The 123,013-nt window shown below is 49.1% G+C and overlaps 2 protein-coding genes across 4 annotated transcripts; one reads left to right on the top strand and one right to left on the bottom strand.

Moving 5' to 3' along the window:
• The first annotated feature begins 9,749 nt into the window (after positions 1-9,749).
• LOC139241319 (NF-kappa-B inhibitor beta-like) lies at positions 9,750-25,325 on the top strand. Its single transcript, XM_070869950.1, has 6 exons — positions 9,750-9,758; positions 11,396-11,501; positions 11,710-11,950; positions 13,052-13,140; positions 15,250-15,495; positions 25,222-25,325. The coding sequence occupies exons 2-6, from the start codon at positions 11,436-11,438 to the stop codon at positions 25,255-25,257; spliced, it is 678 nt and encodes a 225-aa protein (XP_070726051.1). The 5' UTR covers positions 9,750-9,758; positions 11,396-11,435; the 3' UTR covers positions 25,258-25,325.
• A 13,735-nt stretch (positions 25,326-39,060) lies between these two features.
• LOC139241318 (proteasome subunit alpha type-6-like) lies at positions 39,061-111,862 on the bottom strand. 3 transcript variants are annotated; one of them, XM_070869948.1, is made up of 7 exons: positions 79,441-79,502; positions 58,431-58,525; positions 55,038-55,119; positions 53,782-53,937; positions 47,410-47,588; positions 40,475-40,569; positions 39,061-39,420 (listed from the first exon to the last, which is right to left on the bottom strand). In XM_070869948.1, exons 3-7 carry the CDS (start codon positions 55,051-55,053, stop codon positions 39,363-39,365), a joined length of 504 nt encoding a protein of 167 aa, XP_070726049.1. In that variant the 5' UTR covers positions 55,054-55,119; positions 58,431-58,525; positions 79,441-79,502; the 3' UTR covers positions 39,061-39,362. The 3 variants fall into 3 exon arrangements, with proteins under 3 accessions (XP_070726049.1, XP_070726048.1, XP_070726050.1); XM_070869947.1 differs by lacking the exon at positions 79,441-79,502 and adding an exon at positions 66,973-67,074; XM_070869949.1 differs by lacking the exons at positions 58,431-58,525; positions 79,441-79,502 and adding an exon at positions 111,841-111,862.
• Between the last annotated feature and the right edge of the window lie 11,151 nt (positions 111,863-123,013).

Genomic DNA, 123,013 nt, shown 5'->3' with positions numbered 1-123,013 from the left:
CCCCCCTTCCCTTCTCCCCCCCCCTTCCCTTCTCCCCCCCCCCCTTCCCTTCTCCCCCCCCCCTTCCCTTCTCCCCCCCCCCCTTCCCTTCTCCCCCCCCCCTTCCCTTCTCCCCCCCCCTTCCCTTCTCCCCCCCCCCTTCCCTTCTCCCCCCCCCCCTTCCCTTTTCTCCCCCCCCCCTTCCCTTCTCCCCCCCCTTTCCCTTCTCTTCCCCCCCCCCCTTCCCTTTACCCACCACACACTTGATCATTTACAAATGGTCTTTTTCTTTCCTTTTTTCAGAGGGTTTCTAAAGCCAACCCCAGGCGGGCAAACGTGTGCCCCCTCCCCCCTGCCCCTGCCAACCGTTTGCTGCCCGAGGTGGCGGAAAAGAAAGATTCCCTTGCAGCGCCGAGGGAGTGCCGCACTGCTGGCGGTGCCGTCTCTCGGATGAGACGCTAAAACCGACGTCTGCTCTCTCGGGCGGATAGCAAAGATTCCCGCCGGCCACTGCTTCGAAGAAGAACGAAAGGGGTTTCTGCCCCTCCCCGTTGTGCCGGCCATTATAAGAGCATAAGAAATAGGAACAGAGAGTCGGGATAAATGGTTCGTTCTCGGGTTGGCAATGAGTGGGGTGCCACAGGGATCAGTGCTGGGACCCCACTATTTATAATCTATACTAACTAATTGGAAGAAGGGACTGAGTGTAACGTAGCCAAGTTTGCTGACGATACAAAGATGGGAGGAAAAGCAATGTGTGAGGAGGACATTTAAAAAGCTGCAAAAGGACATAGACAGACTAAGTGAGTGGGCAAAAATTTGGCAGATGGAGTATAATGTGGAAAGTGTGAGGTCATGCACTTTGGCAGAAAAAAATCAAAGAGCAAGTTATTATATAAATGGAGAAAGATTACAAAGTGCTGTAGTTCAGCAGGACCTGGGGGTACTTGTGCATTAAACACACAAAAGGATAGTATGCAGGTACAGCAAATGATCAGGAAGGCCAATGGAATCTTGGCCTTTATTGCAAAGGGGATGGAGTATAAAAGCAGGGAAGTCTTGCTACAGCTGTACAGGGTATTGGTGAGGTCACACCTGGAGTACTGCGTGCAATTTTGATTTCCATATTTACAAAAGGATATACTTGCTTTGGAGGCAGTTCAGAGAAGGTTCACTCGGTTGATTCCGGGAATGAGGGGGTTGACTTATGAGGAAAGGTTGAGTAGGTTGGGCCTCTACTCACTGGAATTCAGAAGAGTGAGAGGTGATCTTATCGAAACGTATAAGATTATGAGGTGGATGCAGAGAGGATGTATCCACTGGTGGGGGAGACTAGAACTAGAGGACATGATCTTCGAATAAGAGGCTGCCTATTTAGAACTGAGAATTTCTTCTGAGGGTTGTGAATCTGTGGAATTTGCTGCCTCAGGAGAACTGTGGAAGCTGGGACATTAAATAAATTTAAGACAGAAATAGACAGTTTCTTAAATGATAAGGGGTTATGGGGAGCGGACGGGGAAGTGGAGCTGAGCCCATGATCAGATCTGTCATGATCTTATTGAATGGCGGAGCAGGTTCGAGGGGCCGTATGGCCTACTCCTGCTTCTATTTCTTATGTTTTTAATGTAACAAGAGTCGGCCATTAAGCCCCCTGTACCCGCTCCGCCATCCAATAAGATTATGGCCGATCTGATCTTGACGTCAACTCGATTTCCCTGCCCACTCCCCATAACCCTTGACTCTTATTTATTCCCTCGGCCAACATCGCTAAAAAAACATATAATCCGGTCGTTTATCACATTGCTGTTTGTGGGAGCTTGCTGTGCGCAAATTGCCTGCCGCGTTTCCCACATTACAACAGTGACTACACTTCAAAAAGTGTTTGGTTGGCTGTAAATTGCTTTGGGACGTCCAGTAGTCATGACGGGCGCTATAGAAATGCAAGTCTTTTTTTTTTAGATAGCATCTTTCACAACTGCTAGACGTCCCAAAGCGCTTTACAGCCAATGAAGTACTTTTTGAAATGTAGTAATAGTCAATTTGCACACATGAAGCTCCCAAAAACTGCAATGTGGTCATGGTCAGATAATATGTGTTTAGTGATGTTGGTTGAGGGATAAATATTGGCCCAGGACACCAGGATGACTCCCATGCTCTTCTTTGATATAGTGCCGTGGGATCTTTTACGTCCATACGAGAGAGCAGATGGAGCCGCGTTATAACATCTCTTCAGAAAGACGGCAGCTCCGACAGTGCGGCGCTCCCTCAGTACTGCCCCTCCGACAGTGCGGCGCTTCCTCAGTACTGCCCCTCCGACAGTGCAGCGCTCCCTCAGTACTGCACTGGGAGTGTCAGCCTGGATTTTTGTGCCCAAGTTGCTGGAGTGGGACTTGAACCCACAACCTTTGGGCTCAGAGGCAAGAGTGCTGCCCACTGAGCCATGGCTTGACACAACACATTTTGAGTGAATATGCGGATGTTGCAACAAACCATGCCACCTTTCGGAGGGGACGTTCAACCTCTCGAGTGCTTGTTAAAGATCCCACGGCATTATTTCGAAGAAGAGCAGGGGAGCTCTAGTCCTGTTTCCTGGTCAATATTTATCCCTCAAGCAATATCACTTTTTTTTTAAATCATCTGGTCGTTTATCACACTGCTGTTAGTGGGAGCTTGCCGTGCGCAAATTGGCTGGCACATTTCCTACATTTATAATGGTAACTACACTTCAAAAAGTACTTCAGTGGCTGTAAAGCGCTTTGGGAACCTCCGGAAGGTGTGAGAGGCGCTATAGAAATGCAAGTCTTTCTGTTGCCAACCGAGAACTATGAGCCTCAGCGACCCGTGGAGAGAACACGGAGCAGTGTGATGGATGGCTCAGTGAGTCACACACACTGGCCTTTCACCTCTGGGACCTGGGTTCACATCCAACCCAGTGGCTGCAATGCTCCCTCGTGAAATGGAAGTGGGTTCACAGCACAAAGCTCCTGCTTAACTGGCAATCTGGCCTGGAGGCCGAAAGCTGGTGCTTGCAGAAATGTCACACTGGTGCAGTTGGAGTTGAGACGCATTGTCGGGCAGAGTGGAGGGAGCTTTACTCAGCATCTAGCTGTCCTGGGCATACGTAATACTGCCATTGGGTGCCCGAGTTTTCCATTCACTAGCATTAATATCCCTCGGGTCGAGGAGTGCAAAATTCACATTTAACATTGTTTTATTTTTAATCGCTCCACCATTGGCGGCCACCCCTTCAAAAAATGACAGACCTGCGTTGATATGGCGCCTTTCATAAGAACATAAATAGGAACAGGAGTAGGCCATATGGCCCCTCGAGCCTGCTCCGCCATTTAATACGATCATGGCTGATCCGATCATGGACTCCGCTCCACTTCCCTGCCCGCTCCCCATAACCCCTTCTCTCCTCCTCTGGTAAGAAACTGTTGATATTTTTGTCTTAAATTTATTCATTGTCCCAGCTTCCACAGTTCTCCTGAGTCAAAGAATTCCACAAATTTTTTCTCATCTCCGTCTTAAATGGGCTGTCCCTTTTATTCTAAGATCGTTCCCTCTAGTTCTAGTCTCTTTCCCCCCCCCCCCCCCCCCCCCCCAATCAGTGGAAACATCCTCGCTGCATCCACCTTGTACGTCTTGTATATCCATATAACGCCTTTCACGACCACTGGATGTCTCAAAAGTGCTTTACTGCCAATGAAGTTATTTTGGAGTATAGTCACTGTTATGTGGGAAACGCGGCAGCCAATTTGCACGCAGCAAGCTCCCACACAGCATTGTGATAATAATCAGATAATCTGTTGCAGTGGTGTTGATTGAGGGATAAATATTGGCCTCAATCAACTGCCTAGGCTAAGCTCTGGAATTCCTTCCCTAAACCTCTCTACCTCCTTTTAAGACTCTCCCTTAAAACTTACTACTTTATCCAAGCTTTTGGTCACCTGTCCTGATATTACCTTGTGGCTCGGTGCCAAACTTTGTCAGATAACGCTCCCATGAAGCACACAGGGATGATTTACTACGTTAAAGGCGCTATATAAATGCAAGTTGTTGGTAGAGGATCTTTTAGATTGAGGTAAAAATTCAGGGTTGACGCAAGCTGCAAGCGACACAGGAATTTGCAACCAGCCAGATCAGAACCCGTTTAAGGCCAGTATCAAAGCAGTCTTCGTGGAATAGCTGACCATGCTTTGCAATATGGTGAAGCAGTAGAGGCCCTCAATCACCCGCTTATCACACGCAATTGGTTTGGGTGGAGGCTTTTCAGCTCACTGGATCGCAGCTTCCACATCCTCAGCACATCCCAAAGCAATTCGCAGTCAACAGATTACTTTTGAAGTGTAGTCACTGTTGTAATGTGGGAAACACGGCAGCCAATTCACACACAGCAAGCTCCCACAGCAATGTGATAATGACCAGATCATCTGTTTCAGTGCTGTCGATTTTGAAGGATAAATACTGGCCCCAGGACACCGGGGAGAACTCCCCCTGTTATTTTGAAATAATGCCGTGGGATCTTTTACTTCCACCTGAGAGGGCAGATGGGGGCCTCGGTTTAACGTCTCGTGAAAGACGGCACCTGCGACAGTGCGACACGGAGTATCAGCCTAGATTTTTGTGCTCAAGTCTCTGAAGTAGAATGTGAAGTGCTTTGCAATGTTTTGAAGAGACATGATAGGGTTCTGTATAAATGCAATTCTTGGTCTTGTTGGTTGCAGTGTGAGGAATATCAGTGCATGAAATTTGCTATGTAAGGCACACGCTCCTTTGGGCGTCAGCTATCTGTTGTGCTTGTTGACGTATTGATAGTATTTTCCTATTCTAAAGTGACCCATCAACTTGCAGCTACACACTTCTGCACTAGATAAAGCTAAACTCTGCCTTGAGGATGGTGTCAGGGACTCTTAAGTCTGAGTAGTTCCAGGCGCTGCCCCACATTGACCCTCCTGCCATTCGCCGTAACGCCACTGTGCTCCCCGAGGTGGGAAAAAAATCCATGAGCAACATTGCCCTTCCCATTCACCAAGACTTGGGGAAAACCCACCACAAAGCACTTAAAATCCCACCGGCCATTCCGGGAAACAGCAGCTGGTGGATGGAATCATGGGATGTCCCCCCAGCTTCGACCTCCCTCAAAGTCAGTGGACAGCACTCGACCCAATCCGCGCAGGGCACGGACGATGCGGTTACCTGCTCCACAAGTGGACGGTGAGGGACGACCCGAAGTGCGACTGTTGCCGTGAGTTCCAGATCCTGGAACACGGCACATCGACCTGCCCGCTGAGATCTGTTGTGGGCGGCACCTCATTTCGCCACACGGCCTCCCAGGAAGCCATCGAATGGAGAGCCAAACAAGACGTCCCATTACAGGTACGGGTTGAACCTCCCTTATCCGGAACCACCCCTCGTCCAGAACCATTCCCGGCCACCGGGTGGCGCATGCGCAGAACTCTAACATGAACAAATTGAAGTCCTTCCTCGCTGCTGACTCCTGCAATCGCTGGCCTGACCCCGCGATTTCCCCCCCCATGATATCTCTGCCGCACTCCCAGCCCCAAGCCAACCAGCCCCGATATCCCCTTGCTCAGTACCTGTACCATCCAATTTAACGTGACCACCCCTCGTCCGGAAAAATCCCTTATCCAGAACAGGCCAGGTCCCGAGGGTTCGGGATAAGGGGGGTTCAACCTGTATAAGCTTTTCCCATCGTACGAAAGTAATACAGAGCTTCCCAAGCTCCGGAAGCTGCAGATCCCCATCCTCACACTGAGAGCGTCACTGATGCACTGTGAGGTGAATTCAACTCTCTCCTGGCTTTCTGAGGGCAGTGCCGAGGGAGAGCCGCTAGCTTGTCCTGAAAAGGTTCAGCATGACTTCCTTGTGTTTGTATTCAACGCCCCGGTTTACAAAGACAAGTGTGTGACACGTGAGGCAACTAGCCCACCTGTGTAGCTCATAAAGGCAAAATCGTGGATAGGGAAATTGCGTCCTATGTGCTGGTGCCACAGTGCTGCATTGTGTGTATTGTAGAACCCATTTCTGCTTTTCTTCTGCGCCTGGCGCAGGTGAAAGTGAAATAAAGATGAGAGCAACCTCTGCCCTCAAAGACAGAAGTTGTCACATGTCGGATGCTAAAAGTGTTTTTCATCCAGCTGCAGCCATACGAGGAAATATATACCGTTTATTGAGCTTGATATATTTTTAGAAAGGCAAAAATTCCCTTGTTGTTAATACTGTGATGCACTTGCCGACTTTATTGCATCAGTTTGGTGCAATTAGTACAATGGCCATTCAGTGCGGGGGCTGTCCGTACAGCAGTCATTGAGCCATAATCAGTTCCACCGGTCCAGCAGTCTTTATACGTGTATTTTCTGCTCGCTGATTTGCCGTCCTTCGACTTAGTGGCCCTAGAAGTTTGGAAAAAGACCGTTTTCCCAAAAGAACATGTTTAAAAATGATACTGACCCAGACCGATCCTGCTTTTTACAGACAGGATTTGCACATTTGTGGGTTAAATTTGCAGCAGGGTCTGCATGATGTCAGCGCACCTTGACATTTCGAGGCCCCCGCCCGCACCCCCCCCCCCCCCCACCCCAGGCTTGCCTGTAGCAGGAGCCTCTGCCAGCTGGAAATCTGGCAAAGATAAAATGGCGGAGGGTGGGAATAGAGTGGTAGCTACCCGCTTGTACTTAACTGATCCTGCCAGACTGGGTAGAGTTAAAATCGATCCCTCGCTGTCTCATTCTCTTTCCCCACCCCCCCTTTTTCAGTTCCTGCTGTTTTGCTCTGGGATAAAGGTTGGAATTTCCAGCTGGAAAGCAATGTCTGACTTTCCCACGTTGAGAATATCTGGAGGGAAGCTTTCCTATAGCGCATGGCCAAATCATTGTCACTCTTGCGTTTTTGGGCTCTCGCCATATGTGCTTGGAGCAAGCGATTAGTCACCATCCCAGAAATTGCCACATCTACCGTTGTCGGCACTTTCTACGCTAAACTGTGGTGTGTGTGTGTGTAACAAATTGTGCCACATGCCATAGATGTCAAAGTTCATAGGGTCTTGAGCCGTGTCAAATCACATGCCTTGCCCTGAGTAAATCTTCCCCAACCCCCCCCTTAATCTTTATTCTTCCTTCTGTGTTCCAATCCACGGACACCGATACTGATTGGTCTTAGTTAATCATTGACGCCGTTTGGTTTCATGCCGTGATTGTTGCTTTTAATAATGGAATAAATAGACAAATAGAAGCTTATGTTTGTCTTGACGGGACATGTCGGTTGCAGTGGCTGTCCAGAATGCAGCAACAATTTGGGAATTTCCCGACCATGTTCGACAAACAAATCCTCAGTGTTCTGGTTTATAGCCTCTTTATGGGCATTATTCCTTATGGCCGGACTGCAATTAACCATGTACTGCTGATACCACAGTGCATCCAAGGAATTCCCCTTCCCCAGTTTTCTCCTCTCCTTTCCTGAAGGCGTTGGTTCCAGCCACGATACTGTTCCACCAGAGCTCTGATACCTCATTCAAAAGGCCAATCTTCACACGTCGGCCTAAACAGCAAGTGCCGGCGAGCTGGTCCAACCTTGGTGGGTGTACGTCTGAGCCCCATCCTTCTGCTCCTTGGTGCCCCCACGCTTGTATCCTTCAGTGGGAATCACTAGATTCACCAGCAGTGGGAAACCCGTCCGATTTTCCAAATCCCCCTCCCCTTCATTGCCCAGTGCGGAGCTTTGGCTGAGCGTTAACGGTGTAAACCAGCGATTGACCTGGGATGCTCCCGAGCAACGTTCCCGCTAAGCTGTGTGGCTGTGCCGCAGTCCAGCGCGGCGGCCCGGGGGTCCCGCACGGTGGCCTGGGGGGCTCGTGCAGGCCGCTCAACAGCTTTTCAATGGGAGATTTTTGCACGTGCACGAAATTTTGAATGGCCGAGCAGCCCCTCCAAAAATTAGGGGGAAACATTGCACCCAAGGTCTTTTAAGCACACATCCCTGAATTCCATTCCATGTCCTGCCCCAGCCCTGATGTCAGGCAAATCTGAACTGCTGCCTCTTTGGTTTTAGGGACATGGTGTTGGAAGTTCCAGTGCTTCTATTTCATACCGATTGCTAAATCCTTGAAACAATTGGCACAAAGCATCTGCAGTGTGCTCCTTGCTCCTCTTCCACTCTGATCATGAAAAATGTTGGGCTAATGACTGTACCTCCTGCTCTGATAAGTTCTTGATTGGAGCTATGTAAAGTGATTTGTGGTAGGAACAGGTTCAGGAGGATTTCAGGTAATCAGGTATTTATGTGGCCTAAGTCTAATAGCTTTTGTTAACCTCCACACTGGACTTTTCCACTTTGTTCCCAAACCCCTTTCCTCGCACCTCGAACTCTTCCAAAACACCACTGCCCATTTCAAGTGCCACTTACCCATTACCCTTCTCAGTGACGACCATTGGGTTCCTGTACCTCAATACATCCTCGTCATCGGTTACAAGCCACCATAGCTTTGTTTCTCACAACCTCGGCAGCCTCCTCCAGCCCTTTATCCCACCACCCTGGCGCCCTTTCACCTTCCAACTCTTGCATCTTCTGGGCATCCCCCTTCCAGTCTCACTTTAGCTGTGTATTGTCCCTAATCTCTAGAATCCCGAAACACTTCCCCCCTCCCCACCAAATCTTGCTAATTTCCCCTCCTTTACAAGCCTCCTCAAGCTCCTTTTTTTTTTTTACCCTGCTTTCAGCCATATCTCCTGACTCTTCCACTGCCTGCTCAGAGCCCATTTCACTGTGAAGTACCTAAACATGGCCTTGTCAGCGATGCTCACATCCTGTGAATGAATAAAAAAAATTGCCAACTTCATTCTCAGAAGAGCTCTGCCCTACTTCAATTTGGCGCAGTACTTTCCAAATTAGTCATTTTGCCCGCCAGATGTCTGTGGGAGGGGCTAAGAAACTCAATTCAAACATATTATGGGATTGATTTCAACATATATATTTGTGCCTTGGGAGGTTGAGTTAATGTTGATTGGCTGAACTCGTTTCAATCCCCCGCCTCAAAATCATCCACTGCTGAAACTCTCATCCGTGCCTTTGTTACCTCTAGACTTGATTATTCCAATGCATTCCTGGCCAGCCTCCCATTTTCTACTCTGCATAAACTAGAGGTCATCCAAAACTTGGCTGCCCGTGTCCTAACTCGCACCGAGTCCCGCTCATCCATCGCCCCCTCTGCTCGCTGACCTACATTGGCTCCCAACTGGCATGGCCTCTATTTTAAAATTCTCATTCTTGTTTTCAAATTCCTCCATGGCCTCGCCCCTCCCTATCTCTAATTCCCCCCCCAGCTCTACAACCCCCCCCCCCCCTCCCGAGATATCTGCGCTCTCTAATTCTGCTCTCTTGTGCATCACTGATTTTAATCGCTCAACCATTGGTGGCTGTGCCTTCAGCTGCCTAGGCCCTGAGCTCTGGAACTCCCTCCCTTAACCTCTCCGCTTCACTACCTCGTTATCCTCATTTTAAGACTCTCCTTAAAACCTACTTCAATGACCAAGTCATCTGCATTAATATCTCCTTATGTGGTTCGGTGTCAAATTTTGTTTCTTGCAAAGTGCCTTGGGATGTTTTACTATGTTAATGGTGCTATATAAATGCAAGTTGTTGTTGTTGTCTTGGAGTTCAACAGACTTAAATTGGCGGTCCTGGTATTTCTTGACTTGTGCAAATTGGAGAATCCATCTGAAGCTTTGGAGAGAGCGATAAAGGCCTGATGGACTTTCATGGTTGGTGGAAGAATATGTAATAGTTTAGCACACCGGCTCCAACTATTTGCTAATTTCTACCCAAGATAGTTACGGTTAATAACTACTGTAAAATCTATGTTGCCTCACTGCAACTATTTGCTTAACAATTAAATCTTAATTCACAGTCTAGCGTGTGTTAACTTTTGACTTACCAAATCAAGAGTTTGGAGGTGAGAAAACCAGTAAGCCAGATAGATGCTGGGTATCTGGGCAAAGGACAACAATCTCTGAACCACAGGGTGCATGAATCACCCAAGACACTGGTCTGAGATGCTGATCACACGTCCCATTAACTGCATTGTTGGAGGTGCCATCCTTCAGTTAAGCTGTTAAACTGAGGCCTATCTGTCTGTTCTGGTGAGTCAGATGGATGTTAAAAAAAGACTTGTATTTCTATAGCACCTTTCACGACCATACGACCATAGGACATCTCATAGCGCTTTACAGCCAATGGAGTACTTTGGAGTGTAGTCACTGTTGTAATGTGGGAAACGTGGCAGCCAGTTTGCGCACAGCAAGCTCTCACAAACAGCAATGTGATGATGACCAGATAATCTGTTTTTTGTTACGTTGATTGAGGGATAAATATTGGCCCCAGGATACCGGGGAGAACTCCCCTGCTCTCCTTCGAAATAGTGGCCCTGGGATCTTTTACGTTCACCTGAGAGGGCAGACGGGGCCTCGGTTTAACGTCTCATCCGAAAGACAGCACCTCTGACAGTGCGGCGCTCCCTCAGCACTGCACTGGAGTATCAGCCTAGATTTATGTGCTCGAGTTCCTAGAGTGGGACTTGGGGACTTGAACCCACAGCCCTCTGACTCAGAGGCGAGAGTGCTACCCACTGAGCCACAGCTGTTAAAGATCACGTTGTAGGGAGCTTTCCCAGTGACCTGGCCGATGATCTTCCCTCAACCAAAACCATCGAGAGCTAGATTAACTGATTGTTGCTCTTTGTGGAATCTGGTTATGTTAAAAATGGCTGCTGCATTCACCTACATCCCAACAATCACTGAACTTAGAAAAAATTAATGGTTTGTGATTCAGTTGTAAGTTGTGAGAGAAGTGATGTTTTATAGAAATGTGAGTTATCTCGCTTCAGTTAAGTATCATTTAAATATCATTTTTAAACGTTTATGTTTGTGTACCCTTTTCTGAAGCCCTTGTACCACTCCCGACAATATGATATCAAAACGTACATTAGTGTATTGAGGTTTCTGGACACTGTTATGCTTGGTACTGGGAGCAATGCGAGGTTGAATTATTGGAGCCACTTGTTCAGGTGGATTGGGCAATGCGAAATTCCAGCGATTTCAAACCTGACGGGGGTGGAGGGAATGAAACGAAATGATATCGAGGCCAATCACACTTGCCTGCCAGTTAGAAGAGTAGACCACCGCCAAATACTAAAACGCTGTCATTAATCAGCCTGCAGGACATGTGCAACGGTGCTCTAAATTGGCAGCTTTCATTTTTTACAATCTCTTTTCCTCAATCTACACTGTAGTGCACCATGTCATTACCCAAATGAGCTGTGCTGTAAACACAGATTTTATTTTTTACATTGTAAGCAACACCACAGCAGATCAACTAATATGTCCACCGTTTTTTGTAATAGGATACTACACCTTGCTGTCATTCATGAGGAAGAATCCTTTATGGAGCACGTTCTCGATTTTACAAAGGGCACCAATTACCTGGACCTACAGAACGACATGAAGCAGGTGATTAGAGCAACGATAAAGCAACAATCACGATCGTTGCTTGGGGTCATTCAAATATTTGGTTAGATTATTTCCTTGTGCTAACTTCCTCCCATAAAAATCGTTCTGTATTATTTCCCTGTAAGTATCAACTCTCTCCTTCCGCATCCCATTCCTCAGTCTCCTGAAATAATCTGATTTCCTCCCCCCTTCCCCCCGCCTCTTACAGACTGCACTGCACTTGGCCGTGATCGTTGGGCGACCGGAATTAGTGATGAAATTGGTGTCTGCCGGGGCGAACCTCCTGCTTCAAGAGAAGGATGGGAACATTGCCTTACACCTGGCGTGCAAAGAAATGGCGACCGGCTGCGTTCAGGCACTCCTGTTCCACAGTTCCAGTGAGCAGAAGGACTCCCGTCTGTTTGACCCTTCACACTTCATACAGCAGCTGCGTTGCTATAACTACCAAGGTAAAGTCTCCAACAGTTCATCTACATTTTTGATCTGATTGGAATGCATTTGTTAGACATTCGGTTGGGAATTAATAAGACGAAGCAAAACCAGGCTCTCCCGCTGGCTCATTCTGTAAAGAACGTAAGAAATAGGAGCAGGAGTCGGCCATTTGACCCCTCAACCCTGCTCCACCATTCAATAAAATCATGGCTGATCTGATCCTGGCCTCAATTCCACTTCCCCGCCCGCTCCCCATAACTCTAGACTCCCTTATCGTTCAAAAAAGGAAATGGGTTTTTAAAAAAAAAAGAGACTAGCATTTCTATAGTGCCTTTCACTACCGCTGGATGTCCCAAAGCCCTTTACATCCAATGAAGTAATTTTTGGAGCGTAGTCACTGCTGTAATGTAGGAAACGTGACAGCAAACTTGCGCACAGCAAACTCCCACAAACAGCAATGTGATAATGACCAAATAATCTGTTTTGGTGATGTTGATTGAGGGATAAATAAATATTGGTCCCAGGACACTGGGGATAACTCCCCTGCTCTTCTTCGAAATAGTGGCCATGGGATCTTTTACGTCCACCTGAGGGGGCAGACGGAGCCTCGGTTTAACGTCTCATCCGAAAGACGGCACCTCCGACAGTGCGGCGCTCCCTCAGCACTGCACTGGAGTGTCGGACCAGATTTTAGTGCTCAGAGGCGAGGGTGCTACCCACTAAGCCACAGCTGACTCTGTGAAGCAGACAGACCTGAAGCTTCGATTGCTAGCCTGTGCTGAGTTGACTATCTCAGTAGGAGCACTGAAATTGGCCTCAGTACTTCTGGGTTTAAGGGGAAAAGAGTCCTGGGTTCCTACTAGCCAGTGATGCCTTCTGAGAAAGTTTGCATCAGTTGAGGACAGCTCCGTTACCCCTCCTGGTAGCGTGGTTCACTGTCTCAGCTTGCAGGTAGGAATGTCCACTTGGGCAAGCCCCTGGAATGATTCCCCAGTGAGGAATCAGCACCTTCGGAAAACCTGGGGAGAAAATTGAAGGGAAAAAGAAAATTGATACATACAAAAAATTTTTTTTAAATGTCCTAAATCTTGTTCTAATGAGTGTATATCTTTCCACAGGGTTCACACCTCTCCACGTGGCGGTAATGCTCAATGATGTTCACATCGTTGAATATCTTTTGTGGTTTGAAGTTGAAGTAAATGCAAAGGCAAGTATTCAAACCTGTCCAGGGCAGTTTGAGCTGTCGGGGATCCCCAGCCAACTGCAGGGGGGGCAGACGATCTGGTCTTTCTTTTGGTTTGTTTTGAGGGGGAGGGGACAGCCCCATTTAAAAAAAAAAAAAAATGCTATTCTCTCTCCCGCTTCAGGGTCTCCCCTACCACAGGCGACGTTCCTCGACCAAGAGGGTGGGTGGGTGGGCAGCCTCACTCTGCGCACTCACTCCGTGCTGCTAAAGAGCCACTGCAGAGCATGAGCGTGGAATGGACTCGTCGCCTTTTGGTGAGAACGTTAAAACCCAGGTCCATTTCAGGTGGATGTCAACAGTCCCTGTGGCACTATCTGACGAAGAGCAGGGAGTTTGCTTAGTGCCCCGGCCAACGTTCCTCCTCGGTACCATCATCAACATCATAGGCAGTCCCTCGAAACGAGGATGACTTGCCTCCACGCCAAAAAAAGATGAGTTCACAGGTGTTTCAATGAAACATAGAAAATAGGTGCAGGAGTAGGCCATTCGGCCCTTCGAGCCTGCACCACCATTCAATATGATCATGGTTGATCATGCAACTTCAGTACCCCATTCCTGCTTTCTCTCCATACCCCTTGATCCCTTTAGCTGTAAGGGCCACATCTAACTCCCTTCTGAATATATCTAACGAACTTGCCTCAACAACTTTCTGTGGTTGAAAATTCCACAGGTTCACAATTCTGAGTGAAGAAGTTTCTCCTCATCTCGGTCCTAAATGGCTTACCCCTTATCCTAATATTCCCGATCCCGAACTACATCCTGAAGGGTGGAAGATGCCTGTGCATGGATTTTTTTCAACGTGTGGTGACCGTTGCACACCAGTCACCACACGGGCTTGACAGAGCTAGGTCTTGATCCAGTGGCAAGGGTCAATCAAGACGACTGGAGACCAGCTCTGCTGCTTGGGCTGAGTGCGCACACATATCGCAGTGTGGGCTGGCCCGTGCTGCCCCTGGCCCCGAACTCGCATCCCTCCACCGTCTCTCGCCATTCCTGCTGTATCTGCCCACGCTCCAATCACCGACCTGGACCTTGATGACGTCGCTCTTCGCTGCTGTCTCCCTCCTGCACCAGCTCGCACTGCTCCATGAAGTGGCCTCCACACTGCTCCCAGGCTGCCGCACTTCCGCTCCTTTTATGGCCCCGACCTGCCGCTGGTGTTCTCACGCAGGTCGGGGCCTCCACGCTCCCTCAGTACCACCAAGAAACAGATTGACTAACTGGTCATTCAATTTCTTGTTCATGGGATCTGTGTGCAAAATGTCTGGCTCATTTGCCTGCTGAATAACGATCACTGCATTTCAAAGTAATTCATTGTTTTTAGCAGTGTTGAAGAGGCTGCTACGTGCTTGTCCCCATCCTTGGCAGACTTTGCCCTTGTCCACCAACCCTCCCTTGCCCCCATTCTCTCTTTCCCCCCCCCCCCCTCCACCTCCTGGGTATGCCAAAAAAATACCATAGAACAGGAATCAGTTCAGGGGTCCTCTTTCATGAATGCCTCTCCAACTGCTAGAGATCAGTTGAGAGCCCCGAACCCATTAACCATCATGTTTGTAGGATTTCCTGTGCACAAAATCGCAGCCTCCTTTGCCTACAAAGTAACATTCAGAACAACCTGCTCCTGCCTTTGATCACTTCCTTTTCCGTTGTTGTAAAGCACTTTGAGATGTTTGAGGAGCGATACACGAATGGAAATTATTTTCTTCCTAAATTTTCCTGCGTGTGGAATTGGAAATGAATGAGAGGGTGTCTTTTTAAAAAAAAAAAAAAAAAATTCGTTCCTGCCATGCAGGCATCGCTGGCAAAGCCGGCATTTATTGCCCATCCCTAATTGTCCCTTGAGAAGGTGGTGGTGAGCTGCCGCCTTGATCCGCTGCAGTCCGTGTGGTGAAGGTGCTCCCACAGTGCTGCTAGGGAGGGAGTTCCAGGATTTTGCCCCAGCGACGATGAAGGAACGGCTGATCTATTTCCAAGTTGGGACGGTGTGTGAGTCTGGAATTGTGTGGAGGAGGAAGGGGCATCCATGTCTGTCGGGTATCTAAAGCCCTGTGTGTCAATCTCTGCTCTTAGGAGAAATGTGGAGGTCGAACCGCGTTGCACCTGGCAGTGGAACAGCAGAATCAGCAGATCGTCAAGCTCTTGCTGGACAGGCGGGCAGATGTTCACGCCCAGATGTACAATGGCTGCACGCCAATATGTCTGGCTGTGTACCGGCCGGATTCTGGTATAACCCAGATGCTCAGAGACTATGGCTCTTCAGAACCGGTGACAGATGAGGAGTCAGATGAGGATGAAGGAATCGATGAAGATGCCGTGGTACGTAGAGCTGGGAAAGGGAGCCTTGCCTGAATCGCTGTGTGTGTAGCTGCTAAGTGGGTACAGGGTTGGACTCGGCTGTGATAACCAGAAAAGCTATGCACGGTTTCAAACCTAGAGGTTTTCCCAAATTAAACTCTGAATTTATCGAGGTGAAGTAGAGCATGCCAGGAAAGTAGTATTTCTGTTCTCTCCAAATTCAAATTGCAACACGGTTCTGTGGTTCCCGTGTCTGCAGTGTCCATTCTTCGTGTGTGTGCCTAGACAGCGTATGCTGTCGGGCTGCTCGACCATTAGGAGCATCACAGCCGAGCCCAATCTGCCTCCACTTGTGGCATCGGCACATGCTCAGTTTGAAGCAAGGTTCGCTAGATAATGGTCAGGAGCAGCAACCCTGGCTTATTTTTATCCACTACACCGTGTCAATTGTGGCTCAGTGGGCAGCACTCTTGCCTCTGAGTCAGAAGGTTGTGGGTTCAAGTCCCACTCCAAACTTGAGCACAAAAATCTAGGCTGACACTCCCAGTGCAGTACTGAGGGAGCACTGCACTGTCGGAGGTGCCGTCTTTCGGATGAGATGTTAAACCGAGGTCCCGTCTGCTCTCTCAGATGGACGTAAAAGATCCCACGGCACTATTCAAAGAAGAGTTATCCCCGGTGCCCTGGCCAATATTTATCCCTCAATCAAAAAAACATTATCTGGGTCATTATCACATTGCTGTTTGTGGGAGCTTGCTGTGCGCAAATTGGCTGCCGCGTTTCCTACATTGCAACAGTGACTGCACTCCAAAAGTACTTCATTGGTTGTAAAGCGCTTTGGGACGTCCGGTGATAGTTGAAAGGCGCTATATAAATGCAAGTCTTTTTACATAGCCCAGGGTGGCAGTCGATTCCTAGAGCCTGTCTTCAGCTAACTCCACAAATCAGGGATTGAATAGGATTCTATATGCCCGACTACAATTATAGAATAATACCGCACAGAAGGAGGCCATTGGGCCCATCACGCCTGTACCTGCTCTTTTGAAAGAGCTATCCAATTAGTTTTCCTCCTCCGGTTCTTTCCCCAAAGCTTTGCAATTTTTTTTTTTTTCTTTTCAAGTGTATATATCCAGTTATCTTTTGAAAGTTACTATTGAATCTGCTTCCACCACCCTTTCAGGCAGCGCGTTCCAGATCATCATAACTCACTGCTTACAAAAATTCCCCATCTCTCTCCCTCTGGTTCCTTTACCAATTATATTAAGTCTGTGTCCTCTGGTTACTGACCCTCCTGCCACTGGAAACAGCTTCTCCGTAAACTTGAGCCCATCCAAAACTCTCTTGCCCGTGACTGAACTCGCACCAAGTCCTGTTCACGCACTACCCCCTGCGCTCGCTGACTTACATTGACTCCCGGTTCAGGAATGCCTCCATTTTAAAATTGTCATTCTTATTTTTAAATCTCTCTATGGCCTCGCCACCCCCCCCCCCCCGCAATCTCTAACCTCCTCCAGCCCCACAACCCTCCGAGATCTCTCTGTGCTCCTCTAATTCTGGCCTCTTGAGCATCCCTGATTTCCATCGCTCCACCATTGGTGGCCGTGCCTTCAGTAGCCTGGGCTAAAAGCTCTGGAACTCCCTCCCTAAACCTCTCCACCGCTCTTTCCTCCTTTTAAGACGCTTCTTAAAACCTACCTCTTTGACCAAGATCACCTGCCTTAATATCTCTTTATGTGGCTCGGTGTCAAATTTTGTCTGACTATGGGGCACTATGTTAAAGGATCTCTATATAAATGCAAGTTGTTTACTCTATTAAAGCCCCTCAGTGTTCAATTCATAGCCCTGTAGGTTACAGCACTTCAGGTGCACATCCAAGTACTTTTTAAATGTAGTGAGGGTTTCTGCCTCTACCACCCTTTCAGGCAGAGAGTTCCAGACCCCCAGCACCCTCTAGGTGAAAAAATTTCCCCTCAAAACCCCTCCTACCAATTATTTTAAATCTATGTCTGCGGTTGAAGTGCAATGCTTTGTCGACATGTAATGGATGATGGCTGCCTTCTCACAGCCCGCCCTGTTGCGTGAGCTTACCTCTTCGATCCCAACTAATGTCATCTCACGGGACACCAAACCTGTTAAATCGGTTTCCCGGTGACCGTACCAAACCATGTAGTAAAAAAAAAGTCTTAACATCCAAATTGGATTTTGGTTCAAGTGACTCCCCGTGCACAGCGATTGGTTTCCTAAATCCACGGCCCGGATGAAAGCATTATACAAGGTAACACTTGCCTAGAAAAAAAAGTTACAAATACACTGGTGCTGTTTACAGGTCAAGTTTAAGTTAGATTGGAAAAAATGTTTATTTGGGGTTTGCAGAGGGATGAGTGGGGGAGAATGAAAACCTATATACATACACACATTTTAGTCACAGTAAACAGGTTTTCATACTAAAAATATTGAGGTTTGTGACCAGAATTAGACAGACTGAATATATCTCTTAACCTCATTGATTACAGTACGCACTTTAGACCATCATCATCATAGGCAGTCCCTCGGAATCGAGGAAGACTTGCTTCCACTCCTAAAGTGAGTCCTTAAGTGGCTGAACAGTCCAACACGAGAACAGTCCCGGTCACAGGTGGGACAGATATTCGTCGGGGGAAGTGGGGGGGTGGGACTGATTTGCCGCACGCTCCTTCCGCTGCCTGCGCCTGACCTCTTCACGCTGGCAGCGTTGAGATTCGAAAAGCTCAACACCCTCCCGGATGCATTTTCTCCACCTAGGGCGGTCTTCGGCCAGGGACTCCCAGGTGTCGGTGTCGGTGGCGATGTCGCACTTCACCAGGGAGGCTTTAAGGGTGTCCTTGAAATGTTTCCTCTACCCCTTCTTTGGCTCGTTTGCCATGAAGGAGCTCATGTAGAGCAATTGCTTAGGGAGTCTCACGTCTGGCATGCGGACTAAGTGGCCTGCCCAGCGGAGCTGATTGAGTGTGGTTAGTGCTTCAATGCTGGGGATGTTAGTCTGGGCGAGGAAACTGATGTTGATGCATCTGTCCTCCCAGGGGATTTGCAGGATCTTGTGGAGACATCGTTGGTGATACATCTCCAGCGACTTGATGTGTCTTCTGTACATCGTCCATGCCTTTGATCCATACAGGAGGTTGGGTATTACTACAGCCCTGTAGACCATGAGCTTGGTGGTAGGTTTGAACACTCTTTTCCTCAGGCGGCCGAAGGCTGCCCTGGAGGCGATGTTGAATCTCCGCATCACTGTCTGCCTTTGTTGACAAGAAGCTCCCGAGGTATGGGAAGCAGTCCATGTTGTCGAGGGCCGCACCGTGGATCTTGATGACTGGGGGACAGTGCTGTGCGGCGAGGACAGGCTGGTGGAGGACCTTTGTCTTACAGATGTTAAGCGTAAGGCCCATGCTTTCATATGCCTCGGTGAATACATCGACTATATCCTGGAGTGCAGACGCAGGCATCGTCCGCATACTGCAGTTCAACGCCAGAGGTTTGGGTGATCTTGGACCTGGCCTGGAGATGGCGAAGGTTGAACAGGTTCCCACTGGTTCTGTAGATTAGTTCCACTCCAGCGGGGAGCTTGTTGACAGTGAGGTGGAGTATGGCAGCGAGGAAGTTTGAGAAGAGGGTTGGAGCGATGACGCAGCCCTGTTTGACCCCGGCACATTAGATCATGACTCCAAGTATAGCATAAAGAGGGAGAGCGCCATAAAACAGGCAATCTTTTTTAAAAAAAACAATGTCAACAATCTCCAATATGCTCAGCCCTGGGCATGTAGGTACAGCAGGTGGTGAAGAAGGCAAATGGTATATTGACCTTCATAGCAAGGGGATTTGAGTATAGGAGCAGGGAGGTCTTACTGCAGTTGTACAGGGCCTTGGTGAGGCCTCACCTGGAATATTGTGTTCAGTTTTGGTCTCCTATTCTGAGGAAAGACGTTCTTGCTATTGAGGGAGTGCAGTGAAGGTTCACCAGACTGATTCCAGGGATGGCTGGTCTATCCTATGAGAAGAGACTGGATCAATTGGGCCTTTATTCACTGGAGTTTAGAAGGATGAGAGGGGATCTCCTAGAAACGTATAAGATTCTGACAGGACTGGACAGGTTAGATGCGGGAAGAATGTTCCCGATTTTGGGGAAGTCCAGAACCAGGGGACATAGTCTTAGGATAAGGGGTAGGCCATTTAGGACTGAGATGAGGAGAAACTTCTTCACTCAGAGTTGTTAACCTGTGGAATTCCCTGCCGCAGAGAGTTGCTGATGCCACATCATTGGATATATTCAAGAGAGAGTTAGATATGGCCCTTACGGCTAAAGGGATCAAGGGGTATGGAGAGAAAGCAGCAAAGGGGTACTGAGGGAATGATCAGCCGTGATCTTATTGAATGGCGGTGCAGGCTCGAAGGGCCGAATGGCCTACTCCTGCACCTATTTTCTATGTTTCTAAACCATGCACAGGCATTTTCCACCCTTCAATATGTAGTTCGCGACCTGGAATGCCAGCTTCTCATCGAAATACCTGTGAACTCATCCCTTTTTGGTGTGGAAACAAGTCATCCTCGATACGAGGGACCGCCCAAGATGTGGTCAGTGGCAGCATCAACTGGGTCAGGTGTTAAAGCAACAATGAGTGTGGCCAAACTGAAGCATTTCGAAGTAATTACTGAGTCATTTTCCATAATCCCCAAGTCTAACGGGTGACTCAACAGCAGGACACAGGTTGCCGCAACTGTTAATGAGTAAAACCATGCCGTCTGATTTAACCCTGGCGGTCAGGGAAACCACAAAAAAGTAATTGAAGTGGGTTCCAGGTTTCCCCACAGGAAATAAGAACAGAAAATGTCGGATCTGTAAAGAGAAATAAAACCGGCTCATGTTTTAAAGCTGGGAGATGCACAAGCCCCTTCACAGCCAAAACCAAGAGGAGACGGGAAGGAACAACAAAGAAATTTAAGATTCGGGCAATACTGTCACGGTGAAGCAGTTCATGGGTTTAATAGTTTAGATGTGTTTTTTTTTAAACGGTGTGGAAAAAGTCCTGAATGGTGTAGAAAGGTCACTTCATCGAAAGAATCTTAGAAATTTACAGCGCGGAAGGAGGTCATTTCAGCCCATCATGTCCGCGCCAGCCGATAAAGAGCTATCCAGCCTAATTTGTGCTCCCAGGGGATTTGCAGGCTCTTGTGGAGACATCGTTGGTGATTATATCTCCAGCGACTTGATGTGTCTTCTGTACATCGTCCATGCCTCCGATCCATACAGGAGGGCGGGTATTACTACAGCCCTGTAGACCATGAGCTTGATGGTAGGTTTGAGGTCCAGGTCTTCGAACACACTCTTCCTCAGGCGGCCGAAGGCTGCACTGGCGCACTGGAGGCGATGTTGAATCTCCACATCAATGTCTGCCTTTGTTGGCGAGGCTCCCGAGGTATGGGAAGTGGTCCACGTTGTCGAGGGCCGAGCTGTGAATCTTGATGACTGGGGAGCAGTGCTGTGCAGCTTTCCAGCTCTTGGTCTGTAGTCCTGTAGGTTACGGCACTTCAGGTGCACATCTAAGTACTTTTTAAATGTGGTGAGGGTTTCTGCCTCTACCGCCCTTTCAGGCCGTGAGTTCCAGACACCCACCACCCTCTGGGTGAAGAAATTTCCGCTCAAATCCCCTCTAAACCTCCCCCCAATTACTTTAAATCTATGCCCCCTGGTTGTTGACCCCTCTGCTAAGGGAAATAGGTCCTTCCTATCCACTGTATCTGGGCCCCTCATAATTTTATGCATCTCAATAAGGTCTCCCCTCAGCCCTCTCTTTTCCAAAGAAAACAACCCCAGCCTATCCAATCTTTCCTTATAGCTAAAATTCTCCAGTCCAGGCAACATTCTTGTAAATCTCCTCTATAGCCTCTCCAGTGCAATCACATCGTTCCTGTAATGCTTTGACCAGAACTGCACGCAGTACTCCAGCTGTGGCCTAACTAGTGTTTTATACAGTTCAAGCATAACCTCCCTGCTCTTGTATTCTGTGTCTCGGCTAATAAAGGCAAGCATTCCGTATGCCGCCTCAACCATTTCTGTCGAGTGGCATGATAAAGAATTGAGGCTAAAGCAGCTCCGGAAGTTGGGGAATTGAAATGCAAGATGAAGGGGTGAGAGAGGCAGGAAAATGGGGCAGGCAGCTGCGATCTGTCGTTGCTGCAGACTCTGCTTTCTTGGCCTCAACAGCATCGGCAAATGCCGGTTAAACGAGCCTTTTAATTTGTCTGTCCAAGGAGGAGACAGCGGGAGGCGCAGGAGAGATTCCCCTGGGCAGGGGAAGCGGTGTGTGTGTGTGTGCGCGCAGCGTTGCTGCTGTCAGTCTTTGCAGACATTATTTGGATGGCTTTTACATATTTTTTTTAAAAGGTATGATTATTGGATCTCCTCCAATTAGTGTTGCTATGCACCCTGATGTTGCAAGGAGGAGGAGATTGGAGACAGTGAAGGAACTAAGCCCCACCTGGTACATAACTCTACTTTAAACCTTCTCCGTCTTTCTGAGAATGCTGCCGAGTATTTAAGTGATAAATCATCTGATTTAAGAATCCCATCAAGTTATGCCCTAGATGTCTCGGTGATTCACTGCAACGGTTCGGACCTGACAGATCACAGATTTAGTCACCACTACATGCTGAGTCAACTCATCAGTGGCTCCCGGTTAAGCAACGCCTCGATTTTTAAAATTCTCAAAATTGTTTTCAAATCCCTCCATGGCCCTCGTCCCTCCCTATCTCTGTAATCTCCTCCAGCCCCACAACCCCCCGAGATGTCTGCGCTCCTCTAATTCTGCCCTCTTGAGCATCCCTGATTTATAATCGCTCCACCATCGGTGGCCGTGCCTTCTGTTGCCTGGGCCCCAAGCTCTGGAACTCCCTCCCTAAACCTCTCTGTCTCTCTTTCCTCCTTCAAGACGCTCCTTAAAACCTACCTCTTTGACCAAGCTTTTGGTCACCGGCCCTAATTTCTCCTCGTGTGGCTCGGTGTCAAATTTTTATCTCCGTACTCCTGTGAAGCACCTTGGGACGATTCACTGCGTTAAAGGCGCTTTATAAACACAAGTTGTTGAGATCTCTGCGCTCCTCCAATTCTGATCTTTTCAGCATCCTTGATTTTCATTGCTCTGCCATTGGCCGCCGTGCCATTAGCTGCCCGGGCCCTAATCCTCCTAAACCTCTCCGTTGATGAATATTGACCACTTTGCAGAGTGCTGCACCACAGATTGAGCCAGCATCCTCAGCTAAAGAGAGAAACCTGGAGGATGAGGACTGATAATCCCCACACTTGGCAGACTCTGTCACAATGTGGTTTTTAACTCGCTGCATTGAGATAGAGGGGTACAGTAAAGATGTTGACCTTGATATCAAATGCTTAGTTGCCTATAATGTGACACCATTTTATTCACTTCCTCCAAAGTTCCCCCTAATTTGTTGTCGGGCGCATGGCCCCTGCAGGAATTTAACATGGGGGGGGAAAAGCTGGTCCCGCTTAGAGAGAATGTTGCTACCCTCCACAATATTGAAGACTTTGTAATGGGCGCACCCCTTCAATTTTTGCACCTTCCCTTCTGAAGGTGCTAACTCATGAGTTACTTTGATACGGCATCATGGTGGCCGTACTTCATACGTAAGCCTATACAAGCTATTCGATTGTGGGGGGGGATCGGCGGCAGAAGAGATTCTGTCCTCCTTTAACATCTTTTACACACATACTCTCCAGAAGAGATTGCTGGGATGTGATCAAAGTAATTGGTAGAAGAATTAGAAAGCGAGATGAGGAAAATGTTTTTCACCCAGAGGGTGGCAGGGTCTGGAACTCACTGCCTGAAAGGGCGGTAGAGGCAGAAACCCTCAACGCATTTAAAAAGTACTTAGATGTGCACTTGAAGTGCTGTAACCTGCAGGGCTACAGACCGAGAGCTGGAAGATGTGATTAGGCTGGGTAGCTCTTTTTCGACCGGCGCGGACACGATGGGCCGAATGGCCTCCTTCTGTGTTGTAATTTTTCTATGAGGAACAGGAACCTAGCTGGTTCTCCCCTGCCAATTGGTGCCGTCAGTTGCTGTGCCCCCTTGCTTGTCACTCTTGCCAAGATCTGCTAACTTGGCATCAAAGCTGAGGACCTTCTTGCTCTGTACGGCTCGGTACCATCCTGGGCAGCGCATGTACCAGCTGAGGCAATTGGCTCCTTTCCTAAACTTGTCCAAAACTGCTGATCTGCTGGGATAGCAGTTGACGGACCGGGGGTGGGGGGTGGGAGCCACCTCCGGGATGGGGAATGTTTTAAAGAAAATAAATTCGGCATGGCTTTCTGCCAGAGATTGCTGTTCGGTGATCTCCGCTGATGACTGCTTGGAGCCGTAGACTAGTGAGTGGTCAGAGGGAAATGTGAAAATTAAGATTTTAAAAAGCCCCTCCTGCGTAATACAACTTTCGCATTCAACACGCGCAAACCAGAAAACTGACTTCATTGATTTATGGATCTCGTGCAACAGTTGGACACTAACCCTCCTCCAGACATATTTCAGTTCCTCTTTCTCTCCAACACTAACCCTGCCTTAGGCAGGTCACTGAAATCAATCAATCGTCTCAAAGGAGACAATTAAGAGATAAACGTTCTTTATACTCCTCAGCCTCTTGGTGTTGAAATTCTGGTGAGCTGTAAGGGTTAGCTGGTCTGCTGGAGGGTTATAAACAATGTTCCCTTTACAGTGTCCGCTGGGTAGCACACTCGCCTGTGAGTCAGCAGGTTGTAGGTTCGAGTCCCACTCCAGGGACATAAATCTCGACTGACGCTCCCAGTGCAGTGCTGAGGGAGCGCTGCGCTGTCGGAGGGGCCGTCTTTCGGATGAGACATTAAACCGAGGCCCCGTCTGCGCTCTCAGGTGGATGTAAAAGATCCCACGGCCACTATTTCAAACAAGAGCAGGGGAATTACCCCCGGTGTCCTGGGGCTAATATTTATCCCTCAATCAACATCACAAAAACAGATTATCGGGTCATTATCACATTGCTGTGTGTGGGAGCTTGCTGTGCGCAAATTGGCTGCCGCGTTTCCCACATTACAACAGTGACTGCACTTCCAAAAGTGCTTCATTGGCTGTAAAGCACTTTGAGACGTCCGGTCGTTGTGAAAGGCGCTATATAAATGCAAGTCTTTCTTTAGGCTGCGCAGCGCTCTGCAGCTCCTGCACAGCCAGGTGTCCAGCTTTTATAAATCGGAAAAAACGCGCACGCGCGGTATTTTGAATGGGCCGCGCAGACCCTTAAAGGGGCCACACGCCCCCCCCCCCCCCCCCAAAATAATTAAAGGGAACATTGGTTTTAAACAGTGCAATTGTTTGCGTTGGTTGGGGAAGACGGTAACGAGAGAGCACAAATTTAAAGTAACCACAGAGAATTAATTGGGGAGGTTAGAAAATAATTTATTTGCAATAATTAGCACATGGGATTCTCTGTCACAAACTGTTATTATGCAAGGAGCGTCCTTAAATGATTTCCAAAGGGAATTCAATAGTTGGCAGTAAAAGACATTAAAAGTTCCGAGGAGAGTGAGATTGGACCGAGTGCATGTGTAGAAAAACAGCTCGGACTTGATGGGCAAAATGGCCCGTTTTCTGGAACATTGATTGTATGAAATAGCGTTCCACAAATGTTCTGATTTTATTCATTCTTTTTTCCCCTCTCTTTCTCTTATAGGGAGAGTATGACGACTTTGTGGTGCATGGATGTTAATGGAAGATCATAAAATTCTGATGTCCTGCTGTATGACGTATTTAAACATTAAAACTTGTAGTGTTAAAGTGTTTCAGCTCTACTTCTGTAAAGGAGTGCCGTCATATAGTCCTCTTAACTGTCTTGTAGCCTTGTATTGAACCAATATCTAGGAATGGAGTAGTCTTTATAACCTAGTGTCCGAAAATAGGGGTTTGTGGTTGGAAAGTAACCGGTTGCCACCCAGATGTATATCCCAAGGAGGACCCAACCAGTCGCGTGAGACAGACAGCGGGTACTGGCGTTGGGCAGCATGGGGTGGGAACAGTGTGATCTGGGGTGGAGGGGTGCACCAGGCAAACGTGGGAAAAGGTGCTTTAGTTCTGAGTGTTGAACCTGAATGAGGGTGTGGGGCGTTAGAGAAGCGTTAATCCCTGTTATTTTTAACGTTTGTAGCTCTGCCGCTGGTTACGCACTGCAACAATCCTCTGTCGGGATGTATAGCTAACCTGCAGCCAGAACTCCCATCAGTGTTGTTCTGAACTTAAAAGAGGTGAGAGAGAAAGACTCCTGACACGAGCTTTATTTTTTTTTTTAAAGTCCTACATCGCTCCTTTACCACCGCAGCTCTGACAAAGAAAGAAAGTTTGTCGGTGTGTTTTTGGAGAATTTCCAAAGGTGATTCACAGCCAAGCTCCTGAACTTGTGAACTTTGTTATATGTGAATGGTGACTCCTTGCATGAGCTTCCTCGCAATATTTGCCCAGTTACCCCCCCAAAAAATTAATAGGAGGTGAAAGAGAGTTACTATTCAGAGAACCACATAGTACAGCACAGAAGGAGGCCATTCAGCCCATCGAGTCTGCGACGGCTCTCGAAGAGCAATCCGGTTAGTCCCACTTCCGGCTCCTTCCCCATAATCCCTGCAATTTTTTTTTTTTCTTTCACATATTTATCCAATTCCCTTTTGAAGGCTACTATTGAATCTGTTTCCACTGCCCCATCAGGTTGCAGCATATATTCGACGTCACTAAAGCAGTTTAACTAACTTGTTGCAGTTGGAATCATGCTTGTTGGCCAAACGAGGGCAACAGAGGCTTTGTATGTTGCTGCGCACTTGCAGAATAGCGATCGTTCGATTGGAGGCTAATACGGTATCGGCTCACATCATTCATCGTAATTGGAGGAAGATTTTGTGAGTCAGTGGTTGAAATTACTTTTGATTTTCCCTTCAGCCATCTGCGTGCGTGATGCATAAGAATGCGTTCTGCACTGGGCGCGGAGCCAAGGCAAATGCATAAAGGCGCAAGACAAAAAGCATCCTCTGGTTTCGTGAAAGTAAATAGTAATTTGTGCTAAACGTCGATAGTCCATTGCGTCCTACTGTGAGACCCGTCATTATTAAAGTACATTTATATATAAATTTTAAGAAAAAAGGCCAAAACCGGGCCCTCAATAGCTTGGTTTTCCCCATGAGATGGCAAGGCTGGTGAAGCTCCTTTTGAAAGCCAACAAGCACCCTCTACCTACATCATTGGTGAAAGAGGGAAAGGGAGCTGTTACCGCTGGAGAGGAATCTATTCACTGCTTCCTCCCCCTCATTCCCACTGAACTTTTATGCGGTTGTGCGTGGTCAGTGCCACCACATTTTTTAAGTGCGGTTAGGGATGGGCAATAAGTGCTGGACTCGCCAGTGACACCCATGTCCCGTGAACACATTTTTAAAAATGGAGACCTGCAGCTTACGAGTGCCACGCCCTTAAGATTTTGCCTTGCGGTGTGCCACTGGGCCCTTGTTGAAGCCCTGAGTTTTGTCAGAGGTTTGGAACCCACCTCCTTAAACCGTTGGTTAATTGCTGCCGGCAGCAGTCGGGGTAGCCAAGATTGGTCACTGACAGTTCGACACTCCCCAGTGCAACTCATTACAAGAGTATCTAACCACTCCAAGCTTCAGATTGAACAAAAAGCCCATTTACAGAGCCGCTCAATTTGTTGTACTCAAATAGCGCGAGTGTAATAAGATTAAAGTTCCTTGGTAGTTTGTTCAGGTTTCATTCATCAGATTCCTTTGAAACTAAATGGAAAGCTGGTGTAGCATTATTCATTTAGAAAACGTCTATATGCTTTTTTAAAAAAATCTTGTTTTACACACGCCTTCTGTCCAACTTTCTGGCCGTAATGATATTTAATCACTTTTATTTCAACATCTAAAATTGAAACTGCCTGTATAAATATATCGAATGGAAATCATGTATGTAAACAGTTGCCTGTAATGGTGTATTTGCAGTCTCTGTCCTGCAGGCGGTGCTGGTTTCTGAAGTCTCTCTTCAAATTCCGTCAACATCTTGTATATTAAAAAAAAATTGCAGGCAATGTCCTGGACAATTTAACAATATCAATTGTTTCTAATGAAACCTATCGTGAAATTTTGGCCTGTATTATTGTTTTTTATTTTTTGATTTATATTGCAGTTATTTTCTGTTACAACATGCATTGTTTTAATGTTCTATGTGTACAGATTGCTTGGTTCAGTGTAGATGTTCCAGAGATACAGAACAATGATAGTGTCATATGGGCACTATATGGGGTTGAGCATTGCTTATTTTTTTTTTAAGTGTACAGCTATGGCACTTTTGCTACAACTTTGTATTTGAATTGTATCTTTTACTATCTTGCTTTGTTGTAGCTACGCACCAGGATTGCTAATCTGTGTGTTGCTTGCCTTACAGACACATGTAACCACTTAGAATAACCAGCACTTTTTCTTTTTTTTTTAAACTGACAAATAAATGTTTGCAAGTATTGCTGTAAAAAAAAATGCAGACTTGTTTTGATGCTGTCACGTATGAAAATAATGAGCGCAGTCTATTTGCTTTCTTTCTCAGCCTTGGTTTGATGGCAGCGCTCAATGTCACCCAAGTCAGAAGGTAATGGCTTGCAAGTCCCACTACAGAACCTTTAGTTCATTATCCAGGCTGGCATTCCCAGTGCAGTGCTGAGGGAGCGTCGCACTGTCAGAGGTGCTGTCTTTCAGATGAGACGTTAAACCGAGGCCCCGTCTGCTCTCTCAGGTGGACGTAAAAGATCCTATTTCGAAGAAGAGCAGGAGAGTTCTCCTGGTAAAATATTAATCCCGCAGCCAACATCACGAAGAGATTATCTGGTCATTATCTCATTGCTGTTTGAGCAACCATGCCGTGCGCACGTTGGCTGCCGCATTTCCCTGCATTACAGCAGTGACGACTTTGCTCATGGACCTTTGCTCTTACCCCGCACTGTGAGGTATTCTGTAATAAAACTATCATGAGGCTGCTCTGACATTTAGCCTCGCAAATACAGTTTTCTTTTGGGCCTCCCCTCCCCCACCCCCCCCCCCCCCTCCGGACACCCACAAATTTACTTCTGGAAACTTGTTTTGTAATTTGTCCAGTTTATTAATTGGGGTGTAAACCACTGGGACTTCCTGCGCTAGTGCAGATGGGGTAGAATACCATCGTAAAATCGCAGACATTTGGGGGCTGGGGAGCAGCGACTTCTTGGGTGTTTTCAATCTTTTGAATTTTAAAAATCACATTTGGAACTGCATAACTGAAAACGGTGTCCACCAATTTTTAATACTGTGTATGCTGGAGATGTGGATAGAAAATTGAAAGAGCTGGAATTACACACTAGCACCTGAAGAAGTGACGGTTTGGATAGAGCCCTCTGTTATTTCCTGTTAAGCTTCCTCTCCCAAAATGCTATGTTCTTTTTTTAAAAAAAAAAATTCTTCCTCTTTCAGATGCTGATTGACCTGTGTATTTTCCATTTTTTTATTTAAAAAAAAAGTAAATTATGTCGCAGGGCTGGATCATAAGTTTGTGTAATTCATTTGAGTTCCCTATCTTGGTCATGTGTTCCCGGGAAACATAGAAAATAGGTGCAGGAGTGGCCATTCAGCCCTTCGAGCCTTCACCTCCATTCAATATGATCATGGCTGATCATGCAACTTCAGTACCCCATTCCTGCTTTCTCTCCATACCCCTTGATCCCTTTAGCCGTAAGGGCCACATCTAACTCCCTTTTGAATATATCTAACGAACTGGCCTCAACAACTCTCTACGGTAGAGAATTCCGCAGGTTCACCACTCTGAGTGAAGAAGTTTCTCCTCATCTCGGTCCTAAATGGCTTACCCCTTATCCTTAGACTGTGACCCCTGGTTCTGGACTTCCCCAACAACGGGAACATTCTTCCTGCATCCAATCTGTCCAATCCCGTCAGAATTTTATATATTTCTATGAGGTCCCCTCTCATCCTTCTAAATTCCAGTAAATATAAGCCTAGCCGATCCAGTCTCCTCATATGTCAGTCCTGCCATCCTGGGAATCAGTCTGGTGAACCTTCACTGCACTCCCTCAATAGCAAGAATGTCCTTCCTCAGATTGGGAGACCAAAACTGTACATAATACTCCAGGTGTGGCCTCACCAAGGCACGGGAAGGTGTAGAAACGGAGCCAAATCTGTCCCAGTTGGGAGAAGCGAACATTTGGTGAGGCATATGCTGCCACTATGATTGATTGCCCCCCCACCCTCTCTACCCAACCTTAGATACAGTAACAATGTACCCTGCAAGGGAACAATGGCACTGGAGAAGGTGGTAGGAAGATGTGTGTGTCTTAATAGGCTAATAGGCACAGAAGAGCGCTTTTACTTCCCTGATTCTAGCAGTAAAGTGCTAATGGTAGAAGACCTAAATGCCAGCGCCCATTTGCTTCCAGTCATGGCTGAGGGTTGAGCTGTCATTCTGTTGGTAGTGGTCAGTGCAGTGTTAGAATAGTATCAGCCGTGGCTCAGTGGGCAGCACTCTCGCCTCGGAGGCAGAAGGTCGTGGATTCGAGTCCCACTCCAGCGACTTGAGCGCATAAATCTGGACTGACCCTCCCGGTGCAGTGCTGAGGGAGCGCTGCGCTGTCGGGGGTGCCGTCTTTCAGATGAGACGTTAAACCGAGGCCCCGTCTGCTCTCTCAGCTGGATGCAAACGATCCCATGGCACTATTTCAAAGAAGAGCATGGGGAGTTATACCTGGTGTCCTGGCCCACTATTTATCCCTCAATCAACATCACTAAAAAAACTGATTATCTGGTCATTATCATACTGCTGCTTTTGGGAGCTTGCTGTGCGCAAATTGGCTGCCGCATTTCCTACATTACAACAGTGAATACACTTCAAAAGTACTTTGTTGGCAATAAAGGGCTATGAGATGGCCTACGGTTGTGAAAGGTGCTATATAAATGCAAGTCTTTCTTTAAAAATACTCCCAACCAGCAGCCACAGCTGAATGCACCAGCACGTACTCTTCTGATTCACTAAGACTGTTGGAGAATGTTCAATGGAATGAGTTCTTCCTGTTTATTATGGATGAAGAATATGGGGAAACAATGAAAAGCTCCACAAGTGAGAAACTGCAACTAACACTTGAAAGCAAATAAATCTCTCTTTGTTTCTCTTCCTTGTAGAGTGGCTTCTCCTCCAAGCATTCCTCCTCCTCTGAGGAAATGGTGGAGAAACTGGAACGAGAGAGAGAGTGAAGGCAGAAGTTATCGGGGTATATAATACATCGTATAAATAAGATGTAACCAGCACGACTGTCCAAGGGCTTGCAACCAAGACAAATGATACAAGAGTTGATCTGGCTCTATGCAGCCAATCCACTTTGATTCCTGTTGTAACGTCAAGCGCAAAAAATACAGACGGAGTACGTGACCGGGGCTACAGGCTCACTTTCACACACCATAGCATAAACAATCGAGGCCGACTGACACCCAACCTATCTAGATAGCTTCTACGGGGATTGTTGCCGATGTTGTCTCTAGGACTTGAAATAAAGTGTAACGGTGGGTCTAGAACCAGGGGTCACAGTCTAAGGGTAAGGGGTAAGCCATTTAGGACCGAGATGAGGAGAAACTTCTTCGCTCAGAGAGTGGTTAACCTCTGGAATTCTCTACCACAGAGAGTTGTTGATGCCAGCTCGTTAGATATATTCAAGAGGGAGTTCGATGTGGCCCTGACGGTTAAAGGGATCAAGGGGTATGGAGAGAAAGCAGGAATGTGGTACTGAGGTGAATGATCACCCATGATCTTATTGAATGGTGGTGCAGGCTCGAAGGGCCCAATGGCCTACTCCTGCACCTATTTTCTATGTTTCTATTAACAACTCGGATTTATAGAGGGCCCATCGTTTAGAAGAAGATCTGTGTTTTACAAAGTGTGGGGGGCGAAAGCACAAAGCAGGAGATGGGAATGGTTAAGATGGTGGGGTGGGTGTAGGAGGTTGAAGGAGAAGTGATGAGACTTTTTGGCTGTACAGGGCTGTAAGATAGCCTTTTTGGCGTGGAAGCAAGTCATCCTCGATTCGAGGGACCGCCCAAGAAGTAAATAAGATCAGTTAACACAATTACTTCAAAGGCTGTTGGAACCTCCAAATTTAAATTAGTGAAATGGTAAATTTAAAACCGACTGATCAATCTCTCGTGGCGTTGCACGCGGCAAGTCAGGCCAACTGTTACTTCAGCTGTAGCGGGATTAGAGGGCGAGGGATAACTGGTCCAGAGTGAGCAAATGTAATTGTGCACATGCAGTTCAGTTCATATTTTAATGGTGTGCATTCTGTCCTTATTTTTTTTACACATTTCCGTAAAACATTTCTATATGGGTCTTTGCAGTTCCTTGACTCAGTTGGTAGCACCCTGAACTCGTGAGTTAGAAGGTTGTGGGTTCAAGTCCCACTCCAGAGACTTTAGCATAAAAATCTAGGCTGACACTCCAGTGCAGTACTGAGGGAGTGCTGCACTGTCGGAGGTGCCGTTTTTCGGATGAGACATTAAACCGAGGCCCCGTCTGCTCTCTCAGGTGGACGTAAAAGATCCCACCGCACTATTTCGAAGAAGAGCAGGGGAGTTCTCCCCGGTGTCCTGGGGCCAATATTTATCCCTCAATCAACATCACTAAAAACAGATTATCTGGTCATTATCACATTGCTGTGTGTGGGAGCTTATTTGCAAATTGGCTGCCGTGTTTCCCACATTATAGCAATGACTGCACTCCAAAAGTACTTAATTGGCTGTAAAATGCTGTGAGACATGAAAGGTGCTATATAAATGCAAGTCTTTGTCCTTCCAGCACTCCGGATGGCAGGAGGATGTAATTACAGCGTGTCTAGTTTAGGTAGGCAATTGCCGTTATAAATGCGGTCTTAGAAATTTCTAATGGAAAAAGTTGACCTGAAGTATGCACAGCATAAGATTTTTGATGCAGATATACAAGTATTGACTTGAGCACCTAATCAAGGCTTGATACTGTGGTGCACTCCTGAGGGAGCGCTGCATCGTATTCACGTGAGACGTTAACCCGAGGCCCCGTCTGCCTTCTCCGGTGGACAGAAAAGATCCCACGGCCACTATTGTAATAAGAACAGGGCAGTTCTCCCGATGTGCTGGCCTACACTAAATCCCTCAACAAACCGATTATCTGGGTCACTGTCACATTGCTGTTTGTGGGAGCTTGCTGTGCGCAAATCTGCTGCCGCGTTTCCCACGTTATAACAGTGACTACACTCCAAAAGTACTTCATTAGCTGTGCAGCGCTTTGGGATACCCTGAGGTTGACAACGGCACAAGTCTTATGCTTTTTCTCAAAAGTGTGATGTATGTCTGGAATAATCAAGTAGAATATCAATTAAAGGAATTGGTGTGTTTAAAGTGCAGTTGGATGCTAAGGTGGGGGTGAGTCAGGATCAGAGAGGGGTGAGTTTAATGGGCTCCTCCCACTTTCCTTCACTTCTTAAAGCACCTGATTTGGACTTTTACCATTTTCAGTTACAACTTGATTACATTGCAGTCGTTGATAAAAGTTGGAATTTCCAATCTGCAATTTCATAAACAGTAACTCGGCGCAACTTATTACTCAACATCTGAAAAGAAATCGAAAACTCCAAGTCATTTATTTAATAACTCTGGCTGTTAGTCATTTAAGTGAATCCTTTCTCTCCCTGTCCCAGATTATTGGCACACTTACAGTCCAACATGCAACCTGACTCCTACGTTTAAAGGCTTGTGACTGGGAGGATGTTTTCCCCCGGGCTGGGAGAGTCTAGAACCAGGGGTCACACAGTCTCAGGATAAGGGGTCGGCCATTTAGGACTGAGATGAGGAAAAATTTCTTCACTCAGAGGGTGGTGAATCTTTGGAATTCTCTGCCCCAGAGGGCTGTGGAGACTCAGTCGTTGAGTATATTCAAGACAGAGATCGATAGATTTTTGGATATTAAGGGAATCGAGGGATCTTCTATTTCTTTTGTATGGCAGTAGTAAAGCAAATCAAACATCAATATCTTAAGTCAGATAGCCAGGCCAAAGCTTCCGGTGTAACAGCGTGGATATCCTGCAGGCTGCCTGCCAATTCCCTCTGAGGGCAGAGCTCCATGATGTGCTCCGGGGTCTGATTAGGAGCTCCACAGTCGCACGATGGGGAGGCTTTAATCTCCCACCTACCGAGAAAGCGGCAGCATCAACCATGACCGGTTCTGAGGCAGTTGATGGTTGCCCGCTGTTTGCGAGGAAGGTTTGATCCTACAGGCTCCTCGATAAGGAATCCACTCTGTGTGTCGCAGTCCTTCCAAGCATTTCCCCGTCGGTCATCATGGCTGAAGGGCTTTGGCGACGGTCCCAAATGGCCTTCCAGATTTGAGACGGGTTGGTGGTAGGCTGTTCCAGTCGGCCTGGATCGGCTTGTCTTTGCCGGTGTAGCGACTGTATTCTCTGGAGATTGCGTATTGGCGGCGTAGGTGTGGTGGTGCGATCCAGGGATATGAGGCTCTGGCGGGAAAGTGGAGTTGAGGTCGAAGATCAGCCATAATCTTATTGAATGGCGGGAGGAGGCTCGAAAGCCAAATGCTTCTGCTCCTACTCCTAGTTCTTGTAACGTGTACCGCTGCATTTCCTACATTACAACAGTGACTGCACTTCAAAACTACTAAATTGGCTGTAAAGTGCTTTGGGACGCCCTGAGGTTGTCAAAGGCGCTATATAAATGCAAGTCATTTTATTTTTCTCAAAAGTGTGATGTATGTTTTGGAATAATCAAATAGAGTATCAATTAAAGGAATTGGTGTGTTTAAATTGCAGTTGGATGCTAAGGTGGGGGTGAGTCAGGATCAGAGAGGGGTGAGTTTAATGGGCTCCTCCCATTTTTTCTTCACTTCTTAAAGCACCTGATTTGGACTTTTACCATTTTCAGTCACACCTTGATTACATTGCAGTCGTTGATAAAAGTTGGAATTTCCAATCTGCAATTTCATAAACAGTAACTCGGCGCAACTTATTACTCAACATCTGAAAAGAAATCGAAAACTCCAAGTCATTTATTTAATAACTCTGGCTGTTAGTCATTTAAGTGAATCCTTTCTCTCCCTGTCCCAGATTGTTGTCACACTTACAGTCCAACATGCAACCTGACTCCTACGTTTAAAGGCTTGTGACTGGGAGGATGTTTCCCCCCGGGCTGGGAGAGTCTAGAACCAGGGGTCACACAGTCTCAGGATAAGGGGTTGGCCATTTAGGACAGAGATAAGGAGAAATTTCTTCACTTAGAGGGTGGTGAATCTTTGAAATTCTCTGCTCCAGAGGGCTGTGGAGGCTCAGTCGTTGAATATATTCAAGACAGAGATCGATAGATTTTTGAATATTAAATGAATCAAAAGATATGGGGTTGAGGGTGAAGATCAGCCGTGATCTCATGGAATGGCGGAGCAGGTTCAAGGGGCCAATAGCCTCTTCCTGCTCTTAATTCTTATGTGACGTGTACCGATGACAGCAAATTTAAATACTGTAAAGATACTTGCGTTTTTAAAAAAAATCTGGCTCTGCAACTATAAAGAGATTAGACAATGGAAAATAGCTGAAATTCTTGCTGTTGAGTCACTGACTGACGGTTCAAAATGGCATGTTGGACATTCTCACAAAACAGGAATCGGTCTATTTCAGCTAATTACTGCCCGATACATTTGCTTTGTCCGGTTTAGAAGGGTGTACTCGGCCCCTGGAGCAAGGATGGGAAAAACCCCTTTACCATTCATCCCTGTAGTATTTTAATTCTATCGCAACGTCTTAATGTGTTTTAAATCGGCCCCGATTTTGTTTTGGCACAAATGCAGCTGAGAATGTTTCAGGAAAGCCATCCATTAGGATCCAGCTGCACTTGGAGCACCTCCGATGCTTTGCCTGACCAATTATTGCAAACATTTTGCCTGTTGAACAAAGAAATCCTTCTTAATATCTGTTGTAAATATATTGTCACTAATTTATGCCTCTGGCCCTATTTTTCTGGCTTAGCTCTACCATTTATTTCATATGTGTGTTGTAGGGAACGGTAGCATTGTAGTTATGTTGCTGGACAAGTAATCCACGGGACATGATTCCAAATCCTACCACTTTAGTTGGGGAATTTAAATTCAATTAAATAAATCTGGAATTAAGATCATCATCATAGGCAGTCCCTCGAAGCGAGGGTGACTTGCTTCCACGCCGAAAAGGGATGAGTTCACAGGTGTTTCAGTGAAGGACCTAATATTCCGGATCCCGAACTACATCCTGAAGGGTGGAAGATGCCTGTGGGTGGATTTTTTTAACGTGGGGTGACCGTTGCACACCAGCCACCACACGGGGCTTGACAGAGCGAGGTCTTGGTCCAGTGGCAAGGGTTAACCAGGACGACTGGAGACCAGCTCTGCTGCACAGGCCTAGTGCGCTCACATATCGCACAGTGTGGGCTGGCCCGTGTTGTCCCTGGGCCCTCGCCTCTTCTGGCCCCGAACTCTCGCCTCTCCTGGGCCCCGATCACGTCCCTCTACAGTCTCTCGCCGCTCCTGCTGTATCTGCCCACACTGCAATCAGCCATCGCCCTCCTGCAGCAGCACGCGCTGCTCCCTGAAATGGTGTGCTGCCGCACGCTGCTCATTGTAATGGCCCCAGCCTGCTGATGGTCTTGCAGGCTCGGACCACGCCGATTTCTGTGTCAGTAACGGTGACCATGAAACTACCGGATTGTCGTTAAAAACCCAAATGGTTCACTAATGTCCTTCAGGGAAGGAAATCTGCCGCCCTTACCCGGTCTGGCCTATAATGTGACTCCAGATACACAGAAATGTGGTTGACTCTTAACTGCCCACTAAATTGGCCTAGCAAGCCACCTATTCAAGAAGGTGACTCACCACCACCTCCTCGAGGGAAGACAGGGACGGGCAAGCAATGCCAGCCTTTCTGGTGATGCCCACATCCCGTGAATGAATAATGTGTCAGCCGTGGCTCAGTGGGCAGCACTCTCGCCTCTCAGTCAGAAGGTTGTGGGTTCAAGTCACACTCCAGGGACCTCAGCACATAAATCTAGACTGACACTCCCAGTGCAGTGCTGAGGGAGTGTTGCACTGTCGGAGGAGCAGTCTTTTGGATGAGACGTTAAACCGAGTCTGCCCTCTCAGCTGGACGTAAAACATCCCACGGCCACTATTTCAAAGAAGAGCAGGGGAGTTCTCCCCGGTGTCCTGGGGCCAATATTTATCCCTCAATCAAGATAACAAAAACAGATTATCTGGGTCATTATTACGTTGCTATGGGTGGGAGCTTGCTGTGTGCAAATTGGCTGCCGTGTTTCCCACATTACAACAATGACTACACCACAAAAGTACTTCATTGTCTGTAAAGTGCATTGAGACATTCGGTGGTTGTGAAAGGTGCTATATAAATGCAAGTCTTTGGGGAATTTAAATTCAATTAAATAAATCTGGAATTAAGATCATCATCATAGGCAGTCCCTCGAAGCGAGGGTGACTTGCTTCCACGCCGAAAAGAGATGAGTTCACAGGTGTTTCAGTGAAGGACCTAATATTCCGGATCCCGAACTACATCCTGAAGGGTGGAAGATTCCTGTGGGTGGATTTTTTTAACGTGGGGTGGCCGTTGCACACCAGCCACCACACGGGGCTTGACAGAGCGAGGTCTTGGTCCAGTGGCAAGGGTTAACCAGGACGACTGGAGACCAGCTCTGCTGCACGGACCCAGTGCGCGCACATATCGCAGTGTGGGCTGGGCCCGTGCTGCCCCTGGGCCCCTGGCCCCGAACTCACGCCTCTCCTGGGCCCCGGTCACTTCCCTCCACAGTCTCTCGCTGCTCCTGCTGTATCTGCTCGCGCTCCAATCACCGACCTGGACTTTGATGACGTCACTCTTCACAGCCATCGCCCTCCTGCACCAGCTCGCACTGCTCCCTGAAGTAGTCTCCACACTGCTCCCGGGCCTGATAGGGCGGTGGAAGCAGACTCAATCTTATCTTTAAAAAGGGAATTGGATAAGTGCCTGAAGGAAAGTGCCTGCAGGGCTACGGGGGAACGGCGGAGGAGTGGGACTGAGTTGGCATGGGCTCGACGGGCTGTAACCATTCTATGATTCCCTACACAACGTCATTGCAGTAGCACCTTCACCACACGGACTGCAGCGGTTCAAGAAGGTCCATCACCAACGAGAGAAGGCCAGTAAATGCCAGGTTTGCCGGTGATGCCCACATCCCGCGAAGGAATGAAAAAGAAAGTGCCTTGGCCATTATTCATATGTAAACCTAAGCTTTGAAGGGATAGTTTATTTTCGTGTATACCCTAGTGGCAGCATAGACTTAGAAAATGACCCCAAACATTGAGGTATCCCTGATAAAAGTGCAACATTCCCACCGACACCTGGGAGTCCCTGGCCAAAGACCAGTCCGCCCGAAGTGGAGGAAGTGCATCCGGGAGGGCGCTGAGCACCTCGAGTCCCGTCGCCGAGAGCGTGCAGAAACCAAGCGCAGGCAGCGGAAGGAGCGTGCGGCAAACCAGTCCCACCCTCCCCTTCCCTCAACCACTGTCTGTCCCACCTGTGACAGGGACTGTGGCTCTCGTATTGGACTGTTCAGCCACCTAAGGACTCATTTTAAGAGTGGAAGCAAGTTATCCTTGATTCCGAGGGACTATGATGATGATGATGATGTAGAGGGTTAATGCAGCCCAGGCTGATCCCAAACTCACTTGACCTTCACACATGCACTTTCCATCAGGCACCAGGCAGCAATCAGGACCAGTAATCCTGGGAAATCATTTTAGTCCCACTCATCCGAGGTGCGGAGGCTAATTTTGGGGCCCCACCTCCTCCCTGCCTGAGATCAGCTACCTCAGCAAAGGCTGGGTGTTGAACCTGGGACTCCTCTGCTCTGGATGGCTGCTCCCCCAGACCAAGTAATTCATGCACTGAGACATCAGAGGAAGCTTTAAACTGTTAAAATTGCTTCAGTGTTGCTGGAGGAATTTCCTGAAACCTACCTAATCTGTTTTTGTGATGTTGATTGAGGGATTAATATTGGCCAGGACACCGGGGGAATAACTCCCCTGCTCTTCTTCGACATAGTAGCAGTGGGATCTTTTACGTCCACTTGAGAGAGCAGATGGGGACCTCGGTTTAACGTCTCATCCGAAAGACGGCACCTCCGACAGTGCAGCACTCCCTCAGCACTTCACTGGGAGTGTCAGTCTACATTTATGTCCTCCCTGGAGTGGGACTTGAACCCACAACCCTGCCCCCTTACAATCCCCTTAGTTCCCACTGAGCCACGGCTGACACAACTGTCGACTATAGTACGCCTGGTATGAGGAAATACAAATTTGAATACAAATCGGCTGCTCGTGTATTTTTTAAAAAGCCTTAGATTCATCAATGGACCGAGAACAAAGCCATGAAATATGTATTAATTTTTTCGAACGATTAAACTAGAGCCCAAAGCAGTTTATTTGCATATTAATTTCCTTTTTATTACAAGCTGTGCTGAGTATTTTATCCATTGAACAATCAACTGTTCCCTTGTGAATGTTACTTCAAATGGCTTTGAATTGCAAACAGAATACAACATGTTTAAAGTGGGTTAAGAGTGTGGGGGAGGGCAGAACATTTATTTTGAACAATCTGGTCTAGATTTCTTACTTTAAGGGCAGGTCTCCCTGGACTTGTTTTTCTACGTTCTTAAGATTGTAAAGCTTTGTTTAAATGCAGTATTTCTGGGATCCACGCAGGAGTTACTCTCTCTCCGTAATGTCCACCAAATGTTTTTCAATCTCTGTCTCGCGGAGGCATCTGTGAAGAAAAGAAAAAATGACGAATTTCTGAGTCATGATGATTGTAATGTATGCACCAGTGAGCATGCTCACGGGTTTGTACAGCTGTTGAGTTGTAGCCAGTCACGTGATGTTCACAAGACTCAATAAAACCCCGGCCGGTTGGGTTCGGGGGATGGGGCAGGTGGTTGTGAGCCTGGTGGATGATAAAGTGATCCTCTGGTGTCTTTGGTTGTAAGCAGTTCTTACAATTGCATCCCTTGGCTTTAGCAGCGACCGCGTGGCTAAGGCGACTGACTTCGGTTATAAACGCGACGTTATCAGAAGATTGTAGGTGCGAGTCCTGCCGTGGTCAATTAACTCACGGGCGGTCGAGGGGGTCGTTCAGCCCGACTGCCTGCCTCTCTTCCGCGGTTACATCCGTGCCAGGGGTGTCCCTGGAGATGGAGCACGCGGTGTCCACCGGTACGCTCGCGGCCTTCCGCGAGAGGTGGGCGCCGGAGGGACTGGAGTGCATCATCGCCCCCGGCAACTACATTTTAATTTGATTTTATGTGTAATGTTTAATTTGTTTAATTTGTCGGTTTAACCAGGGGGCACTTGTATAATTTCTGTTTTTAGTGCCTTAAACCGCACCCCCCCTCCCAAAAAAAAGGGGCACTGGAAAAAAATGTATTTTGGAGTGTGACCCCCCTTGCAGGGGGCATTTGTTTAAAGTGCACAACTAAAATAGTTGAACCGGTAATCGGGGGGAATCGGGTTGAGGGGGAATCGCCTTAAAATTTGTGCTGGTTCGTTCAGGGGTGATGTCAGGAAGCACTTCTTTACACAAAGGGCAGTGGGAATCTGGAACTCTTCCAAATAGCTGATGCTCAATGGAAAAATGTCAAAACTGAGATTAATAGATTTTTGTTCGGCAAGGGTATTAAGGGATACGGACCCGAGGTGGGTAGATGGAGCTACGATACCGATCGGCCTGACTGAATGGCGGAACAGGCTCGAGGGTTTGAACGGCCTCCTCCTGTTCCTATGTAATCCTGAGTTCCCAAACTCACTCCAAGGGTTCTACAGACCTGAACTTGGGATTGTCCGCAGTGACCACGCCAACTTCGATCTCCGATGCTTTGAAGTCGAGCGCCAAGACAGTGGACAAACAGGAAATCGCAAGCTGCGGAAAAAACAAAGGAAACGCCATGGTTTTACCAGAGACCGTCGCTGTACTGACGCTCCATACGGGGTTTGGGGTTTGGCTAGGACATCCTCGCAACAACAACAACTTGCATTTATATAGCATCTTTAATGCGGGCAAACAAATTTGACACCGAGCCACAGAAGGAGATATTCGGGACAGGTGAGCAAAGGTTTGGTCAAAGATGTAGGTTTTAAAAGAGCGTCTTAAAGGAGGGGAGAGAGGTCGCTCAGCATTGCCCACATCCCAGGGGTGCAGTGAATGAACACCGAGGGACAGCTTGCTGCTTCACAACACGAGGAAGAGGGAAGGCAAGTCAATGGAGGCCAAGCCACCTTTGTGCATCAGCCCTGTCTCAGTGGGCAGCTCTCTCGCCTCGTGAGTCAGAAGGTCGTGGGTTCAAGTCCCACTCCAGAGGCTTGAGCACAAAAATCTAGGCTGACACGCCCAGCGCAGTGCTGAGGGAGTGCCGCACTGTCGGAGGGACAGTGCTGAGGGAGTGCAGCACTGTCGGAGGGGCAGTACTGAGGGAGTGCTGCACTGTCGGAGGGGCAGTACTGAGAGAGTGCTGCACTGTCGGAGGGGCAGTGCTGAGGGAGTGCTGCACTGTCGGAGGAGCAGTACTGAGGGAGCGCCGCACTGTCGGAGGGGCAGTGCTGAGGGAGCGCCGCACTGTCGGAGGGGCAGTGCTGCACTGTCGGAGGGGCAGTGCTGAGGGAGTGCTGCACTATCGGAGGGGCACGGCTGAGGGAGCACCGCACTGTCGGAGGGGAAATACTGAGGGAACGCCACACTGTCGGAGGTGCCGTCTTTTGAATGAGACGATAAACCGAGGCCCCGTCTGCTCTCTCAGGCGGACATAAAAGATACCACAGCAGTATTTCTAAGAAGAGCGGGGTAATTCTCCCCAGTGTCCTGGGACCAATATTTATCACTAAAAAACAGGTAATCTGGGTCATTATCATTTAGTTGTTTGTGGGAGCTTGCTGTTTCCCGGATTGACTGCCAGGTTCTCCACAGTACAACAGTGATTGAATGCACACAATAAGCACTTCAGTGGCTGTAAAGTGCTTTGGGACATCCTGGGATTGTGAAAGGCGCTATAGAAATGCAAGTTCTTTTGTACCCAAAACGCCCAGGGGCGGGTTGACTTCTTTGGGGATAGGTTCTCACGGTCTTGACATAGGTCTTGTCATTTTGCCCGTGTTTGTGATTAATTCAGTTCCCTTGTGCCGGCCGGCTTGAAATTTCCGACTGGTTAACTCCCTAGAGGAAGCAGTCAGCATGCTCTCCAATTAAAACACAAAGTCCTTTGAGTAATGAAGAACTTTGATGACTTTTCACGTTACAGCTACCAAAATGACTTTCGGGAATTTTTTTTGAATGATTAATATCGAAATATCGAGCGGCTGAGGCGTTGGTGAATTTGCAACAACAACAACAACCTGTATTTATATAGCGCCTTTAACGTCTCAAGGCACTTCACAGGACTGTTATATTACAAAACAGATAAATTTGACACCGAGCCACATAAGAAGAAATTAGCGCAGCTGACCAAAAGCTTGGTCAAAGAGGTCGGTTTTAAGGAGCGTCTTAAAGGAGGAAAGAGAGGTAGAGAGGTTTAGGGAGGGAGTTCCAGAGCTTGGGGCCCAGGCAACAGAAAGCACGGCCACCGATGGTTGAGCAATTATAATCAGGGATGCTCAGGAGGGCAGAATTAGAGGAGCACAGACATCTCGGGGGTTTGTGGGACTGGAGGGATTACAGAGATAGGAAGGGGCGAGGGCCATGCAGGGATTTGAAAATAAGTGTGAGAATTTTGAAATCGAGGCATTGCTTAACCGGGAGCCAATGTCGGTCAGCGAGCACAGAGGGTGATGGGTGAGCGGGACTCGGTGCGAGTTTTGGATGACCTCCAGTTTACGTAGGGTAGAACGTGCGAGGACAGAGTGTGTGATTTAACCCCCCTCAGCAGTCCGTGCTGAGGGCTAGCGAAGGATTGAAATTAGCCACGGCTCAGGTCCAGGTCAACCACTTGCTCTAAAATGCACACCAGCGATGAGTAACATCAATGCCCAATGCCCTGCCAACACCGACTATCTCGACTCGCTCTTGAGGAATGAGCACTTGGGTGATGCCAGCAGTGGGTTTGTGGAACCCTTGCCCAGAATTAATCAGTGAGATACTTGGCTGATTTGTTTTACCCTCGACCCACCCTCTCACATATCGGATGAGACTTTAAACCGAGGCCCAGTCTGCCCTCTCGCGGCACCTGTGAGTACGCTCATGGGTTTGTAGAGCTGTTGATGGACATGCCATCTTGCTGTCCGGAGGAGGCGAGGGTCCCCAATGGCATGCACTCTACGTGGGAGTCCTCCCTTTATTTATTGGGGACTTGGCCTGGAGGGTGGTGCACGGAGCAGTCCCGTGCAACAAATTTTTAAGTCGGTTCACGGGCTCCCAGGCCGCCTGCAATTTCTGTGGTCTGGAGGAGTCCGTGTTCCACGTTTTTATGGAGTGTGCGAGGTTGCAGTCCCTGTTCCATTATTTAAAGGGGCTGCTCTTCAATTTCTGGTTGCACTTCAGTCCCACACACCTGATCTTTGGGCACCCTGTGCGGAGGGGAGCGGGTAGGTCTGAGGGCCTCCTCGTAGGACTGCTCCTGGGCACGGCCAAGGGGGCCATCAGCCGGTCCAGGCAGCGGGCGGTCGAGGGGGTCGTTCAGCCTGACTGCCTGCCTCTCTTCCGCGCCTACATCCGGGCCAGGGTGTCCTTAGAGATGGAGCACGCGTTGTCCACCGGTACGCTCGCGGCCTTCCGCGAGAGGCGGGCGCCGGAGGGACTGGAGTGCATCATCACCCCCGGCAACCACATTTTAATTTGAACCATTATTGTTAAAAGTACATTTATTTAATTTGTCGGTTTTAGTGCCCCTTTAATAAGGGAGCACTTGATCTTTTGTTTTACTAAAACAGTTGTAGAGCTGTTGCACTGTGAGTGGCTGAGCCAGGTCACGTGATGTTCACAAGACTCAATAAAACCCCGGCCAGTTGGGTTCGGGGGATCCACGATGGGGCAGGTGGTTGTGAGCCTGGTGGATGAACTGGTAATGTGTCGTGTGATTGTTAAACCTTTGCTAATAAACCAATTCATTCTTAATAGCAATGTGTTGCTAGGAATTCTTAAGCAAAGAACCCATGAAGCAAATATACTACAAATGTAAAAGATGCCACGGCACTATTTCGAAGAAGAGCAGCGAGGGTTCTCTCCAGTGTCCTGGGGCCAATATTTATCCCTCAACCAGATGATCCGGTCATTATCACAGCGCTGTCTGTGGGAGCTTGCTGTGCGCAAATTGGCTGCTGTGTTTCCCACATTACAACACTCCAAAAAGTACTTCATTGGCAGTAAAGCACTTTGGGACGTCCGGTGGTCGTGAAAGGCGCCATAGAAATGCAAGTCTTTTTTTTCTCAAGTAATCTATGATTTAAGTGACCCTAGTAATAAGAACATAAGAAATAGGAGCAGGAGTCGGCCATTCGGCCCCTTGAGCCTGCTCCGCCATTTAATACGATCATGGCTGATCCGATCATGGACTCAGCTCCACTTCCCTGCCGACTCCTCATAACCCCTTATTCTCTTAATGGTTAAGAAATGGTTTAGAGGGAGCAGCATGCGGCAGCCCAGCCTGGAAATCGGCGCGGTCCTTGCCCGCAAGACCATCAGCGGGCCGGGGCCATCAGAGGGAACAGCGTGCAACAGCGTACCCACTGCAAGAGGGCGACGGCTTAGAAGTCCGGTCGCTGATCGCAGTGCGGGCAGGCACAGCAGGAGGGGGCGAAGGAACGGCAAGAGTTTGTAGAGGGAAGTGACCGGGGCCCAGGAGAGGTGAGAGTCTGGGGCCCAGAAGAGGCGAGGGCCCAGGGGCAGCACGGGCCCAGCCCACACTGCGATATGTGTGCGTGTTCGATCTGTGCAGTAGAGCTGGTCTCCAGTCGTCCTGGGTAATCCTTGCCACTGGACCAAGACCTCGCTCTCAACGGCCACCACACGTTAAAAAAATCCACCCACAGGCATCTTCCACCCTTCAGGATGTAGTTCGGGATCCGGAATATTAGGTCCTTCATTGAAACACCTGTGAACTCATCCCTTTTTGGTGAGGAAGCAAGTCATCCTCGTTTTGAGGGACTGCCTATGATGATGATGATGAAGAAACTGTCTCTCTCTGTCTTAAATTTATTCAATGTCCCGGCTTCCACAACTCTCTGAGGCAGCGAATTCTACAGGTTTACAACCCTCAGAGAAGAAATTCCTCATCTCAGTTTTAAATGGGTGGCCTCTTATTCTAAAATTATGCCCTCTAGTTCCAGTTCTAGCAGGAATGGGGTACTAAAGTTGCATGATCAGCCATGATCATATTGAATGGTGATGCAGGCTCGAAGGTCAGAATGGCCCACGACTGCTATGTTTCATGTGGAAACATCCTCTCTGCATCCACCTTGTCAAGCCCCCTCATAATCGTATACGTTTCGATAAGATCACCTCTCATTCTTCTGAATTCCAATGAGTAGAGGCCCAACCTACTCAACCTTTCCTCATAAGTCAACCCCCTCATCCCCGGAATCAACCGAGTGAACCTTCTCTGAACTGCCTCCAAAGCAAGTATATCCTTTCGTAAATATGGAAACCAAAACTGCACGCAGTACTCCAGGTGTAGCCTCACCAATACCCTGTATAACTGTAGCAAGACTTCCCTGCTTTTATACTCCACCCCCTTTGCAATAAAGGCCAAGATTCCATTGACCTTCCTGATCACTTGCTAGTAATATCGGCCAGGGGTACAGAAACCAAATATATCTCTGTCGCCGTCTCGCTACTTGAGGTCAGTGAACGCAGCACAGTCGTGAGACTGTATCTGGGGCTTTTGCCCTAAGTGTGAGTCAGTAACATAACCCACTAACTTCTCCATGGGGACTCCATATCTAAATAGAGTTCATCAAAATGGGTTTAACTTTCAGTTTTAAACTGTGCCTTGACCTTCTCAGGCCACAAGGACCGACTGATTCAGAAAGGTCGCGTAAACGTAGGCTGGGCATGTTGTGTATTTTTCTGGGACCCATGACGGGGGGTTTCCCCAAAGAGGAGAGCGAAAGCTGATTGCCCGCGGGGTCTGTCCCACAGTCAGTACTGCACAGACTTAAAAGTTAGAGCCAGGCCTTTCAAGAGTGAAGTTAAAGAACATAAGAATTAAGAGCAGGAGTCGGCCATTCGGCCCCTCGAGCCCGCTCCGCCATTCAATAAGATCATGGCTGGTCTTCGACCTCAACTCCACTTTCCTGCACTGTCCCCATATCCCTCGCTTCCCTTAATATCCAAAAATCTATCGCTCTCAGCCTTGAAAATACTCCAAGACTGAGCCTCCACAGCCCTCTGAGGCAGAGAATTCCAAAGATTCACCACCCTCTGAGTGAAGAAGTTTCTCCTCATCTCAGTCCTAAATGGCCGACCTCTTATGCTGAGACTGTGTGACCCCTGGTTCTAGACTCCCCAGCCCGGGGGAAACACCCTCCCTGCATCTACCCTGTCAAGCCCTGTAAGAATTTTGTACGTTTCAACGCGATCACCTCTCATTCCTCTAAACTCGAGAGAATATCGGCCTAGTCTGCTCAATCTCTCCTCATAGGACAATCCCCCACCATCCCAGAAATCAGTCTGGTGAACCTTCGCTGCACTCCCTCTATGGCAAGTGTATCCTTCCTTCGGTAAGGAGACCAAAACTGTGCACAATACTCCAGGTGCGGTCTCACCAGGGCCCTATATAATTGCAGTAAGATGTCTTTACTCTTAAACTCAAACCCTCTTGTAATAAAGGCAAACATACCATTTGCTTTCTTAATTGCTTAGTTAGGAATTCCTAATTAGGAATCACTTCGACACACAAAGATTGCTAGAAGTTTGGAACTCTCTTCCGCAAACGCCAATTGATGCCAGATCAATTGTTCATTTTAAATTGGGAGATGGATCGCTTTTTATTAACCAAAGGTATTAAGGGATATGGGCCAAAGGAATATGGAGTTAGGTCGCAGATCAGCCACAGTCTCATTAAATGGCGGAGGAGGCTCGAGAGGCTGAATGGCCTCCTCCTGTTCCTATGTTCTTTTTGGAGTGCAGTCACTGTTGTAATGTGGGAAACGTGGCAGCCAATTTTCGCACAGCAAGCTCCCACAGCAATGTGATAATGACCCAGATAATCTGTTTTTTTATTATGTTGATTGAGGGATAAATACTGGCCAGGACACCGGGGTTAACTTCCCTGCTGTTCTTCGAAATAGTGCTGTGGGATCTTTTATGTCCACCTGGGGCCTTGGTTTAACGTTTCAGCTGAAAGACGACACCTCCGACAGTGCGGGGCTCCTTCAGCACTGCACTGGGAGTGTCAGCCTAGACTTATGTGCTCAAATCCCTGGAGTGGGACTTGAACCCACAACCTTCTGACTCAGAGGCGAGGATGCTACCCACTGAGCCACTGCTGATTTATCCCTCAACCAACATCACTAAAAAAACAGATTATCTGGGTCATTATCACCTTGCTGTGTGTGGGAGCTTGCTGTGCGCAAATTGGCTGCTGCATTTCCTTACATTACAACAGTGACTACACTCCAAAAGTGCTTCATTGGCTGTAAAGCGCTTTGGGACATCCTGAGGTCGTGAAAGGCGCTATAGAAATGCAATACTTTCTTTTCTTTCTAAAACACACTAAAAAGGAACAGGGAGATTATCATATTGTAAATGAGCCTCATGAGGAACACATCTGGCTACCTCTGCAGTGGCCTTGTATGTCAGGTCCGGCTTCTTTTTCAGCTTCTTTTCCAAGTGGCTGTTGGCCTCCACTTGTTTGACCCCTGCGCTGGTGGCCTTGAAGCCGCAGTAGTAACCGGCAGGGTCACACTTGTAAAGCTGGGGCCCGCGTTCATCATCCATCGCAAACAGGAACATGCCTGTAACATAACAGCCTGGAATGAGGCACCGTTAAGAACACAAGAATTCGGAGCAGGACGAAGCCATTCGGCCCACTCGAGCCCGCTCCGCCATTCAATGAGATCACGGCTGACCTTCGACCTCAACTTCGCTTTCCCACCTCCGATCCCCATATCCCTCGATTTCCCCCTCGAGTCCAAAAATCTAGTGATCTCCGCCTCGAATATACGCAGCGATTCAGCATCTGTGCAGGAAGGTTGGCGGCTCTGGTTGGGTGTCTTCCCTGGAGGGTTCCGTCACATGACCTCCCGGCCTCCGACCGCCCCACCCCCACACTCCCGCCATTGGTCCATCCTCCGGGTGTCACAGCCAATTGGAAAGGGAACAGACTTGGTGTGACAGTAAGTCATCCTCGTTCGAGGGACCGCCTATGATGACGATGACCCAAGTACATAGTATAAGTGCATTTAAGGGGAGGCGAGACACACATATGGGGGAGAAGGGAATAGAGGGTTATGCTGATAGATTTAGATGAGGAAAGACGGAGGGAGGCTCGAGTGGAGCATAAACGCCGGCATGGACTGGTTGGGCCGAATGGGCCTGTTTCTGTGCCGTAATAAAGGTGCAGCAGTTATAATGGGTGACTTTAATATGCACATAGATTGGGCCAGCCAAACTGGAAGCAATACGATGGAGGAGGATTTCCTGGAGTGCATAAGGGATGGTTTTCTAGACCAATATGTCGAGGAACCAACTAGGGGGGAGGCCATCTTAGACTGGGTGTTGTGTAATGAGAGAGGATTAATTACCAATCTCATTGTGCGAGGCCCCTTGGGGAAGAGTGACCATAATATGGTGGAATTCTGCATTAGGATGGAGAATGAAACAGTTAATTCAGAGACCATGGTCCAGAACTTAAAGAAGGGTAACTTTGAAGGTATGAGGCATGAATTGGCTAAGATAGATTGGCTAATGATACTTAAGGGGTTGACTGTGGATGGGCAATGGCAGACATTTAGAGACCGCATGGATGAATTACAACAATTGTACATTCCTGTCTGGCGTAAAAATAAAAAAGGGAAGGTGGCTCAACCGTGGCTATCTAGGGAAATCAGGGATAGTATTAAAGCCAAGGAAATGGCATACAAATTGGCCAGAAATAGCAGCGAACCTGGGGACTGGGAGAAATTTAGAACTCAGCAGAGGAGGACAAAGGGTTTGATTAGGGCAGGGAAAATGGAGTACGAGAAGAAGCTTGCAGGGAACATTAAGGCGGATTGCAAAAGTTTCTATAGGTATGTAAAGAGAAAAAGGTTAGTAAAGACAAACGTAGGTCCCCTGCAGTCAGAATCAGGGGAAGTCATAACGGGGAACAAAGAAATGGCAGACGAATTGAACAAGTACTTTGGTTCAGTATTCACTAAGGAGGACACAAACAACCTTCCGGATATAAAAGTGGTCAGAGGGTCTAGTAAGGAGGAGGAACTGAGGGAAATCTTTATTAGTCGGGAAATTGTGTTGGGGAAATTGATGGGATTGAAGGCCGATAAATCCCCAGGGCCTGATGGACTGCATCCCAGAGTACTTAAGGAGTTGGCCTTGGAAATAGCGGATGCATTGACAGTCATTTTCCAACATTCCATTGACTCTGGATCAGTTCCTATCGAGTGGAGGGTAGCCAATGTAACCCCACTTTTTAAAAAAGGAGGGAGAGAGAAAGCAGGGAATTATAGACCGGTCAGCCTGACCTCAGTAGTGGGTAAAATTATGGAATCAATTATTAAGGATGTCATAGCAGCGCATTTGGAAAATGGTGACATGATAGGTCCAAGTCAGCATGGATTTATGAAAGGGAGATCATGCTTGACAAATCTTCTGGAATTTTTTGAGGATGTTTCCAATAAAGTGGACAAAGGAGTACCAGTTGATGTGGTATATTTGGACTTTCAGAAGGCTTTCGACAAGGTCCCACACAGGAGATTAATGTGCAAAGTTAAAGCACATGGGATTGGGGGTAGTGTGCTGACGTGGATTGAGAACTGGTTGTCAGACAGGAAGCAAAGAGTAGGAGTAAATGGGTACTTTTCGGAATGGCAGGCAGTGACTAGTGGGGTACCGCAGGGTTCTGTGCTGGGGCCCCAGTTGTTTACATTGTACATTAATGATTTAGACGAGGGGATTAAATGTAGTATCTCCAAATTTGCGGATGACACTAAGTTGGGTGGCAGTGTGAGCTGCGAGGAGGATGCTATGAGGCTGCAGAGTGACTTGGATAGGTTAGGTGAGTGGGCAAATGCGTGGCAGATGAAGTATAATGTGGATAAATGTGAGGTTATCCACTTTGGTGGTAAAAACAGAGAGACAGACTATTATCTGAATGGTGACAGATTAGGAAAAGGAAAGGTGCAACGAGACCTGGGTGTCATGGTACATCAGTCATTGAAGGTTGGCATGCAGGTACAGCAGGCGGTTAAGAAAGCAAATGGCATGTTGGCCTTCATAGCGAGGGGATTTGAGTACAGGGGCAGGGAGGTGTTGCTACAGTTGTACAGGGCCTTGGTGAGGCCACACCTGGAGTATTGTGTACAGTTTTGGTCTCCTAACTTGAGAAAGGACATTCTTGCTATTGAGGGAGTGCAGCGAAGATTCACCAGACTGATTCCCGGGATGGTGGGACTGACCTATCAAGAAAGACTGGATCAACTGGGCTTGTATTCACTGGAGTTCAGAAGAGTGAGAGGGAACCTCATAGAAACGTTTAAAATTCTGACGGGTTTGGACAGGTTGGATGCAGGAAGAATGTTCCCAATGTTGGGGAAGTCCAGAACCAGAGGTCACAGTCTAAGGATAAGGGGTAAGCCATTTAGGACCGAGATAAGGAGAAACTTCTTCACCCAGAGAGTGGTGAACTTGTGGAATTCTCTACCACAGAAAGTAGTTGAGGCCAATTCACTAAATATATTCAAAAGGGAGTTAGATGAAGTCCTTACTGCTCGGGGGATTAAGGGGTATGGCGTGAAAGCAGGAAGGGGGTACTGAAGTTGCATGTTCAGCCATGAACTCATTGAATGGCGTGCAGGCTAGAAGGGCTGAATGGCCTGCTCCTGCACCTATTTTCTATGTTTCTATGTATATCCCGTGAAATCCTATTTAATTGGGATTCATCTTGACAGTCGTTGAAACTGACTTTTTTTTCCCCCATCTCCAATATATTTCTAACTAATAATTGAAAACGTTCTTTACCCGGAAGGTGGTGAGAATGTGGAATTCGCTACCACAGGAAGTGGTTGAGGTGTTGAGCTTAATCAGTTTCACAAGGAAACGGGATGAGTATGTGAGAGAAAAGGGGATAGAAAGATAGGCTGAGAGGCTGAGATGGGGTAGACGGAGTGGGAGGAGGCTCGTGTGGAGCATTGACACCAGCACAGACTCGTTGGGCCGAATGGCCTGTTTCTGTGTTGTATATTCTATGTAAAATGGAAAAATAAACACCATTTTTTTATTGCCCCTGTGATTTTTCTCCCGGGGATTTGCTCATGGCAGTGTCCTTTAGTTGGCTGGCGCAGATGCGATGGTAAGTACGGCAGGGAATCGCATTCAGGGTGATCTCCTGGACTAGTTTCGATCGCCTGGATGGGTCGGAGAGGAATTTTCCCAGATTTTTTTTTCTCCCTAAATTGGCCTGGGTTTTTACCTGGTTTTTGTCTCTCCCAGGAGATCACGTGGCTCCGGTTGGGATGGAGTGTAGAATGTTTCAGTGTAAGGGGTGTCGCAGTTGTGGTGAGGTGGACTGGTTGGGCTGGGTGCTCTTTGCCTTTCCGTCATTGTTCATAGGTTTATATTTAACCTTTGACCAAGGACCGTGTGGCTCTTTGTCGGCCGGCGTGGACACGATGGGCCGAAATGGCTTCCTTCTGCGCTGTAAATTTCTATGTTTCTATTAATCTTTAATTCCTGGAAACGCCAGGACAAACCAGGAGGGGTTGGCAAACCTAGGTGCCAGGGGTATGAGTTTGACATTGCTATTCTTGGCCGGGTGAGCCCCTTATCTTGGTTCTGCTGCACTGCCTTACGTTCATCATCATCATAGACAGTCCCTCGAATTCGAGGAAGACTTGCTTCCACTCTAAAGGTGAGTTCTCAGGTGACCATTCAATCCGTAAGACAAAGGTCCTCCACCAACCTGACCCCGCCGCACAGCACTGCCCCCCCAAGATCTATGGCGCGGCCCTGGACAACGTGGACCATTTCCCATTCCTCGGGAGCCTCTTATCAGCGAGGGCAGACGAGATTCAACACCGCCTCCAGTGCGCCAGTGCAGCCTTCGGCCGCCTGAGGAAAAGAGTGTTCGAAGATCAGGCCCTCAAATCTACCACCAAGCTCATGGTCTACAGGGCTGTTATGATACCCGCCCTCCTGTATGGCACAGAGACGTGGACCATGTACAGTAGACACCTCAAATCACTGGAAAAATACGGGAATTACAGTCCCTGTCACAGGTGGGACAGACAGTGGTTGAGGGAAAGGGTGGGTGGGACTGGTTTGCCGCACGCTCCTTCCGCTGCCTGCGCTTGGTTTCTGCACGCTCTTGGCGACGAGACTCGAGGTGCTCAGCGCCCTCCCAGATGCACTTCCTCCACTTAGGGCGCTACTCGGAACTCCTACACGGCAAGCGAGCCCCAGGTGGGCAGAGGGAACATTTCAAGAACACCCTCAAAGCTTCTCTGATAAAGTGCAATATCCCCACCGACACCTTGGAGCCCCCGGCCAAAGACCACTCCCTTACATTACAACAGCAACCACACTTCAATTGGCTGTAAAGCGCTTTGGGACGTCCTGAGGTCGTGAGAGGTGCTATAGAAATGCAAGTCCTTTCTTGATCCTGCCTCTTCCACTTTTGTGGGTCCCCACAACATGCACCTTGGCCCTTTGCCTCGGGATTCACAATTTCCGAATAAAAGGCCTGGGAATAAACTGCCTGCTTTCTAAGGCAGGAGAGCCTGTCCAAGATTGCATTAAACCGGAAAATGCGGGAAATCTCGGCAGGTCAGGCAGCATCTGAGGAGAGAAACGGAGTTAACGTTTCAGGTCGATGTGTTCTGACGAAGGGTCATAGACCTGAAACGTTAACTCTGTTTCTCTCTCCACCCGACTCTGCCTGACCCGCTGAGTATTTCCAGCATTTTCTGTTTTTATTTCAGATTCCAGCATCCGCAGTATTTTGCTTTTGTGCCAAGATTGTATTATTTTGCTAGGCAAGGGTTATTAAGGGTTACGGAACCAAGGCGGGTAGATGGAGTTAAGATACAGTTCAGCCATGGTCTAATGGAAATGGCTGAACAGGCTCAAGGGGCTGAAGGGCCTCCTCCTGTTCCTATGAACCCCCTCTTTAGGAAAAATAACAGCTTTACAAAAATGTGATTTCATAGGATCGTAGAATAGCAATAATAACTTTTATTTATATAGTGCATTTAACGTCCCATGGTGCTTCACACAGTGTTATAAGACAAAACAGATAAATGTGACACCGAGCCATAAAGAAGAAATTATGGCAGATGACCAAAAGCTTGGTTAAAGAGGTAGGTTTTAAGGAGTGTCTTAAAGGAGCAAAGAGAGGTAGAGAGGCGGAGGGGTTTAGGGAGGGAGTTCCAGAGCTTGGGGCCCAGGCAACAGAAGGCACGGCCACCGATGATTGAGCGATTATAATCAGGGATGCTCAAGAGGGCAGAATTAGAGGAGCGCAGAGATCTCGGGGGTTGTGGGGCTGGAGGAGATTACAGAGATAGGGAGGGGCGAGGCCATGGAGTGATTTGTAAATAAGGATGAGAGTTTTGAAATCGAGGTGTTTAACCGGAAGCCAATGTACGTCAGAAAGCACAGGGGGTGATGAGTGAGCAGCAAGTTAGGGCACGGGCAGACGAGTTTTGGATGACCTGAAGTTTACGTAGTGTAGAACGTGGGAGGCTAGCCAGGAGTGAGTTGGAGTAATACCGCACAGAAGGAGGCCATTCGGCCCATCGAGTCCATGCCGGCTCTTTCGAAGAACAATCCAGTCAATCCCACTGCCCCCGCTCTTTCCCCATAACCCTGCAATTTCTTCTCCCTTCAAATATTTATTCAATTCCCTTTTGAAGGCGACTATTGAATCTATGTCCACCGCCCTGTGCGTTCCAAATCCCGACCGGTCGTGGCGTCAAGAAGATTTGCACTTACAGCATCCCAACGGCCTCATCTGTGCGTTCTGAGTGTAGACCTGGGAGATGTCGGCCATTCGCTTGCACAACATATCCATCGGGATGTCGTACCCGTACTTATATTTCCACTTGGCAGCCTCGTAGCGAGCTCTCTGGACTTGGGACCGGCTGTCCGCTGGAGGAGGAAATGTCGGAGAGAGTTGGGTCAAGCACAGTTGTTTTGGAGTACAGGATGTAATAATCACCTCCACCTAGTGGACTACTGTGATGATGCAGCCACTGCTGTTTACAATAATAAAAGCATCACCTGACAAGTTCCTGAGTTGAAGCCATCTTGGAAGTCTGTGTTTGTGATGAAGAAGATATCACACAGAAAACATAGAAACATAGAAACTAGGTGCAGGAGTAGGCCATTCGGCTCTTCAGGCCTGCACCACCATTCAATATGATCATGGCTGATCATGCAACTTCAGTACCCCATTCCTGCTTTCTCTCCATACCCCTTGATCCCTTTATCCCTTTTGAATATATCTAACGAACTGGCCTCAACAACTTTCTGTGGTAGAGAATTCCACAGGATCACAATTCTCTGAGTGAAGAAGTTTCTCCTCATCTCGGTCCTAAATGGCTTACCCCTTATCCTTAGACTGTGACCCCTGGTTCTGGACTCCCCCAACATCGGGAACATTCTTCAGGCATCTAACCTGTCCAATCCAGTCAGAATTTTATATGTTTCTATGAAATCCCCTCTCATTCTTCTAAATTCCAGTGAATATAAGCCTAGTCGATCCAGTCTCTCCTCATATGTCAGTCCTGCCATCCCGGGAAGCAGTCTGGTGAACCTTTGCGGCACTCCCTCAATAGCAAGAATGTCCTTCCTCAGATTAGGAGACCAAAACTGTACACAATACTCAAGGTGTGGCCTCACCAAGGCCCTGTACAACTGCAGCAAGACCTCCCTGCTCCTATACTCAAATCCTCTCGTTATGAAGGCCAACATGCCATTTGCCTTCTTCACCGCCTGCTGTACCTGCATGCCAACTTTCAATGACTGATGTACCATGACACCCAGGTCTTGTTGTACCTCCCCTTTTCCTAATCAATCAATTCAGATAATAGTCTGCCTTCCTGTTTTTGCCACCAAAGTAAACAACCTCACATTTATCCACATTATACTGCATCTGCCATGCATTTGCCCACTCACCTAACCTGTCCAAGTCACTCTGCAGCCTCTTAGCATGTGGGAATATAAATAAGGAATTAAATCTGGCTTACCTAACATGCCCGTCATAACGCTGCCGATCTTGTCAGTCAGTCGATAAAGGTTTGTGACTGTGCTGGCATCAATAAGCTTGTCCTAAACAACACAGACCGGGGAAGACAAAACAAAGGCAAAATATTGAAATATAAATAAAAGATATAAAGATATACATTTCTAGAGCGCCTTTCATGACCACCGGACGTCTCAAAGCACTTTACAGCCAATGAACCACATTTTTGGAGTGCAGTCACTGTTGTAATGTGGGAAACGCGGCACCAATTTGCGCACAGCAAGCTCCCACACACAGCAATGTGATAATGACCCAGATCATCTGTTTTTTTTTGTGATGTTGATTGAGGGATAAATATTGGCCCAGGATACCGGGGAGAACTCCCCTGCTCTTCTTCAAAATAATGGCGTTGGGATCTTTTACGTCCACCTGAGAGCACAGACGGGGCCTCGGTTTAACGTCTCAACCGAAAGACAGTACCTCCGACAATGCGGTGCTCCCTCAGTACTGCCCCTCCGACAGTGCGCCGCTCCCTCAGTATTGCCACCCCGACAGTGCGGCACTCTCTCAGTACTGCCCCTCCGACAGTGCGGCACTCCCTCAGTACTGCCCCTCCGACAGTGCGGCGCACCCTCAGCACTGCCCCTCCGACAGTGCAGCGCTCCCTCAGCACTGCCCCTCCGACAGTGCGGCGCTCCCTCAGTACTGCCCCTCCAACAGTGCAGCGCACCCTCAGCACTGCCCCTCTGACAGTGCGGCGCTCCCTCAGTACTGCCCCTCCGACAGTGCGGCGCTCCCTCAGTACTGCCCCTCCGACAGTGCAGCGCTCCCTCAGTACTGCCCCTCCGACAGTGCAGCGTTCCCTCAGCACTGCCCCTCTGACAGTGCGCTGCTCCCTCAGTATTGCCACCCCGACAGTGCGGCACTCCCTCAGTACTGCCCCTCCGACAGTGCGGCGCTCCCTCAGCACTGGGAGTATTAGCCTAGATTTATTATAGTTCCTAAAATAGAAACAGAAAATGCGGGAAATACTCAGCAGGTCAGGTAGCACTAGTGGAGTGAGAAAGTGTGCTAACGTTTCATCGGAACAGGAATGAAAGGTCACCTGCCTGAAACGTTAACTTCCTCTCTCTCCGCAGATGCCGCCTGACCTGATGAGTGTTTCTAGCATTCTCTGTTTCCATTCTAGGAATTTAAATACCGGATTCACACAATCTGCCGATGAGGGAATCTCTGCCACTATTATCCTCAGGGAAAAATGGCAGACTCCCACCCCTTCCCCAATCCTCCACTAGCCCACAACAAGACTGGTGGGGCAGACAATGTTCCAAAATCTTGGTAGGCACCTGAATACTTGACATAAAAAATCAAGCTTCTATTTAAAACTTGCTGGTAGATAATCTGTGCCATTGCTCACAGTGAGTTGATCAATATTATATACTAGATGGTGCCAGAGTTGGCAGAGATGGGCTCCACAGCACCAGCTAGTGACCAAATACCACAACTACACCGTGACGGTTGACATAGCAAAACTGAATGAGAAATGTTGACATGGTAATTTATAAATGATAAATTTTGACAGAAGTTTGACAACAGGAAATAAGGTTTGTGTCCCTGTGCAAAGTTTTTAACAATATATAATAAAGTAGATGGTGTGGGTTCAGTTACATCTGTTAGAATTAAATTAAAAGTAAAGTTAACATAAAAGAACTTGCATTTATATAGTGCCCTTCACATCCACAATACATCTGAAAGTGCTTTTGGAAATATAGAAATTTACAGGGTAGAAGGAGGCCATTCCGGCCCACCGTGTCCGCGCCGGCCGACAAAGAGCCGCACGGCCCTCGGTCAGCAGCCCTAAAGGTTACATATAAACCTGTGAACAATGACGGAAAGGCAAAGAGCACGCAGCCCAACCAGTCCGCCTCACACAACTGCGACACTCCTTATACTTAAACATTCTACACTCCACCCCAACCGGAGCCATTCACACAATGAATTACTTTGAAGTGCAGTCACTGTTGTTGTAAGAAAATGCAGTTGCCAATTTGCACACAGCAAGATCCCACAAACAGTAAACTGGGTATGGTGGCTCAGTGGTTCTGTCACTGGACTAGTAATGCAGAGAGGCCTGGGCTAATGATCCAGAGACCCGAATTCAAATCCCACCATTGCAGCTGGGGAATTTAAACTCAGTTAATGAAATAAATCTGGAATTAAAAGGCCAGTGTCAGTAATGGTGAGCATGAAATTACCGGGTTGTCGTAAAAACCCATCGGGTTCACTAATGTCCCTTTAGGGAAGGAAATCTGCCGCCCTTACCCGGTCTGGCCGATATGTGACTCCAGACCCACAGCAATGTGGTTGACTCTTAACTGCCCAAAATGGCCCAAACCGCTTCAAAGTATACTCGCTGTGGGAGCACCTCATCACACGGACTGCAGCGGTTCAAGAAGGCGGCTCACCACCACCTTCTCAAGGGGCAATTAGGGATGGGCAATAAATGCCGGCCTTGCTGGCGATGCCCACATCCCAGGAACGAATGATAAAAGCAATAAATTAGTTCATTGCTGCAATGTATGCACCTGTGTGCATGCTCCCAGGCCTGTGGAGCTGTGGCACCGTGAATGGCTTAGCCAGTCACGTGATGTTCACAAGACTCAATAAAACCCCAGTTAATTGAGTTCAGGTTCCTCACGATGAGGCGTGCTGTGGTGAGCCTGGTGGATGAACTGGTAGGGTTCACAGTTTGATTGTTGAGCCGTTGCTCAGAAACCAGCCAGTTCTTCACAGCAAATGTGTCACTGTGAATTCTTAAGCAAAGAACCCATGAAGCAAATGCACCACAGTCACCAGCTAGGCTTCACCATCAACAATGACAGGGAGAGCGAGGGTGCTACTCATTCTTGCAATTTAAATCTCTTCCTGGCCTCTCCCCTCCCGATTCTCTGCAACCTCCTCAACCCCACATATTCTGTTCTTCCGACTCTGGCCTTCTGCGCATTGCCCCCAACCCACGGCACCCACCTCGCTTTCCCCTCTCCATTGGCGGCCTCGTCTTCATTCAGCTTGGCCCACGCTCTGGAATTCCCTCCCTAAAACTCTCCCCTCCTCTCTCCTCCTTTTAAAGACCCTCTTTGAACCCCCCCACCCCCCAAGCACTTGGCCAGCCCTCCTCATACATCCCTTCACTGGATCGCCGTTTCATTTTGCCAGATCGCACATCTGGCGAAGCGATTGGAGTGGGGGGGGGGGGGGGGGTGTTCTTCTACGTCAAAGGCGCTATATAAAGGGATGTTGTTGTTGTTGTTGTTGTTGTTGCGCGCATGGAACTGGAACCCTGGCGGGAGTCGGCGCCGTCGGGAGTGAGAGGGCTGAGAAGAGGGACTGTACTCACCGCCACTTTCTTCTGCGTCACCACGACAACCGAGTCCTTCCCCCTCACGGCCACGGTGGTCAGGCCACCCTGGTTTATAGCTTTGAAGGCGTACTCTGCAAAGGATAACGTGGCACATTAGTCGCAGCGCAAGCTGCCCGAGAGTGACAGGCGACGGGGACATGTCCAGGTGTAATGTCTGCACCGGCGAGGATGCTCACCGGTTTGTAGAGCTGTTGACGCCTCCTCGTGGCACTGCTCCTGGGCCTGGCCAAGGGGGCCATCAGCCGGTCCAGGCAGCGGGCGGTCGAGGTGGTCGTTCAGCCCGACTGCCTGCCTCTCTCCCGCGGTTACATCCGAGCCAGGGTGTCCCTGGAGATGGAGCACGCGGTGTCCACCGGTACCCTCGCGGCCTTCCGCGAGAGGTGGGCGGTGGAAGGACTGGAGTGCATCACCCGGCAACCAAATTTTGATTTGATTTAAGTTGTTGGTCAAAAGTTAATTTGTTTATTTGTCGGGTTTTAGTGCTTCCTTTAATAAGGGGACACGTGATTGATGCTTTCAACTAGTATAGTTGTAGAGCTGTTGAGCCAAGCCGCAGAACCTCCCTCGGGAGTCGGCTCCTCACAACTTGAGCCGCCTCCGGGAAATCCCCTCCGTGCCTTTCAGTTCTGCGCGGAGGGAGGGGATTCCTGTACGGGCTGCTCCTGCACACTCTCCATGTTGCCATCCTTGTCTGCCGTCCGGACACGTCATGGCGCACCATCTTGCCATCCGGAGGAGGAGGGGGTCCCCAATGGAGGGCTCTCTATGCAAATTCCTCTCTTTATTTATTGGGGACTTAGTCCGGACGGTGTTGCATGGGACAGTCCGTGCAATCGGTTTTTAAGTTGGTTCACGGACTCCCAGGCCGCCTGCAATTTCTGCGGTCTGGAGAAGTCCGTGTTCCACGTGCATGTGCAGTGTGTGAGGTTGCAGCCCCTGTTCCATTATTTGAAGAGGCTGTGCCTCGATTTTTGGCTGCACTTCAGTCCCACGCTCCTGGTCTTTGGGCACCCTTTTTCATCAACCAAAATCACAATTGTACAGCGCAGAAGGAGGCCATTCGGCCCATCGTACCTGTGCCTGCACTTTCAAAGAGCAATCAAATTAGTCCCACTCCCCCCTGCTCTTTCCTCACAGCCCTGCAAAGTTTTTCTCTTCAAATATATATCGAAATTCCTTTCAATCTTGGTCAAAACAAGAACTGCTGCCCCTCCGACACTGCGGCGCTCCCTCAGTACTGCCCCTCCGACAGTGTGGCACTCCCTCAGCACTGCCCCTCCGACAGTGCGGTGCTCCCTCAGCACTGCCCCTCCAAGAGTGTGGCACTCCCTCAGTACTGCCCCTCCGACAGTGCGGTGCTCCCTCAGCACTGCCCCTCCGAGAGTGTGGCACTCCCTCAGTACTGCCCCTCCGACGGTGCGGCGCTCCCTCAGTACTGCCCCTCCGACAGTGCGGTGCTCCCTCAGTACTGCCCCTCCGACAGTGCGGCACTCCCTCAGTACTGCCCCTCCGACGGTGCGGCGCTCCCTCAGTACTGCCCCTCCGAGAGTGTGGCACTCCCTCAGTACTGCCCCTCCGACGGTGTGGTGCTCCCTCAGTACTGCCCCTCCGATGGTGCGGTGCTCCCTCAGTACTGCCCTGGGAGAGCTCTAGCCTGGATTTTTTTGTACCCACAACCAAAGTTTTTTGATGTGCAGGCCCTTCAACTGGCTGCACGGCCCAGTTAACTTTTTGCACATGCGCGGCTATTCCCATTGTAACGCCGGTGAGCGATCGCGCAGTTTAGCGGAAACGTTGCCCACAACCTTCTTAACAACAACAACTTGTATTTATATAGTGCCTATAATGTAGTGAAATATCCCAAGGCGCTTCACAGCAGTGTTGTGAAATAAAAAATTTGACATCGAGCCGCATAAGTAGAAATTAGCGCAGGTGACCAAAAGCTTGGTCAAAAAGGTAGGTTTTAAGTTGCGTCTTGAAGGAGGAGAGAGAGGTAGAGAGGTGGAGAGGTTTAGGGAGGGAGTTCCAGAGCTTGGGGCCCAGGCAACAGAAGGCACGGCCACCAATGGTGGAGCGATTATAATCAGGGATGCTCAAGAGAGAAGAATTAGAGGAGCACAGACACCTTGGGGGGTTGTGGGGCTGGAGGAGATTACAGAGATAGGGAGGGGCGAGGGCCATGAAGGGATTTGAAAACAAGGATGAGAAAATCGAGGCGTTGCATAACCGGGAGCCAATGTAGGTCAGCGAGCACAGGGGGTGATGGGCGAGCGGGACTTGGTGTGAGTTAGGACATGGGGCAGCCGAGTTTTGGATCTGTATATACGGTTTCAAAACTGCATATGATCAGCTGAATGGAGATCTCATTAGAAAAGAGGCAGACATAACAATTAGTGTAAACTGTACTCCTGTAGCAGCAATGCCAAAACATTACGGGATACTGTGTAAAGTGAAGCACCTTGGGACGTTTTATAACGTTAAAAGCGCTATATAAATGCTATATATTGTTGTTTTATCATGGCCACAATGCTTTCTAAAACTCCCCTGTATTGTTCAGAACTCAGTATCTACACCAACAGATTAGTAAGTGTCAACATGGGTGTTGACTCAAAACTGAAGTGGTGGCTATATACCAATCCCAATAATTAACTTGTGGGAGTATACGAATCCAACACAAAGATGCAGCAAACTGTGGGCATCCTGGAGAAGTTCTCGGAGGGTGAGGACTGGGAAGCCTATGTCGAACGGCTAGACCAGTACTTTGCAGCTAACCAATAGCTGGACGGAGAAGGAAGCGGTCCTCCTTATGGTCTGCGGGGCACCGACCTACAGCCTCATGAAGAATCTTCTGGCTCTGGTGAAACCCACAGATAAGTCGTATGAGGAGTTGTATACACTGGTTCGGGAGCATCTTAACCTGAGGGAGAGCGTGCTGATGACGAGGTATCGGTTCTACACGTGCCAGCGATCTGAAGGTCAGGAAGTGGCGAGCTACGTCGCCGAGCTAAGGCGACTTGCAGGACAATGTGAGTTTGATGGCTACCTGGAGCAAATGCTCAGAGACTTTTTTGTACTGGTCATTGGCCACGAGACCATCCTACGAAAACTTATACCTGTAGAGACACCAATCCTCAGTAAGGCCATTGCGATAGCACAGACGTTTATGTCCACCAGTGATAACACCAAACAAATCTCTCAGCTCACAAGTGCTAGCAATGTTCATGAATTAACTGGAACTGTGTTTGCGAGCAGAAATATACAGGGCAGAAACCACGAGTCTGCAACTGCCAGCAGGCCTTAGGTGACCCAGATGACTCAGAGTCCGCAACAAAGGATGAATGCAAGGCAATTCACACCTTGTTCGCGTTGTGGAGGCTTCCATTCAGCCTATTCATGCCGCTTCAAAGGGTATGTTTGCATGAGCTGTGGAACAATAGGGCACCTCCAACGAGCTTGCAGACGAGCTGCAAGCTCTGAAAAACCTGCTAACCACCACATGGCAGAGGAAGATCGGTCCATGATGGATCAAAGCAATTTTGAGCCTCAGAGAGAGGAGGCAGATGCTGAAGTACACAGGTTGCACACATTTTCGACGAAATGTCCACCTATAATGCAAAATGTAAAATTGAATGGCTTACCTGTAGCCATAGAACTGGACACTGGCACTAGCCAATCCATCATGAGTAAAAAGATTTTTGAGAGACTGTGGTGCAACAAGGTACTCAGACCAGCCCTGAGCCCCATCCACACGAAACCGAGAACGTATACCAAAGAGCTTATCACTGTCCTGGGCAGCACCATGGTCAAGGTCACCTACGAGGGTACGGTGCATGAACTGCCACTCTGGATTGTCCCGGGCGATGGCCCTACACTGCTTGGAAGAAGCTGGCTGGGCAAAATCCGCTGGAACTGGGATGACATCCGAGTGCTATCACATGTCGATGAGGCCTCACGTACCCAGGTTCTTAACAAATTTCCTTCCCTTTTTGAGCCAGGCATTGGAAACTCTACCGGGGCGAAGGTGCGGTTCCACTTGGTCCCAGAGGCACGACTCATTCACCACAAGGTGCGAGCGGTACCTCACATGATGAGGGAGAGAGTGTAAATCGAGCTGGACAGGCTGCAACGCGAGGGCATCATCTCCCCAGTGGAATTCAGCGAGTGGGCCAGCCCGATTGTTCCAGTACTCAAAAGTGATGGCACAGTCAGGATTTGCGGCGATTATAAAGTAACTATTAGTCGTTTCTTGCTACAGGACCAATACCCGCTACCGAAGGCAGACGATCTATTTGCGACGCTGGCAGGAGGCAAGACGTTCACCAAGCTCGACCTGACTTCGGCCTACATGACGCAGGAGCTGGAGGAGTCTTCGAAGGGCCTCACCTGCATCAACACACACAAGGGACTGTTCATCTACAACAGATGCCCGTTTGGAATTCAGTTGGCTGCAGCGATCTTCCAGAGAAACATGGAGAGTCTACTCAAGTCGGTACTACGCACGGTGGTTTTTCAGGATGACATATTGGTTACGGGTCAGGACACCGTCGAGCACCTACAAAACCTGGAGGAGGTCCTCCAGCGACTGGATCGCGTAGGTATCTGTGGCTGAAGAGGTCGAAATGCATCTTCATGGCAACAGAAGTGGCGTTTTAGGGGAGAAAGATCGCGGCGGACGGCATTCGGCCCACAGACGCCAAGACAAAGGCTATCAGGAACACGCCCAGGCCACAGAAAGTCACAGAGCTGCGGTCGTTCCTGGGACTCCTCAATTATTTTGGTAACTTCCTACCAGGGTTAAGCACCCTCTTAGAGCCCCTACATGTGTTATTGCGTAAAGGTGAGAACTGGGTATGGGGAAAAAAACAAGTAATTGCTTTTGAGAAAGCCAGAAACATTTTATGCTCCAACAAGCTGCTTGTATTGTATAACCCGTGTAAAAGACTTGTGCTAGCATGTGATGCATCGTCGTACGGAGTCGGGTGTGTATTACAACAAGCTAATGTTGCGGGGAAGTTGCAACCTGTCGCCTATGCCTCCAGGAGCTTGTCTAAGGCCGAGAGGACCTACAACATGATTGAGAAAGAGGCATTAGCATGTGTGTTCGGGGTAAAGAAAATGCATCAGTACCTGTTTGGCCTCAAATTTGAGCTGGAAAACGATCACAAGCCCCTCATATCCCTGTTCGCTGAAAACAAGGGGATAAATACTAATGCTGCAGCCCGCATACAAAGGTGGGCACTCGCGCTATCAGCGTATAACTATACCATCCACCACAGGCCAGGCACCGAGAACTGTGCGGATGCTCGCAGTCGGCTACCATTGGCCACCATGGGGGTGGAAATGGCGGAACCTGCAAACTTGTTGATGGTGGCCCAGCCCGCAGACTTGTTGATGGTCATGGAAGCATTTGAAAATGAGAAATCACCTGTCACGGCCCGCCAGATTAGGACTTGGACCAGCCAAGATCCTCTGCTGTCCCTAGTAAAAAACTGTGTACTGCATGGGAGCTAGGCCAGCATCCCCGTTGATATGCAAGAGCTAATCAATCTGTTCCAGCGGCGAAAGGACGAGCTGTCCATTCAGGCGGACTGCCTGTTGTGGGGTAACCGCATAGTGCTACTAAAAAAGGGCAGCGAGACGTTCATCTCGGATCTCCACAGCACACACCCGGGTATAGAGATGATGAAAGCGATAGCCAGATCCCATGTGTGGTGGCCCGGTATCGACTCTAGAGTCCTGTGTACGGCAATGCAGCGTGTGTGCTCAGTTGAGCAACACGCCCAGAGAGGCACCACTAAGTTTGTGGTCCTGGCCCTCCAGACCATGGTTGAGGATCCATGTCGACTATGCGGGCCCGTTTCTCGGTAAAATGTTCCTGGTGGTGGTGGATGCTTTTTCAAAATGGATTGACTGTGAAATAATGTCGGGAAGCACCGCCACCGCCACCATTGAAAGACTGAGGGCCATGTTTGCCACCCACGGCCTGCCTGACATACTAGTCAGTGACAACAGGCCATGTTTCACCAGTGTCAAATTTAAAGAATTCATGACCTGCAATGGGATCAAACATGTCACCTCGGCCCTGTTTAAACCAGCTCCAATGGGCAGGCAGAGCGGGCAGTACAAACAATCAAACAGAGCCTTAAACGAGTCACAGAAGGCTCACTCCAAACCCCCTGTCCCGAGTACTGCTCAGCTACCGCACGAGACCCCACTCGCTCACAGGGGTGCCCCCGGCTGAGCTACTCATGAAAAGGACACTTAAAACCAGACTCTCGCTGGTTCACCCCAACCTGCATGATCAGGTAAAGAGCAGGCGGTAACAACAAAATGTAAACGATGGTCGCGCCACTGTGTCACGGGAAATTGATCTGAATGACCCTGTATATGTGCTAAACTATGGACATGGTCCCAAGTGGATTGCGGGCACGGTGATAGCTAAAGAAGGGAGTAGGGTGTTTGTAGTCAAACTAGACAATGGACAAATTTGCAGAAAGCACCTGGACCAAACGAGGCTGCGATTCACAGACTGCCCTGAACAACCCACAGCAGATACCACCTTTTTTGAGCCCACAACACACACCCAAAGGATCAACGACACCACCCCGGACCAGGAAATCGAACCCATCACGCCCAACAGCCCAGCAAGGCCAGGCTCACCCAGCAGCCCAGCAGGGCCAACAACATGCCAGCCCAGCGAGGGCACAGCCAACACACCAGAACAGACATTTGTACCGAGGCAGTCCACCAGGGAAAGAAAGGCTCCCGACGGCTTCACCTTGTAAATAGTTTTCACTTTGACTTTGGTGGGGAGTGATGTTGTGTATCTGTAAAGCATGCACTCCCATGTTCCGCCACCAGGGAGTGCATCCCCTGAAGTCTCAAGGGATCTCAGCATCCCTTGGGAGCACTGTATATAAGCCGGCCCCTAAGGCCTGTTCCTCACTCTGGAGTGTCTTAATAAAGACTGCGGTCACTGTTACTTTAACCTCCCTGTGTACAGCCTCATCTGTGTTAGGAACACAATAAGGTCGGCTAGGCCTGTGTTCACTAGAGTTTAGAAGAATGAGAGGGGATCTCATTAAAACGTATGACATTCTGATGGGGTTGGACAGACTAGATGCGGGGAGGATGTTTCCCCGGGCTGGGAAGTCTAGAACCAGGGGTCACAGTTTCAGGATACGGGGTAGGAAATTTAGGACCAAGATGAGGAGAAATCTTTTCACTCAGAGGGTGGTGAACCTGTGGAATTCTCTCCCACAGAGGGCTGTGGAAGCCAAGTCACTGAATATATTTAAGAGGGAGATAGATAGATTTCTAGAAAAAAAAGGCATCAAGGGGTATGGGGAAAAAGCGGGAATATGGTGTTGAGCTAGAGGATCAGTCATGATCATATTGAATGACGGTGCAGACTCGAGGGGCCGAATGGCCTACTGCTGCTCCTATTTTCTATGTTTCTATATGTGACTCCAGACCCACAGCAATGTGCCCTCTGAAATGGCCCAGCGAGACACTCAGTTGTATCAAATTGCCAGGAAAAACAGTAAGAGTAAAACCACTTGGCACCGGATTCAGATGCAGCAAAGACATGCCCATCCTGACTTGGAAATATATCGGCCGTTCCTTCACCGTCGCTGGGTCACAATCCTGGAACTCCCTCCCTAACAGCCCTGTGGGAGCACCTTCACCACACGGACTGCAGCGGTTCAAGAAGGCGGCTCACCACCACCTTCTCAAGGGGCAATTAGGGATGGGCAATAAATGCCAGCGTTGCCAGCGACGCCCACAATCCCGTGAATAAAAAAGTCCCCATTTTTTGGTCAATCCCCAGGGATTAATGATTGAGCTATGCGTCTCCTGCAACTTCCTAATCCTGCTGGAATATGGGAATTTCCACTCGCAGTAAACTTCTGCAATACGCTCAAGAATAATTTGGCTCTGTAATTGGCTGGGTCATTGAATATAGTTAAGGCGGAGATAGACAGATTTTTGAGCGATAAGGGGGTCAAGGGTTATGGGAGTGGGCAGAGAAGTGGCACTGAGGCCAAGGTCAGATCAGCCACGATCTTATTGAATGGTGCAGCAGGCTCGAGGGGCCAAATGGCCGACTCCTGCTCCTATTTCTTATGTAACTGCTCAAACAATCTGGGTACAAGATCTTTTGAAAATGTTTTATTTTTAATATCTTAACCTAATTGCATTAATTGCAATGATTTGATGTATCTTTTGTAGCAAAAGTACTCTGGCAACAAGTTAATCTTTTTTTATAAAAGCTAAATAATCAACTTATTACATAAAAAGTTAGTACACGTCAATCAAAAGGGGTCCCGCCCCTCACTTGCACCGATTGGAGGATGATATGTGATTGACAGGCGATGCTCTTCTGCCATTGGGCAAGCGGGCCGTCAATCATAGAACAATGCTACTTTGCAACAACAAAGTAATTGGAACAGCAGCAGGAACCAGGAACTTTGGCTCAAAGTTGGTGCGGCGGGGAAAGACAAGGTAAATTACTGACCGACTTGGTAAAGTCTCCCCTCGGGCGAGAAGATGGTGATGTGACGGTCGAAACCGGCACTCGAACCCCGGCTCATCCTTAAAGCAAACCCGCACCGAAATGGAGGTGGTTTCTTTTGGACTTTTACTTTCAATTTCAGTCACCAGATTTGTATACACACACCCACCACCAAACGCCGGAAATAAACTGCTAATGCAACTGCCCGCTTTCTGCAGGAGTTCAGATTTACCATGCACCTAAACTTGCAGAGCCCTTTAAATACTGGGGTATGTCCAGAATGGTACCTGGCGTGAGAGAACCTTGGCTTTGTCCAGTACAAAGATTGGATAGGCTGGGGTTGTTTTCTTTGGAACAGGGGAGGCGGAGGGGAGACCTTATTGAGGGGTATAAAATTATGAAGGGTCTAGATAGAGTGGATAGGAAGGACCTATTTCCCTTAGCAGAGGGGTCAATAACCAGGGGGCATAGAGGTAGGAGGTTTGGAGGGGATTTGAGGAGGATGGTGAAAGAAAGACTTGGATTTATATAGCACCTTTCACGGCCACCAGACGTCTTTACAGCCAATAACGTACTTTTGGAGTGTAGTAACTGTTGTAATGTGGGAAACGCGGCAGTCAACTTGCGCACAGCAAGCTCCCACACACAGCAATGTGATAATGACCAAATCATCTGTTTTTGTTCTGTTGATTGAGGGATAGATATTGGCCAGGACACCGGGGAGAACTCCCCTGCTCTTCTTCAAAATAGTGCCATGGGATCTTTTACATCGACGTGAGAGAGCAGACGGGGCCTCGGTTTAACGTCTCATCTGAAAGTCGGCACCTCCGACAGCACGGCACTCCCTCAGTACCATCCCTCCGACAGCACGGCACTCCCTCAGTACCATCCCTCCGACAGTGCGGCACTCCCTCAGCACCGCCCCTTCGACAGTGCGGCGCTCCCTCAGTATTGCCCCTCCGACAGCGCGATGCTCCCTCAGTACTGCCCCTCCGACAGCGCGGTGCTCCCTCAGTACACAAGATTCAGAACTGAGGTGGGGGGGACAAGGAACCAGTAATGAGGACAACTCGATGGACTGAAGAGTTTTGAACAAGTTAAGAAGTGGCCCATCCACTCAGATAACCCTCCCTAAACCGTCTGAGGGAGAGAGACAAGGAGAGGCGGGGATAGAGAGAAAGAGTGTGTGTGGGAGAGAGCGCGACAGAGACAGAGTGTGTTCTTGTCCATCCTCCAGTATTATCCCAGCATTGGAGGCAGTTCAGAGAAGGTTCACTCGGTTGATTCCTGAGATGAAGGGGTTGTCTTATGAGGAAAGGTTGAGCCTATACTTATTGGAGTTTAGAAGACTGAGAGGTGATCTTATTGAAAAGTATAAGATTCTGAGGGGGCTGGACAGGGTAGATACAGAGAGGATGTTTCCCCTCGTGGGGGAATCTAGAACTAGGGGGCATAGTTTCAGAATAAGGGGTCGCCCATTTAAAACGGAGATGAGGAGGAATTTCTTCTCTCTGAGAGTCGCGAATCTGTGGAATTCTCTGCCCCAGAGAGCTGTGGAGGCTGGGTCATTGAATATATTTAAGGTGGAGATAGACAGATTTTTGAACGATAAGGGAGTCAAGGGTTATGGGGAGCGGGCGGGGAAGTGGAGCTGAGGCCAAGATCAGATCAGCCACGATCTTATTGAATGGTGGAGCAGGCTCGAGGGGCCAAATGGCCGACTCCTGCTCCTATTTCTTATGTTCTTTCGACACCCCTTGTAAGACAAACTCTCTGTTTTTTATGTTATATTTGGCCTCCCACATTTTGCCAAAACTCGGCGACCCATGTCCTAACTCGCAGCAAATCCCTCTCACCCATCACCCCCTGTGCTCACTGACCTGCATTGGCTCCCGGTTAAGCAACGTCTCGATTTTGAAAATTCTCATCCTTATTTTCAAACCCCTCCATGGCCTCGTCCCCTCCCTATCTCTGTAATCTCTTCCAGCCCCACAACGCCCCCCCCTCACCCTTTCGAGATGTCTGCACTCCTCAAATTCTGCCCTCTTGAGCATCCCTGATTATAATCCCTCAACCATCGGTGGCCTGCTTTCTGTAGACTGCGCCCCAAGCTCTGGAACGCTCTCCCTAAACCTCTCCGCCTCTCTTTCCTCCTTCAAGACGCTCCTTAAAACTTAGCTCTTTGACCAAGCTTTTGGTCACCTACGCTAATTTCTACTTATGTGGCTCAGTGTCAAATTTTTAAAATCTCATAATGCTGCTGTGAAGCACCTTGGGATGTTTCACTACTGTAATATAGTGCTCGACCTAATGGACTACTGTGGTAGTGCCACACCTGATGTATAATAATAAAAGGGTCAGATGACAAGATGTCGTGAAGAATATATCACAACTGCGTTAAAGGTGCTATATAAATGCAAGTTGTTGTTATATCACCTGTACAGAGCTAAACGCAGACAGGAGACTGAATTCACCCTGATTGTGGTTCCTGTCTCCTTCGGTCCCATTGTGGAGGCTGTGAATTTAGTTGAACGAAAGAGCTGATCCACATGCAGAACATGCTCGGGACCGGGCGATCAGTAACCTACTTTTAGCAAATCTTTTATCAGGGAGCAAGCCAGCACAGAAGGTAAGGCTGCGGGAATGTGCTTGTAGTCGGAGCTCTTGCCTGTTGTCAGTGGGGTGTGACTGTACGGCTTGAGGTTTGTACCCATGTCTGTTGAAGGAGATATTTATTAATGGGGCAAGAGGGATTGCAGCTGATTGGATCGTTCTCTCCCACGTTTCGTCCCCACGGTAACCGTTATCCTTTTTTTACGCTGTTTCAATTTGCATCTCATCAGCCTGTGGCTCAGTGGGCAGCACCCTCTCGCCTCTGAGTCAGAAGGTTGTGGGTTCGAGTCCCACTCCAGGGACTTGAGCACAAAAAAATCCAGGCTGACACTCCCAGTGCAGTGCTGAGAGAGCGCTGCACTGTCGGAGGGGCAGTGCCGAGGGAGCGCTGCACTGTCGGAGGGGCAGTGCCGAGGGAGCGCTGCACTGTCGGAGGGGCAGTGCTGAGGGAGCGCTGCACTGTCGGAGGGGCACTGCTGAGGGAGCGCTGCACTGTCGGAGGGGCAGTGCCGAGGGAGCGCTGCACTGTCGGAGGGGCAGTGCTGAGGGAGCGCTGCACTGTCGGAGGGGCAGTGCTGAGGGAGCGCTGCACTGTCAGAGGGGCAGTGCCGAGGGAGCGCTGCACTGTCGGAGGGGCAGTACTGAGGGAGTGTCACACTGTCGGAGGGGCGGTAATGAGGGAGTGCCGCACTGTCGGAGGGGCAGTACTGAGGGAGCGCCGCACTGTCGGAGGGGCAGTACAGAGGGAGCGCTGCACTGTCGGAGGAGCCGACTTTTGGATGAGACATTAAACCGAGGCCCCGTCTGCTCTCTCAAGTGGATGTAAAAGATCCCATGGCCATTATTTTGAAGAAGAGCAGGGGAGTTCTCCCAGATGTCCTGAGGCCAATATTTATCCCTCAATTAACAAAAAAAACCAGATGATCTGGGTCATTATCACAATTCTGTTTGTGGGAGCTTGCCGCGTTTCCCACATTACAACAGTGATTACACTCCAAAAAGTGCTTCATTGGCTGTAAAGCGCTTTGAGACGCCCGGTGGTCGTGAAAGGCGCTATATAAATGTAAGGCTTTCTTTTTCTTTTTGCTCTTCAGATTATTTTGTGGGCAGGAGGATGCCATCATATTTCTGCTCAAACCACCTCATCGATTCCTTTTTGGAAATGTTGGCCGGGATATTGACCTTGGGCGGCGGCGCGGTTCGGGTGGTATCAGATCAGCCGCCCGTTACCCACAGCGCCTGATAATCCGTCTGATTGGTGCCCGGGACAAATATCTTGGCCCTTGTGTTTTGAACCAATGCATTCCCGTTGTATCGGAAGTACTGAACTAGGCCTCCCCATGACCACGCAGAAACCCAACGATCACACACCTATGTGTTCCTGGATCCCGAATAACAACTTGCATTTATATAGCGCCTATAACGTAGTAATACATCCCAAAGTGCTTCACAGGAGCAATTATCCGAAAAAAATCTGACACCGAGCCACATAAGGAGATATTAGGGCAGTTGGTCAAAAAGGTCAGTTTTAAGGATGTATTAAAGGAGGAGAGAGAGGTAGAGAGGTTTAGGGAGGGAGTTCCAGAGCTTGGAACCCAGGCAACAGAAGGCACGGCCACCGATGGTGGAGCAGTTATAATCAGGGATGCTCAAGAGGGCAGAATTAGAGGAGCGCAGACATCTCGGGGGAGGTTGTGCGGCTGGAGGAGATTACAGAGATAGGGAGGGGTGAGGGCCATGGAGGGATTTGTAAACGGAGATGAGAATTTTGAAATCGAGGTGTTGCTTAACCGGGAGCCAATGTAGGTCAGCGAGCACAGGGGGTGATGGGTGAGTGGGACTTGGTGCGAGTTAGGACACGGGCGGCTGAGTTTTGGATGACCTCAAGTTTACGTAGGGTATAAATGCAAGTTGTTGTTGCTAGGCAGCCCGTGCTGCATGGCTTGTGGTTTTTGTTTGTTGTGTAGCTGTGACGCAGCATCAAGCAGAGAACAGCTTTCCCCTCAGGCACGGTCTTCTATTAACCATATATTCCAGCTCCGTGCCGTACCACATGGCAAGCAGCCAGAATCAGACTGTGCAAGAAGAGGTGCACCATGGTGACCCCCTTCCCCTCCCCCCGCTTGTTGGGGTGTTGGGGGAGCAGTGGGCTGGGCTAGAAATCGGGCTCATGCCCGGAGTCCCCGTGTCACTGTGTGAGTGTTTCCTCAGAGAGAGAGGGGAAAGGGAGAAAGGGAAGGAGAAGGAAAGGGAGAGAGGGAAAGGTAGAGAGAGAGGGAAAGAGAGAGGGGAAAGGGAGAGAGAGAAAGAGAGGGGAAAGGGAGAAAGGGAGAGAGAGGGGCAGGGAAAGAGAGAGAGAGAGGGGCAGGGAGAGAGGGAAAGAGAGAGGAAAGGGAGAGAGAGTGAAAGGGAAAGCGGGGAAAGGGAGAGAAGGAGAGAGGGGCAGGGAGAGAGGGAAAGAGAGAGTGAAAGGGAAAGAGGGGAAGGAGAGAGGGAGAGAGGGAAAGAGAGAGGAAAGGGAGCGAGAGAGGGAGAGAGTGAAAGGGAAAGAGGGGAAGGGAGAGAGAGAAGAAGAGAGGGGAAGGGAGAGAAAGGAAGAAAGAGGGGAAGGGAGAGAAAGGAAGAAAGAGGGGAACGGAAAGAAAGAGAGAGGAAAAGAATAGAGAAAGAGGGGAAGAGGGAAAGGGAGAGAGATAAGGAGAGAGGAGAGGAGAGAAAGACTGTAGAATACCCTTCCCATAGGGTAATGGAGACAGAGAGAAGGAGAAATAATGTCTAGAGTACCGACATGGTGATAGAGAGAGTGTGAGAGAGAAAGGATAAATCCAGGGATGGGAAACTATAGTTACGAGGAGAGATTTGAGATACCGAGATTATTTCCACAGAAGTAGATATGTCTAAGGGGAGATTTAATAGAGGGGCTTTGTTAATTATGAAGGGTTTGTGATAGAGAGAATAGAGCAGGAATATTTCCTCTGGTTGGGGAGTCAGTGATGAAGTGTCATCAATTTAAAATTGGGAGTGCGGAGTTTAGGAGAACTGTCTTTCCATAGAGGGTTTATGGAGCACGGACTGTATTGAGACAGAAATCATTGCTCCTTTTAAGGAGAACTACTGGAGGCAGATTTAGGGCTGTAGAGAGAGAGTGGAATTGCTCTAGCTAAGAGCCAGCACCTTGTTCTAGGAGGTGGTATCGCCCTCTTGAGCATTCCTGATTATAATCGCTTAACCATCGGTGGCTGTGCCTTCTGTTGCCTGGGCCCCAAGCTCTGGAACCCCTTCCCTAAACCTCTCCACCTCTCTACCTCTCTACCTCTCTTTCCTCCTTTAAGACACTCCTTAAAACCTACCCACCTGCACTAATTTCTACTTATGCGGCTCGGCGAGAATTTTTAAGTTTCATAACACTTCTGTGAAGCACCATGGGACGTTTCACTACATTAAAGGCGCTATAAAAATACAAGTTGTTGTTGTAGTCTCTGGGCTACTGCATAGTCCAGAGACGCAAGTCTACACCAACAACATACTGAAAAGCACCGTGGCCTTGCTGTACAGGCATAAACCACTTGTCTCGAGACTTCTCTTTGCCGAACATAATATTTCTAATCTAGAAGAACATTCTAGTATGAATAGCAAAGGCTGGTTGGTCGCAAAACACCAGCTATTGCTGAGTGAAATCTCTCTTTCTCCAATGATACCAACCATATTTTTTCCTGCTATCGTATGAACTAAACATGAACAGTTTTCAGAAGCTGAATTAACCAATTTCCGTCGGCCAACAATTTAGGAGAGGGTGTGGCTTGTGGTTTTTGAGATGTTTCCTTGTCGGCCAAGGGTCCCACCTCTCCATTGTCTCCAGGACGTGTGAGGCCCAACGTATAGTGAGATAGTCTTGGCATGATTCCCAACTGGAAATTGTCTATTCACTGCCATCCAGTCATGTGCAAAAGCAAGACAAAGATCGGCAGTACAGGTGTATCAAGTGTTGATCCAGTTCCAACTGGATCAGCCTCTTCTCTTTTCCATGTTTTCACAAACGATTCATAGAATAGAATCTTAGAAATTTACAGCATGGAAGGAGGCCATTTCGGCCCATCGTGTCTGCACCGGCCGACAAAGAGCTATCCAGCATAATCCCACATTCCAGCTCTCGGTCCATAGCCCTGTAGGTTACGGCACTTCAAGTACTTTTTAAATGTGGTGACGGTTTCTGCCTCTACCACCCTTTCAGGCCGTGAGTTACACCCCAGACCCCCACTGCCCTCTGGGTGAAGAAATTTCCCCTCAAATCCCCTCTAAACCTCCTACCAATGACTTTAAATCAATGCCTCCTGGTTGTTGACTCCTCTGCTAAGGGAAATAGGGCCTTCATATCCACTCTATCCAGGGCCCGCATAATATTTTACACCTCAATCAGGTGTCCCCTCAGTTCCCTCTGTTCCAAAGAAAATAGACCCAGCCTGTAAAGACCTTACTCTACAGCATGAAACCACACGAGGCACATTCTGGGGACAAGGTCACTCTCTGACCTCCTCTCTTTATTTACAGGACTCCAAAGATGATGACCCTGCGTGGGACCACCCTTTTTATACCTGTGTGATCAGGTGAGGAGTGTCTCCCACAAGTTCACTCCTTGTGGTCAAGGTGTGCATCTAGGTTGAGTGTATACAGTAATACAGTGGTGTTACATTGTGGTTACATACATGACATCACCTTCCCCCCCCCCCCAAAGTCTTATTGGGATCATAGGTTCATCAAGTTGGACCTCACTTCAACCTATATGATCCAGGAACTGGCCGATGAATCTAAACTACTGACCACCATCACCACGCACAAGGGACAGTTCGTTTATAACAGGTGCCCGTTTGGTATTCGATCAGCGGCTGCAATTTTTCAATGAAACATGGAAAGCCTGCTTAAATCCATTCCTGGAACGATTGTATTCCAGGACGGCATCCTCATCACGGGTCGAGACACCGAGGAACACCTCCACAACTGGAGGAGGTGCTACGCCGACTGGACCGGGTAGGCCTGCGACTCAAGAAGTCTAAATGTGTGTTCTTAGCTCCTGAGGTTGAGTGTACAGTAATACAGTGGTGTTACATTGTGGTTACATACCATGACATTGCTGAATTCAACAGGCGAGATGATGCCCTCTCTCAACAGCCGGTCCAATTTGCTCTCGATCTTTTCCCGCATCACATACGGCACCGCTCTGGCTTTGTGGTGCACTGGCCTGGCGTCCGGGGTGATGTGTATCACTACCTTAGTGCCTTTGAAAGTCCCAATGCCAGGTTGGAATAGTGAATCGAATTGTTGTCGGAGTTGTGAGCAAGAACATCGTTCCACAGATGACATTGCGTGAACATCCCCCCATTTCCAGCTCATCTTGGCTAACCAGCTCCTCCCCAACAGTGCGGGACCATTGCCCGGGACAATCCAGAGCGGCAGCCGATTCACTAACCCATTGTGTGTGACAGCCAACATTGCACTGCCGAGCACCGGAATGATTTCTTTAGTGTAAGTCCGTAATTGTGTCTCGATACGTGCTAATTTGGGTCTACTGGCTTTAAGTGGCCATAGCTTCTCAAATTGCTGAACTCCCATGAGTGACTGGCTGGCCCCAGTGTCCAGCTCCACGCGTACAGGGATACCGTTTAATAAAACCCTCATCATCATTGGTGGCGTTCTGGTGTATGAACTGTGAATATTCGCCACATGGACCCGCTGAACCTCGGCGTCCATCGATTTGCCCCAAAAGTCTCAAAGAACCCTCTTCTGGTCCACCCACCTCATATATTAGTCTGACTACAGACTTCCTGCACATTCGAGCTAAATGACCACTTTGATTGCAGTTCCTGTAGACACACTGTTGAAATCTGCAAGATCTAGCTGAGTGTTTTCCCCCACACCTCCAGCATGAGTTAAAGTTTCCATTGTTGGGAACAAAGGAACTATGGCCAGACATTCCGCGCTGACTGTCCCTTTGACTACTCTTAAGTACCCTATTAGTGGGTGTCAATGGTCCCATCCTGGGCCGCATTGTCCATTGTGATGGCGTGAATGTCCGTTCAGCCTGCCATTGTCTCTGTTGAAGTCCTACTCTGGGGTCTATTGCTGCCTGGGGAATGTCGGACTGCCCCTGTCTGCCTGCGGGGCTCTGAGTCGCATTGATGATGTTGACTCCCTGATCCATTGCCGCGTTATAGGCAGAATTGTGCGCGTATATTATTTTCGTCTCTTCCTCCCCCACCATGAAAGTTTGAGCCATCAACGCCGCCGCTTCCAAGGTCAAATCCTTGGTCTCAATTAATTTGCGGAAAATTCCCGCATGACCGATGCCCTCGATAAAGAGGTCCCTTCGCATCTACCCCCTGCAGGCATCTGTGAACTTACAGAGGCTGGCCAAGCGCCGGAGATCCGCTACGAAGTCCGGTATGCTCTGTCCTTCACAACGTCGGTGGGTGTAGAATCTGTGTCGGGCCACATGTATGCTACTCACCGGTTTGAGGTGCTCCCCGATCAATTTGGTAAGTTCAAAGGTTTTGTCCGCCGGCTTTTCGGGTGCTAGTAAGTCCTTCATGAGCGCGTAAGTCTTTGGTCCGCAGCTGGTCAAAAGATGAGCCCATCGCTTGACGGCTGCTGCATCCCCCAGCCATTCTTTCATAACAAAGCTTTGCTGAAGCCTCTCGACAAAATCGTCCCATTCTTCCCCAACACAGTACCGTTCCTCTGTGCTACCGGTGGCCATTCTCGTGGGCCGTAAATTCCCGTTTCTCGTCGCCAATGTAAAGTCCTTACTCTACAGCATGAAACCACACGAGGCACATTCTGGGGACAAGGTCACTCTGTGACCTGCTCTCTCTATTTACAGGACTCCAAAGACGATGACCCTGCGTGGGACCTCCCTTTTTATACCTGTGTGATCAGGTAAGAAGTGTCTCCCACAAGTTCACCCCTTGTGGTCAAGGTGTGCATCTAGGTTGAGTGTATACAGTAATACAGTGGTGTTACATTGTGGTTACATACATGACACAGCCTATCCAATCTTTCCTCATAGCTAACATTCTCCAGTCCAGGCAACATTCTTGTAAATTCGGCAGAAGAAAAATTCTGCCCCTTGATGATTAACCCTTTTATCAAAGCTTTTTCTCTCGAACCTTCTCTCCTGAAGGTGCTGACTGTTTCTGGGGATGGTGGCGAAGGTGGGGCCATCGGCAGGTCTCACACAGGGGGTCAGTCACCGCCAGGCGAATCCGCACTCCCTCGGTACCGCACTGAAACATTTGCTCGGTTTACTGGCTCAAGTCCCTGGAGTGGGACTTGAACCCACGACCCTCTGGCTCAGTGGGCAGCGCACTCTCTCACCTCTGAGTCAGAAGGTTGTGGGTTCAAGTCCCACTCCAGGGATTGGAGCACAAAAATCTAGGCTGACACTCCCAGTGCAGTGCTGAGGGAGCGCCGCACTGTCGGAGGTGCCGTCTTTCGGATGATACGTTAAACTGAGGCCCCGTCTGCCCTCTCAGGTGGACGTAAAAGATCCCAGGGCAGTATTTCAAAGAAGAGCAGGGGAGTTATCCCCGGTGTCCTGGGGCCAATATTTATCCCTCAATCAACATCACTAAAACAGATTATCTGGTCATTATCACATTGCTGTTTGTGGGAGCTTGCTGTGCGCAAATAGGCTGCCGCGTTCCCCACATTACAACAGTGACTACACTTCAAGAAAAGTACTTTGGCTGTAAAGCGCTTTGAGATGTCTGGTGGTCGTGAAAGGTGCTATATAAATGCAAGTCCTTTCTATATAAATGCAAGTTGTTTTAGTATCAAGCAGGATTAATGCACTGAGTTTTCATTCTCTAAATTCCCCTGAGTTTCTCCATAATCTCCTGAATGTAAACTGGGTGTTCAAGTCTGTCTTATTCTTTTGTTTCTCCAATACTTATGCACCCCGCCCCCCTCCCCCCCCCCCCCCAAGGCATTAGGCAGATTCTACGTTTTTGCCGGTGTGGGTTGAGGGCCGAATGTTGGCCGAGACATCGGGAGGGTTGCCTGCCCTCCCAATGATGCGGTGGGATCCTCGCGGCCCACTCGAGTCGGCAGACTGGGCAGGAGGCTTACCGTCTCAGCTGAAACGTGGAACCCCAGACAACCTGCTCGTGAACCGTCCTGCAGTTATTTCAACGGTTATGAAGAAATCCTTATCTCAAAAAAAAATGTTCGAAACAGACTCACTGTAGAGATGTAAGGTTACTGTGTGTGTGTGTGTGTGTGTGTGTGTGTGGGAGGGGGGCATTCTCTCTCTCTGTCTGCTGAGTATGTTTGGGGTGATAAAGTGACTCAGCTTGGAACTGTAAACCCCCCACTTCTCTCCTGCAATCAGTTAGGATTCCCCCTCCCCTGTGGAAACAGTTCCTGCTAATTGGGTCCCATTGATAATCTTTTTTCAGACCTCTTACACACACACACTGAGTAGCTCCGTTGCTGTTGGAGGAGTGGTACATTGGTCTAGAGTGGGAGGACAGTGTATTAGCATGGCTCAGTGGGTAGCACGCTTGGCTCTGAGTCAGAAAGGTCATGGGATCAAAGCCCATTCCAGCGACATGAGCCCATAATCTAGGCTGACACTTGCAGTGCAGTGCTGAGGGAGCGCCGCACTGTCGGAGTGGCAGTGCCGCACTGTCGGAGTGGCAGTGCTGAGGGAGCGCCGCACTGTCGGAGGGGCGGTGCTGAGGGAGCGCCGCACTGTCGGAGGGGCAGTACTGAGGGAGCGCCGCACTGTCGGAGGGGCAGTGCTGAGGGAGCGCCGCACTGTCGGAGGGGCAGTGCTGAGGGAGCGCCGCACTGTCGGAGGGGCGGTGCTGAGGGAGCGCCGCACTGTCGGAGGGGCAGTGCTGAGGGAGCGCCGCACTGTCGGAGGGGCGGTGCTGAGGGAGCGCCGCACTGTCGGAGGGGCAGTGCTGAGGGAGCGCCGCACTGTCGGAGGGGCAGTGCTGAGGGAGCGCCGCACTGTCGGAGGGGCAGTGCTGAGGGAGCGCCGCACTGTCGGAGGGGCGGTGCTGAGGGAGCGCCGCACTGTCGGAGGGGCGGTGCTGAGGGAGCGCCGCACTGTCGGAGGGGCAGTACTGAGGGAGCGCCGCACTGTCGGAGGGGCAGTACTGAGGGAGCGCCGCACTGTCGGAGGGGCAGCATTGTTGGGCGTGTCGTCTTTCAGATGAGAGATTAAACCACGGAGGCCCCACCTTCCCTCTCAAATAGATCAAAAGATCCCATGGCTGTATTTCTGAGGAGTCTGGAACCAGGGGTCACAGTCTCAGGATAAGGGGTCGACCATTTAGGACTGAGATGAGGAGGAATTTCTTCACTCAGAGGGTGGTGAATCTTTGGAATTCTTTGCCCCAGAGGGCTGTGGAGGCTCAGTCGTTGAGTCCATTCAATACAGAGATTTTTGGATATTAAGGGAATCAAGTGATAGTGCAGTTGAGGTCGAAGATCAGCCATGACCTCATTGAATGGCGGAGCGGGCTCGAGGGGCCTAATGGCCGACTCCTGCTCCGATTTGGATTTGTTATGTTCTTATTTCACCCGAGAGGGCAGGTGGTGTCTCATATCCTCACTCCCACTCGTGCTTGAACAGTGGGAGGATTCGCAGGCTGGCGGGCAGTCTGACTGGCCGCAATGTGACCGCCAATTTCTTTTTTTGTGCGCCGTCCCTTTAAGTGCGTGGTAACTGTTTCAACGGCAGGAGCTGGTGAGCAGCCTGCACGGGACCACACGATTGGTGCACCAGTCCTACACGGGGGAGGGGGTTTTATAGGCTCCCACAACCCATATGGCGAGGGAATCACCCACACCTACCGTACGCGAATATCCCGCTGGATGGCTGTCAAACCGGAATTCTCGGCCGGAGCGCCACAGTCTCCACGCTCACCGGGACTGTCCTGGAGCAGGATTCGAACCCTATACTGTCTGGCTCAGAGGCGATAATGCTACCACTGAACTAAAGAGTCGCTGGTGCTCAATCTCCCCCGTGTTAATAGTTGCTGCCACTGATTGTTCTCTGCTGACTCCTGCTGGACAGTCTGTGCATGTGGATGGTTGCACATAGAAACTTAGAAAATAGGAGCATCGAGTCTGCACCGCCATTCAATATGATCATGGCTGATCCTCTATCTCAACACCACATTCCCGCTTTTTCCCCATACCCCTTGATGCCTTTTGTGTCTAGAAATCTATCTATCTCCCTCTTAAATATATTCAGTGACTTGACCTCCACAGCCTTCTGTGGTAGAGAATTCCACAGGTTCACCACCCTCTGAGTGAAAACATTTCTCCTCATCTCGGTCCTAAATTTCCTACCCCATATTCTGAGACTGTGACCCCTTGATCTAGACTTCCCAGCCCCGGGGAAACATCCTCCCCGCATCCAGTTTGCCCAACCTTGTCAGAATTTTATACGTTTCAATGAGATCCCCTCTCATTCTTCTAAACTCTAGTGATATAGGCCCAGTCGACCCAATCTCTCCTCATATGACAGTCCTGCCATTCCAGGAATCAGTCTGGTAAACCTTCGCTGCACTCCCTCTATGGCAAGTATATCCTTTCTTAGGTAAGGAGACCAAAACTGCTCACAATACTCCAGGTGCGGTCTCACCAAGGCCCTGTATAACTGTAGTAAGGCATCCTTGCTCCTGTACTCAAATCCTCTTGCAATGAAGGCCAACATACCATTTGCCTTCCTAACTGCTTGCTGCACCTGCATGTTTGCTTTCAATGGCTGGTGGACAGGATAGGAATGGGCGCAGTTGATTGGCGCTCACTCTGAGGTCTCACACATTGCCGCTAGGGTGATTCCCACCAGGGGAATGAAAAAGATCTACATTTCTATAGCGCCTTTTACATCCTCAGGTCATCCCAAAGTGCTTCGCAGCCAATGAAGTGTAGTTACTGTTGCAATGTGGGAAACGTGGCAGCCAATTTGCGCACAGCAAGCTCCCACAAACAGCAATGTGATACTAACCTGATAAACTGTTTTTGTGATGTTGATTGATGGATAAATATTGGCCTGGGACACCGGAGATAACTCTCTTACTCTTTCAAATAGTGGCTGTAGGATCTTTCACGTCCACCTGAGAGAGCAGACGGGGCCTCCAGTTTAACGTCTCATCCAAAAGACAGCACCTCTGACAGTGCGGTGCTCCCTGAGCACTGCACTGGGCGTGTCAGCCTGGATTTTTGTGCTCAAGTCCCTGGAGTGGGACTCGAACCCACAACTTTCTGACTGAGGCGAGGGTGCTGCCCACGGAGCCATGGCTGACACCTGAGCAGGGAGTGAATGCCTTCAGGAAGGGAGAGGGAGAAAAGGTTGATGGAAAGTAGTTTGAAAAAGAATCTGCATGACTCAGACGCATTAACATTCCTGCCTAACCTGCCTGGGGTGCACGATTATTGTCAATCTGCCACCACTTTGCTGCTATTTATAATCCTTCTGCCCCGGGATCAGCCAGCTCCAGGAAGCTTCCATTGGACAGAGCAATGGACCCCCCTGCCCTGCCCTCCCCCCCCCCCCCCCCCCCCCCCGGGACAAGAGTGGTAAAAAAACAGTCAGGACATCCGAAGTCTCTTCACAAGTGTAGTCACTGTCGTTATGTAAGAAAATGCACGGTATACCACTGCAGGGAACAGCGCGTGCTGCTGCAGGAGGGCGACGGCTGACTACAGTGTGGGCAGGTACAGCAGCAGCGGCAAGGTCGGGGCGAAGGAGCGGCAAGAGTTCGTAGAGGGATGTGATCGGGGACCAGGGGAGGCGTATGTTCGGGGCCCAGAAGAGGTGAGGGCCCAGGGGCAGCACGGGCCCAGCCCACACTGTGCGATATGTGTGCGCACTAGGTCCGTGCAGCAGAGCTGGTCTCCAGTCGTCCTGGTTAACCCTTGCCACTGGGCCAAGACCTCGCTCTGTCAAGCCCCGTGTGGTGGCTGGTGGGCAACGGTCACCCCACGTTAAAAAAATCCACCCACAGGCATCTTCCACCCTTCAGGATGTAGTTCAGGATCCGGGATATTAGGTCCTTCACTGAAACACCTGTGAACTCATCCCCTTTTTGGCGTGGAAGCAAGTCATCCTCGATACGAGGGACTGCCTATGATGATGATGATGTAGAAAAATTGGGGCGGCTATGTTGTGCACAGCAATGAGATAAACAAGCAAATAATCTGATTTTAATTGAGGGAGGAATGTTGGCTCAGACACGTGAGCAACTCCCCAGCCCTTTGAACGGTCTTGTACAGAGAATCATAGAACCGTACAACAACAACTTTTATTTATATAGCGCCTTCCATGTAGTAAAACGTCCCAAGGCGCTTCACAGCGGTGTTATCAGACAAATCAGATAAATTTGACACCTAGCCAACGCAGGTGACCAAAAGCTTGGTCACAGAGGTAGGTTTAAAGATTGTCTGAAAGGAGTAGAGAGGCGGAGAGTTGTAGGGAGTTCCAGAGCTTGGGGCCATAATACAGCACAGAAGGAGGCCAATCGGTCCATCGTGCCTGTGCCGGCTCTCTGAAAGGGCTATCCACTTAATCGCAGTCCCCCAGCTCTTTTCCCATAGCCCTGTATTTATCCAGCTCCCTTTTGAAAATTACGACTGAATCTGCTCCCACCGCCCTTTCAGGCAGCGCGTTCCCGATCACAACTCGCTGCGTAAAAACATTCTCATCTCACCTCTTTTTTTTGCCAATTATTCTAACTCTGTGTCCTCTGGTTACCGACCCTTCTGCCACTGGAAAGTTTCTCCTCATTTACTCCATCAAAACCCCTTCATAATTTTGAACCCCTTCATAATATCACTTGAAAAGAGAAGGCTGAGAGGTGACCTAGTAAGGGTCTTTAAAATTATGACAGGTTTTGATAGAGTGGGTACAGAGAGAATGTTTCCACTTGTGGGGAAGAACAAAACTAGAGGACATCAATATAAGATAGTCACCAAGAAATCCAACAGGAAATTCAGGAGAAACTTCTTTACCCAGAGAGGGGTGAGAATGTGGAACTCGCTGCCACAGGGAGGGGTTGAGGCGAATAGTATCGATGCATTTAAGGGGAGGCTAGACAAACATATGAGGGAGAAGGGAATAGAGGGTTATGCCGATAGATTTAGATGAGGAAAGACGGGAGGAGGCTCAGTGGAGCATAAACGCCGGCATGGACTGGTAGGGCTGAATGGCCTGTGTCTGTGCCGTATATCCGGTGAAATCCTATGAATACCTCTTGTTAAATCTCCTCATAGCCTTCTCTGCTCTAAGGAGAATAACCGCAGCTTCTCTGCTCTCGCCACACCAACCTGAACAGGCAGTCTTGATTTAGTATCTCCCTCAGATCTGCCACCCTAGATTATATGCTGAACCCACAGCCTTCTGATTTTGTTGTGACATAGGCCATGTTAGACGGGAAGGAACCAGTCTTGCAATAAAACTTTGCACCTAAAGGGTAATAAAATTGTGCAATGAGTAACCAAGAAAGATCTTTAAACCTGACTACACTTTTGGTACGTCCTGAGGTCATGAAAGACGATAAATGCAAGTCTTTTTTTTCAGCCGTGGCTCAGTGGGCAGCACTCTCGCCTCTGAGTCAGAAGGTTGTGGGTTTGAGTCCCACTTCAGGGACTTGAGCACTTAAATCTGGGCTGACACTCCCAGTGCAATGCTGAGGGAGCACTGTGCTGTCGGAGGTGCCGTCTTTCGGATGAGACGTTAAACTGAGGCCCCATCTGCTCTCTCAGGCGGACTTAAAAGATCCCATGGCACTATTTCAAGGAAGAGCAGGGGAGTTCTCCCCGGTGTCCTGGGCCAATATTTATCGCTCAATCAACATAACAAAAACAGATTATCAGGTCATTGTCACATTGCTGTTTGTGGGAGCTTGCTGTGCGCAAATTGGCTGCCCCGTTTCCCACATTACAACAGTGGCTACACTCCAAAAGTGCTTTGGGACGTCCGGTGGTCGTTAAAGGCGTTATATAAATGCAAGTCTTTCTTTCTTTCTGCCTGCCTCAGTATCACAGAGTTTGAGGGATTTACACCTGGACATAAACGGGATCTAAGCTTCTTCAAAACAAGCATGTGTTATCACGATAGGCTAAAAGAATTGGGACTCTACACTTTAGAGAAGCGTGGACCTGGGGCTGATCTGATGGAGGTTTATAAGATGATGAAGGGAAGAGATTGTGCTCCAGTTCACAGTTTGTTCCAATTAAATAGGTTAGGGAGGACCAGGGGTCACAGTGTTAAGTTGTACGAGGCCCGATCAAGGTTGAATGTCAGGAGGTGGTTCTTGTCCCAGAGAACATTGGTCCTCTGGAACAGGCAGCCGTCTCGTGCGGTGGACACTGATTTGCTGGATCCCTTCGAGCGAGAGCTGGACCTGTTTCTGGCTGGGGTGGAGCTCACCTCTCACAGAAGGGGAAGTATTGGTGGGAATTCAGGGCCAGGGTAATGAATTGGACTAGTTTCCATTGCATAGATGGGTCAGAGAGGAATTTCCCAGATTTTTTTTCCCCCCAAATTGGCCTGGGGGTTTTTAATCTTTTTTTTCCCCGCCTCTCCCAGGAGATCACGTGGTTTGGGGTGGGGAGTGTATATACTCAGATACACAAGTGGGCTGGATTTTTGGGTCTTCTCCGCTCCGTTTTTCGCCCGGGAGCAGCGGCAATGGCGGGGGTGAGATGTTCTGGCCGCGAGATCAGCCTCCAGCGCCCGCAGCGATCCTCGAGTCGGGTTTAGCCGCGGCGCGGAAGAGTTGCGCCGGTGTATGCAACGGCCCCTGGTCGGGACACCGGCGCGAGTTTTGACAATTGCCCGACCCATCTGCCCGGAAAGCGCGCCCCGCGATGAACGCCTGGGAAATCAGGGCGGTCCAATCATCCCGTCGGCGAAGAGGTAAGTGTGATTTGTTTTTGCTTTTAATTTGTGTTGTGGTGACGTGGGCAATGTTTTGGGAATGTTTTTGTGGTTTTTTTTAGGTTTTTCCCTCCCCCCCCCCCAGGCGTCTCTGGGAGCACTCCCGGCCCAGCTCTTTAGCTCGGGAGTTTCCCATGCTAGCGCCCGAGAGAGGTGTACAACGCCTCCCTTAGCGCTGCCCCCTCTGACTCAGGGCCCAGCTGCCCAAACTTACCCACTGAGGCGCAAACTATTCCTGTCGCTAACTTTACCGCCCCATTATCACCCCAGAAACATCAAAGCCGAAAATCCTGCCCAAGGTGTTGTAATTGTGTGGGACAGGCTGGGTAGACCAAAGGGTCTTTACCTGTCCATCGTTGTTCGTAATGTATTAAAGTATTAAAGGGCCTAGGCATTGGTGGAGGGGTCTATTACAAGGGGGCATAGTTTTAAGGTGGTTGGTGGAAGGTTTAGAGGGGATTTGACGGGGGGCTTCTTTACGCAGAGAGTTGTGGGGATCTGGAATTCACTGCCTGGAAGAGTGGTGGGTGCAGAAACCCTCACCACTTTTAAGAGATGGTTGGATGGGCACTTAACTACAGGGTTACGGACCTAGAGCTGGTAATTGGGATTAGGCTGGATAACCTCTTGTTGGCCGGCGCAGATATGATAGTAAGTACTGCAAGGAATCAAATACGGCCAGGGTGATCTCCTGGACTAGTTTCGATCGCCTGGATGGGTTGGAGAGGAATTTTCCCAGATTTCTTTTCCCTAAATTGGCCTGGGTTTTTATGTGGTTTTTGCCTCTCCCAGGAGATCACATGGCTCCGGTTGGGGTAGAGTGTAGAATGTTTTAGTGTAAGGGGTGTCGCAGTTGTGTGGAGCGGACTGGTTGGGCTGGGTCCTCTTTACCTGTCCACCATTGTTCATTGTTCACAGGTTTATATGTAGCCTTCAGGGCTGCTGACCGAGGGCCGTGCGGCTCTTTGTCGGCCGGCGCGGACACGATGGGCCGAAATGGCCTCCTTCTGCCCTGTAGATTTCTATGTTTCTCATCATCATTGGCAGTCCCTCAAACCGAGGATGACTTGCTTCCACATCAAAAAGTTCACAGGTGTTTCAATGATGGACCTAAAATTCCAGGTCCGAACTAAATCTTGAAGGGTAGAAGATGCCTGTGGGTGGATTTTTTTAACGTGGGGTGACTGTTGCACACCAGCCACCACACGGGCTTGACAGAGCGAGGTCTTGGTCCAGTGGCAAGGATTAACCAAGACGACTGGTCTCCATGTTTCTACTAAGTGGAGTCTGTCAGATGGGATTGGGGTTGTTCACTTGTGCCAGAGACTGAGAAGCTGCTTTGATTTGTGATTGAGCTCAGGGCTGAGGTTGTACCGTGGAGGCCCAGGCTTGTAAACCAAACACTAAACAGGAAACCCGTTTGGTTTCTTTCTGCCGTCTCCCACACACTCAAGCCGCGACACCTGACTTTCTACAATGAAACATGTGGGTGTAGGCAGTAAAAAGGGAGAGATAAAAATATTCTACACAAAAAGTTTAAAACAATCCATTGTAAATCTGCAGTTGGAAATTCTTGAAAGCTGTGAGACATTTAAAAAAAATTTTTCTTTCCGTTTTATATATATATATATATATATATAACTCTCTGTGGTGGGCCAGTGAAGGGTTTGGAAAAAAAAAACTCATTTTAAAAACGGACAGATGAGTCAATGGAATATGTCAACAGACAACTACTACTTTTCGGCCTAACTGGGTCAAAGCCAGCCCGGTTGCTGAAGCAACGTCCCAATATGACACATATCTTCCAGCCTCACTGTACTCCACATCAGACCACAGCTAATGCCACACACACACACACATACCTTCAACAGAGGAGGTTGTACCTGTTGTAAGCTAGCAACAAACCGCACAATCTACCCCGGGCCATTGATGTTTACACTGCGTGGCGCCTTTGGGGAGGGATTCCATCTGAATGGAAAATTGTTCAAAAAAAATAAACATAAATAGCAGCTTCCCTCGTCGGGTTCCGGTATCTTCCGACCTTATTTCTACGGAAAATGGAGTGTCGAAGGGGGAGGGAGTTGAAAGGTTATTTATTTTGTTCTGTGGATGAAAACCCTTAGAGAGGGACTGTTGTATTTCCTCCGCGTTTTCTCTCTCCTCTTCTGGAATAGGAGTTTCCAAAGCTCCGGAATTGGTCTGGAGTCTATAGGAATTAAAGATTAATCTCCCAGACACTGCTGTGAGCAAAACCCAAGAGAAAAATCACAGGGGTCCAGGGGTTGAATTATGAAGAAAGATTGCACAAGCTAGGGTTGTAGTCCCTGGAATTCAGAGGGCTATGGGGTGATTTGATCGAAGTTTTCAAGATATTAAGGGGAACTGATAGATAGAAACTTTTTTTTCGGGGCGGAGGTGCGGCGAGAGATCATGGCGGAGGTGCGGCAAGTGACCAGGGCAGAGGAACGGAGTGAGAGGTCGGGGCACACGAGCGACGTGATCGGGGCCCAGGAGAGGCGAAAATAAGTGGGCCCAGGGACAGCACGGGCCAGCCCACACTGCGATATGTGTGCGCACTAGGTCGGTGCAGCAGAGCTGGTCTCTTCGTCTTGGTTAATCCTTGCCACTGGACCAAGACCTAGCTCCATCAAGCCTGTGTGCAACGGCCACCGCATGTTAAAAGAAAATCCACGCACAGGCATCTTCCACCCTTCAATATGCTGTTCGGAACTTGGAATATCAGGTCCTCATCGAAACACCTGTAAACTCATCCCTTTTTGGTGTGGAAGCAAGTCATCCTCGATACGAGGGACCGCCTAAGGAGAAACTATTCCTGCTGGTTGGAGAGTCTAGGAGGAGGGGACATAGTCTAAAAATTAGAGCCAGACCTTTCTGGAGTGAAATTAGGAAACACTTCTACACACAAAGGGTGGTAGAAGTTTGGAACTCTCTTCCGCAAACGGCAATTGATGCTCGATCAATTGTTAATTTTAAATCTGAGATTGATAAATTTTTGTTAACCAAAGGTATTAAGGGATAAGAACATAAGAAATAGGAGCAGGAGTAGGCCATACGGCCCCTCGAGTCTGCTCCACCATTTAATATGATCTTGGTGATCCGATCATGGACTCAGGTCCACTTCCCCGCCCGCTCCTCATAACCCCTTATTCCCTTATCGGTTAAGAAACTGTCTATCTCTGTCTTAAATTTATTCAATGTCCCAGCTTCCACAGCTCTCTGAGGCAGCGAATTCCACAGATTTACAACCCTCAGCGAAGAAATTCTTCCTCATCTCAGTTTTAAATGGGCGGCCCCTTATTCTAAGATCATGCCCCCTAGTTCTAGTCTCCTCCATCAGTGGAAACATCCTCTCTGCATCCACCTTGTCAAGCCCCCTCATAATCTTATACGTTTTGATAAGATCACCTCTCATTTTTCTGAATTCCAATGAGTAGAGGCCCAACCTTTCCTCATAAGTCAAACCCCCCTCATCTCTGGAATCAACCTAATGAACCTTCTCTGAACTGCCTCCAAAGTATATCCTTTCGTAATTATGGAAACCAAAACTGCACGCAGTGTTTCAGGTGTGGCCTCACCAATACCCTGTATAACTGTAGCAAGACTTCCCTGCTTTTATACTCCATCCCCTTTGCAATAAAGGCCAAGATTCCATTGGCCTTCCTGATCACTTGCTGTACCTGTATGCTAATCTTTTGTGTTTCATGCACAAGTACCCCCAGGTCCCGCTGTACTGCAGCACTTTGCAATTTTTCTCCATTTAAATAATAACTTGCTCTTTGATTTTTTTTTTCTGGCAAAGTGCATGACCTCACACTTTCCAACATTATACTCCATCTGCCAAATTTTTGCCCACTCACTTAGCCTATGTCCTTTTGCAGATTTTTTGTGTCCTCCTCACACATTGCTTTTCCTCCCATCTTTGTATCGTCAGCAAACTTGGCTATGTTACACTTGGTACTTTCTTCCAAGTCGTTAATATAGATTGTAAATACTTGAGGTCCCAGCACTGATCAGGATTAGAAAAAGGGGAGGTACAACAAGACCTGGGTGTCATGATTCATCAGTCATTGAAAGTTGGCATGCAGGTACAGCAGATGGTGAAGAAGGCAAATGGTATGTTGGCCTTCATAGCTAGGGGATTTGAGTATAAGAGCAGGGAGGTCTTACTGCAGTTGTACAGGACCTTGGTGAGGCCTCACCTGGAATATTGTGTTCAGTTTTGGTCTCCTAATCTGAGGAAGGACGTTCTTGCTATTGAGGGAGTGCAACGAAGGTTCACCAGACTGATTCCCGCGATGGCTGGACTGACATATGAGGAGAGACTGGATCGACTGGGCCTGTATTCACTGGAGTTTAGAAGGATGAGAGGGGATCTCATAGAAACATATAAAATTCTGACAGGACTGGACAGGTTAGATGCAGGAAGAATGTTCCGATGTTGGGGAAGTCCAGAACCAGGGGACACAGTCTTAGGATAAGGGGTAGGCCATTTAGGACTGAGATGAGGAGAAACTTCTTCACTCAGAGACTTGTTAACCTGTGGAATTCCCTACCACAGAGAGTTGTTGATGCCAGTTCATTGGATATATTCAAGAGAGAGTTAGATATGGCCCTTACGGCTAAAGGCATCAAGGGGTATGGAGAGAAAGCAGGAAAGGGATACTGAGGTGAATGATCAGCTATGATCTTATTGAATGGCGGTGCAGGCTCGAAGGGCCGAATGGCCTGCTCCTGCACCTAGTTTCTATGTTTCGATGATCCCTGCAGCACCCCACTAGTTACTGATTGCCAACTTGAGAATGAACCATTTATCCCGACTCTCTGTTTTCTGTTATTTAGCTAATCGTCTATCCATGCTAATATATTACCCCCAACCCCGTGAACTTGGGCCAAAGACAGGTATATGGAGTTCGGTCGCAGATCAGCCTTGATTTCATTGAATGGCGTGACAGGTTCGAGGAGCTGAATGGCCTCCTCCTGTTCGCATTTTTTTTTGGTGTGACTTTATACATTGGTTATCATAAAAATATTGGAATTGGGGGGGAGGGGGAGGGGAGGCCGGTTAGTGGGTCAGGGTGGTTGAAACATAGAAAATAGGTGCAGGAGTAGGCCATTCGGCCCTTCGAGCCTGTACCGCCATTCAATAAGATCATGGCTGATCATGCAACTTTAATACCCCACTCCTGCCTTCTCGCCATACCCCTTGATCCCTTTAGCCGTAAGGGCCACATCTAACTCCCTTTTGAATATATCCAACGAACTGGACTCAACAACTTTCTGTGGTAGAGAATTCCACAGATTCACAATTCTCTGGGTGAAAAAGTTTCTCCTCATCTCGGTCCTATATGGCTTACCCCTTATCCTTAGACTGTGACCCCTGGTTCTGGACTTCCCCAACATCGGGAACATTCTTCCTGCATCTAACCTGTCCAATCCCGTCGGAATTTTATATGCTTCTATGAGATCCCCTCTCATTCTTCTAAATTCCAGTGTAAATAAGCCAAGTCTTTCTTCATATGTCAGTCCTGCCATCAGTCTGGTGAACCTTCGCTGCACTCCCTCAATAGCAAGAATGTCCTTCCTCAGATTAGGAGACCAAAACTGTACACAATACTCAAGGTGTGGTCTCACCAAGGCCCTGTATAACTGCAGCAAGGCCTCCCTGCTCCTATACTCAAATCCTCTCGCTATGAAGGACAACATGCCATTTGCTTTCTTTACTGCCTGCTGTCCTGCATGCCTACTTTCAATGACTGATATAGTACTGGTTGGAGCTGAGTGGTCCTATGATTTCCAGTTGCTTGCCGTCACCTAGACATACACTGCCTAAACCTCTCCCCATCTCCCCTTCACTCTCCTCCTTTAAGACTCTCCTTAAAACCCGCCCCTCTGCCCAAGCTTTTGGTCAGTGCTCCTGATCTCTTAATCTTCGGCTTGGGTTTCTGCGATGTATCTCGGGAGAGTTATTCTACGTTAAAGACATATTCCATTCCTGTTCTCTCAGGCAACTCTGTGATTCAAACCAGATGCCATTGGTGGCAGTGCATCATACTATCAATAACTTGCATTTATATAGCACCTTTAACGTCCCAAGGTGCTTCACAGGAGCGTTATCAAACAAACTATAACACTGAGCTACATAAGGAGATATTAGGACAAGTGACCAAAAGCTTAGTCAAAAAGGTAGATTTTAAGCAGCTGAAGACATGGCCGCCAATGGTGGAGCGATTATAATCAGGGCTGCTCAAAAGGCCAGAATTGAAGAATTGCATCAATCTCAGAGGGTTGTGAGGCTGGAGGAGGTTACAGAGATAGGGAGGGGCGAGGCCACGGAGGGATTTGAAGAAACAAGGATGAGAATTTCTAAATCGAGGCGTTGTTGGACCGGGAGCCAATGTAGGTCAGCGAGCACGGGGTGATGGGTGAGCGGGATTCGGTGTGAGTTAGGACACGGGGCAGCAGGGTTTTGTTTGAGCTCAAGTTTACGAATGGTGGAAAGTGGGAGGCCAGCCAGGAGAATAGCCAGAGTTGGAATAGTTGAGTCTATCCAAAGAACACAAGTTCAAATCCCACCTTGCAGTTTGAGAATTTGATTTCTGATTTAAAAACCTGAAATAAACTGCTGGCATCAAATAAAAGTGACTGTGAAGCTATCGGATTGTCATAAAAACACAATCGGTTCACTGCCCCTTAGGGAAGGAAACCTGCAGGCTTCACCCAGGTCTGGGCCTATATGTGACTCCATTCCCACACCAACGTGGTTGTCTCTTCACAGCAGAATGGCCTAACGAGCCACTCAGTTGTATCAAAGAAAATACGCTATCGGCAGTTCAAAATGAAGGTTCACCACCACCTTCTCGGCATCTAGGGATGAACAATAAGTGCCGACTTTGCCAGCAATGCCCACATCCCATAAAGAACCGAGAGGTGGTTTTGCTTCCTGCCTCCTGCTTAGGGTTGCCAACTCTGGTTGGATGTATTCCTGGGGGTTTCATCATATGATCTTCCAGCTGCCCTCTGAGTCGGAAGGTTGTGGGTTAAAGTCCCACTCCAGAGACTCTAGCACAAAAATCCGGGCTGACACTCCCAGTGCAGTACTGAGGGAGTGCCGCACTGTCAGAGGGGCAGTACTGAGGGAGCGCCGCACTGTCAGAGGGGCAGTACTGAGGGAGCGCCGCACTGTCGGAGGGGCAGTACTGAGGGAGCGCCGCACTGTCAGAGGGGCTGTACTGAGGGAGCGCCGCACTGTCGGAGGGGCAGTACTGAGGGAGAGCCGCACTGTCGGAGGGGCAGTACTGAGGGAGCGCCTCACTGTCGGAGGGGCAGTACTGAGGGAGTGCCGCACTGTCGGAGGGGCAGTACTGAGGGAGCGCCGCACTGTCGGAGGGGCAGTACTGAGGGAGCGCCGCACTGTCGGAGGGGCAGTACTGAGGGAGCGCCGCACTGTCTGAGGGGCAGTACTGAGGGAGCGCCGCACTGTTGGAGGGGCAGTACTGAGGGAGGATGGAAAAGATCCCGGGGGCACTGGAAGAAGTGCAGGGATGTATGTCCTGGGATCAATGTTTATCCCTCAATCAACAGATTATCTGGTCATTATCACATTGCTGTGGCAGCTTGCTGTGCGCAACTTGGTTGCCGCATTTCCCACATTACAACAGTGACTACACTCCAAAAAGGACTTAATTGGCTGTAAAATGCCAAGGGACATCTGGGGGTCATGAAAGGCGCTATATGAATGCAAGTCTTTATGAGTTGGGCTGCCTTAATGGGATGATAAACAAGGGGCTTGTAATTAAAAGGAAATGAGTACAAATGAGACATCAAGACAGCGCAGTGGGGAAAACCCGGGTTTTAGGTGAGAGGAGCGATGACATTTTAACCCTTGTTCTCAGTCCTTATGACTAAGTGATGTACATGGCCATAGGCCTCTGCTATGGGACTGCGGATCATTGTGGGGAACTGCCAATAACCTACAGGAGGGGTATCCAATCTGCAGTGTGTAGGTTACATACTGCCCCCGACCCCTGGCATTCCAGCCCTCGAAGGCCAGCCAGCACAGTCCTATTTTCCCTACATTGCAACAGTGACTACACTTCGAAAAATGCTTAATGAACTGTAAAGCTCTTTGTCCAGTGGTCGAGAAAGTTGTTGTAGAAAATGCAAATTCTTTCTTCCTTTATTTGCTGTTGGGTAGGTAGTTCCAGGATTTTGACCCAGCAACGATGAAGGAACGGCCGATATACGTTCCAAGTCGGAATGGTGAGTGATTTGGAGGTGGTGGGTGTAATGTATTTGCTTCATGGGTTCTTCGCTTAAGAATTCATAGCAACACATTGCTATTAAGAACTAGTTGGTTTATTAACAAAGGTTTAACAATCACATGACACATTACCGGTTCATCCACCAGGCTCACAACCGCATACCTCATCGTGGATCCCCCGAACCCAACTGGCCGGGGTTTTATTGAGTCTTGTGAACATCACGTGACTAGCTAAGCCACCCACAATAGCTCTACAACTATTTTTGTAAAACTGTTAAATCAAGTGCCCCCTTTTTCATCGAACCTAATCAGCATATCCCTCTATTCCTTCAAATCAGAACACAGCCCCACTGAAGGTCTCCGTCTCGCCTTTGTTCCGATCGGTCCGGTTCTGTGCAAGCCACTTGACGCCCTGTTGTGTCTGCCGCCGATTAGTAATGTGCAGTATGCAACTTGGTAAGAATGAAAGGGAGAGGTTCAGTTTTAGGATGAGAAAGAATGCGGAGGAAGAGCACAAAGGAATCTGTGTGAGAGAGAGAAGTAGAAGCAAGTAAGAATTTGAAGGAGAGGACGACAAGAGAGATGCAATCTATTCCAGTCAGAATGTGTTTTAACACGGAGACGCATAGAAATTCACAGCACAGAAGGAGGCCATTCGGCCCATCGTGTCAGTGCAGTCTGATCTTAAACACTTATCCTCACTCCAGGTGCAATGTATTTGCTTCATGGGTTCTTTGCTTAAGAATTCATAGCAACACATCGTTATTAAGAACTAGTTGGTTTATTAACAAAGGTTTAACAATCACACGACACATTACCAGTTCATCCACCAGGCTCACAACCACCTGCCCCATCGTGGATCCCTCGAACCCAACTGCCCGGGGTTTTATTGAGTCTTGTGAACATCACGTGACTGGCTAAGCCACTCACAATTCAACAGCACTATAACTATTTTTGTAAAACTGTTAAATCAAGTGCCCCTTTCTTAAGGAGCACCAAAACCCACAAATTAACAATTAATCATTGCCAAATTAAATTAAAATTTTATTCCCTGTTAAAATGATGCACTCCAGTCCCTCTGGCGTCCACCTCTCGCGGAAGGCCGCGAGTATACCGGTGGACACCGCGTGCTCCATCTCCAGGGACACCCTGACTCGGATGTAACTGCGGAAGAGAGGCAGGCAGTCGGGCTGAACGACTCCCTCGACCGCCCGCTGCCTGGACCGGCTGATGGCCCCCTTGGCCAGGCCCAGGAGAAGTCCTACGAGGAGGCCTTCCGACCTGCCCGCTCCCCTCTGCACAGGGTGCCCAAAGATCAGGAGTATGGGACTGAAGTGCAACCAGAATTTGAAGAGCAGCCCCTTCAAATATTGGAAGCGGGGCTGCAACCTCGCACATTCAATATATACATGGAACAAGGACTCCTCTAGACCGCAGAATTTGCAGGCGGCCTGGGAGTCCGTGAACCAACTTAAAAACTTACTGCACGGGATCAACAGCTCTATAAACCTGTGAGCATCCTCACAGGTGCATACATTACATTGGTGCTCCCATGCACTTGCTCTCCTTATCCTTCTAGGCAGTGGAGGACGTGGGATTGGAAGGTTCGAGTGAATGGCTCCATGCCTGTCTTGAAGAGAGGTTGAGAACGGGAAGGGTGGATTTTCCTGCTTATGTTAAGTGAGAGTCACGTCCTCTCTGCATCTACCTGGCCAAGGGTGGGGGAAAGTCGCATTGCAGGCAGGACCTTGTGTCTGATCTTGATTCAGTGACTGGGCTGCTCCACTCTGATGGGACTTTTCGATCTTGGCCTTGCACACCAGACAGGCCTTTAGATGACGAGACTTCCTCTTCAGTCAGTTCAGGTCAATTCTATGAAAATTAGATTGCGTCCGTCTACAGAGTAAAGGGTAATTACGTGTTGGGAGCAAATATCCGCAGTTTGTACCTGAGGGAAATTTATGATCTTAAACACAACTTGATCTTATCAGTAGATCTTAAGCGTGTCCCCCCCGCCCCCCCCATGGATATTTAAGCACGTTTACCCGCTGTGACTTGGCGGAGAATGGATCTAACGTTGTACTTTACCAAGAGTCATCCAAGTACCGAAACGGCGTGCACGGATTCTCGTTTACGCTGCTCGGCAGACACCAACACTTCAGTAGTATATTCATCGCAAAACCTTGCTTGAAATGCCATGAGTCACAGCTGTCTGACCCCTCATCGCTTTTTGAGTAACTGATTCATATTTTGCCAATTCATGAATGAGAATCTCGAGCTGGTGCGGTGACTGAAGAGGAAGTCTCGTCATTCGAAGGCCTGTCTGGTGTATAAGGCCAAGATCGAAAAGTCCCATCAGAGTGGAGCAGCCCAGTCACTGAATCAAGATCAGACACAAGAGCCTGCCTGCAATGGAACTTTACCCTACCCGTGGCCAGGTAGATGCAGAGAGGATGTTTCCCTTCCTGGGGGAATCTAGAACTAGGGGGCATAGTTTCAGAATAAGGGGTCGCCTATTTAAAACTGAACCGAGGAGGAATTTCTTCTCTCAGAGGGTCGTGAATCTTTGGAATTCTCCATCCCAGAGAGCAGTGGAGGCTGGGTCAGTGAATATATTTAAGGTGGAGATAGACAGATTTTTGAATAAGGGAATGAAGGGTTATGGGGTACGGGCAGGGAAGTGGAGTTGAGGCCAAGATCAGATTAGCCATGATCTTATTGAATGGTGGAGCAGGCTCGAGGGGCCGAATGGCCGACTCCTGCTCCTAATTCTTATGTTCACCCGATCAGCAACTTAGTTGGGTACAGTTCCACACGCAATGGCCGCCTCACAATGTCTCAATGGGAGGCCATTATGTGTGTGTGAGCTTTGGGTGCCATCTATGCAAGTGTAGACAACAGCAAATAGAAACATAGAAAATAGGTGCATGAGTAGGCGATTCGGCCCTTCGAGCCTGCATCGCCATTCAATAAGATCATGGCTGATCATTCCCTCAGTAATCCTGATTATTCTTATTGTGTTCCTAACACAGATGAGATTGCACACAGGGAGGTTAAAGTAACAGTGACCTCAGTCTTTACTAAGACACTCCAGAGTGAGGAATAGGCCTTAGGGGCCGGCTTATATACAGTGCTCCCAAGGGATGCTGGGATCCCTTGGGACTTCAGGGGATGCGCTCCCTGGTGGTGGAACATGGGAGTGCATGCTTTACAGATACACAACATCACTCCCCGCCCCGCCCCAAAGTCAAAGTGAAAACTATTTACAAGGTGAGGCAGTCGGGAGCCTTTCTTTCCCTGGTGGACCACCCCGGTTCAAATGTCTGTTCTAGTGTGTTGGCTGTGCCCTGCAGGGCTGCTGGGTGAGCCTGGCCTTGCTGGGCTGTTGGGCGTGATGGGTTCAATTTCCTGGTCTGGGGTGGTGTCGTTGATCGTTTGGGTGTGTGTTGTGGGCTCGAAAAAGGTGGTGTCTGCTGTGGGTTGTTCAGGGCAGTCTGTGAACCCCAGCCTGGTTTGGTTCAGGTGCTTTCTGCAAATTTGTCCATTGTCTAGTTTGACTACAAACACCCTATTCCCTTCTTTAGCTATCACCGTGCCCGCGATCCACTTGGGACCATGTCCATAGTTTAGCACATACACAGGGTCATTCAGAGCAATTTCCCGTGACACAGTGGCGCGACCATCGTTTACATTTTGTTGCTGCCGCCTGCTCTCTATCTGGTCATGCAGGTTGGGGTGAACCAGCGAGAGTCTGGTTTTAAGTGTTCTTTTCATGAGTAGCTCAGCCGGGGGCACTCCTGTGAGCGAGTGGGGTCTCGTGCGGTAGCTGAGCAATACTTGGGACAGGCGAGTTTGGAGTGAGCCTTCTGTGACTCGTTTAAGGCTCTGTTTGATTGTTTGTACTGCCCGCTCTGCCTGCCCATTGGAGGCTGGTTTAAACGGGGCCGAGGTGACATGTTTGATCCCATTGCAGGTCATGAATTCTTTAAATTCGGCACTGGTGAAACATGGCCCGTTGTCACTGACCAGTATGTCAGGCAGGCCGTGGGTGGCAAACATGGTCCTCAGTCTTTCAATGGTGGCGGTGGCGGTGCTTCCCGACATTATTTCACATTTAATCCATTTTGAAAAAGCATCCACCACCACCAGGAACATTTTACCGAGAAATGGGCCCGCATAGTCGACATGGATCCTCGACCATGGTCTGGAGGGCCTGGACCACAAACTTAGTGGTGCCTCTCTGGACGCGTTGCTCAACTAAGCACACACGCTACATTGCCGTACACAGGACTCTAAGTCAGAATCGATACTGGGCCATCATACGTGGGATCTGGCTATCGCTTTCATCATCTCTATACCCGGGTGTGTGCTGTGGAGATCCGAGATGAACTTTTTGGGTAGCACTACGTGAGTTACCCCACAACAGGCAGTCTGCCTGAATGGACAGCTCGACCTTTCGCCGCTGGAACGGCTTGATTAGCTCTTGCATTTCAACGGGGATGCTAGCCCAGCTCCCATGTAGTACATAGTTTTTTACTAGGGACAGCAAAGGATCTTGGCTGGTCCAAGTCCTAATCTGGCGGGCCATGACAGGTGATTTATAATTTTCAAACGCTTCCATGACCATCAACAAGTCTGCGGGCTGTGCCACCATCAAAAGGTTTGCAGGCTGTGCCATTTCCACACCCGTGGTGGACAATGGTAACCGATTGAGAGCATCCGCACAGTTCTCGGTGCCTGGCCTGTGGCGGATGGTATAGTTATACGGTGATAACGCGAGTGGCCACCTTTTTATGCGGGCTGAGGCATTAGTATTTATCCCCTTGTTTTCAGCAAACAGGGATATGAGGGGCTTGTGATCGGTTTCCAGCTCAAATTTGAGGCCAAACAGGTACTGATGCATTTTCTTCATCCCGAACACACACGCTAATGCCTCTTTCTCAATCATGCTGTAGGCCCTCTCGGCCTTCGACAAGCTCCTGAAGTCATAGGCGACAGGTTGCAACTTCCCCGCAACGTTAGCTTGTTGTAATACACACCCGACTCTGTACGACGACGCATCACATGCTAGCACAAGTCTTTTACATGGCTTATACAATACAAGCAGCTTGTTGGAGCATAAAATGTTTCTGGCTTTCTCAAATGCAATTACTTGTTTTTTTCCCCCATACCCAGATCTCACCTTTATGCAATAACACATGTAGGGGCTCTAAGAGGGTGCTTAACCCCGGTAGGAAGTTACCAAAATAGTTGAGGAGTCCCAGGAACGACCGCAGCTGCGTGACGTTCTGTGGCCTGGGCGCGTTCCTGATAGCCTCTGTCTTGGCGTCTGTGGGCCGAATGCCGTCCGCCATGATCTTTCTCCCCAAAAACTCCACTTCTGTTGCCATGAAGACGCATTTTGATCTCTTCAGCCGCAGCCCTACGCGATCCAGTCGTTGAAGGACCCCCTCCAGGTTTTGTAGGTGCTCGACGGTGTCCCGACCCGTGACCAATATGTCGTCCTGAAAAACCACCGTGCATGGTACCGACTTGAGTAGACTCTCCATGTTTCTCTGGAAGATCGCTGCAGCCGACTGAATTCCAAATGGGCATCTGTTGTAGATGAACAGTCCGTTGTGCGTGTTGATGCAGGTGAGGCCCTTCGAAGACTCCTCCAGCTCCTGCGTCATGTAGGCCGAAGTCAGGTTGAACTTGGTGAACGTCTTGCCTCCTGCCAGCGTCGCAAATAGGTCGTCTACCTTAGGTAGTGGGTATTGATCCTGTAGTGAGAAACGATTAATTGTTACTTTATAATCGCCACAAATCCTGACCGTGCCATCACTTTTGAGTACTGGAACAATCAGGCTGGTCCACTCGCTGAATTCCACTGGGGAGATGATGCTCTCGCGTTGTAGCCTGTCCAGCTCGATTTCCACTCTCTCCCTCATCATGTGAAGTACCGCTCGCACCTTGTAGTGAATGGGCTGTGCCTCTGGGACCAAGTGGATCTGCACCTTCGCCCCGGAAAAGTTTCCAATGCCTGGCTCAAAAAGGGAAGGAAATTTGTTAAGAACCTGAGTACATGAGGCCTCATCGGCATGTGATAACGCTCGGATGTCATCCCAGGTCCAGCGGATTTTGCCCAGCTAGCTCCTTCCAAGCAGTGTGGGGCCATCGCCCGGGACAATCCAGAGTGGCAGTTCGTGCACCGTGCCCTCGTAGGTGACTTTGACCATGGTGCTGCCTAGGACAGTGATGAGCTCTTTGGTGTACGTTCTCAGTTTCGTGTGGATGGGGCTCAGCGCTGGTCTGAATGCCTTGTTGCACCACAGTCTCTCAAACATATTTTTACTCATGATGGATTGGCTAGCGCCAGTGTCCAGTTCCATGGCTACAGGTAAGCCATTCAATTTTACATTTAGCATTATAGGTGGACATTTCGTCGAAAATGTGTGCACCCCGTGTACTTCAGCATCTGCCTCCTCTCTCTGTAGCTCGAAATTGCTTTGATCCACCATGGACCGATCTTCCTCTGCCACGTGGTGGTTAGCAGGTTTTGCAGAGCTTGTAAGTCGTCTGCAAGCTCGTTGGAGGTGCCCCATTGTTTCACAGCTCTTGCAAACATACCCTTTGAAGTGGCATGAATAGGCTGAATGGAAGCCTCCACAACGCCAACAAGGTGTGAATTGCCTTGCTTTCATCCTTTGTTGTGGACTCTGAGTCATCTGAGGCCTGCTGGCAGTTGCAGACTTGTGGTTTCTGCCCTGTACATTTCTGCTCGCAAACACAGTTCCAGTTAATTCATGAACATTGCTACACTTGTGTGCTGAGAGATTTGTTTGGTGTTATCACTGGTGGACATAAACGCCTGTGCTATCTCAGTGGCCTTACTGAGGGTCGGTGTCTCTACAGTCAAAGGTTTCGTAGGATGGTCTCATGGCCAATGCCCAGTACAAAAAAGTCTCTCAGCATCTGCTCCAGGTAGCCATCAAACTCACATTGTCCTGCAAGTCGCCTTAGCTCGGCGACGTAGCTCGCCACTTCCTGACCTTCGGATTGCTGGCACGTGTAGAACCGATACCTCGCCATCAGCACGCTCTCCCTCGGGTTAAGATGCTCCTGAACCAGTGTACACAGCTCCTCATACGACTTATCTGTGGATTTCACCGGAGCCAGAAGATTCTTCATGAGGCTGTAGGTCGGTGCCCCACAGACCATGAGGAGGACCGCTCTCCTTTTTGCAGCGCTTTCTTCTCCGTCCAGCTCGTTGGCTACAAAGTACTGGTCTAGCCGTTCTACATAGGCTTCCCAGTCCTCACCCTCCAAGAACTTCTCCAGGATGCCCACAGTTTGCTGCATCTTTGCGTTGGATTCGTATACTCGTTGCCAGTTATTGTGTTCCTAACACAGATGAGACTGCACACAGGGAGGTTAAAGTATCTACGACCTCAGTCTTTACTAAGACACTCCAGAGTGAGGAACAGGACTTAGGGGCCGGCTTATATACAGTGCTGCCAAGGGATGCTGGGATCCCTTGGGACTTCAGGAGATGCGCTCCCTAGTGGCGGAACATGGGAGTGCATGCTTTACAGATAGACAACACTTCTCCTGTGCAGCAGTCACTGAATAGCTTTTCTTTATTAAACTATGAGACCAAACAGCTAACAAAAGTGCCCCCTTTATAAAGGGGCACAGCTACTAAGAACTGAGGAACGTAGGTGCAGGAGGAGGCCATTCAGCCCCTCGAGCCTGTCCAGCCATTCAATGAGATGATGGCTGATCCGTATCCTAACTCCATCCCACCCGCCTTGGCTCTACATCCTGTCCAGCAAAAATCTATCGAACTCAGATTTTAAAATGATTAATTGAAGTGGCCACACTTCTACCACCCTTTGAGTGAAAAAGTGTTTCCTAGCTCCTCTCCTGAATCTGATTTTAAGGTTGCGTCCCCTTGTCCTAGGTTCTCCACCAGCAGAAAAAGTTTATCTCTATCTTACTCCATCAATTCCTTTCAAAATCCTAAAACCCTCAATCAAATCACCCCCTTAACCTTCTGTACTCCAGGGAATACAATCCTAGTTTATTTAACGCAAGCTCGAGGAACAGCACCTCATCTTTTGTTTAGGCTCTTTACAGCCTTCGGGACTCGACATCGAGTTCAACAATTTCAGACCAAAGCCTCTGCGCATATTTTGTTTCCATTGTTATTTTTACAACCCCCTCGCCCCCCCATTTTATTTTTTTCTCGTTTCCCACAGCAGCTAGTGCTGATCCCGCCATTCACACCCTCTCTAGACTCATCTTTTGTTTCCTAACTTGTGTTGTTACCATCTCAATTTTTGCTTCTCAAATCTCTCCTGCCTTCCACCCTATCGCAGACCTTCCCTTTCGTTCTTTCCACCCACCCCACCCCCTCCTCCTCCTTTCCGGGCCCCTTGCACTTCCTTCAGAACCTGCTACATTTCAAACTTTTTGCCAGTTCTGACGAAGGGTCACAGACCCGCAATGCTAACTCTGTTTCTCTCTCCACAGATGCTGCCTGACCCCGCCAAGATGGCCAGCATTGTCTGTTTTTACTTCAGGTTCCCGCAGTATTTTGCGTTTGTCCTAGTTTATGTAATCTCTCCTCATAATCTAACCCTTGGAGCCTCTTTGACTCCTCTGTATCTGAGGGAGCTGGACACGATGGTGACTTATCCACCTTGAGGGCGGCTATGTTTTTTGAACAATTTCCTTTTCTACAGATATCTCTATCGATCGTTCCATATCCTTCTCTCACACACCTACACTTTCGCTTCCATCATCACCCGTAAAAACTGACACAGTAATATTTATTTCATATCTCTACATACTTTCATTTTCCACGATTAAACTTTATACGTGGCCCTTGAGACATAAAGCTTCGAAATTCCAGCCTTTTAATGGTTGTAATTTAATAATATTGATGTTAATAATTAATATCAGACTTACAATTTAAGGAATGGTTAGTGAGAGAGAACAGTTCAATTATCATAGAATGGTACAGCACAGGAGGTTATTCGGCCCATCGTTCCTGTGCTGGCTCTGTAAACGAGTGATCCAATCAGTCCCACTCCCCTGCTCTTTCCCTATAGCCCTGCCGTTTTTTTACTTTTGAAGTATTTATCCAATTTCCCTTTTGAAAGTTACTGTTGAATCTGCTTCCTTCAGGCAGCGCATTCCAGGTCGTAACAACTCGCGTAAAAGAATAATTCTCCACATCTTACCTCTGGTTCTTTTGCCTTTGATTAAACTTGGTGGGGTGGGGGGGGAGAGAGAGTTATAGAAACATTATGACACGGGAGGCCATTCGGCCCATCGTGTCCGTGCCGGGAGTGTTTGGCAACTCCAGAAAAAAAGCTATTCAAACCCTTGTCTACCAAGGGTGTCGGGTGAGGGCAGGATTGGGCGAGTCTGGGGTACATCCTCCATTCAAAATAAGTACTGGGCCCATACTCCGGTGTAAGTCAGTCCCTTCAGGGCAGGAAAGAGTTTGCATTTATATAGCCCCTTTCACGTCCTTGGGAGGTCTCAAAGCGCTTTTTCAGTATTTTCCATTACTGATGTGATGAAGAAGAATACAGAGAACAAATTGCGCACAGCAAGATCCCGCAGAACCTCACTGAGATAAATGACCAGTTTTCATGGTTGTTGACAGAGATAAATGTTGGCCAGGCCACAGGGGATAACTCCCCCTGCTCTTCTTCGAAATAGTGGCCATGTGATCTTTTACATCCACCTGAGAGAGCAGACAGGGTCTCGGTTTAACGGCTCACCCAAAAGACGGCGCCACCGACAGTACGGTGCTCCCTCAGCACTGCCCCTCCGACAGTGCGGCGCTCCCTCAGCACTGCCCCTCCGACAGTGCGGCGCTCCCTCAGCACTGCCCCTCCGACAGTGCGGCGCTCCCTCAGTACTACCCCTCCGACAGTGCGGCGCTCGCTCAGTTCTGCCCCTCCGACAGTGCGGCGCTCCCTCAGTACTACCCCTCCGACAGTGCGGCGCTCGCTCAGTACTGCCCCTCCGACAGTGCGGTGCTCCCTCAGTACTGCCCCTCCGACAGTGCGGCGCTCCCTCAGTACTACCCCTCCGACAGTGCGGCGCTCCCTCAGTACTGCCCCTCCGACAGTGCGCCGCTCCCTCAGCACTGCCCCTCCGACAGTGCAGCGCTCCCTCAGCACTGCCCCTCCGACAGTGCAGCGCTCCCTCAGTACTGCTCTCTGACAGTGTGGCACTCCCTCAGCACTGCACTGAGAGTGTCAGCCTAGATTTTGTGCTCAAGTCTCTGGAGTGGGGTTCCAACCCATCAACCTTCTGACTCAGAAACGAGGGTGCTGCCCACTGAGCCACAGCATTTTCTCCCCTCCATCCTAAATTTTATGACTCTCACTGGATACAATTGCATAGGTTTATGATCATATCCGAGAAACAGCTGTTCTGACAATGCAGCAGTCCCTCGGTACTGCAGACCAACGTTTCCTCAAATCCTTTATGGCATTGTGCGGCCCCTTTAAGGGGCTGTGCAGGTGCCATCCAAAATATGCGTGGTTTTTACAATAAAAGGCCGACAAGCCACGGGATCCCTGGAGTGCTGTGCAGCTGCACAACATAAAGGGACTGTTGCTGCAGACATGTCAGCCTTAGATGACATGCCCAAATTTGGAGTGGGGCTTGAACCTATAAACCTTCTGATTTGGAGGCGAGAGTGCTATCTAGTGTTCTAAGCTTTGCGATGAGACGGTGGACTGAGGCCCCGTCTACGCTCTCAGATGGACGTAAAAGATCCCACGGCCACTATTTCGAAAAGTTCTCCCCGTGTCGCGGTATCCCTCAACCGACATCACTAAAAAAAAACAACGATAATCTGGTCACTATCACATTGCTGTTTGTGGGAGCTTGCTGTGCGCAGATCGGCTGCTACATTTCCCACAGTGACTACACTCCAAAACGACTTCATTGGCTGTTAAGCGCTTTTGGGACGTCCTGAGGTGGTGAAAGGCGCTATATAAAGGCAAGTTGTTTCTTATCTTTCTGACAAATACGAGAAGTGGAAGACAAGGAGAAAAAAAATTGCAATAACAGAGAATGAAACTGTGAAGGAGGAATCGCCATGGTGACGTTCCTTTGCCTCGTGAGTCACTTTGTTTTTCAGCCTCGACTAATTGGAAAGTAATTTAATTGACAACTAAATAGTTCCAGAACTGCTCACAACAGGCAAACAGATGGAAACTTCAACAGAGATGGTGCAAGATATGATGGAAAAACACTTGGGAAAGTGGTTTCTGTACCAATAAACATCAATATAACAATATTTATATATAGGTTAAGGGGAGATAAATAGATGTATGCAAAAGCATGAAGGAATTTGATAGAGTAAATCAGGAGAAACTGTTTTCAGTGGCGGGAGGGTCGGTAACCAGAGGGACACAGATGTGAGGTGATTGGCAAAAGAACCAGAGGGGGAGATGAGAACTTTATTTACGCAGCGAGTTGTTATGATCAGTGGGAGCAGATTCAATAGTAACTTTCAAAAGTGGAATTGGATAAATATTCAAAGAGAAAAAATGTGCAGGGCCGGGGGGATAGAGCAGGGGGGAGTGGGACTGATTGGATCGCGCGTTCACAGAACCGGCATAGGCACAACGGGTCCTACAATTCCAATCTGCCAACAGTCATGTGCAGAGAGATTCAGGGTAGTAATAAGACTCTCACCTATCGTGGGTGACTCATACTCAAGCTGTCACCCACTGAGAGTGCCCTGCCATTCATGCGTGTTTTGGTGATGTTACGCAATGGAACAGAATTTTGCTTCCCAATCTGAAACCCTGCTTCTATAGAGGACCAAAACAGCCCGAGAAAACACACGCACACGTGCCCTTTCATGGGGTTACTGTAAATCACGGAGGCACCCCGTCAAAGGTACGCTTTCGGAATGATTGGGGCTCGTGGGCGCCTCGCTTTTGCAGCCAATGAAGTACTGTTTGAAGTGCAGTCACTGTTGTAATGCAAGGGAAACCTGGCTGCCATTTCACGCACAGCAAGCTCCCACAAACAGCAATGGGATAATGACCAGATCATTGGCTTTAGGTGTTGGTTGAGGGATAAATATTGGCCCAGGACTCCAGGGAGAACTCCCCTGCTTTTCTTTGAAATAGTGGCCACGGGATCTTTTACAGGTTGAACCTCCCTTATCCAGAACTCCCTTATCCAGAACACCCTTATCCAGAACCACTCCCGGCCACCGGGTGGCACACGCACAGAACTCCAACATGAACAAATTGAAGTCCTTCCTCGCTGCTGACTACTGCAATCGCTGGCCTGACCCCACGATCCACCCCCCCCCCCCCCAACCCCCAACCCCTCATGATCTCTCTGCCGCGCTCCCAGCCCCAAGCCAGCCAGCACCGATATCCCCTTGCTCAGTACCTGTACCATCCAATTTAACGTGACCACCCCTCGTCTGGAAAAATCCCTTATCCAGAACAGACCAGGTCCCGAGGGTTCGGGATAAGGGAGGTTCAACCTGTACATCCACCTAATAGGAGCAGACGGGACCACGGTCTCATCAGAAGGACAGCGCCTCTGACAGTGCGGCGCTCCCTTGATACTGTACCGGGAGTGTCAGCCTGGATTACGTGCTCAAGTCTCTGGAGTGGGATTTGAACCCACAACCTTCTGACTCAAAGGCGCGAAGTGCTACCCACTGAACTGGAACGGATGGGGAGGTGGAATCAACATTCAGAGGGAAGCGGAATGTAACAGACCTCTTTTGAAATTTGCTTTTTGTTCCCCTGCCTCGTTAGCTGAAATGATAAAAATGAATTCGCTCTGGGCGCTGGAGGAACAGCCTGCAAACTGCGCAGATTGTGGAGTTCTCCTCCTTTGGATCAGGACACTGAACTTTGGGCAGTGAGTTGGCGACATCTGGTGGGCAGCATGCAGTAGTGCAGCTCCCCCACTGTCAGTGCCGGCCCACCCACTACTCAACCAATTTGCATTTGTATATAGCCAGGAGCTTCCTCTGCATTGGCGCCCCCGGAAACATAGGGAATGTGGGCGCAGACGCAGTTTAAAACCTCGCGGACACTTTGGGCGTGAGTGATTTACGCACGTAGCTGCAGCTCGCCCAAGTCTCCTTGGACTTTTCAGGCCGCCTATAAAAGTTTCCTTCCCAACAAATCACAGGACGAAGACATTCGGCCCCTCGAGCCTGTTCCGCCATTCAGTGAGAGCATGGTTGATGTGCGACCTAACTCCATATACCCCATCTTTGCCCCATAGTCCTTAATACCTTTGGTTAACAGAAATCTATCAATGTCAGATTTAAAATTAACAATTGATCTAGCATCAGTTGCCGTTTGCAGAAGAGAGTTACAAACTTCTACCGCCCTTTGAGTGTAGAAGTGTTTCCTAACTTCACTCCTGAAAGGTCTGGCTCTAATTTTTAGACTACGTCCCCTCGTCCTAGACTCCCCAACCAGCGGGAATAGTTTCTCTCTATCTACCCTTAATATTCTGAAAACTCAAATCATCCCTTAATCTCCTAAATTCCAGGGAATACAACCCTAGCTTGTGTAATCTCTCCTTGTAACTTAACCCTTGGAGGCCACAAAAAAAAACTGCCTGTTGGGACATCCTGGGAAGTTAAGCGTTAATAATCAAACTTCTTTCTATTGTGGAGCAACAGTCATTCCGAGGTACACAGGATGGCTTCGAAGTGTCACGAGATGAATGTATGGCTTGTCTGTGGGTCGGACTTTGAGCTGGTAGAGCCTATAAATCAATGCTTCCTTGTTAAAGGGACACGGCAAATGAAACTTTAAACGATCAAATTAAAATGTGGTTGCCGGGGGTGATGATGCGCTCCAGTCCCTCCGGCGCCCACCTCTCGCGGAAGGCCGCGAGCGTACCGGTGGACACCGCATGCTCCATCTGCAGGGACACCCTGGCTCGAACGTAACCGCGGAAGAGAGACAGGCAGTCGGGCTGAATGACCCCCTCGGCCGCCCGCTGCCTGGACCGCTGGGTTTACATAGCTGGCCTGGACAATCTCTGCAGATTACCGCTGGCACTTGTCATGTCGACGCGTTCCCTACGGGTCCCACCGGAGGGCAGTATTGGTGGAGGCAGGAACCCGGGGCCAATCATTTGATTTTCTCCCATCTGAATTTTGTTTTGGAAAGCCGATTAGTTCTGAACAAAACAAACAACAGGCGTGTGTTCAAAATAAAAGCACCAAATGGCCCGAGTCGGAGCGTTACATGGGGCAGGGGGGGTGTTGGGGGCACGAGCAAGGGCCAGAATCATGGAGATAGCTGAGGCATGGGTCAAGAGTGAGGTTTGAGGAGCCTTCTAAAGGTGGAAAGACTTGCATTTATATAGCGCCTTACATGGCCACCGGACGTCCTAAAGCGCTTTACAGCCAATGAAGTTCTTTTTGGAGTGTAGTCACTGTTGTAATGTGGGAAACGCAGCAGGCAATTTGCGCACAGCAAGCTCCCACAAACAGCAATTTGATAATGACCCAGATCATCTGTTTTTGTTATGTTGATCAAGGGGTAAATATTGGCCCCAGGACACCGGGGAGAACTTCCCTGCTCTTCTTCGAAATAGTGGCCGCGGGATCTTTTACGTCTACCTGACAGAGCAGACGGGGCCTCATCCGAAAGACGGCACCTCCAACAGTGCGGCACTGCCTCAGCACTGCCCCTCCGACAGTGCGGCGCTCCCTCAGCACTGCCCCATCCGACAGTGCAGCGCTCCCTCAGCACTGCCCCTCCGACAGTGCAGCGCTCCCTCAGCACTGCCCCTCCGACAGTGCAGCGCTCCCTCAGCACTGCCCCTCCGACAGTGCGGCGCTCCCTCAGTGCTGCCCCTCCGACAGTGCGGCGCTCCCTCAGCACCGCCCCTTCGACAGTGCGGCACTTCCTCGGTACTGCACTGGGAGTGTCAACTTAGATGTGTTTTTGTGCTCAGTTTCTGGAGTGGGACTTGAACTCACATTATTCTGACTCAGAGACCTTCTGACTCAGAGGTGATGGTGCTCCCAACTGAGCCGCAACTGACACTGCAGAGGTTTAGGGAGTGCGGACGTGTGATGGTTGATACATATTTAAACTCTTTCCCAAATGAAATCTCAACATGCAGTGAAATGGCTTTATTTTTGTCTAAATATTGGATTGGGTGAATAGACACCCCACCACTGCCCTCCAGTAACCCGCCCAGTGGCCATTACTCATGTAAGAGCTTTTCTTTTTTTAATTATTTGTTCCTGGGATGTGGGCGTCGCTGGCAAGGCCGGCATTTATTGCCCATTCCTAATTGCCCCTTGAGAAGGTGGTGGTGAGCTGCCTTCTTGAACCGCTGCCTTCTTGAACCGCTGCAGTCCGTGTGGTGAAGGTGCTCCCACAGTGCTGTTAGGGAGGGAGTTCCAGGATTCTGACCCAGCAACGATGAAGGAACGGCCGATATATTTCCATGTCAGGATCTTACTGAATGACGGAGCAGGCTCCAGGGGCTGCATGGGTTACTCCTGCTCCTACTTCTTATGTCCTTCAGTCATGATGGTGTGTGCCTTGGAGGGGAGCCTGACACACATGCTAATTTGCATGAAATGAATTTGTGGTCATATCGATCCACCGCCCACTGTCCATAACCTTGTATTGAATTGGTGATTTCACTTCAAGAGGCCACAGGATAAATATTTGAAGATGAGAAAGATTTTGGGAGCGAGCAGGATAGTAACATTAGCTCTGGTTTGCTTTAGCAAAGAGCCGGCATGGACACGATGGGCCGAGGGGCCTCCTTCGCTCATCAAGAGGCTCCAGAGACTTGAGCGCAAAATCCAGACTAACACTCTCAGAGGAGTGCCGAGGGAACGCTGCACTGTCAAGAGGTATCGTCTTTCTAATGAGACGTTAAAATGAGGAACTGTTAGCCCTCTCAGGTGGACGTAAAAATCCCACGGCCACTATTTTGATGAAGAGCAGGGGAGCTCTTCACATTGTTGCTGTGGGAGCATTCCTTATTATTCCTTAAAGCTGTAGCGTTCCCACCCACTGGCTGCTGCCAAAAGAGGTTATTTAAAGGGGCTGCTGTCATTCTGATGTTTAAAAGAAAATACGTCAAAAAGTACAAGTGTAGCCACTGTTGTAAGGTAGGCAAACGCCTGGGGTCAATATTCCCGCAAATACTGGCGCCCACCCCTAATATGCTTTTGTATGATCACATTTGCTGTTTGCAGGAGCTTGCTGTGTGCAAATCGGCTGCCGCGTTTCCCTACATCATAACAGTGACTGGACTTATATTTTTAAACAGTCAATCAAAAAAAGTACATCAGAATGGCAGCTGCCCCTTTAAATAACTTATTTTGGCAGCTGCTCCTTTAAATAACTTATTTTGGCAGCTGCCCCTTTAAATAACTTATTTTGGCAGCTGCCCCTTTAAATAACTTATTTTGGCAGCTGCCCCTTTAAATAACTTATTTTGGCAGCTGCCCCTTTAAATAACTTCTTTGGGCCGCTGCTCCCTTTAATTAACTTAAATAAAAACAGAACATGCTGGAAAGACTCAGCCGCTCAGACAGCATCTGTGGAGAGAGAAACAGAGTTAAAGGGATGAGAAGGTCCCGCCCCCCCACCTCTCCTCGGGACAGGTGATTGGTCGGCCGGCATGTCAATCAGAGGATAGGGCCATTGCGGCGGAGAGCCGAGTGCCAGAGAGAGTGAGAGCGCGCGCGAGCGGAATAGTGTGGGAAATGCGGCAATTTGCGCACAGCAAGCTCCCACAAGCAGCAATGTGATAATAGCCAGATAATCTGCTTTTGTGATGTTGATTGAGGGATGAATATGGCCCCGGGACACTGGGGAGAACGCCCCCTGCTCTTCTTTGAAATAGTGGCCGTGGGATCGTTTACATCCGCCCGAGAGAGAGCACACGGGACCTCGGTTTAACGTCTCATCTGAAAGAAGGAGATGGTAATGGGACAAGTAAAGAAACAAACGAGGAGCCTAGAAGAGGTGTAAATGGGAATGGCAGAATCATCAACAGCTGTCATGTGAAAAACAGGGGCACTGGTTATGATCTGAAGTTGTTGAATTCGATGTTGAGTTCAGAAGGCTGAAAAGTGCTTAATTGAAAGATGAGTTGCTATTCCTGGAGCTTGCGTTGAGCTTCGTTGGAACCCTGTAGGAGGCCGAGGTCAGAGTAGGAGTGTGGAGGGGAGAATTAAAATGACAGCTGACCGGAAGTTCGGGGGGGGGGGTCATGCTTACGGACTGAACGGAGGTGTTCTGCAAAGCGGTCACCCAATCTGCGTTTGGTTTCCCCAATGTAGAGGAGACTGCATCGCGAGTAGCGAACACAGTGTACTAAATTGCAAGAAGTACCGGTAAATAAAAACAGAAAATGCTGGAAATACTCAGCGGGTCAGGCAGCATCTGTGGAGAGAGAAACAGAGTTAACGTTTCAGGTCGATGACCCTTTCGTCAGAACCTTTCATTAGAATGACTGCTTTTTAGGGGCAGCTGGCCCTTTAAATAACTTGTTTTGGGGCAGCTGGCCCTTTAAATGCTGCTTTTTGAAGGCAGCTTGCCCTTTAAGTAACGTGTTTCGGGGCAGCTGGCCTCTTTAAATAACATTTTGGGCACAGCTGGCCCTTTAAATGCTGCTTTTTGGGGCAGTTGGCCCCTTTTTTAAAAAAAAACTTGTTTTGAGGCAGCTGACCCTTTAAATGCAGCTTTTTTGGGGGGGGGGGGCAGCTGGTCCCTTTAAATAACTTGTTTTTTTGCGGGCAGCTGGCCCCTTTAAACAACATATTTCGGGGGAGGCACCCTGTGCGGAGGGGAGCGGGTAGGTCCGAAGGCCTCCTCGTAGGACTGCTCCTGGGCACGGCCAAGGGGGGCCATCAGCCGGTCCAGGCAGCGGGCGGTCGAGGGGGTCGTTCAACCTGACTGCCTGCCTCTCTTCCGCTCTTACATCCGGTCCAGGGTGTCCTTGGAGATGGAGCACGCGGTGTCCACCGGTACGCTCGCGGCCTTCCGCGAGAGGTGGGCACCGGAGGGACTGGAGTGCATCGTCACGCCCGGCAACCAAATTTTAATTTGATTTTACGTTTTAAAGTTTAATTTGTTTTAATTGCCGGTGCTTTTAGTGTCCCCCTTCCCTTTTATAGGGGGCACCGGAGAAATTGTGATTTTAGTGCCCAAAAAAAAAACAAAAACAAAAAACACCCAAAAAAAAGAAAAAAAGGGCCTTGTAAATGTCTGGTGTGTCACCCAGGTCGGGTGGCACAGTTTAATGTTTATGTTTTGCAGGTAGACTCTAAAAGAGTTTTTCGGGGGAGGAGGGTGCAGCTGTCCCTTTAAGTGCAGCTGTTGGAGGGCAGCTGCCACTACAGCTTTAAAGGGATGAGAAGGTCCCGCCCCCCCCAACCCTAACCCTCCCTCGGGACAGGTGATTGGTCGGCCGGCACGTCAATCAATCAGAGGCCAGGGGCTGACTTCCGGTGGCCGTCGCGGCAGAGAACCGAAGCGCGCGAGAGAGAGAGGAGAGAGAGAGAGAGCGCGCGCGCGCGAGTGCGAGTGTGTCAAGTCGACGGAATTTTTTCCCCCAAAAAAAATAGAAGAAAAGCCGGAGATTTAAAAAAAAAAGAGAAAGCTCGTGTAAACAAATATGTTTCGTGAGGTGAAGTAACGGCGAGGCGGCGAGCGGGCCCGGTTTGCGGGAGTTTGATTCGCGGAGAAAATTCCTGAGGTAAAAAAACACACACAACACACAACACACAGCCGCGGCCTAAAAGGCGGCCGTGGAGAGATTTTTTTTAAAAACTTTTTTCCTCATTTTTTTTTTAAAAAACCCACGGATTTTCCCGCCTCGCGCCGAGGCGGATTGTCGACGTTATTTTAAATGGCGGCGTTTGGTTTGGTTTGGTTGTTGTGTATGTGTATATATAATATATATTTCCCCTCTCTCCCTTCCTTCCTTCCTTCCTTATCCCGCTTGTTAAAAATTTGCGCCTTTTTACCTGCGGAAAGTTGTGAGCCGCCAGCGGAATCGGAATCGGAGCCGGAGCCGCCGCCGCCCCTTCCCCCCCCTCTCTTTCTCACACACACACCCACCCCCCCGATCGGAAGTTGTTGACTGATGATTGACAGGGACCCGGGGGGGGGGGGGGGGCTCTGGCCAATGGGAGAGGCGGGCAAGCCAGGTGCCGGCCAATGGGCGCGCGGCGGAGGGAAAAGGGGGCGGGCTCCCTCCGCTTTGATTGACAGGGCGGTGCATAACTCTGCCCGGGGGGTGTGTGTGTGTGTGTGTGTCAACACCCCAGCCTGGTGTGTTGCAAGGTTCAGTCTCATAAGTGCTGCTTACTGAAGGAAGGATATGCTGGCTTTGGAGGGGCTACAGAGACGATTCACTAGGCTGATTCCGGAGATGAGGGGGGGGTTACCTTATGATGATAGATTGAGCAGACTGGGTCTTTACTCGTTGGAGTTCAGAAGGATGAGGGGGTGATCTTATAGTAAACATTTTAAAACAATGAAAGGGATAGACAGGATCGAGGCAGAGAGGTTGTTTCCACTGGTCGGGGAGACTAGAACTAGGGGGCACAGCCTCAAAATACAGGGGGAGCCAATTTAAAACCGAGTTGAGAAGGAATTTCTTCTCCCAGAGGGTTGTGAATCTGTGGAATTCTCTGCCCAAGGAAGCAGTTGAGGCTAGCTCATTGAATGTATTCAAATCACAGTTAGATTTTTAACCAATAAGGGAATTGAGGGTTATGGGGAGCAGGTGGGTAAGTGGAGCTGAGTCCACGGCCAGATCAACCATGATCTTGTTGAATGGCGGAGCGGGCTAGATGGCCTACTCCTGTTCCTAATTCTTATGTTCTCATAGAAACATATAAAATTCTGACGGGGCTGCACAGGTTAGATTCAGGAAGAATGTTCCCCGCTGTTGGGCAAGTCCGGAACCAGGGGTCACAGTCTCAGGATAAGAGGTAAGCCTCCCTGATAAAGTGCAACATCCCCACTGACACCTGGGAGTCCCTAGCCAAGGACCGCCCTAAGTGGAGGAAGTGCATCCGGGAGGGCGCTGAGCACCTCGAGTCTCAACGCCGAGAGCATGCAGAAATCAAGCGCAGGCAGCGGAAGGAGCGTGTGGCAAACCTGTCCCACCCTCCCTTTCCTTCAGTGACTGTCTGTCCCACCTGTGCATGATCAGCCATGATCATATTGAATGGTGGTGCAGGCTCGAAGGGCCGAATGGCTTGCTCCTGCACCTATTTTCTATGTTTCTAACTCCTCTCCTGAATCTGATTTTAAGGTTGCGTTCCCTTGTCCTAGATTCTCCACCAGCAGAAAAAGTTTGTCTCTTATCTACTCAATCAATTCCTTTCAAAATCTTAAAAACCTCAATCAAATCACCCTCTTAACCTTCTGCATTGAACTGTACAGCCACCTAATAACTCGTGCTAAGAGTGGAAGCAAGTCTTCCTCGACTCCGAGGGACTGCCTATGATGATGAAGCCATTTAGGACCGAGATGAGGAGAAACTTCTTCACTCAGAGAATTGTGAATTTGTGGAATTCTCTACCACAGAAAGTTGTTGAGGCCAGTTTGTTAGATACATTCAAAAGGGAGTTAGATGTGGCCCTTACGGCTAAAGGGATCAAGGGGGATGGAGAGAAAGCAGGAATGGGATACTGAAGTTGCATGATCATATTGAATGGTGGTGCAGGCTCGAAGGGCCAAATGGCTTGCTCCTGCACCTATTTTCTATGTTTCTAACTACTCTCCTGAATCTGATTTTAAGGTTGCATTCCCTTGTCCTAGATTCTCCACCAGCAGAAAAAGTTTGTCTCTATCTACTCCATCAATTCCTTTCAAAATCCTAAAAACCTCAATCAAATCACCCTCTTAACCTTCTATATTCCAGGGATTGCAATCCTAGTTTATGTAACGCAAGCTCAAGGAACAGCACCTCATCTTTCGTTTAGGCCAGTTACATCTTTCTGGACTCGACATAGAGTTCAACAAATTATATTGAATGGGGTTGCAGGCTCAAAGGGCTGAATGGCTGCCTCCTGCACCTATTTTCTATGTTTCTGCAAAAGGATATGGAAAGGCTAAGTGAGTGGGCAAAAATTTGGCAGATGGAGTATAATGTTGGAAAGTGTCAGGTCACGATGCACTTTGGCAGAAAAAAAATCAAAAGAGTAAGTTATTATTTAAATGAAGAAAGATTGCAAAGTGCTACAGTACAGCGGGACCTGGGGGTACTTGTGCATGAAATGCAAAAGGATAGTATGCAGGTACAGCAAGTGATCAGGAAGGCCAATGGTATCTTGGCCTTTATTGCAAAGGGGATGGAGTATAAAAGCAGGGAAGTCTTGCTATAGTTATACAGGGTATTGGCGAAGCCACACCTGGAATACTGCATGCAGTTTTGGTTTCCATATTTACGAAAGGATGTACTTGCTTTGGAGACAGTTCAGAGAAGGTTCACTCTGTTGATTCCAGAGATGAGGGGCTTGACTTATGAGGAAACGTTGAGTAGGTTGGGCCTCTACTCATTGGCATTCAGAAGAATGAGAGGTGATCTTATCGAAATGTATAAGATTATGAGAGGGCTTGACAAGGTGGATGTAGAGAGGATGTTTCCACTGATGGGGGAGACTAGAACTAGGGGGCATGATCTTAGAATAAGGGGCTGCCCATTTAAAACTAAGATGAGGAGAAATTTCTTCTGAGGGTTGTGAATCTGTGGAATTTGCTGCCTCAGAGCTGTGGAAGCCGGGACATTGAATAAATTTAAGGCAGAAATAGACAATTTCTTAAACGATAAGGAAATAAGGGGTTATGGGGAGCAGGCTGGGAAATGGAGCTGACTCCATGATCCGATCAGCCATGATCTTATTAAATGGCGGAGGAGGCTCGAGGGGCTGTATGGCCTACTCCTGCTCCTATTTCTTATGTTCTTGCATCTTACTTTTTTTTTTAGTGTGTGCGCGCATCAGCTCACAAAATGTTAGACATAGGCACCATGAGACTTTTGTGGGGGGGATCTTTTAAAACTTTAAGGAAAACATTTCAAAAGACTTTCAATTAGAAGCAAAATGCAAAAGTGCTGATCTGTATCTTAGCTCCATTTACCTGCCTTGGTTCTGTAAGCGGTGACTTGGTCAAAGTTTTCAAGATAAGCAAGAAAGACTTGCATTTATGTAGCGCCTTTCATGACTTCTGGACATCCCAAAGCACTTTACTGGCTGTAAAGCGCTTTTCGTAGTCGCTGTTGTAATGTTGGAAAAGCGGCAGACAAAATTTGCGCACAGCAAATTCCCACGAGCTGCAATGTGATCTTGACCAGATAATTTGTTTTTAGTGCTGTTGTTTGAGGGATAAATATTAGTCCCAGGATACTGGGCATAAGTACCCTGCTCTTCTTCGAACGAGTGCCATGGGATCTTTTAAGTCCAGCTGAGAGGGCCGACATTTAACGTCTCATCCGAAAGATGGCACCTCCGACAGTGCAGCGCTCCTTCAGTACTCTACTGGAGTGTCAACCTGGATTTTTGTGCTCAAGTCTCTGGCGTAGGGCTTTACCCAAAAGCTACTGGCTCAGAAGAGACAATAACTTGGGCATACAACCCATCATCAGGCTTGAAATGTTGGCTACACTTGCTGTTGAATGCTGATGGACCTGCAAAATAGTAACGGGATGAGGCCATTGAGCTCCTCGAGCCTATTGCTCCATTCAGTGAGATCATGGCTGATCTGTGACCCAACTCCATATACCCGTGCCTTTGTCCACTATCCCTCAATACTTTTGGTTAACAAAAAGCTATCCACCTCTGATTTAAAATTAATTGATCTAGCATCAGTTGCCATTTGCAGAAGAGTTCCAAAGTTCTCCCACCCTTTGTGTGTAGAAGTGTTTCCTAATTTCACTCCTGAAAGGTCTGGCTCTAATTTTTAGACTATGTCCCTCAGTCCTAGACTCCCGAACCAGCAAAAATAGTTTCTTGCTCTCTCTCTCTACCCTATCTGTTCCCCTTTAATATCTTGAAAACTTTGATCAAGTCAACCCTTAACCATCTAAATTCTCGGGGATACAACCCTAATTTGTGTAATCTCTCCTCGTATCAGCCATGGCTCAGTGGGCAGCACTCTCGCTACTGAGTCGGAAAGTCGTGGGTTCAGGTTCCACACCAGAGACTTGAGCACAAAAATCCAGGCCGACACTTCAGTGCAGTGCTGAGGAAGGGTGCCGCTTTTCAGATGAGACGTTAAACCGAGGCTCCGTCTGCTCTCTCAGGTGGATGTAAAAGATCCCACGGTCTTATTTTGAAGAGGAGCAGGGGCGTTCTCCCCGGTGTCCTGGGGCCAATATTTCATGTTCATAGGCAGTTCCTCGAAATCGCGGAAGACTTGCTTCCACTCTAAAAGTGAGTTCTTGGGTGACTGAACAGTCCAATACGGGAATTACAGTCTCTGTCACAGATGGGACAGATAGTGGTTGAAGGAAAGGGGTGGGTGGGGAGTCTGGTTTGCCGCGCGCTCCTTCCGCTGTCTGCACCTGGTTTCTGCACGCTCTCGGCGATGAGACTCGAGGTGCTCAGCGCCTTCCCGGATGCACTTCCTCCACTTGGGGCGGTCTTTGGCCAGGAACTTCCAGGTGTCGGTGGGGATGTTGCATTTTCTCAAGGAGACTTTGAAATGTTTCCTCTGCCCGCCTTGGGCTCGCTTGCCATGAAGGAATTCCGAGTAGAGCGCTTGCTTTGGGAGTCTTGTATCCGGCATGCGAATAATGTGGCCCGCCAAGCGGAGCTGGTTGAGTGTGGTCAGTGCTTCGATGCTGGGGGTGTTGGCCTGGTCGAGGGCGCTAACGTTGGTGCATTTGTCCTCCTAGGGGATTTGCAGGATCTTGCAGAGACAGCTTTGGTGGTTTTTCTCCAGCCAATATTTATCCCTCAATCAACATAACAAAAACAGTTATCTGGTCATTATCATTACTGTTTGTGGGAGCTTGCTGTGCACAAATTTACTGCCGCGTTTCCTACGTTACAACAGTGACTACAGTTCAAAAGGTACTTTATTGGCTGTAAAGCACTTTGGGACGTCCTGAGGTCGTGAAGTGTGCTATATAAATGCAAGTCTTCTCTGAACAGATGCTAATTTGTAAGATAATTGTTGGAAAAGAGATGAGAATTATTTTTAGAAATGCAACAACTTGCATTTATATCGCACTTTTTTAAAGTAGTTAAACATTCCAAGATCAAACAAATTTTGACCACGCCACGAGATATTGGGACAGGTCACCAAAAGCTTTGTCAGCGGTAGGTTTTAAGGAGCGTCTTAAGGGAGGAGAGTGAGAGAGGTGGAGGAAATTCTAGAGCTTGGGGCCCAGACAGCTGAAGGCACAGTGGTGGAGCGATTAAAACCGGGGAGGCCAGAATCAGAGTGGTCAGCAAATTATGGTCTGGAATGCATTTCCTAAAAGTGTGGTGGAAGCAGATTCAATAGTAAGTTGCAGTCGGGATTTGGAGGAAACGAGGCCAAATTTGCAGGGCATTCATACAGGTCATTCGGCCCATCGTGCCTGTGCCGGCTCTGTGAAAGAGTTAACCTCAGTCCCAACAACCCCTGCTCTTTCTCCATAGACATGCTTTCTGCTTTCCTGTTCAGATCTCTAGCATTTGCAATTGTTCTGAGTTGGGGTTTGACACACACATCGGGACTCTCTCTCTCTCTCTCTCTCTCTCTCTCTTCCCCCCCACCCCACCCCCCACACAATTGTCCTCACTCCTGAAAGGATATATCGGCTACCCAAAGCAGCAAAATAGTACTAGATTTATTTCTATTGCCATACACTAATAGAAAATGCACTACTAAATCATGAAATACAGAATTCTCTGCTTTAATGTTGTGCCAAAACATCCTGTGGCATTGACTGCGTTGCTGCCAGGTTTTCATGAAAAACATAACCAGTGAGTTGGCAAACCATTACTGTTGTGCCTCTTTACAACTGTGGGGGCACCAACCCAGCTATTGTTAGTATAAAGACTTTCCCCATCCAAACTCATGTCCAGAGGGAATATTGGGAGCTGTGTGACATTGCAAAATCACGACATGAATGTAGATAAAGATGGCCTTTGGTGCATCAAAAACAGAAACCTATGGCCCTCCTGTCGTTCAACTGTGTTTTAGTGATTAATCTAGTGCGCTCTTTCCCCCAAGAAGCTGTTGAGGCTAAAGGGTATTAAGGAATAGGAACAGAAGGCCTTTCAGACCCTCGGGGCCTGTTCTGCCATTCAGTGAGATCATGGCTGATCTGCGACCTAATACCTGCCTTTGAAGCCCCATATCCCTTAATTCCTTTTGGTTAACACACATCTATCAAATTCAGATATATAAAATTAACAACTGATCTAGCAACACTTGCCGTTTTGTGGAAGAGAATTCAAAACTTTGAGGTGGAAGTGTTTCCCAACTTCACTCCTGAAAGACCTGGCTCTAACCAGTGCAATAGTTTCACTCTACCTACCCTATCAGTTCCCCTTAACACACTCTCCTCTGAGTCAGAAGGTTGTGGGTTCAAGTCCCACTCCAGGGACTTCACAAAAATCCAGGCTGACACTCCCAGTGAAGTGCTGAGGGAGCGCCGCACTGTCGGAGGGGCAGTACTGAGGGAGCGCCGCACTGTCGGAGGGGCAGTACTGAGGGAGCGCCGCACTGTCGGAGGGGCAGTACTGAGGGAGCGCCGCACTGTCGGAGGGGCAGTACTGAGGGAGCGCCGCACTGTCGGAGGGGCAGTACTGAGGGAGCGCCGCACTGTCGGAGGGGCAGTACTGAGGGAGTGCCGCACTGTCGGAGGTGCCATCTTTCGGATGAAAGGTTAAACTGAAGCCCCGTCTGCTTTCTCAGGTGGACGTAAAAGATCCCATGGGCACTATTTCGAAGAAGAGTAGGGGAGTTCTCTCCTGGTCAATATGTATCCCTCAATCAACATAAAACCGATTATCTGATCATTATCACATTACTGTGTGTGGGAGCTTGCTGTGCGCAAACTGGCTGCCACGTTTCCCACATTACAACAAAGACTACACTCCAAAAGTACTTCGTTGGCTGTAAAGTGCTTTGAGATGTCCGGTGGTCATGAAAGGCGCTATATAAATTCTTTAACATCTTAAACTGTGATCAAATCATCTCTTGTGGATCCTAGGTGGGTAAATGGTGTTAAGATATAGATCAGCCATGATTAATTGAATGGCAAAACAGGCTCAAGTGGTTGAATGGCCTCCTCCTTTAGTTCATATAATGGCTTAGTATTGATATTTACAGATGTATCATTGGTGGCAGTAATAGAAACAAGTTGAGGTTATGAATTTAAGAATATCTAATGAGGCACAGTAATAAATTGTCTTGGCTTAAGTGTTTTTCTCACGGTGATACTAGTTTTCTGAGTAAGTTCTGTGTCAATGAGCTGGTGCCTGATTTAAACCAGCGCACTTTAATATTGCAGCATTATGCTGATGTAATTAATTTGTCACCTCGAATAACTTCCACCACCAGTGTTTCACCAGAGTGCCTGCTGTGTCTCCGTGGGTAGCACTCCAGCCTCTGAGTCAGAAGATTGTGGGTTCAAGTCCCACTCTAGAGACTTGAGCGCACACATCTAGGCTGACACTCCCGATAGGGAGTGCTGTCTTTCAGATGAGACGTTAAACCGAGGTCCCGTCTGCTCTCTCAGGTGGATGTAAAAGATCCCACGGCCACTATTTCGAAGAGGAGCTGGGGAGTGCTCCCTGGTGTCTTTATCTCTCAATTAACATTGCCAAAACAGATTATCTGGTCATTATGCTGTTTGTGGGAGCTTGCTGTGTGCAAATTGGCTGCTGCGTTTCCTACATTACAACAGTGACCACACTCCAAAAAGTACATCATTGACTGTAAAGCGCTTTGGGACGTCCTGAGGTTGTGAAAGGCGCTATAGCAATGCAAGTCTGTCTTTGTGTTTGACTGGAAATACTTACTGAAACCTTGTATAAATGCAGTGTTGTTGGCCTTATTTAATGTATATTTTTATCTATAAGATTCAATATGTTTGACTTATAATGATTTTGAGTGCCTTTTAATGTAACGAAATTCCCCTTTAATGCAGTCATCTTGTATTATTCCTACCACTGTTGCCAGACATAGCATCAGCACGACACAAACCTGGTGTTATAAAACTCCAAATGCTTTCTCCAGATGCAGCTCATGTGAGGGGCACAGAATTTGTGTTTTTTACAGTATAGCTTTCATATGCCCACCATTGTGCTGTTGGTGAACTGTTCTATTGCAAAGATTACATACATCCTCCATTATACTTCAAAGACATTAAAGTGGCAGTACTTGTATTTGTACTTTCTCTCTCCTGCCCCTCTCCCTCTCTCTCTCTCTCTCTCTCCTGCCCCTCTCTCTCTCTCTCTCTCTCTCCTGCCTCTCTCTCTCTCTCTCTCTCTCTCCTGCCCCTCTCTCTCTCCTGCCCCTCTCTCTCTCCTGCCCCTCTCTCTCTCCTGCCCCTCTCTCTCTCTCTCTCTCTCTCTCCTGCCCCTCTCTCTCTCTCTCTCTCTCTCTCCTGCCCCTCTCTCTCTCCTGCCCCTCTCTCTCCCTCTCTCTCCTGCCCCTCTCTCTCCTGCCCCTCTCTCTCCCTCTCTCTCCTGCCCCTCTCTCCCTCTCTCTCTCTCTCTCCTGCCCCTCTCTCCCTCTCTCTCTCTCTCTCCTGCCCCTCTCTCTCTCTCTCTCTCTCTCCTGCCCCTCTCTCTCTCTCTCTCTCTCTCTCTCTCTCCTGCCCCCCTCTCTCTCTCTCTCCTGCCCCCCTCTCTCTCTCTCTCCTGCCCCCCTCTCTCTCTCTCTCCTGCCCCCCTCTCTCTCTCTCTCCTGCCTCCCTCTCTCTCTCTCTCCTGCCTCTTTCTCTCTCTCCTGCCTCTCTCTCTCTCTCTCTCTCTCTCTCCTGCCCCCCTCTCTCTCTCTCTCCTGCCCCCCTCTCTCTCTCTCCTGCCCCCCTCTCTCTCTCTCCTGCCCCCCTCTCTCTCTCTCCTGCCCCCCTCTCTCTCTCTCCTGCCCCCCTCTCTCTCTCTCCTGCCCCTCTCTCTCTCTCTCTCCTGCCCCCCTCTCTCTCTCTCTCCTGCCCCCCTCTCTCTCTCTCTCTCCTGCCCCCCTCTCTCTCTCTCTCCTGCCCCCCTCTCTCTCTCTCCTGCCCCCCTCTCTCTCTCTCCTGCCCCCCTCTCTCTCTCTCCTGCCCCCCTCTCTCTCTCTCTCCTGCCCCCCCTCTCTCTCTCCTGCCCCCCTCTCTCTCTCTCTCCTGCCCCCTCTCTCTCTCTCTCTCCTGCCCCCCTCTCTCTCTCTCTCTCCTGCCCCCCTCTCTCTCTCTCCTGCCCCCCTCTCTCTCTCTCCTGCCCCCCTCTCTCTCTCTCCTGCCCCCCTCTCTCTCTCTCCTGCCCCCCTCTCTCTCTCTCCTGCCCCCCTCTCTCTCTCTCCTGCCCCCTCTCTCTCTCTCCTGCCCCCCTCTCTCTCTCTCCTGCCCCCCTCTCTCTCTCTCCTGCCCCCCTCTCTCTCTCTCTCTTGCCCCCCTCTCTCTCTCCTGCCCCCCCTCTCTCTCTCCTGCCCCCCTCTCTCTCTCTCCTGCCCCCCCTCTCTCTCTCCTGCCCCCCTCTCTCTCTCTCTCCTGCCCCCTCTCTCCTGCCCCCTCTCTCCTGCCCCCTCTCTCTCTCTCCTGCCCCCTCTCTCTCTCTCTCCTGCCCCCCTCTCTCTCTCTCTCCTGCCCCCCTCTCTCTCTCTCTCCTGCCCCCCCCCTCTCTCTCTCTCCTGCCCCCCTCTCTCTCTCTCCTGCCCCCCTCTCTCTCTCTCCTGCCCCCCTCTCTCTCTCTCCTGCCCCCCTCTCTCTCTCTCCTGCCCCCCTCTCTCTCTCTCCTGCCCCCCTCTCTCTCTCTCCTGCCCCCCTCTCTCTCTCTCCTGCCCCCCTCTCTCTCTCTCCTGCCCCCCTCTCTCTCTCTCCTGCCCCCTCTCTCTCTCTCCTGCCCCCCTCTCTCTCTCTCCTGCCCCCCTCTCTCTCTCTCCTGCCCCCCTCTCTCTCTCTCCTGCCCCCCTCTCTCTCTCTCCTGCCCCCCTCTCTCTCTCTCCTGCCCCCCTCTCTCTCTCTCCTGCCCCCCTCTCTCTCTCTCCTGCCCCCCTCTCTCTCTCTCCTGCCCCCCTCTCTCTCTCTCCTGCCCCCCTCTCTCTCTCTCCTGCCCCCCTCTCTCTCTCTCCTGCCCCCCTCTCTCTCTCTCCTGCCCCCCTCTCTCTCTCTCCTGCCCCCCTCTCTCTCTCTCCTGCCCCCCTCTCTCTCTCTCCTGCCCCCCTCTCTCTCTCTCCTGCCCCCTCTCTCTCTCTCCTGCCCCCCTCTCTCTCTCTCCTGCCCCCTCTCTCTCTCTCCTGCCCCCCTCTCTCTCTCTCCTGCCCCCCTCTCTCTCTCTCCTGCCCCCCTCTCTCTCTCTCCTGCCCCCCTCTCTCTCTCTCCTGCCCCCCTCTCTCTCTCTCCTGCCCCCCTCTCTCTCTCTCCTGCCCCCTCTCTCTCTCTCTCCTGCCCCCCTCTCTCTCTCTCCTGCCCCCCTCTCTCTCTCTCCTGCCCCCCTCTCTCTCTCTCCTGCCCCCCTCTCTCTCTCTCCTGCCCCCCTCTCTCTCTCTCTCCTGCCCCCCTCTCTCTCCTGCCCCCCTCTCTCTCTCTCCTGCCCCCCTCTCTCTCTCTCCTGCCCCCCTCTCTCTCTCTCTCCTGCCCCCCTCTCTCTCTCTCCTGCCCCCCTCTCTCTCTCTCCTGCCCCCCTCTCTCTCTCTCCTGCCCCCCTCTCTCTCTCTCCTGCCCCCCTCTCTCTCTCTCTCCTGCCCCCCTCTCTCTCTCTCTCCTGCCCCCCTCTCTCTCTCTCCTGCCCCCCTCTCTCTCTCTCCTGCCCCCCTCTCTCTCTCTCCTGCCCCCCTCTCTCTCTCTCCTGCCCCCCTCTCTCTCTCTCCTGCCCCCCTCTCTCTCTCTCCTGCCCCCCTCTCTCTCTCCTGCCCCCTCTCTCTCTCTCCTGCCCCCCTCTCTCTCTCTCCTGCCCCCCTCTCTCTCTCTCCTGCCCCCCTCTCTCTCTCTCCTGCCCCCCTCTCTCTCTCTCCTGCCCCCCTCTCCCTCTCTCCTGCCCC

The sequence above is a fragment of the Pristiophorus japonicus genome, unplaced genomic scaffold (genome assembly GCF_044704955.1).
Source record: "Pristiophorus japonicus isolate sPriJap1 unplaced genomic scaffold, sPriJap1.hap1 HAP1_SCAFFOLD_1039, whole genome shotgun sequence".
In the NCBI taxonomy this organism is placed as follows: Eukaryota; Metazoa; Chordata; class Chondrichthyes; family Pristiophoridae; genus Pristiophorus; species Pristiophorus japonicus.
The sequence above is the reverse complement of the archived record's forward strand: the minus strand, read 5'-3'. Positions and strand labels throughout refer to the sequence as shown.

Coding starts and splice junctions, on each gene's coding strand:
- LOC139241319 (XM_070869950.1), top strand. CDS start 11,436: ATGGAGCACGTTCTCGATTTTACAAAGGGCACCAATTACCTGGACCTA. Junction 11,502..11,709: donor TACAGAACGACATGAAGCAG/GTGATTAGAGCA, acceptor CGCCTCTTACAG/ACTGCACTGCACTTGGCCGT. Junction 15,496..25,221: donor GAATCGATGAAGATGCCGTG/GTACGTAGAGCT, acceptor TTTCTCTTATAG/GGAGAGTATGACGACTTTGT.
- LOC139241318 (XM_070869947.1), bottom strand. CDS start 67,048: ATGAGCCGGGGTTCGAGTGCCGGTTTCGACCGTCACATCACCATCTTC. Junction 55,120..58,430: donor TGACGCAGAAGAAAGTGGCG/GTGAGTACAGTC, acceptor TGTGTTGTTTAG/GACAAGCTTATTGATGCCAG. Junction 39,421..40,474: donor GCGGACAATCCCAAGTTCAG/GTCTGTAGAACC, acceptor TTTTCTTCACAG/ATGCCTCCGCGAGACAGAGA.